Source organism: Sorex araneus, chromosome 2, assembly GCF_027595985.1.
Source record: "Sorex araneus isolate mSorAra2 chromosome 2, mSorAra2.pri, whole genome shotgun sequence".
Classification (NCBI taxonomy): domain Eukaryota; kingdom Metazoa; phylum Chordata; class Mammalia; order Eulipotyphla; family Soricidae; genus Sorex; species Sorex araneus.
Genome location: NC_073303.1, coordinates 132,774,090 through 132,890,460, shown reverse-complemented (window position 1 = coordinate 132,890,460; position 116,371 = coordinate 132,774,090). Strand labels below are relative to the sequence as shown.

General features: G+C 43.9%; 1 protein-coding gene across 4 annotated transcripts; it reads right to left on the bottom strand.

The window, feature by feature from the left end:
• Positions 1-34,502: 34,502 nt before the first annotated feature.
• Positions 34,503-108,307, bottom strand: SNX4 (sorting nexin 4). 4 transcript variants are annotated; one of them, XM_055127488.1, is made up of 14 exons: positions 108,129-108,307; positions 95,889-96,010; positions 86,648-86,783; positions 86,421-86,570; positions 85,642-85,689; positions 76,535-76,590; positions 70,906-70,978; positions 57,970-58,031; positions 51,338-51,403; positions 48,017-48,106; positions 46,760-46,859; positions 44,660-44,805; positions 42,543-42,657; positions 34,503-35,853 (listed from the first exon to the last, which is right to left on the bottom strand). In XM_055127488.1, exons 1-14 carry the CDS (start codon positions 108,267-108,269, stop codon positions 35,806-35,808), a joined length of 1,353 nt encoding a protein of 450 aa, XP_054983463.1. In that variant the 5' UTR covers positions 108,270-108,307; the 3' UTR covers positions 34,503-35,805. The 4 variants fall into 4 exon arrangements, with proteins under 4 accessions (XP_054983463.1, XP_054983464.1, XP_054983462.1 ...); XM_055127489.1 differs by lacking the exon at positions 34,503-35,853 and adding an exon at positions 40,891-42,410; XM_055127487.1 differs by lacking the exon at positions 34,503-35,853 and adding an exon at positions 42,364-42,410 and having other exon boundaries at positions 42,521-42,657.
• Positions 108,308-116,371: the final 8,064 nt, after the last annotated feature.

The following is a 116,371-nucleotide window of genomic DNA, read 5'->3' as shown; positions in this document are numbered from 1 at the left end:
AACACGAGAGACGTCTTCCCTGGACTCAGCGGTCACCAACATGGGCCCAGTGGGGGGGGGGGGGAGCAGAGCTGCAACTGGCCACGGTAAGGCCACTGGCGGCAGGAAGCATCAAATGTTCAACTGATCCTTTCCCTTTTGCTGCGGGTGTGGGTGGTTTGGGCCACACCTGGTGGTTCTCAGAGGACCTGCTTGGTGACTGGAGGACACTCCCAGACCTCCAACATGCCAGGCATGTGCTTGGTTCATTGAGCTATCTTTCTCGCCCTGATATTTATGGTAATTGAGACTCACATCTTACTAAAGGTAAGTTTAAATCATCTAGCTTGAGTCTGAGGATAATTTTATTGGGGGTTGTTGCATTTAATTTTTTAGCTACCTAGTTTTTAATGTTCCCTTCTTCTTTGACTTTGGGGGCTGGAGAAATAGGGTATTAAGGTACTTACATTGCACACAGCCAATCCTGGTTCAATCCTGGCACCACATAATAGTCCCCAAGTCCTTCCAGGAGTGAGCCTTGAGCAGAGTCAGAAGTGAGCCCTGAGCACAGAGCAGGAGTAAGCCTTGAGCACAGAGCAGAAGTAGTCCCTGAACACCACTGGGTGTGGCCAATCCTCCCCTGAAAAACCTCTTCCTGAGCTGTGTTTTCTATTTAATTTAATTGATTTCATGTTCTGTTGAGTTAACCGTGGCACCTACCATTATCCCCTACAGTGAGCTGGGAGCAGTGTGGGGACACAGCCTGCTTCCCACTTCACTCAGCAGTGGAACAAACATCGCAACCCAAAGAGTCTAGGGGTCATCCCAAACACAGTGCCCTCTGACTGCCTGGGGACCCAAAGCTCATAACAAACACAGCAAATCAATGTGTCCTCAGAAACAATGACACCATATGGCAAGAATTTCACTTCCAGAAATAGACCTTGAAAAAAGGAAACTAACAACCAATCTTATGAAAAGCAAAGTGGAAGGTGTGAGGGACGCTGCACACAACGGCCTGCGCACACGCCGCGCCTCTGGCACCTCTCCAGGGGCCACCACCTTCTCTCAGTCTGTCGGTTTTGGTCTTGGATCCAAATGGGCTTGTAAGAGGATCCCACCCGTTTCAAAGCCGCTTGAATAAAACGTGTACCTTGCTAGCTTCATGTGCTGGCTGTTCAGATGCAGAAGCTGACTTGTCATCCGGGGTGGAGGTGCCCAGAAGTGGAAAAGAGCCACAGTGGAACTGATTCTAACCTGCGAGATGTGCGTTCAAGACGTCTGTGGTGAAGCTGAAAGACGGTCGCATCCCTCATTGTGCAGAAAGGCAAAGAACTCCAAGGAAGGCTTCAGCAGGGACCCAGGATGGAAAATCAGGCAGAAATGTACTGTGTGAATTCTCCCTTAGAGGGTATTGAAGGACACAGAAGACTCTTCAAACCCTTGCCAACGAAATCCTGACGTGCCCATTCGTCTGCAGACTCCCCGTCACCTGGCAGGACGGCCCAGCACACTGGCTCCTGAGCTGGGCCTGCATAGGGGGTTGGGGGGTGGCTTTTTTTTTTTTTTTGTCCTCTGGCTGTATTTTTGTCTTTCTCTCCCGGTGGTGGGGCTCTGCCACCCACAAGGCACTCTCGGATACCCGCTTTGCTACAGAAGTGTCCTCACGTGCTGTCCCAGCTGGGGGTGGGAGAGGCAAGGCTTGGCCCAAAAAGGCCAGCTGTAAAGCTAAAATTCCTTTGAAGATTTGCAATTTATATTTAAACCCCACGTGAGTTTTACAGTCGGTTTCATAATGCGTTAGAGATAAAAATGTGTTCCTCCCTTCACTTCTCAAATCAAACAAATTTGGGCTCCCGGAAGACCAACTATATTTATCCTCCTTGAGTAGCCCTTGGCTTGCTGCCCTGAGCCTTCCCGCCCCCACGCCCCCACACGCCGTTATCCCAATGTAACTCCAGGCAAGGCCTTCAGAGTCTGCCCTAGCAGGGCCCATGGGCGGGCAGGAGCACCCTCTCCCCAGGCAGGCGGCAATGGAAATGGACGCAAACCTATGACACGGATGAGTGGCCACATAGAAAGATACAAACAGCAGAGAAACACCGTAGGCAGGACTCGATATTTCCCAAGAAGGATTTTTTGTTTTGTTTTTAGTTTTTGGTCGACACCAAGCTGTGCTCAGGGATCCCTCCTGGCAGTGCTCAGGGGCCGTCTGTAGAGCTGGGGACCAGGCAGGGGCTAGCTACTGCAGGACAAGCACCTACCTCTGTGCTATATAAGCAAGAGTCTTCCCGCTCAGTGCTCCTCGGCACAAATTACCAGTGCGAACACACCCTGTTGCTGGGCACTTGACTGGCCTCCTGCGAGTGCTGGGGCTCAAAGGACCAGCATGGAATCTGCAATTGGGCACAGGCTGTTGGGAGCATAGTCCTACATACTCCAAGAACCTTGACTCTGTTCTGGGGGCTGCTCGGAGGAGACTGGCAGATGCCAACAGGCACAGAAACCTGCCCTGAGTCACTTCCTATCAGCCAGAGCCAAATCAAGACAAACCATGAGATGCATTCTCACACCGTGAGAATGGCACACGCCAGAGCTACTGGGGACAAACTGTGTGAAGATGGAGCTCTCGTTCACAGTTGGTGGGAATGCGTCTGGCTCAGCCTCGACGGGAAACAGTACAGAGGGTTCTCGGTGAACCTAAAACATCATGTTCAATGAGGTGAGCCGAAAGAAGGGCAAACAAAGGCTGATAGCACTTATCTGTGGTATTTAGAGTAACTGAATGAGGAAATGCAATGGAACACCCTTGGCCCCAGAGTATGGGGAGATGAAGGAAAGAAATAAAGCAGAGGGAAAGGGAGAAGAGACAGATGAGGAGCAACAGGACTGGAGTCAAGGGGGTTCAGGCACATTGGAGGTGTTGAGGAACGGTAGAGCTGAGTAGCCACACCAGAGTCAATAGCACTGGAATCGCAGGACCCGAGCTTTAAGAAGCAAACTTAGAAGGCGCCTGCCAAGAGGGCAGCTGAGCTGGTGGAGGGAGAAGAGGGGATCTGGGGACACTGGTTCCAGGATCAGTGTTAGGACGTTGTATATCAAAGATCCAACTAAGAATAACTTTGTAATTCATGGTGCTTTAATAAAATTTAATATTTTTTTTCTTTTAAAGGAAAGAGCTTTTACTCCATTCAGTAAGTTCAACCCTATGAGCAGCCCCTTTCTCTAGCATCTTCTGAGTCCCCCGGACTGGAGAGACAGTGCAGTGGTGGTACTGGCCGTGCTAGCTCCTGGCCCCGGTCCCATCTCTGATCTCCCATACAGTGCCCTGAGCATCACCAGTTATGACCCATAAACTGGAAAAAAAACAGCTCACAACCCCAACTCCTGGTCTCTAAGCCTGTGGCTGCGCCCTGGAGGGCTCAGCGGCCCCAGCACCTGCCCTGCTGAGTGACGTTGACAGTTTTCATTCTGGTGTCGCCCACGGGAGTGAGTATGGCCACCAGGACCCTCAGCACAGCGACTGTATGCACCCTCCACCCACCGCAGCCAGCCAGGAGTGACACCACGTCTCATCTGGGTGAGTGCCACGCCAGGACGCACCTGTGTGCAAATGAGCATGCATGTGACATGTATTTGAGCACCACAACTAAAGCCTGCGGCTCACTGTGAGCGCTGCACTGGAATGGATGCATACCTGAGTGCATAGTTGGCAGGCACCCGCCAGAGGTGTGACCCCTGACCACCAGGGCAGCAGGGAAGGAGAGGGAGGGAGGACAAAATTAGAGAAATGGTGGCTAGAGAGACAGGACAGGGGCAAGGTGCTTGCCTTGCACACAGCTGACCCTGGGTCAAGCACTGACGCCATGTATGGTCCAGGAGTTAGCCCTGGGCACCACAGGTGTGGCCTTAAAACACACACACACACACACACACACAGAATAGAAAAAATAAAGTTAAGTAAGTGAAAGATTGGCTTCAGCAACTCGGAAAGCAGGAATGCTGTGGAGCATCCCAAGGAGTGGGCTCCCTGCATTAGAGAGATAAAAGAGGTTTGAAGGGCCGGATGATTGGGGAAAGAGGTGTTTGCCTCGAGCCTCCAGGAGCAGGATTCTTAGAGTCAGAACGTAGGAACATGTATCTGGAATGTGCCACAGAAAGGGAAGAGAATTCTTCATTTTTGGTGGGAGGGGGTTTGGGCCACACGGGTAGTGCTCAGGGTCTCTCCAGGTGATGCTCGAGGACCATTATGATGTCTAGCAACACATGCCAGGCAGTGTCAGTCCATGCCAGGAGTGCCACTTGGTGTCAGGTGATGGCAGTTTATACCAGATGAGGTCAGCCTGTACCACTGTTACCAATCTATGAGACAGGCTGTGCCAGTGAGTGCCAGTTAACTGATGCTAACCTGTGCCGGTGGGGTCAGACAGCACCATTCCAGTCTGTGCCAACCCATGCCAGACCGTGCCAACCTATGGCAGCCTGATCCAGGCAGTGCAGTCTTGCCAACTCACAACAGGTATTGCCAGCCTTGCCAGGTAGTGTCAACCCATACTAGCCAACTACAACCTATGCCAACAAGTGCCACCATGGGGCAGACCATCACAATCTGTGTCAATCCATGTCAGTCAATGCTTGTTGTCAGCCTGTGCCAGTTAGTGCCAGCTAGTACCAATCTATGCCAACCTATGATAGTCCATTGCAGCAGATAGCCATGCTTGCCAACTCATGCCAAACCTGCCAAAATGCACCTAATAATGCCAGGCTATGCCAACTTGTGTCAGTTTATGTCAGATAGCAACAACCATGCAGTCGGTACCACCTATGCCAAGTGGTATCAATATTGCCAACCTGTGCCAGACAGTGCCAGCATTCCTAGGTGTTTTCTGTCAGCCTGTGTTGATCCTGAACCCATGCCAGTCAATGACAATCCATGCCAACATGTATCAGTTCATGCCAGCCTGTGTCGCCTGTGACAGGTGATACCAGCCTGTGTCGACCCATTTCAGTTGGTGCCAACCTATGCCAATCTGCATCCACTTGTCCCATCTGATGTTAATCTGTGCTAGGTTACACCAGTCAATGCCAACCCATACTAACCCATGTCATGAGATGCCAACCTGTGCCTGGTAGTGTCAACTTTTACCAAGCCGTAGGCAGTGCCAACCTGTGTCTTTCTGTGCCAACTCATGTTGGTCACCTGCTCCTATGTAACAAGCAGCTCTGAACCTGATGGCTGAAAGCAGCGTGGTGCACTCTGCACTAGGGAAATGACGTGGCCTCTCCTGGGGCTGCGGGATCTGGAAGCTCCATGGGGGTGGGTAGGTCAGCACCCCTGAACCCTTTAAAGGAAGTGGCAGACCTAGGCTGGCAGGTGACATGGCTTGGAGGTCCTGACTCCTGACCCCTACCATCCTGCTGGGATGTTTGCGTGACACGCTGCTCCTTCCTTGGCAGCGAGACTGAGATGGGAGCTGCAGGACTCTCGGGCTGTGTCGGAGTCACCATCGCCCCCACCACGTCCCTTCCCATGGAGCCCTGCCCCCTCGGGGTGGACTGGGCTCTCCTCCTGGAGGGCCAAGTTCCCCAATTTGCGCACAGTGTGGGCAGTGGGGAGAGGAGTGCGGGCGCTGAGGGCCAGCACGTGGTTGGAAGATCCCAGGGAGAGTAACTGGGTGACTGAAGCAGCCCCCAGGCCCACAGGGCCAGAGAAATCGGACAGCAGGGAAAGGGCTTTTCCAGGCCAAAAGCCAGCACAGATGGTCCCAGACACCCAAGTATAGAGTCAGGGCTAAGTCCTGAGCGCCACCAGGTACGGTCCCAGAAGTTCAAAAAAAAATAGAACAAAGAAACAAAAGTGAGGCCGAGCTGAGGAGGTTGGTAAAGGACTGGGGCTCGCACATGCAGGACCCCGTGTCCAGCACCACTGCCCAAGGTGGTCCCGGGAAACACACAACAAAGACGTGAACATAAGCTGGGGCCAGAAATGCCTAGTGGTAGAACATGCACTCTGCCAGCGTGAGGCTGATGAGGACAGTGCTCAGTCTGCCACACACGCATCTGAGAGCCAGGCAGAGCAACTCTGAATGCCAGCCTGTGAGACAGAGATGCAAGGTTCTGCCAGATTCACGCAGCGCAGAGTGTGGGATGACTCTCTCCACACTCCTCAGAGCTAGGACAGCGGCTCTGCAAGCCCTGTGCAGGGAAGAGGCGGGTGTCCTGCTGGCCAAGGGCTATGTTGTGCTTGTACAACCCCTCGGGGTCGGGACACAAGAGCTCAGCAATCCCCAATTCTGGCTGCTGTCAGAAGACCGAGGAGCCTAAGATGCACTCCCCCGGCCATGCCCCTGGGCCGCTCTGGAACGCAGTTCTTCGGGGCCTGAGATGGTTGAGGGCCCTGGGGAGCCCCGGGTTGGGACTGTTAGCGCGAAAGCGGATTTTCCTGGGCTGGTGGGTTCTTGAGAATTGCTTGAAGGATTTGATTCAAAACTTGGAGACTGAAAGTTAGTTCATTGTACAGAAAAGGTAGGTAGTTCCAGGTCCCTCCGCAGATGTCCAGACCTCTCCTTTTTCTGCCAGCAATGACCAGCTCTTGTCCCTGACAATGTTAGTCCTGTGGTGACTTCCCTGTCCCGTATCACTCTGCCCATGCTATCCTGTCCTGAAATGACTGCCCCGCCCCTTGCTGCCCACACCTCCCGTGAGCGATGCTCCTGGCCCTGGCCCTATCCTGCTGCCCTCTATCCCAGTCTCCAGCCGTGGCGACCCCTGTGTCTCGAGCCATCGCTGGGCCCCCAGCTGCACCCAGCAATCCCTGTCATCTCATCCCAGGTCTCCTGCTCTTCAGCCATGGCTGTGGGCACGGGTGAGAGTCCCGGGTCAGAACTGCATCCCCTCCCAGCATCAGAGCCCTGTCTGGGTCCTCCCGTGTGCCCCGAGATGCCCAGACCCTGTCCAGGTCCAGCAGCCCACCTGCCCTGGGCTCCCCTGGAGAGGAGGTATACAAGAGAGGGGGCCCCTAGAGAGAGGAATGTCCTCTAGAATGGGGGTCCCTGGAGAGGGGGTGCCTAGAGAGAGTCCCCTGGAGAGAGGAAGGTCCCCTAGAAAGGGGGTCCCCTAGAGAGAGGGGGGCCCCCGAGAGAGGGGAGGGTCCAGGGACCGCGTGTTCCAGAAAGGGAGGCAGGCAGGATCTGGGCCTTTCCGCCCCCGCCTTCCCCGCTGCCTCCTGCCAGCAGCTTCAGCACACCTGCCCACAATGGCTATGGCCCCACCAAGGACCCTGCTGGCCCCCCGTGTCTGTGCCCTGCCGCCAGCAGCGGGGCGTGGGGCTGTGGTCGGCATCCCTGAGCCCCTGTCTGAGGCCCCGAGACCCCTGCTGCTCCTCTCCCTGCACGCGCTCGGTCAGGAGCGGTCACTGCAGCCCGCAGGGCCTTGCGGAGATGCTGGGCTGGCAGGATGAGGCTCTCTCAGGGCTGGCTGCTGTCCAAGCTGCCCTTCTGCTTCCGCCACAGCTGCCCTGAGGGCTGGCCCAGAGGCTTCCCCGGGAGGCAGAGAGCCCTGCGGTGGGGCCGTGAGTGGGGATGCTGGGGTCCAGCCCAGGCGGGAGGCAGCACAGAGGAAGGTCACTTGCCTGTACCCCTCTGGCCCAGCTTTGACCCCCAGCATCCCAGGTAGTCCCCCGAGCATCTCTAGGAATGATCTCTGAGCACAGAGCCGGAGTCAGTCCTGGGCACACTGCGGGCGGCTGTATGTTCAAAGGTTTGAAACAACGCGGCTGACCAAGAGAGACTGCTCGGGGCCCACTCTAGAACTTTTAAGAAGGAAGCACTTTTAGACTTTTTAAAAAGGGAGACTCCAGGCCTGGGAGAGCATTCAAAGCACTGCCTGCTTGGGGCCCCAAGCTTGACCCGTGGCACTACCTGCCCCTGCAGCACTGCTGGCCTGGACCTCACCGGCCTGGCCGTCTAGGTCCCTGGGCAGGTGAGGACTCTCGCAAACAACAGCTGAGGGGGAGGCAGATGAAACTCCGCCTGGGGGTGGCAAGGCTGAGCGCCCAGCGCCCCAGGAAGCAAGAGCGAGAGCAGGGTTTTCCCAAACCAGAAGGTGGGGCCCTGGTTCTGACAGCCAGTCAGGGGAGGCCCCCTGAGACCTGTGGGCCGAGATTGTCCAGGAAAGTCGTGTCCCCGGGGCAGTGTTGATGGAACCCAGAGCGGAAAGGGCCAAGTTCAAAGGTCTGTTTGCTTCATCAACTTTTTACCCCAAAGCAAGTGGCTGTTGAGTTAATGTTTATTTTATTGAATAATCTAGTTTTAGGTTTGCTAGTAAACCAGAGAAGCTTTTGCAGGGGAAACTCCACCCTGGGGCTACTGAGGGTTCCAGGTGGGAGGCTGCTGAAGGGTATTGGCTCTGCTGCCCCCTGCCGGCCAGCCGGGTCAGGTGGCCGGTTAGAGTCCTCTCTGAATTTCACTCCCCACGTCTGAAGGGGAAAACTTCCGTTCTTCTACTTTTGTTTTGTTTTATTTTAGTTTTGGGTTACACCCGGCGATGCTCAGGGGTTACTCCTGGCTCTGCACTCAGGAATTACTCCTGGCGGTGCTCAAGTGACCCTATGGGATGCTGGGAATTGAACCTGGGTCAGCCGTGTACAAGACAAACACCCTACCTGCTGTGCTATCATTCCTGCCCCTTGTATTTCCTTTGGAGGGTGTAGGATAACATTGATTTGTTCTTTCTGCCTTGCCGCATGGAGTTTAGGTTTATTGGTAACTTCTTTCTTTGTGCTCTGTTAACTTGTAAATATTGTTTTTCTCTTCTCCGTAACTCCTTTGCATAGTTAATTCAGAGCAATGTCCTTTTTGCATGGGCACAGGAAGACAGTAAATGCTATGCTTTTGTAATTTGGGAGTTAATTGACTCTGAATGATATTTTTCTCCTGGACATCTGTTCTCGAAACTTAAGCCTCAGATGCCCTTATTTCTTAGCACCCTCAAAACAGGGCCTCGATGAGGGACTGGATGGACCCAGGGCACGCAGTGAACTATGTGTTACCCTGGAATCGAAATGGGCCTGGCCAAAGTGCCATAATGCTTAACTATAAGTTAAGAGCTTGGTCATGGACAAATCTATCATGATCCAAAAAGTAATAACTAGATTTGGACCCTGTTAGGGTTAGGAATAATTAATCTGGCCTGAGCACTGTAGTCTGAGTCTGTGGCAAGATGTTCCCAGGAGAGCCACCCTACAAACCTCAAGCCTCAATGTATCTCCTTCTGTGTCCATACAAAAATAACTAATGTTAAGAAGTAGAATTAAGATGTTAATTAAGGAAAAGGAGAAACACCCGTAGGTGTGTTTCTGCCCTTGAGCCTGATGGGTAGTCAGGAAGGGCTTTCTTATGTTGATTTTGAGTGCTGGGCTTGGAGAGATGAGAGAGTTGGAGGAGAGGAGAGAGAGACCAGAGAGTAAGATGGAGCACGGAGAGATGAGTGGGAGAGAAGGAGGAGACGGGAATGAGGGGCAGTGTGAGACTAGAATGGGGGCTCAGAGAGACTGGAACAGGTGCATGGGGAGAATGGAATAAATGGCAAGTGATCACCAACTGACTTGGCCCTCGTTCCTCCTCTATTTGCTCCATGGCCTGGGCCGCCCCGGCTGGGGGAGCGGCCCAAGGACCACCCCCAACCCGGGCGGTGAGGGGAAGAGCTTTTGGGTACTCCCCTGGCTGCCCAGAGATTAAATAGGAGGGTCCCTGTGCTGTCCCAGTAAGTGGAGGCATGTGTGGTGCCGAAAGCACAGTGTTTAATCAGTGGGGTCAGCTGAGCTCGATAACCCCGAGGGTTCCCGGCTGCAAGGCAGAGCTGAACAGCGTGCAGCTACAGGTGGAGTTCGCGCAGCACAGAAACAGGAGGGTCTGGGGGACACAGGGGCCAGAAGCTCCGGGGGACCCTAGGACAGAGTCAGTCGAGCACCCCGCACTGAAAACAAAACCAGCTGCTTAGATTCCAGGGTGGGCAATGTGCTCTGACTGAACCCAGTCTGTCTGCACTCCAGGCCACAGGCTTGGTTTTGTTTGGGGGTCACATCCAGTGATGCCTGAGCCTGCCTCTGCCCCAGTGCGCAGGGGTCACTCCTAGCCCCCTTAGTGGGTCATGTGTGGACAGGCAGCAGCCTCTGGACCCTACTGCCTCTCCTGACCCTGCACCAGACACCTTAGTCTGACCACAGCGTTCTGGGCACAGTCTGTCTGTCATGTCATGAATATTGCCCCCAGGAGCCTGCCTGCCCCCACACCAGGCGCCACCATCAGAGCGAGCCACACACTGCCCTGGTGTGGCCGGACGGTCCCCAGCCCAATTCAGCTGGCCTGCAAACACTGAATGTCTGGCAAGTGCAGCAGCCTCATCCCCACACCGAAAGGTGACTAATGTGACTGGGAAGAAAGTGCTCAGGGCTGGAGCCCCAGCAACGTGGTCCCCAAGCAGTGCCAGGAGTGACCCCAGCTGTTACTTGGAACCAACTGGGTATGGCCCCAAAACCCTAAAGGCAAAGTAAAACATTCTTCTACCCCAACCTTATAATTCTGCTGTAGAAATTTTACCCAGAAAAAAAGATAATCAAAATTTTGCAAAGTTCCTCATTACAGTGTGATTTATAAAAGTGGAAACTTAGAAACAATAAATGTTCAATAACAGAGGACAAGTTAATTAAGTTGTGGGTTCTCCATATGCAGTCCTTAACATTTTTCCAGGGAAAATTGCTATTACATAAGTTAGGGCTGGGGAGAAACACGATATAATAAAAACAAAGGATCATAATATATTGATAAAAAGGTTCAATTAGATAAAGAAGCCTGTATGGGTAATAAGATAGCTTTGAATTGGATTATGCGTAAATTGGCAAAGCTAGAAGGAGAAATTGACCGATTTAACAAGGAAGCAGATTTTAATACATCTCTCAGTAATTGATACATCAAACCCAGGAAACAGAACAGATCTCTGGAGGGACAGAGAGCATCAGAGGACTGGAGCACGTGACTCGCACACACGCACCCCAAGTTCCATTCCTGACACTGCACACAGTGCCCTGAGCACCTCGGGATGATCCCTTGCACTGCTGAGAGTGGCTCCCCTACACCCCCCCCCCCGCCATTTCAGGAAGGTCCAAGGCCTCGTGTGCTCCTGGCATGGCCTCTCCCACAGAGCTGCATCCTGCCCCCACATGCCATTTCACACTCTAAGACCTGACCACACACAGAGAAACTGGCCAGTATTCTGCTGCAAGATTCTCCACCAAGGTTAGAAGAGCGCTGGATGGGGGGCAATTCTCCAGGTAAAGAAGGGAGAAACACCTCAGGGAGAGGGCGCAGTTGCAGGACCCTCAGCAAACAAGGCAAGTGCTGGACTGGGCCATTGGCCTTGCACGGCCCCACCTGGGTTCAATCCCTGCATCCCACGTGGTCTCTTGAGCACCGTTAGGAGTGATTCCTGCGTGCCAGGAATAACCTCTGAGCATCGCCAGGGTGCCCCCCCAAAACAAACCAAAACAAAAAGCAAGCGCACTGCGGGAGCCGCCCCCACGCCAGGAGCCCCCTTCCTGGCTGTGGCTTCTTCCAGGAAGCGGCTTCAGGCAGGCTGCGGGCAGGCCAGGCGTGTGCTGTGGGGCCTGAGCTGATGGCAGGAGGGAAGGTTGCAGGCTCTCCAGCCTCTGTGGCCACCCTGCCCCGCCCCACCAGCTGGGGGTCGCAAGCAAGTGGGATGAGGCCTGGGCTCAGACGCATCTAGGAGCGACCCCTAAAGCTTCTGGCTGCGGGGGCTGGGATGCAGGATGCAGATGGGAAGGGAGACGGGGCCAGCCCCGGTGGAGTGAGAGGGCAGGAGCCGGGTCGGGCTGCCCCACGGGCTGGCGGCAGGTTCCCTCCCTCTCTGTTTCCTCACTTTTCCTTGTTAGGGGACCAAACTCAGCCCATCAGACATGAGCATGTGCTTCACCGCGAGCTATTACATGGCATCTCACTCTGTGTGTGTGTGTGAGCATGTGTGATGTGTGTGTGCATGTCTGTGCATGCATGTGTGCGTGCATATGCGTGTATGCATTTGTGTGTGCGTGTCAGTGCATGTGTGTGTGCATGTGTGCATTTGTGTGTGCATGTCTGTGCGTGTGTGTGCATGTGTGTGTGCATGTCCGTGTGTGTGTGAGAGAGAGAGTGTGTGCACATCAGTGTTAAGTATCCCGGCAGGAGAGATAATGTTATCAAGAAAGCAGATTGTCCTGCACTGGTGGGTTCTTGAGAGCTGTATGAAAGATTTGCACACAAACCTCTTTAGGTTAAAGGTTAGCGTTTATTGTGCAGATGAAGGTGATGGGTCCTCTCTGATGCCCAGGCCCCTCCTTCACCCGTGAATGCTGTACCAGGCCTGTCCCTGGTGTTGCCCAATCCTGACTTCCCTGTCCTGTCCAGTCTACTCATTTCCCGTGAATGACCGCCGGGTCCTGTCCCTGCATCGCTGTCTCTGATGTGTGGACGCTTTCCCCAATCTCCGTGGGTGAGACCCCTGTGCTCTGCCCATAGAACAGGTGGCCATCAGAGTAGGGAATGGGGATGCTGGGGTGGGCCTGGTGCTCCACCCCTGTCTGGGCCTGTGCACGTATGAAGGTCTGGGAAGAGAGGAGAGCTCAGAGTTTGGAGCGGGGGGAGGAGGGGGTCTGAAAGCTTCTTTTTATCTGCCGCCCTATCCCACCCCCGCCATCCCATTCTCCATTCTGATTGGCTATCCGTGCCCTGGGCAAGGTTGAAAGTGCTCTGCGAGCTGCTCGTGCTGCTGCTCGAGCACGATCCCGGAGGCAACTGAACTACTTTGGACACGAGCAGCTCGCAGAAATGCCTCCAGACTGTGAGCTGAGCCACGGCCCCATGTGGCGCAAGCGGGGAAGGGTTTCTTTCTCCAGGCTTCTCCATCATATGAGCACCACAAAAGGGAACCAAAAGCTTGCAGTGATGCAATTTCTGGCAGAATTTTCCCTGGACTTCATACAAAAATCCAAAACCGCGGGGCCATGTGACCTAATATCTCTTAATTGTCAGCAATGTGAAATGGTTTTAGCAGGTCTGACTGGGGGGGGGGGTGGGAAACTCCAAACAATAATACTGAGTTTTTTGTTAAAATATTGAAGGTAATCAAAGTAGCAGCCATTTCTCTAGACTGTGAACTAAGCCATAGCCCCACGCCGGCCGAGGAGAGGAAATATCCTCCTTTCTCGGTTCTTTTCCCTTTTCAGGGAGAAACGCGGCGTGGCGTCCACCATATGATGAGGTCTATTAAGCAGGCACAAACTTAGTGGCGCAGGAAGGGGAAGGAAAAAGAAAACTATGTACTTGGAACAACGGGATGCTTGGGCAGTCTCGGGCCGATACCAGCGCACGCTCCGCTGAGATTCGACCCCGGTGGCCACACTTTTGTGCGGCTGCTTTGCTGCTGATAACCAGAATCAGGAGGCCAACTAGACTACTTTCGGTTCCAGAAACTGCTTACAGCCATGTCCCTACACTGTGAACTAAGCCATAGCCCCACACCGGCCGAGGACAGAAAATATCCTTTTTTCTCATTGGGCGGCATGGTGTCAGCTATAATATGAGGACTATTTATTAAGCAGGCATGAACTTGGTGGCGCAGGAAGGAGTAAAAAAAAGAATTTATGTACTTGAAACAGCAGGACTTCATATCTCTCCATTCTCAGCAATGGAAAACTAATTATCAAATGCTTTCTTGGCAGTAGGGCTGTCTTTCCTGGGGGGAAACTCCAACAATAGTGAGTTTTGTGTTGAAATATGGAATGTAATCAAGGTAAAAAGAAGGGGCTGGAGTGATAGCACAGCGGGTAGGGCGTTTGCCTTGCATGTGGCCGACCTGGGTTCAAATCCCAGCATCCCATATGGTCCCCTGAGCACTGCCAGGGGTGATTCCTGAGTGCATGAGCCAGGAGTGACCCCTGTGCATTGCTGGGTGTGACCCAAAAAGCAAAAAAAAAAAAACAAAGGTAAAAAGAAAATGAAGTGAAATTTATCAATTACGCAGGTGGGGATGGGGGGTGGGGGGACGGGGGTTGGGAGGTATACTGGGGTTTTTGGTGGTGGAATATGGGCACTGGTGAAGGGATGGGTGTTTGAGTATTGTATAACTGAGATATGAGCCTGAGAACTTTGTAACTTTCCACATGGTGATTCAATAAAATAAATAAATAAATAAATAAATAAATAAATAAATAAATAAATAAATAAAGTGCTCTGCTGCTCCACACTTCCGCTCCTGCTATGTCAGTAACTCGGGGTTAAGGACTGCTCTGCAGGCAGTTGGCTCTGGTTGACGCCAGCATCACGAATGAGCACTGCCAGGAGTGATCCCTGGGTGTGGAGCACTTGGCACAGCTGGTTGTGACCCATCCTCTGCCTCCCCGCAAGCCACAGAAACCATGGACCTGTGTGGTGTAAAGCTGCCTACGGGAAGATGCAGTGATGTGGAGAAGATGAACCCATCCGCACACAGAAGCCTGGAGCACGAATAAGGATGCGAGGCATGTCAGGAGCCCATGGCGTGTGAGGGCAAGCACTCGCTCACAAGGGTGGTCTTCAGGGCCAGGGAGAGCGCTCCAGGCTTAGCCCCACCCAATGCAGGGAGGAGGGTCCCTCCCTCCCCTCATCCTGCTCCCCCAGCCCTGCGCTCGCCCTAGGGTGCCTGCCTTGTGCTGGTGGGACCCTCACCCTGCCCCGCCCAGGGGAACCTCCCTGGGAGCTGAGGGGCGAAGGTGAGGGCACTGTCTCGTTCTGCATGCAGCAGCCACAATTTGTCCATAACCTAATTCCTGATATTTACATCTTTTAATCTCTGGCTTTAATTTGTTTGGTGGAGATTCCCTCAGGAGCCACTTTTAGAGAGAAATACATGTTTGTCACTTTTATTGCCCGTCTCTACCCATTCCAGTGCATTCCTGTCTAATCCACAGGCCACTTTTGATCAAGCTCTTATTTCCTGAAGGGGTAATGGCGGGTGATTTTCTTATGGCTGCCAAATGGCTTTTGGTATAAGGTAATGATCTTTACTAGTGTTGTTCTTACCACCAACAGGTATAATATTTTTAAATTTTTGATAGGCTGTCTTTTCTTTGGATAATTTATCTCATCCATGCTAGAAATTTTATTTTTATTCTTATCATGTAAGAAAAACATCAAAATGTCAACTTACTGAAATAAAAATAAAAAGCATTTTAACTGTTAACCTACACCTAAACATAATGGTGTGCAAATTTTTTATCTTACCAGGTAGTGCCCAAGAATATGCAAACAGCCACATACAGACTTCAATTAAACCTCTTTTATTAAAAATAGAAAAAGTAACTAAAAGGGCCTCAAAGGGGCTGGAGTGATAGCACAGCGGGTAGGGTGCTTGCCTAGCACGCGGCCGACCGGGGTTCGATTCCCAGCATCCCATATGGTCCCCTGAGCACCGCCAGGAGTAATTCCTGAGTGCAGAGCCAGGAGTGAGCCCTGTGCATCACCAGGTGTGACCCAAAAAGATAAATAAATAAATAATAAATAATAAAAGGGCCACAAAAATAACTCAAAGGGCTGAGCACATGCTTTGCATGCCGGAGCCAAACCTGGCACTTCACGGCCTCTGACAGCAGCAGGAGTGCTCCCCAGAGCACAGAGCCGGGGTTGCCCCGCACTGCCAGTGGTGGCCTCACGCCTGCTCATTCGAGTCGCAGCCGCTGCATGTGCAGAAACCCCCCACAGTTCACTGCCCACTGGGATGTGAAGCAGAGCTGCCGCAGCCACACGGGCTGGCAATATGCGAGGGCCATGCCTGCCACCCCCAAGCACTGTCCTTGCCTTCAGAGTAACAAGTGGGGTCTGTCCCCTGCCTCTGGAACTGGCCCCTTCCCTTCAGGTCAGACAGCACCAACGTCATCTTAAGCTTTCTGATTTGGCCATGTTTACTGGGGTGGAGCATTGTTTAGGAAATAGCACGTCTTGGGGATGAAGAGGGCCGAGGTGACACAGGGACAGGGCTGGGAGGTCCTGGTCATTTTGGCTAAGCAGTGAAGTGACAAATCAAACACATACACTTTTTTTGACATTTTTTATTTAGAATTTCTTAATATTTTTTATTTATACAAACGTTATTAAAGAGCCATGATTTACAAAGTGACTGAGAGTTGAGTTTTAGACATACAACAACTCAACACCAATCCCCGCACCAGTGCCTCTTCCCTCAGCCAGTGTTCCCAGAGTCCCTCGCCCTTCCGCCCCCTCCTGTCAGCTGGATGGCACCTTAGAGTTTCAGTGTTTAGGTCTCGTGTTTTCAGTTCTGTTGAGCCTGTATCTGGAGCATGTGGCTACACACCTCACTCCTATCACTGAAGCCCTGGTGACTGTTCACCTATTACTTCTTGTTTTCTTCTCCCCATCCCCCCCTTGATTTTTTTCCTTCTCTGTCTTCTCTCTTGCTCGGGCCAAAGGTGATCTAGGCGCCCCCCTTTTACTATACTTCCTGATTCACTTTTCCGTACTCCACAGGTAAGTGGGGCCATCCTGTGTTTGTCCTCTCTGGCTTCCTTCACTCAACATGATCTTCCAGTTCCAGCCACATTGCAGCAAATTGCATGATTTCATCTTTCCTTGCAGCTGCATAGTATTCTATTGTGTATACATGCCACATCTTCATAACCCGTTCATCTCTCACTGGACACCTAGGTTGGTTCTGTATCCTAGAGACTGCACTGGGTGCAGCAGTGGAGACTGGTGTGCATGGCCTTTTGAGTGTTTGTATGTCCTGGGGGCAGATGCCCAAGTGGAACTGCTGCTCATTAGCCAGAATCTGAGCTTGCTGAGAACCCTCCAGACTGTTTCCATGGGGTGTGCCGACGACATTCCCAGCAGCAGTGGATGAGAGCTCCGTTTTCACCCCATGCCCGTCAACACAGATTGTCCCTACTCTTTCTGACATGTGCCATTCTTACTGGTGGGAGATGGTATCTCACTGTCATTTGATTTGGATTTCTCTGGTGATAAGTGGAGCTAAGCATATTTTTTTGAAATAAAACCAGATTTTATTTGAAGGTTTCTAGAAAGGGGAGGGAGGGAGGGTAAAGGGAGAGTAATGCCCTCGAGAGAGAACACGGGCTTCTCCCCAGGTGGGGAGAGTCTCAGTACCCATCTCAAGAGGGGAGATGCAGGTGACACATGTGCTCAGGCACTACATGTGATTGGCCATGTGGCCACAAGCAGCACATGGGCTTAACAGCATATATGCCAACACTGAGCATTTTTTCATATGCTAGTACTGGCCATCCACCTGCCTTCCTCTGAGCAGTGTTTGTTCATTCCCTCTTCCCATTTGTTGATAGGGTTTTGAAATTATTTTGATCTCTGTGAGTACAATATATATTCCAGACATCAAACCTTTACTTATTTTTTAAAGGTTTTTTTTTCTCTTTTTTTTTTTTTTGTTTTTGTCATTCCTGTCAATGCACAGGGGTTACTCCTGGCTCATACACTCAGGAATTACCCCTGGCAGGTGCTCGGGGCACCATATGGGACGCTGGGAATTGAACCTGGTTCGGCGCATGCAAGGTAAACACCCTACCTGCTCCAGCCTGAAAATCTTTATTTAATGTGTTGAATACAAATATTTTTTCCCATTCAGTTTTAACCGATGGATTTTTTGTTTTTGTTTTTTGCCATGCAGAACTTTATAATGTCCAAATCTTGAAGCAAACACACAAACTTTTATGCTACTCTGATCATGTTACCTAAACTACAATGGAAAGAAAATAAGGGCTGGAGAAGTAAGACAGGGAGGCAAAAATGCTTGCCTTACACGTAACCGACCCTGGTTCCAGCATCACGTGGGGTCCCTCAATTCCCTCCAGGAGCAATCAATGAGCACAGAGCCAGGAGCAATTCCAGAGCACAAAACAAAACAAAACAAAAAAGAAGCAAAAGGAAAATGCATATCTTATAGTTTGTCTAAAATAAACACATTTAAATTTTAAATGAAGATAACTGGTTCTTGAAAACACTGTTTAAAAAATTGTAGTATTTTCTCTCTACCTGAGACATGGAATCTCAATTCATTTAAAAAAATTATTAAAAATTTTTAATCTGAAGAAGCGGCTGATGCGCCAAGAGGAGGACCAGGCCCCTGAGGATGCACCAGGCGGGCTGGGGGACCATGGACCATCACCCCATCGAGTGACGCAAGTGCCCGGTTCTGCACATCAGGATGGTCCTGAGCGTCCACCGGGCTGACCTTCCCCAGGAAAACTGTTTCCGCTGCGGTCCCTCCCGCCCGGCAATCCCGGGGGGAAACAGCTCCCTGGAGGCCTCTCCACAGATGGGGCGGAGGTCCCCTCTCCGCCCGCTCCAGGTGAACCCCCGGTGGCCACAAATTTCCACAAATTTACAGAAGAAAAACCCAGGTAGGCGGGAGCAGGGACTGAGGACGCCAGGCCATTCCCTTCCCGCCTCCCCACCCGCCCCCTCCGGGTCCGGGCCCTGATCCAGACACTCTTAGATGAATCTCAGAATGGACTAGCCCCCTCTAGAGATGCCTGGGCCCCCACAACTCACACAGTTAGAATCCCGGGAGCGCATGGTCACGAAACGATATTCATAACAAGCAACAGAAAATAAATTATCTAGAATTTGCCTGAAGGGCTTGATTCTGTGGTGAGAAAATTCAAAATAACGGTGATGGGAAGGTTTTACCTGGTGGTGGGATTGATGTTAAAATATTGAATGTAATCAATTAATGTGAACAAACTTAAGAAAATAAAATTTAAATTTTTTTTAAAAAGCATGTTGTCACGTACACATTTTATAATGACCCTTTTCCCGGGTGTAGCAAGCATTTATAAGGCATTCCAACCCATTCCAGAGTTTTGAAGCAGTGGTCAAATCCTTTCTCTCTCTCAGAAGGGAACTACTGCATTTCGCCCTCTCCATAATGAAGGGGAAGGACGGGGCCTGCGTTCCAGAGATGCACACCCAGAGAACCCCAGTGTCTGCACAGCACTTGCTGGACAGGACAGGGGCTTCCAAAGAAGTTAGGCAAAAAGAAAAAAAAAAGTACTGTTTAGGTTTTCAGCTTTAAAGTATTTCTAGGCAACTTTTCTTTCTTTTTTTTTTTTTTCTTATTTTTAAATCAGAAGTGACTCAAAGGGCCATAGATGTTGGACACTGTAAAGCACATGCCTTGCATGCAGCCAGCCAGGCCCTCTGGGTGGTTCCCTGCACATTGCTGGGAGTGAGCACAGAGCCAGGAGTAACCTCTCAGCGCAGCTGGATGGAACTCAAACATGCAAAAGGAAGTGACACAAATTACGATGATGTGACCAAGACCAAATCTTTATCTTTTTTCCCTGTTTCCCCAGCAGAATTATGTGCCCTTTTAGACTGAGGTAACCACTCATTTGTTCTTCTGCATTCTTGAAAAAAAGAAAAACCGTTTTTGCCATTGTCCTTTTCTGAGTTTGAAGTTGCTGCCTCCAAAAGTGTGTTGCACCGGTCAGTGCTGGAGAAGACCTGAATAGTTTTATGTATAAAAAAGTTTTATGTATAGAAAAGTTTTATGTATAAAACTTTTTATAGTATTCTGAAACTTTGCTTCTCTAGGGTTGGGCTCAGTGACCACCCACCTGGGCTATGGTCTTTGAAAACTTCCTTTCTCTACCCAACTCCCCTTTCTAGGGAGGTTCTGTGAGGTCTGTCCGAGAGCATTCTCCCCGAAGCTCACGGGCTTCAGATGCCCCCTCCTGTGTGTGGCCTCTCTGGGGGCCAAGGCGGGGGAAGAGAAACCAATAATGCAACTGTTTTGGTGCTGAAAATTGACATGTATTTTTTTGAAATAAAGACTCAATCCCTCCAATACAATAAAATAAAAATTTTAATCTGTAATCACATAGTTTAAAATAATACTTAAAGGTTTACAGTAAAACCATAAAACTATCACCAGCAGTTCCCACCCACTTCTACCCACCCCCCTTCAGTTGTTTTAGCTTTCTTTGTTGTTTTACTTGGGGGGGGGCTTTGAGCCCTTCAGTGGTGTTCAGACAGTGCTCCTGGTGCTGTGCTCTGCTCGGAGTTCACTTCTGGCGGACTTGGGGTAAACGGGAGTAGTGTTGGGCTGGCCATGTACATGGCAAGTGTCCTGTCACTGCTGCCCATGGCCACTTTGCCATTTCCCTTTTCTCGCTTCTCTCTGCTGCATCCTGGCCCCAGATGAGCAGCTGGCTCCCCTCACCTCAGACTGTACTTGGAAGATCAATTATCAATTCCATTATTATAATTATGCAAATATTTTAGCTGCAGAGTCATGGACATTTTTATTCTCTTTGTCCAAACATTCTTTTCTTCTGAACAGAACAGCCTTACCTCTTAATTGCGTAGCTTCCTGTATACTACTGAGGCACCCCACACCAATGCCCTTCACATACAACAGCTCACATTCATCAAACCTACATATAAGTCTACAATTCCCACTTAAAATTTTAAAAAATTTTGGGATGGGTGTTTGAGCATTGTATAACTGAGACTTTAACCTGAACGCTTTGTAACTTTCCACATGGTGAATTAATAAAAGAATTTAAAAAATAAAATAAATAAAATTTTAAAAAATTTTATTTGAGGGCCATACTCAGGGTTTACTCCTGGGTCTGTGCTCAGAGATCACTCCTGTCAGTGGTCAAGGGGTGGGGGACATGTGCAGTACCAGGGATGGGGTCAGCACCTGCAGTGAGCACCTTAACTCTTGTACTCTCTCTGGCCCCTACAATCCCAGCTCTTCCCTAGGTGACCTTCGGACTGGCACCATCCATCACTGCTGCACGTGGATAGAATCTTCCTGAGTTTCCTTTGTTGTTAAAAAGCACAGAAACGATGGAACAGAAAAGATGGGCTCTACTGGCAAGAAAAGAACTTACATAAGCTGGGCAGCGTGTCTAATCAGTACGGGCTGCAGCACAAGCTTCAGTGAACAGGGGTCTGGTTTTATATTTGGTAGCGAGGGTGATGTAACAGCCTCTACATATTTAGCAGATTTTCAGGAAATTCATGCGTATTTATGAGGAGGAGAGATCGGTGGGCATGTGCAGCTGAGGAAATGTACAATGGACTTGTGCAGAAAGCGGGCAAAATGTCCTTGGGGTGTGGTTTGGGTCCAGGAATGAGAAGAAAGGGAAGGAGGTCAAGATGAGCTCTGCCATGCAGCCCCCAGTAATTAGCCATGGCCAGGGGACTTGTTGGTAGGGGTCACAACGGGCGGTGTATGGGCACACTTGTGGCAGTGCTTGGAAAACTGAACTGGTGGTGGCAGTTCTTGAGACAAGTGCCCAAGCCCCTGGAGTGTCTTAAGACTGGGTACAATCAAAGACAAGGAATGAGGGCCCCCAGAAGTCAGCAAAGGGAACATCAACAGCGCCAGGTGCTTCCCCCACAGAGGGCTTAGCGAAGCCTCGTTACTGCCTCAGCTCAGTCTTAGTTTTAGGGAGAAAAATCTATTTTTTAAAAATCATTGAACTATGCCCGCCTCGCCCAGTGGCCAGCTTCCTCCAGGGATAGCCCCCCAGCCCTGGGCTCCCCTGCGCTGAGCATGAGTGACTCCCCTACAGTGCTACTTCATACCTTGCATAAGAGCGAGATACTGCATAGTGGCCTCTCCCTCTGACCCAATCACTCAGCCAATTCTCCCGGTCCATCACATTTTAGGGGAAAACAGAAAGGGCACAGGGCACCAAGCTACTGAAAGTCCTGATTCCCGGATGGCACCCTGCACTGTCCTTCCCTAGGGCCTCGGAAGGCTCTTCATTCCTGTTCTGCTTGGATTATCTTCCAGTAGCTGGTGTCTGTTTGAGGGCCACACCTGGTTACTCCTGGCCTTGTGCATGTGGTACTGGGGATGGTACCTAGGATACTCACACGTGAAGCTCTCTCCTCAGCCCTTCTGGTAGCTTTCTGAGCAAGGGTGTACAGGTTGGGGGATGCATATCCAAAAATATCTTAGATCTTCCTTCCTACTGAATTATAAAGGCCTGACTATTCTCTTCTGGCATTTAGGAAATTTTGCATTTTGTATGGGGAAATCTAGTGCTATTTTGATGGTAATTCTTTGTACATAAATTGCTTTCTTAAGACTTTTTGTCTTTTGTGTTTAGACCAGCCTGTGTCTGGGGCTTAGTCCTGGCTCTGCACTCAGGGATCACTCCAGGTGCTGGGGATGGAACTGGGGTTGGCTGTGTGCAAGCCCTGCCCTTCCCTCTCCAGCCCACCCGGACTCTTCCTAACGTGTGCCCACCTATGCAGATGGAAAACTGAGCTTCAAAACTGCTCTTGGCACCACCTGCTCTTCCCCACAGCCCTGGTCCCACCGGATGCCCGTGGTCTCTCATTCCCGAGGCTGCTGACATCTGCTACTCCTGGGCAGCCCAGGTCCAGGCATGCGCCAGCTGTGACTTACACTTCCCAAGCAACACTCTTTACCTTTACCTCTTAGGAAATGCTGTGAAGATTTTTTTGTACTGTCACTTCTTCTGCAGTTTCCTTTGTCCTTAGAGGTACTTTAAAAATATTGCTGCTGTTAAGAGCAGTTTTGAGAAACCACAAAATTTAATTTTGTGTGCACAAAAATCCATAAATTATCTAGTGAATGACTAAAAAAGCCCAGTTAAAAAGGTTTTTAGATAAAACAGAAAGAAATCTGTGAAGCAAAAGCAAGACAAAGATATCCTTGAAAATTTTAATTTGGACAACCTAAGAGAACTAAGGAATTTACATAGTTTCCTGTCCGTGTCTCTGACAAGAAGTTGGGGTCTTGGGGGCTGGAGCAATAGCACAGCGGGTAGGGCGTTTGCCTTGCACTCGGCCGGACCGGGTTCAATTCCTAGCATCCCATATGGTCCTCCAAGCACCGCCAGGGGTTAATTCCTGAGTGCAGAGCCAGGAGTAACCCCTGTGTATCGCCGGGTGTGACCCAAAAAGTAACAACAACAACAAAAAAGTTGGGGTCTTTTTCTGGAATGGGGGTGCCTTTGCAAAGAGATATTCCTACTTTTAGGGTGAAAAGAGGCCAAAGAAAATCCCTGTTTTTAGGAGAGGTTTAGAGTACCATTCATTCTTCATGTGCTTCTGTAATTTAAAATAACACGCTATTCTGCAAATCCAGAGATGGACTAACCTGATATCTGTTTGTCTTGTTCTTTGGGGGACCATACCTAGTGATGCTCAGGGGTTACTCCTAGTCTGCACTCAGGAATTACTCCTGGTGGTGCTCAGGGGACCATATGGATGCTGGGGACCATATCATGGATGCTGAGCACCATATGGGGTGCTCAGGGGACAGGGAACCTGCATGCAGAGCAAACACCCTCCCTGCTGTGCTGTCGCTCCGGCCCCTCACCTGAGATGTGACTTTGGAAATATGACTTTAAGACTTCCCTCCACACGACTTCATCAGAATCTGCATTTTAACTACATCCCCAAACGCTTCACATTAAAATTGGAGAACTCAGACGCAGCAGTGAGTCCCAGAAGACACAGCTCCCCAGAGATCTCTCTGGACCCCCCTGCCGAGCTGATCTCACCAGGGCTCCGCAGATGGAGTGGGCATCCCCTCTCCGCCCACTCCAGGTGTACCTCAGTTGCCACAAACTTCCAGAAGAAAAACCCATGTATGTGGGAGCAGGGTCTGAGGACACCAGGCCAGTCCCTTTCCATCTCCCCGCCTACCCCCTTGGGGTCCTGGCCATCACCCACAAGCTGCCTCCAGGCCATACTTAAGTTCCCAACAGGCCTTGATTCAGAGACTCCCAAATGAATCTCAGAATGGACTAGCTCCCTACAGAGATGTCTGGCTGCCCCCCCACCTCAGCCCCCGCTACATCACTTACATATTTAGAATTCCAGGAGTGAATCCCAGGTGTGACTGACTAGGCGGGGAGGGGCAAAAAACCTATAAACTAATGGATGCCCTATTGGTTATGCCCAGTTGTAAAGCCCATCCCCAGATGAGTGGTAGTCACTGTTTCTGTAGCAAAGCCCCAAGTGAATACAGCGTTCCTCTTCACATGCCAGGCTGTGGTGAAATGCTAGACCAGTTCTCCAGTTTTTAATTTTATTTTTATAAGGTTATTCACATTACTTTATTTCAGCACTAATCCCACCACCATTACACCTTCCCACCACCATTCAAGCCTCCTGCCACAGGCAGATGCTAGTTTATTTTCTATTGCTTATAATGAATACCATGAGGAGCACCCTCTGGGCCCGATCTCTGAGGGTCTCTTCTAAGTCACTTGCATCCCAAAGAACAGGCGCTGGAGCCAAGCTGCTTCTCTGGTTCAGGCTGGCTCCACCACCCCAGCAGTGGACGCTGGCGTCACACTGCTCTGCTGTGCCAAGTCAGAGCCTCTGTTCTCAGCATCAGGTGCATGCCCGCTCCATGCTCCGCCTTCAGCTGAGCCCTGCTGCTTACACAGCAGTGAAGAGGAACGCTGTATTCACCTGGGCTTTATTAAAGGAACAGTGATTACCACTCAGCTGGTGGTGAGCTTTACAACTAGGCACAACCAATAGGGCATCCATTAGTTTAGGATTCATCAAAGAGTTTTTTTGCTTTTTGGGGTCACACCAGCGATGCTCAGGGGTTACTCCTGGCTCTGCACTCAAGAATTACTCCTAGCAGTGCTGAGAGTCTCTTGCCCGCATGCCTGGCTGTCTTCCCCGGGACTCCTCGGAGGGGATGAGCTCCAGCTTCTCTCCCCATCCTGAGCAGAGCTCCCGGCAGCCAAAGACCACCGGAACCTAGCTACAGCCATGCTCGAGGCCCCTCTCCACACGTTCGGATGGGCCTCACGCATGAAGGTACCGGCAGAGTAACCCAGGTGTGTGTAATCCCATTAACGGCCAACATCCAGAGACTTAAAAGCGAGCTCCCAGAAGCAGATATCTTGTAGCCTACTTCTCCTTTTGGGAGAAACTGGCAAGCTTCTGAGTTTCCTGCCCACATGGGACAGTCTTGCAAGCTTCCCATGGTGTATTCATATGCTAAATCCAGTAACAAGCTGGATCCCATTCCCGTGACCCTGAAAGTGCCTCCAGTGCGACATCACTGGGAGGGCTGAATGGAGAGACTTCTAAGATCTCAGGGAAAGGACGAATGGAGAAGTTACTGAGCCCGCTCGAGAAATCGATGATTTCATGATCGTGATCGTGATAGTGCTGGGGCAGCCACACGGGATGCCAGGGATCAAACCTGGGTTGCCGTGTGCAAGGCAAATGCCCTACCCGCTGTACTATCGCTCGGGCCCATTGTTTTGGCTTTTTCCCCCCCAATCACACCCAGTGATGCTCAAGGGGCCCTATGGGATGCTGGGGATCAAACCCGGGTCGGCCACATGCAAGGCAAATGCCCTCCCCACTGTGCTATCACTCTGGCCTTCACCAAACATTCTGAGCAAAAGGCTCGACAGTGAGTTCAGGAACAACTGGGGAAGGGAACAGGGGGGAGGAGAAACCTCAGCGCTGGCGGGAAGGTCAAACAGGTCATCAGTGGGGTCTGTCTGATGAGGGGCATGGTCGCCTTGCTCCTAATCACGGGGGTAAGGTCTGTATTTCCAAGCATTATGTTATCTGAAGGATTTTCATTGATTCTCTTTATCAGATTGAGGAACTTATTCTATCCCAAGATTTGGGAGGGGCTGGGTCAAGGCTGGCAGTGCCTAGGCTCAAACCAGGCATTCTACATGGAAAGCATGCACTTGGCCCTCTGAACAACCTCTCTGGCCCTCTATTTCAAGTATTAAATCATACATTAGTGTAAATTTTATGTAATGTTTCTTCTGGGCTGGAGTAATAGCACAGCAGGTAGGGCGTTTGCCTTGCATGCAGCTGACTTGGGTTCGATTCCTCCATCCCTCTCGCAGAGCCTGGCAAGCTACCAAGAGGATCCCGCCCGCACGGCAGAGCCTCGCAAGCTCCCTGTGGTGTATTCAATTTGCCAAAACAGTAACAAGTCTCACAATGGAGACGTTACTGGTGCCTCCTTGAACAAATTGATGAACAACGGGACGACAGTGCTACAGTGCTAATATTTCTTCTGTATTCATTGAAATTATGAGGTACCACCTTTAATTATTTTCCATATACGACAAATATCACTGAAATACTGATCTGGCTGATTACTGGGTTCTGTGACACACCCTACAGAAGACATTGTATTATATGCTATTTAAAGTTTATTTTGCACCATGATTTACAAAGCTCTTAATGACAGCTTCAGGCAATGTTCCAATGTCAGCATTCCTCCACCAATACTATAAGGCCCCTTTCCTCTCCCCACCTGCCTCTTCAGCAGTGTCTTCTCTGTTTTTTACTTTGTCATTTTTAGTATATGTGCTGCCTATACTAATACACTGTCATTAATACACTGTGTCACTACACAAGCCTAAGACACAAGTTCTCTGTCTTTTTTAATGAATCATGATTTCCAAAATTACTGATAGGTGAATTTTAGGCATGTAATATTTCAACATCAACCCCCCCCCACCAATGCTCCACAGTCCTCCCCTCCCCACCTGTCACATATTCGAGTCACAGTGGTCCCCACGTAGATCGAATGTTCTCAGTGCTGAGTGGGAGTTGTGGGTGCACGGTTATGCCACTCACTTACCACCAGCTGTAGCCCCTCCTCCTTCCTCCCTGCCTTGACTTCTCTCCTCCTCGGACATTCTTCCCTAGATTCTGGGGTCAAGGGTGGTCTAGGCAACCCCCTTTACTGTATTTCCTCATCCAGTTAGCAATGTCTTTCTAAAATTGACTTATTCCAGTGCAGGTCACAGGCTCAGTGTTCAGACCATTTTCGATGTAGACAGCTACCCCATGTCCATCTACCAGCATGCTGAAGACCTTTCGCCAAGTCCTTACCTATTTCCCTAACATGGTAGATCACAAAAATCAAAACCAACTTTACATTTTAGAAAAACTTATTTGACCCTGGTACATCATGCCTTTTTATACATTGTTAGGTTCAATTAGCTAACAGTTCAATGATTTTTTCCATTTATGTATTTTCCAATGTAAGACCTATAATAACATCACCTACCTGGTTCCTGATAGGTATCATATATACTTTTTTTCTTTCTAGTTTTGCTAGACTTAATTTCATTAATCTTCTCAGAGAACTACTTTCATTTTGTTTGTAGAAGTGTGGATGGAACCTTACCCAGGGCCTCACACATACAAGGACATAGCTCCACCGAGTTCCAGCCCTGGGCTCTTGAAAAATCAACCTTGGGTTTGGAGAGATAGTGCAGCAGACAGATTACTTGCCCTGCATGTGATGTTGCATAAATTGTCCTTGCTCCTCCCGCAAGGAGTTTAGGTTTATTGAAGTACCGCCACAACAGTGCCCTTGAGGCACACCCAATTCCATCAAACAATGATAATCCCATATTGCTTTTCTCTTTCCTATATGTCATTTGCATGGTTTAGCAATGTTCTTTTTGTGTAGACACAGGAAGACAGTTGATGCTATGCTTTGTAACATGGGATTTAATTGATTCCGAATAATATTTACTCCTGGGCATCCATCATACTTACCTGACTTTAGCCTCAGTTGCCCTTACTTTCTAACACCCCCAAAAGGAGGGTCCCAGGGAGGACTAAGGATGGACCCAGCACAAGCTGTAAGCGACCCTGGTTTCAAGAAGGGACAAATTAAGTGCCATAAGAAGTATAAGTTAAAAGCACAGTCATGGAACAAACTCTGTCATGACCCAAAAAGAAGGAACTGAATAAGGACCCTGCTGGGGTTAGGAAAGACTAACCTGGTCTGAGGACTGTAGTTTGGGACATATAGCGAGAAGTCCCCAGGAAGAACCACCCCTTAAGCTTAATATATCTCTTACTGTGTTCATACAAAATGACCAGAAATATTGCACTGTAGAACTGTCATCCCGCTGTTCACTGATTTGCTCAACCGGGCGCCATTAACGTCTCCATTGTGAGACTTGTTGTTACTGTCTTTGGCATATCAAATACGCAATGGGGAGCTTGCCAGGCTCTGGCATGCAGGCAGGATACTCTCAGTAGCTTGTCAGGCTCTACGAGAGGGACAGAGGAATCAAACTCGGGTTGGCCGTGTGCAAGGCAAACGCCCTACCTGCTGTGCTATCGCTCCAGCCCTAGAAAGTGAATTTACTATGATTGGTTAAATGGTTAAACTATTAGCTGAGGAAAGGAAAAAGCAGATCTCCTAGTAATCTAGAGTGTTGAACCTTCAGATGAGATTCTGTCTCTGAGTTAATCTCCTAGAAGAAGTAAGGCCTGAAGGAGTGGATTTACAACTGTTTGTTGTTATAATTTTATAATTTGCGGTCGCATGACATCTTATAGCCTAGTTCTCCCTTTGGGAGAACCTGGCTAGCTACCGAGTTTCCTGCCCACATGGGAGAGCCTCGCAAACTCCCCATGGTGTATTCATATGCCCAAACCAGTAATAAGCTGGGTCTCATTCGCCTGACCCTGAAAGAGCCTCCAATGCGGCATCATTTACTCATCAAGGACGAGTAAAGAGAGGCTTCTAAAATCTCAGGGCTCTAAAATCTTATGCTGTAAGGAGGGAGAGGAGGGAAGAAATAACTACGCCATAGGAAGAAACAACGATGCTTTAAGAGAATGAAGCTGTAAGGATGAGGATGAGAATGAAATAATAGTCCTTGACTACCAACCAGCCTGGGGCCTGTTCCTCCCTTTCCCCATTCCTCTGTTCCTTCGCTCTTCACCGCTGGCTGGCCAGGGGAACAGTTCTTGGCCACCGAACACACATGTCCCGCACGTCCATGCTTTTTGAACTCAGTAGCCAACCAGGTTCCGTCCTTGCTACGTATGGTCCCCTGAACCCTGCCACAAGTGAGACCTGAGAGCAGAGCCAGAAGCAAGCCGAGTCAGATGAGCCCAGTGCCCACCCAAACAAAGCTCCAGCAGCTGCAAAGCTCAACATGCCACAACGGCCGCTGTGCTCCGGCCAGACTCCAGGGCTCCAGATGAACCTCATCCAGGAATCAGTCTGTTGAAAAACTCAGGTATGCGGTTCTGCGACTGAAATCTCCAGGCTTTCACCAAATTTGGGATGGGCTACCTCGAACCCCAGCCAGAAGCTCTGAGAGTCACGCACATACCTCAAAGTTGCCACCCAGTTAAAGATTTAACCCCACCTGTATCATCCCATTATGAACTCTACAGCACTGATAAACCAGGAGTATGGGATGCAGAAAGCAACCAATCTCCACACAGAAGGCTTAACCTGTAAGACATCTTATACAGGGGCTTGATGAGATACAGCAATGTTCACTAACATTCTTCTAAGGAAACCGTTTTTGATCATTCTTTTAGCAAATTATCTATGACAAGCAATATAAAAAAATTATTGAGGGCCTGCGATGGTGGCAGATTTAAGAGGTGGTTGGGAGAATTGTTAATAATGGTGGTGGAAAGGTGCAATGGTGGTGGAATTGGTGTTGGAATACTGAATGTAACAAATCATCATAAACAACTTTGTAACAAAATAAATAAAAAGAAAAATAAAAAAGAAACAAGTCCTGAGCAATACTGGGTATGGCCCACCCACCACAAAATACAAAACAAAATAGTCCAAAAACCCCAAACCAACCTTAGGCTTTATTAATGCGATTATTTTTGATACCGTTATCATTGATTTTTGCTGTCTTCAGCACCCAGCTTCTTTACAAATATAGGCATATTTAAAGTTACATAATCTAGGAAGAAAGCACAATCCTACTGATTTGGCATCTTATTATAAAACTCCTCCCCCCCCCCCATTTTAGGAAAAACTTAAAATATCTTTTAAAAAATTTTTAAGTTTTTGGGCCACACCTGACGATTCTCAGGATTTGCAGTCAGGAATTACTCCCGGCGATGTTTGGGGGGCCATGTGGGATGCTGGGAACGGAAATCAGGTTGGCCACATGCAAGGCAAGAGCCCCATCCACTGTACTATCTCTCTGGTCCCAGGAAAACGCTGGGTAGATTTCAGTAGACTCTATCCAGGGGCAGACTATGCATATAAATTTAAAGAATAATTATAAGGACACAAAATATCTAACATTCCTGTTACATAACTCTGGTTTTTTCATTCCATTCCAAGCTGGGTGTGTGTTTATTCTAATGATGGTCAAATTTTTTAAGCACCCTCAATTCCTGCTTTGGATGTGTATTGTAATTAGCAATGACTCATCTATCCATACTCAAGTATTTTGATGTAAGTGAAGGTGAAGTATGACTTTAGTTCATTTTTATACTTTGATTATGGTAACTGCATCCCTAGTGCATTATTACAATGAAATCTTCCTCTATACTAATTATTTACATTGATGTAACAAACCATCTTCCTTTAGCTATTACCTGTATTATTCTTTTTCATATTTATCTTTGGAGCTCTAAGCTCCCTTCTAAAATTATTTGGGTTCTGAATTTTAATTATACTTGTTGGACCTTCCAAGTGGTACTCAAGAGGCCTGGGAGCCCCCCAAGGTGTCCTGTTCAGTGGGACTGGCTCTTTAGGTGACACTCCTGGTGCTTGGGGACCATATGGGATGCCGGGGATTGATTCCAGTTGGCAAGCATTCTACCTGCTATACTATCCCCCCACAGATTTTTATTTTAAAGAAATGATTGTGCTGCCAACTAAAACATATTTCCAAAATCAATCCATCAAGATATTCATAGCTATAAACATATAACAAAATGGATATTTCTATATTCTTATCTATTCTCTCTTTAAAAGATTTTTTTTGCAGTATTGGGGATTGAACCCAGGACCTCACAAAGACAAAACATGTCTTCCACTGGATGTAAACAAAATGCAAACATGAAGGTTCATAAGCTTGTAATTGTACCTCATGGTGATTCACTAATAAAAATTTTTTTTAAAATGTCCTCTATTAACAGCTACATCCTGGCTCCTATCTGCACACTTTAGAGGAAATAATACATCTTTTAAAAATATATGATTATGGGGGCCAGAGCTAGTACATCAGGTAGGGTGTTTGCCTTGCATGTGGCCAACCTAGGTTCAATTACCTGGCATCCCATATGGTTTCCAGAGCACTGTCAGGGAGTAAGTAACTCCTGAGTGCAGAGCCAGGAGTAACCCTGAGCATTGCCAGGTGTGACCCAAAAAAGCCAAAAAGATCAAAAAACCAAAAAGACAAAAACTATAAAATTGTGTTTGCTAAACTGCTTCTGTAAATCAGTTTGCTGAGTCCCCTCTGTCGGCCCCCCCCAGCCGCACTCAGGGCCCCTCCCAGTCAGTGTGAGGGTCATTCGCAGTGGTGCTCGGAGAACACGCAGTGCCAGGAACCAAAATCAGGCCTCCTCCGTGCAAAGCACTTCCAGCCCAGTGAGCTAGCACTTTGGCCCCAGCTTTTGATTTAAAAATTTAAATAAAAAAATTACTGGGGGTGGGGCTGGAGCGATAGCACAGCGGGTAGGGCATTTGCCTTACACGCGGCCGACCCGGGTTCGAATCCCAGCATCCCATATGGTCCCCTGAGCACCGCCAGGAGTAATTCCTGAGTATAGAACCAGGAGTAACCCCTGTGCATCGCTGGGTGTGACCCAAAAAGCAAAAAAAAAAAAAAATTACTGGGGCCGGAGCGATAGCACAGCTGGTAGGGCATTTGCCTTACACGCGGTCAACCCGGGTTCGACCCCCGGCATCCCATATGGTCCCCCAAGCACTGCCAGGAGTAATTCCTGAGTGCAAAGCCAGGAGTAACCCCTGAGCATCACTGGGTGTGACCCAAAAAGAAAAAAAAATATTATTGGATCACTGTGAGACACAAAGTTATAAAGTTATTCATGATTGAGTTTCAGTCATACAGTGTCAAGCACCCATCCCTTACCAGGGCCCACTTCCTCCACCAATGTCGTTAGTTTCCCTATTGTCACCCTGCGTGCCACTGTGGCAGATATTTTTCTTACTGACCTTTTCCCCCCATTAGGCACTGTGGTTTGTAATACTGTTTCTGAAAGAGTATCATGCACATCACTTTGCCTCCTTTTAGCACCCAGCTCTTGACAAGAGTGATCACTTCCCTCCATTATTGGCACAGTGGTCCCTTCTTGACCTACCTGCCCTCCCTGCTCTGTGACAAGATTCTTACTCAGACCAGTCCTCTTGCCTTCATTTCTATTGTTTTAGGTATTATATTCCTATGTTGCTTTATAGCTCACAAATGGGTGACATCATTCTGTGTCTGCCCCCTCCCTCTGACTCATCTCACTCAGCATGAAACTCTCCATGTCCATCCATGTATCAGCAAATTCATCACTTCATTTGTTTCATTTCCTTTTTTGGATGGAGGGTGGGGCAGGGAGCCTCACCCAGTGGTGTTCAGGGCTTATACTTGGCTCTATGCTCAGGAATCAATCCAGGCAGGGCTCAGGGACCATATGGGATGCAGGAGATTGAACCTGGGTTGGCCAGGTTTAAGGCAAATACTCTCCCTACTGTACTATGGCTCTGGCCCCATTACCTATTTTCCCCTAATGGCTGTGTAGTATTCCTTTTTTTTTTTTTTTTTTTTGGAGGGGAGGAGGGCGGGGCGTACCTGGCAATATTCAGGGGTTACTCCTGGCTCTGCACTTAGGAATTACTCCTGGTGATGCTTGCTCAGGGGACCATATGCGATGCCAGGGACCAAACCCTGGTCGGCTGCATGCAACGAAAGTGCCTTACCTGCTGTACTATACAGGCTCTAGCCCCTGTACCACAGTTTCTTTATCTAGTTAAAGTGCCCATGTTCTTGGGCACTTGGGTTATTTCCAGATTTTGACTATTGTGAAAAGTGCTGCAATAAACACAGGTTTACAGATGCCTTTTCTGTATCAGCTTTTGGTTTTTAACTGCCAGATGGCAAGTACTTTATTTCATGAGTCAAGAAATAATACACTCAAATAGAAATGTGTGTTCACATAGATGACTTTTGAATCTAAAAATTTCATCTTTTAAAAAAAGTATAGGGGAAAATGTATAGAAGTCATGGAAGTGGTAAAAAATATTCCTTGAGGGGGCTGGAGCAACAGTACAGTGGGTAGGGCATTTGCTTTGCACATAGCCAACCCGGGTTCGATTCCCAGCATCCCATATGGTCCCCCAAGCACTGCCAGAAGTAATTTCCTGAATGAAAAGTAAGGAGTAACCCCTGTGCATCGCCAGGTATGACCCAAAAGGCCAAAAAAGAAAACAAGAATATTCCTTGAGGGGTAGGGTGCTACCAGCAGGTCAACTGTACCTTCGGGGCAAGTGTATCAGCAGGCTGATAGTGCCTTCAGGCTTCCTGATACCCCAAAATTGCCACTGTGCCTCTGGCTGGACTCCAACAACTTGGGACCAAGTTTCCTGAGAAATTAAACGGCAAAAAGTTAGTTATGTGGAAGTCACACCCACAAATCACCTCTGGCTCAGCTATACAAGCTCATTTATTGGCCTTGCTTCAGAGACTCAAAAGTAAATCTCGAAAGAGATCAAAAATCACAGTTAATCTTGGACTTGTGCATGGCTTAACAGATTGGGGTAAACTGCAGTGGGGGCAGGTTAGCCCGGCACCCACCCAAGCAGAGCCCACAATCCAAAATCACCACCATGTCTCCAGCCAGATTTCACTGTTAGGATGGACGTCACTGAGATATTAATTAAACTGTTGAAAATTCAGATAGGCGGGTTTTGTGACTGAAATCTCCAGGCTTTCTTGGAGCTGGGATGGGCTATCTCCCCCCAACTCCCTGTACTTCTGGAAGCCTCACACCCACAACCCAAAGTGGCCACCCAGTTAAAAAGCTACTCCAGCCTTACCATCCCTATAAAAACACTGAATACCCTGAACAAATACCATGACCTCAACACCTGTATTGCAAGCCACAATGCACAAAAGAAAGAGGAGAGAGCAAGAAGGAAAGTGCTTCCCATAGAGGGAGGCTGGGGGTGGAAGTTGGGTGTTGAGGATGGTGGGAGGGAATCGGGGGCCATTAGTGGTGGGAAATGTGTACTGGTGGAGGGATGGGTGCTGGATCATTGTATGACTGAAACCCAATCATGAACAACTTTGTAATAATCTATGTCATGTATATTCCATAAAAAATTAAAAAACAAATTAACATGGAGTTCCTGCCCACTTCAGTCATCTTAGTCAGTATCTGAATAAACAGCACATTTGAAAAACAAACACTCCTGCATTTGAAAAAAAGAAGAATCCTTACATGTGCAAGGACCTTGGCTGAATCTCAGCATCGCATGCTCCCCCTCCTCTACTTCTTCCCAGTACCACCCGTGACCCCTTGAGCCTAATGTACGTGGCCACCACAATAAAAGGAAATTGAAGCAGCCTCTAAGCACTAGGCCAGGAGTACTTCTGAAGCATCAATGGGTGTACCTCATTTCAAAAGCTAGAAATTTCAAAGCAATTTATTGTTTCAGCACATTAATTATCTTTCAAAAAGAAATCAACATTTTGGTAATAAGGCAAACTTATACAAGTACACATGTCAACACAAAATTTAACATGTATTGGTATATTGTCTTACAGGGCATCAGGTGCTAAAATGCACATATCACTTATTAAAAATAACCCAAACAATTTTAAAACCAGCACAATACTTTATTTTTAAGTTTAGCAACAGCACAAAAACCCAGTAACATTTTAAACATGTAAAAAAGTCAAATGCTAAACAGTATTGGGAATTTTTTAATTTTTTTTACATAATTAGTAATGAGTACACATTTAAGATTCTGAAAAGCAAGCAAAATGAGAGATCTTGGCTTCTGAAAATATACCACAAATAAACACACACAGAAACATAATTTATCTTTACAAAAATTACAGCCAAGCAACAGAAAAGAATGTGAATAATGAAGATGTTAACACATTTATTACATATGTCTCATATACTGAAATGCTTCATCTGTACCCTGAAGTGCCATGTGTAGAGAGCCAAACAGAGTAAATTTAGGCTCATAGCTGAGTTAAGAAATGTTTAAGAATTTAATGCTTATATGTAATAACATATTCAATTAAACTTTCTATATAGCAAGTTCTCTATCATAACAATGTGTATTCTTCTACTTACTCTGAGAAGTTGTCTTTTTCGTAGTCAATACAAAATTTTTGACTAATATCAAAATTATGGTAAAACAAAAATTGAAGGCATTTTCTAGTATATGTGGACGTTACAGGGGATATCATTGAATGTGGGAGAAAATATTTGATTTCACACTAAGTTTCTGCTGAGCCTTGTCAAACCAAATAGCTCAACTATAAGGCAAGAAAAACTAACCCTCCTAACAGAATTAGTGGGTCTTACCAAGTAAAGATAGGAACCTAATCTTAGGGAAAAAAAACACAACTCCCTAATACACAGATCTCAAACAGTTGACACTGAAACAAACATCTAGAAATTACTTAACATCTTGACATCAAGTCATTGTTTCAGAAGCCTGACAGTCTGTTGGCATGTATTATCAAACTAACTTTTTAGAATCAGCACCAGTCCCCAAAACCTCAAATTATAATAGTTAATCTTCACTAAAATACATCCATCCTTCTTGTGCTATATTAACACAACTACAGTTAAAATTTAAAAAGTTAAATCTAATCAATTAGCATTTTATATTTACTGGGTTAGCAACTTAAATTTTAAAAAATTTACTTGTGCTTCTGTTTTGGGACATTTTGATTGAAGAGAAATTCATTTCATAGGATTACATCTTGCTAAAGCATTCCTTAGCATTGGTCCAAACTTGAATTCCCTTAAAAAAAATAAAATATAAAATAAAAAGGGAAAATTAAAAAGTGATTTTGGAAGGATTTAGAAAGCTGCAATATTTGGGTTATTTGCATACTTGGGCTTCTTGCATACTAAGTCTAACTTTTTGGAATAATTAACAACGAACAAATTGAGAAAATAAGACACTGTTCTGGCAATGGCTAGTATTAGTGAATAGCTAATGTTTCTGAAAAAGAGAAACAATTATTTGCATGTAATTTATCAAATAATTTTTTTTTAATTAGTGAATCACCATGAGGTATTGTTACAGACTTCCATGCTTACATTTCAGTCATACAATGGTCAAGTGCCCAATCTCCACCACCAAAGGTCCCAGCATCCCTCCCACCAACCCACTCTGTTCCCCCTCTCTCTAATAATGTTCTGATGAAAGATATTTTGTATTAAAGAACCAAACCCCTCTCTGGTAATGCCAGTAATTAGCAATGCTAATATGAATAATACAGTTAATGTTTTAGGAGTAAAATAGTATGTTTGGAAAAAAAAGTACAGGAAAATCTAAAGAACAAACTTTTCTTGTTTATTTTTGTGTTTCTAAAATTTATTTATTTAGGGGCTGGAGCGATAGCACAATGGGTAGGGCGTTTGCCTTGCACGCGGCTGACCCGGGTTCAAATCCCAGCATCCCATATGGTCCCCTGAGCACCGCCAGGAGTAATTCCTGAGTGTAGAACCAGGAGTAACCCCTGTGCATCGCCGGGTGTGACCCAAAAAGAAAACAAAAATTTGTTTATTTGTTTTTGCTTTTTTGGGTCACACACAGAGATGCCAAAGGTTTACTCATGGCTCTGCACTCAGGAATTACTCCTGGAGGTGCTTGGAGGACCATATAGGATGCTGGGGATTGAACCCATGTTGGCTGCGTGCAAGGCAAACATCCTACCCACTGTAGTATCACTCCAGCCCCCAGAAACACATTTTTTAAATAAAAAGAAATATTTTCTAGTAACTGGTACTTTATAAAATTATGTCTCTATCAAAGTTTGAAATAATAATAAAATGAAAATTAAGATACTAATTTTTCCCTTCCTGATGGAATATCAAAGCAAATAAAAGATTTTTAACTAAAAATAATACTCTAAAAGGCCTCAGATTGCTAGGTAAAATAGTACTTAGCACAGGTACTCTCAGAAAGGACTGTGCATTGTCACATGTTTGTGGGACATCAAAGACACATTAGTCCATGAAATACACTGTTTTTCTTTTTTTTTCTTTTTGGGTCACACCTCGAGATGCACAGAGGTTACTCCTGGCTCTGCACTCTGCACTGGCAGTGCTCAGGGGACCATATGGGATGCTGGGAATCGAATCCGGGTTGGTTGCGTGCAAAGGCAAATGCCCTACCTGCTGTGCTACTGCTCCAGCCCCTGAAATACATTCATTCATGTCTGCCTGCATGGGTATAACTCTTTGACTGTATCACTGTCACTGTCATCCCACTGTTCATCGATTTACTCGAGTGGGCGCCAGTAATGTCTCCATTTGTCCCAGCCCTGAGATTTTTTTTTTTTTGGCTTTTTGGGTCACACCTGGCGATGCATAGGGGTTACTCCTGGCTCTGCACTCAGAAATTACCCCTAGCGGTGCTCAGGGGACCATATGGGATGCTGGGACTCAACCCAGGTTGGCAGCATGCAAGGCAAATGCCCTACCTGCTGTGCTATCACTCCAGCCCCCAGCCCTGAGATTTTAGCAGCCTCTCCTTACTTGTTTTTCCCAACGACTGTAGGCTCTTATCAGGATCAGGGGAATGAGACCCATTATTGTTACTGTATTTGGCATATCAAATATGCCATAGGGAGCTTGCCAGGCTCTTCTGTGTGACATCATATGCTATTCATAATTAGCAATAGGAAACAAATTGTCTAATGTTGCCTTTTCGGCAGGTCTGAGTGCTGGGGGAAAATTCCAAATAATAATGGTGGGTCTGGTGTCAAAATATTGAATGTAATTAAAGTAGAGAGAGAGTAATGTAGAAATCATCTGCCACACAGGTAGGGGGAGGGTGTGGGATGGGGGGTATACTGAGGTTTTTTGGCGTTGGAAAATGTACACTGGTGAAGGGACGGGTGTTTCATCACTGTATGACCGAGACTTAAACCCTAAAGCTTTGTAACTGTTCTCACAGTGATTCAATAAATCTATAAAAAAAGATAAACGGGCCAGAGCGATAGTACATCGAGTTTAGGCCTTTTGCCTTGCACACACAGAGGACCCAGGTTTGACCCCTGGCATCCCGTATGGTCCCCCAAGCAAAATTCAAGGAGTAATTCCTCAGTGCAACTTAAAATGGAAAGATAGCACAGGACTGGTAAACCTCTTACCTTACATGTAAGTAGTTGTGGTGGAATGTCCAGCACCATATAGAGCCCCTTAAGCAATGACCAGGGTCACTCCTGAGCAGAAACTCAAGGATAGCCCCAAGTACTAGTGGGTGTGGTCCAAAAACCGAAAACAAACCAAAAACCAACAAAACCTCCCAAAAGGTGATATTGGTTGAATAATGGAAGCTACAAGTCTATAACCTATTGATTCATATTTTTTAACATCATGGCAAATAATACTTGAGGCTTCATTCTAGATTGTTGAAGTACTATATTATTCATGGCAAAACAACTTTCTTTTGAGTGTGTCACCCAACAGTACTCAGGGATCACTTTTAGCGGCTCTCAGGGGACTATGTAGTGCCAGGAATCAAAGTGGGGTCAGCAGCACTCAAATCATGTGTCTTAACCCCTAAACTATCTCTCCAGCCACCCCCACACCCCAACACAGTAGAACTCTTTTTTAAAAAGGGGGCATGATGAAGAAAGGGCAGGGTGACTAAAACAGGCTTAGAGACTAAAACACTGGCCTCACAAGTGTGGATGAGACCAATCCTTAGTGTGCTCCATGTGTCAAGCCCATCCTGGCAGCTCTACCGTCCACATGATCCCTGGCATCACTGTTATTCACTAGCCAGGAGTGGATGTGAGCACAACTAAAGGATGCAAGGAGTGCAATACCTCTGGCCCCAGTATGAAAGCTACATGCTGATTACCTGATTATGCACAAAAACAACTAAGGAGTATGACCCCCCAGGTCCACCAAGTGTGCCAAGTATCACAACCTGTACAATTCTTTGACTGTATGCACATAAATCCTGACTACATTGTATACAAATAAAAATATTAGAAAAGTACACATAACGGTTTTTAAAATGATGAGTTTTCAAAAATGAGATTTTGGAGAGAAGACATTTTTATTAATTTGCTTCTGAATTATTTGACCATTTTGCAAAAGGCCTGTTATTTTTATGATAATGTTTTGGGGGCTGGGGGGATAACAGCTCCTCAAGGAGCTATTCCTGGCTCAGGAGTGACCCCACAGCAGGCTATATGCAGTGCCGGCGATGCAACCACGGTCGGCTGCATTCAAGGACTTACCTCCTGTATGATCTCTCTGGCCCCAATTATTATTATTATTGATATTTTTGGGGGCTATACCTGATTGTATTCAGGGCTTACTCCCAGCTCTGGTGCTCAGGAATCACTCTGTGCGGGGGTTTGGGAAACCCTATGTGTTATTGGGGACTAGACCCAGGGAAGCCACTTACTTAGAACCTTAACCTGCTGCATGATCTCTGGCCCCCATTCATCTGTTTAGCTTTACAGATGAGGCCAAAGGCTCAGGGATGGCTTACAGGGCTGGAAGCCCTGGGTTCAGTCTGGTCTAGCAAGGCACCACCCCAGCAGCACTGCAAGTGCCCCCTGAAGACTGCCATCCGGAGGAAAACCTCTCCATTAACTGCCTCCAAAACCAAACATGGCAGGGCTGGAGCAATAGCAGAGCAGTTAGGGCGTTTGCCTTGCACATGGCCGACCCGGGTTCGATTCCCAGCATCCCATATGGTCCCCCAAGCACTGCCTGGAGAAATTCCTGAGTGCAGAGCCAGGAGTAACCCCTGTGCATTGTGGGTGTGACCCAAAAAAACAAACAAAAACAAAAACACAAAAATGGCAGCTTAAAAATCAATTTTTGTGAGGGAGGGAATCTGAAGCCACACCAAAGTGCTGAGATGTTTTTCACACTTTGTCAGTGCTTGCTTCTGACAGTATTTGGGCCACGAAACAGTCCAAGAGCTCAGACACAGGCCTCTTGAAAGGAAAGCATGCATACCAACACTTGGGTTAACTCCCTAGTCTGAAAATAAATTATTTGATGGGTTTAGCCTCCTTAATTCACAAATAAGAAAATTCAGTAGTAAAACATGGTCGGCCAAAAACAAACAAAAAAAGGTGTTTAGAAGTGGTGTTTTCCTTTTCAACGTAAGTATATGACACACGTTGGGCTGCAGAGCTGGATCCGATGGTGCAGTGGGCAGCAAACCGGGCTTGGCTGCATGTAACAAGTATCTTAATCACTGTATTATCTTAAGCCCCTAATATTAATATACCTTTATTCAATATATTTTGAGGACCACATTTGGCAGTGACCAGGGCTTACTCCTGGCTTTGCACTCATGTACCAATCCTGGTGGGCTCTGGAAGACCATATGTGGTGAGCCTGGGTTGGCCACATGCAAGGCAAACACTCTACCTGCTTTTCTACCACTCCGGTCCTAATATTTTTGTTTACTACTACTGAAAGTTAGATTAAATTCAATTACTAGTTTGAATATAACTGACATTATACTAAAATATGCTCCTTCCCTCGCTTCCAGTACTAGATATGGAATCCAAGGGCCCCACATATGCAAGGTATCCACTCTTTATCTTGATTTCTGTTTTAGATTTCCAAATACAAAAATCTGGGACAAGAATGTGGTAGTCCGGGGCTGGAGTGATAGCATAGCGGGTAGGGCGTTTGCCTTGCACGCGGCCAACCCGGGTTCAAATCCCAGCATCCCATATGGTCCCCTGAGCACCGCCAGGGGTGATTCCTGAGTGCAGAGCCAGGAGTAACCCCTGTGCATCGCCAGGTGTGACTCAAAAACCAAAAAAAAAAAAAAAAGAATGTGGTAGTGGGCTTGATCTTGGTCACCGCTGGGCTCCTGCCCCAATCTATTCCACTCAGAGGAGAACATTAAACAGGAGATTTTTATAGCACTGTTTTGGGGCAATAAGAGTGAACAAATAGGGATTAAGGAAGCAGCTCAAAGAGAGGACATGTCTTGCTTCTGCCGAGCCCTGAGAGTGAAACCAGCACTGTGTGCTCTCTGGGCACTGACTCATTGGCTCAGCTAGCAGCATAGCACGGAGTGACCCTAGACCACTTGAGCATTGCTTGGGAGATCCTTCCCCTCTGGCCCCTACAAAATAATCCAGAAGCGAACATATATTTTAACTAACAGCATGTATGTGTAAACTTGTTTACTAAGATTACTACCTTAGGATACACGTAGGTCATATACCAGTAAGTCAGACCAAGCTGTGACTCAGGGCTACTCCTGGCTGTGCTCAGGATCCACTTCTGGCAGTGCTGGGATTGAACCAGAGTTCAGAGCAAGTGCCTTAATTCCTGGATTATCTTTCCAGCCCTGCGACATTGGATTCAAATATGCCTAGAGAATGTCACTTTTATTCAGAGATTAACTCCTATCACCTTCAAGCACCCCACCTTCAAGCAGAGCAAGGAAAAAGTCATTTAAGACATTATAAGGTCTGTAGTCTGCATTTTACTTTAGAAAAGAAACAGAAAAAAATCAGAAGAAGCATATGCCTTGCATAGTAAAGCAACAGAAAAAAATAACTCAAAAAAACCCACAACCAATTCTAAAAAATTTGTTACCTGACCTTTCAGACTCCCAGTGACTAAGGAAAGCAGGTGAGAGAGAGACTGTTAGTGTGGAGCACACCAGCAGAGGCAGGAAGCAGGAGTCAAACAGACGGCAGCAGCACAGAAACAGGGACCCATGGAACTTCTACCACACAACGTCAGCACTTATATGTACACTGCCTGGTAAGACTCCCACCATTTTGTAGCCAGACTAGTTTCAATGTTCATTATCTTTAACTATGGGTATCAGTTACGTGAAGAATTTACTCTGAAAACAAGTCTTTTTCCCAAATAAAGCATTTTCCCAAAATCATGCTTCAGCTATTTTCCAATTATAGAATGCATCCCTCTTAAAAATAGATTTGGGGCTCGAGAGATAGTACATGGTGTTTACAGATAGTAAGGTGCTTGCCTTGAATGCATGACAGTCATTTCTGGTTAGATCCTTGGCACCACATATGACCTGATCCCTGTCTGGAATCATCCCTGAGCATGACAGATGAGCACAGAACCTGGGCACAATCAGGTGTGGCCCCAAAACTCCAAATCCAAAACATCCCCTAACAAAAGAAGAGCACATATTGCCCTCTAGAAGAACACATGTGGTCAAAGAAAAGTTATCAGTATGTATTTTCAAAGATAATTTATTAATGGGTCATACAAATGTGGATCTTATAGATGAGTGGAATCTCAGTAATTGATATTTTGGTTATAGCACATCTTTAAGAAGTTAAAGTACTATATTTAGCACCAGGAGACATTCTAGAAAGGAGAGAGGAATAAAATTTAAAAATTAAAAAACAATTCTTTGATCTACAGTAAGAAAAGTTAGTTTTAAATAACTTTGTAGACATTTCTAAATATACAAGTACCTTCACAGGAACCAAAGCCCACCTTTTTGCACATACTGATCTGCATGACTGCATAACTTATGAGAGCCTCCTTTAAGTCACGGTTCTTCTGCTCTTTGAAGCGTTCAATATCAGCCCAGGCATTTTTCACAAATTCTCTAAAATAAAATAGTTAATATTCTTGCTTAAGTAAACTACAGACTATAAATTTAAATAATCAGTTCTCATCTCACATAGTATTTGTCTAAATAAAGGTAAACAGTTGCTTTTGTAAGATATTTCTGTTTTTTCTCATACTGAAAATTGTACTAAGAAAAGAGAGACCATCATACATTTCTTGACATTTTAATAGCCCATGTTTTTGTCAGAAGAACTTTAGCACTGGGTTAGGACGTAGTTCAAATGGTAAAGCCCAAGTCTTCTATGTGCTAAGGCTATGCTCACTCCCCCAAGACTGCAAGTCCCAGGTACCACAGGGACTCCACAACAGCTTAAAAAAGGAAAAAACGTTCCTGCTTCAAATGATTCCTGTTAACAGAGACTAATGGTCCCCTGAACCTGCTTTCCAAGTCTAACAGAAAGGTAACATGAAGTGGCTTCCTGGGGTCACTGGATTAAAAACACTCTTTTTAAAAAAACAGACTGTATATCATATTTATCATATACTTGCATTAAATAACAGAATTTTAAGAATTCTGAGAGGTACCTGACTATAAGACTTTAACTTACGTTATGCCAAAAGTTCTAAAAACATAAAAATAAAAAATACCAGTCCCAGGAATGCTCACGGGTTACTCCTGGCTCTACACTCAGGAATCACTGCTGGGATACTAGGGACTGATATCGTCTCTAGCCTCGCAGTTCTGAAAACTAATAAAACCAATTCAAAACCAAGGATGCACTCTTGTCTGTCCTGGCTTACTATCAGATGAGTCTAACTGGTGATGGGAGACCTTAAAAAATTTAAATTTCTAGAAATAGTTACAGACTAGTTATATACCAAGACCTATGCAAGGCAGTGGAAAATAAAGATGGGGGGGAAAAAAAGTCATTGACTTTGAAGAAATCGTAATTTAGCCATGAACAGTCACACAAACAACCAACCACCCAATACTAAGCTTCTCAGCTAATCCAGAGCAAAGCAGGCAAATGTCTTGCATGCACACGGCTGATGCAAACTCAATCCCCAGCACCCCACATGGCCCCACCAAAAGTGATCTCTGAGTGCAGAACGAGAAGTCAGGCCTGAGCTCTGACAGAAGTGGCCCCCCCCAAAAAAAAAACAAAAAACAAAACAAACTGTTCAGCTACAGGGGCATGATGCCAGTAATACAACAGCTGATGAACATAGGAGGCTGCTTCCTGGAAGAAACACATAAGAGCTGGGCACTGACAATGATCACATTGTGTCAAATAATGAGTAAAGGCAATGGCAATGTGCAATGAACAGAAATCCAATAAAGTGCATGAAAATAATAATTCAAAGATTAAACTTTCAAACGGACCCTCTGCTCCTAAAGACTATGATCCCAGAGGTCTTCTAACCCATTTTGGAACTCAGAGCGGCTTCTTACAGAAATGCATCTAGACTGTGAACTAAGTTAAAATATCAGAAATCCAAAACCACGTGGCCGCAAGCTCATAGAGTCTTTATTCTCAGCAATGAAAAGAAATTACTACATGATGCCTTTTCAGCAGGCTTGATTGTTGGGGGAAAATTCCAAACAATAATAGTGAGTTCTCTATTGAAATATTAAATGTATTCAAAGTGTAGAGAGAATAAAGTGAAGATCATTAGCTACTTAGGTGGGGGGTGGGTGGGAGGGGGGTATATTGGGGTTCTTGGTGGTGGAACATGTGCACGGGTGAAGGGATGGGGGTTTAATCATTATATGACTGAGACTTAAACTTGAAAGCTTTGTATTTTTTTTTCACGGTGATTCAATAAAATAAAAAGTTTAAAATTTAAAAAAATAAAATGAAACTGTCTTTTCTACACACTGAAACGGTTTCTATTACACAATCACCGATAACTCTTTTTTAAAAGAAATTAAATCCCTGAAATTCCTGAAGAGCAGGTGTAAAGCAGGGATGCTAATGGAGGAAAGCCTGCAGCGAAGAAACTATGTCTCGCTTGGTTAGACACCTTCACACTCTTACCTGCCTTCCAAGTTTTTAGACTTCAGCTGCTGTTCTCCTTCACCGATCTGCTCTTCTAGCACCTTTATTCTGGCTTCTCTCTGCTCTGGAGTTTCTTGACCAAAGAGCTTGTTAGTCATTCCCTTCAGAGAAAATGTTCTCACAGTCTAAGGGAAAATGTAAACATATAACAAAATATTCAGTCTTAAAAAGGAAAGAAACCCTGACAGTCAATAACATGGACTACAACTTTGCAGACATTATGAGGCAGTCACAAAAGGAAAGATACTGTTCACTTTCATTTAAGTGAAGAATCTAGAGTAATAAAATTCGTACAAGCAGAAAGCAGAACAGGTTCAGGTGGGTGCCAGGCTGGAGGAGAGAGTCAACAATTAATGTTTAATGGGTGTAGAGTTTCAACTCTACAAGAGAAAGTTCTGAAGGCTGGCTGCACAGCAATGTGAAAGTACTTAGGAATATTTAAAAATGGTTATTAGCATGGGAGCTGGAGAGACAGCTCAATGTGCGAGTGCATGTGCTGTTTGCGGGATGCTAGGGTTTGAACCGGGAACACCATGCACCTGAGCAGAACCAGGAGTAGCACTGAGTGTGGCCAAAAGCAAACAAAAATAGGTCATGATAAATTTTATTATACTAAAAATATAAAGAAACGGGAAACAGTGAAAATTTCCTGCACCTTAAAGCTTATAACCAGGGAGCTCTTACAATGATTTCTAGTCCAAGTTTGTATTTCATATTAGTACACCTATTTTAGAAACTATTCTGAGGGGCTGGAGCGAAAGCACAGCGGGTAGGGCATTTGCCTTGCACATGGCTGACCCAGGTTCGATTCCCAGCATGCCATAGGTAAAATTCAATAGGCAAAAATGGAAATAAAAGCCTAATCACTGGGAGAAAGTTTTAAGTTTCAATGCTTTAACATTTCCACACTCTCTCTAGAGAAATTCCATCCACATACTGGAGAACAAAATTCCCTTTGTAGAGACCAAATTTGCAGATAACAAATGGCCTGGGAAGTTCCTAAGTTTTAATCAGGGGCCAGAGAGATAGTATAGTGGGTAGGGTAATTGCCTTGCATGCAGCTGACCCGAGTTTGGTCCCCTGAGTAATTACCAGGAGTAATTCCTGAGCAAGGAGGCAGGAGTAACCGTGAGCACTGCTGGTGTGGTCCACCCCCTGCCCCTTGCAAACAAAACAAAACAAAAACTCTAAAAATAAATGAAAGGCTGGAGAGATAGAATGGATTAAGGGGCTTTGCTTATATATGGTTGACCCTGGATCAATTTATGGTACCACATATTATTCCCAGAGCAGCATTAGGAGTGACCTCTTAGCACAGCTTGGTGTGGTCCGAAACAGTGACAAAGCAGTAATTAAAAAAATTAAAATAAAAATAAGCCAAGCCTGGTACATACCTGTGTCAACATACATCTATATCACTTTGCACAGAGCAGCAGTGACCTCTAGGCACCTTTGGAAGCAGAGTACTCGTTAACTACCAAGTAGCTTCTAGAGCCTGTGCTCTACCGTTATGAGCTAGAGCATTAGGAGTGCCAATAATTATGAGGCTAACTTATGCCAATTAAATAGCCGAAGTAGAAAGCTGATGATACAGAATTCTCTTGACAAGCATTCACTGAAAACATACAAGAACGAAGCCCACAGAAGTTCCTCGTTAGGAGAAATGCAGTAAGCGAAAATGCTTTTAAGTAAACCCAACTTTCCACAGGTCAGTATTTCTGTTTACCAGTGTTTTTTCACTTGGATTTACCCAAAAAAGAACTGACTTTTTTGTCTGTGTACTGAGGATCAAACCCAGAGTATCACACATGTGAGGAACGTGGTCTACCACTGAGTTACTAACCTTGGGCCTCAAAGAGCACTCTGACACAGTGAGAGTTAGCAAGATCCCTACAATACTACACAACGTTACAGTGTTTTACAGACATATAGTTTTACATCAGGGCAACCCAGAGAATTATAGAGCTGCCCACAAATTAGGCCCCTGTAAAAACTAAAGGTACCCTAAGTACTACAACTGTCATTCGTTCCATCTAAGGCTTGCCACTATACCAGAGGTTTCAATAGGAAAACTCTCACCCCAGTTGTCAGTTCCTCACATTGTTGCTTCTTGGATGCTAAATCCTGAGCAGCCATTTCCAAATCATACTGCATAAGTTCATGCTTCCTGCACACAGCCCTGGGGAAAAAAGCACTGCAATTTCAATTTTGAGGCTTCTCTTTTTCCACTGGGTGCTTCCCCAACCACCCCCCTAAAAAAACAAGAAAAAAAACAACAAACAACCAAAAACCAAACAAACCCAAAGAAACAAAACAAAACACACATTATCACATCTTAAAGAATAACATAGAAACAAATGTTGGAATCTCACAAACAACTACACAATCTTTGAAAAGGTATCTCAATGACTTCTTGTCTTTAAAAAATATGTGTCATAAAAGCTGTAAGTACAGCCAGAGCACCAGCACAGTGCGTAAATGCTTACCGTGCATGTGGCAGATCCTCGCACCATATATGGTCCCCTGAGCTTGGCCAAGAGGAAACCCTGAGCACCACCAGGTGTGGACCCCCACCTCCACTTTTTTTGGGGGCGGCCACACCTAGGAGTGCCCACAGGTTCTTCCTGACTCTGCACTCAGGGATCACTCCTGGTGGTGCTCAGGGGACTATGTGGAGTGTCGGGGTTCAAACCTGGGTTGGTTCCTTGCAAGGAAAGCACCTGACTCCCTGTGCTATTCCCCAGGTCGACCATGTGCACAGCAAAGGCCCTACCTCCTTACAAATCTCTCTGACCACCCACCCCCTATTATTTTTTTAAGTTGTAAGTGCTCACTATTTAAAACATAAGATTCTATATACCATAGAAATCTTTCCATGTCAGCAAGACACGAATCTTTAATTCGTGAATTTCCATCTAGCCACATCCCTAGCTTTCTGTAATATTTTAGTTCTGTTGGGCCACATCCAACAGTGCTGAGGGCTACCAGAATCATACCTAGTGTCATGGGGTCCATGCCATGACAGAGATCAAACCCAAGGCCTCACATATGTGCTCTACCACATCAGTCACACCCCGGCTCTTCTATAATTTTTCACAGTATTTGGCAACCTGGTATCTGAAATTGATGAATCTATCAGTATGTTTCAAATAAAGACACCTTAAATTTCTATGCCTAGCACTCTGAAATGAAGAGGAATTTGGTGAAAGTTCATTCAATATCTGGAGGAATGAATTCACTTAAAAATCATCTTGCTATCTTTATTTTATAGTTGCTTTTAACAACTGTAAAATTGTCTTGGTGACTAGCCACATCTGGACCATTCCTTAAACTTACCTCAGTGCTTCTGCATAGAAAAGATACTCTTTCAACTGATCTGCATAATGTTCTTCATCTTCCAAAATATCATCAATAGAAGATGCATACCTATTGGAAAAGCAATGCATGTCTTTTACCTTAAAGAAGTACTATTCAGTGTATGGTCCACAGATCACTGACTGCCCCAGCAAGTAAATTACAGAAAGTGAGACAAAACATTTGTAAACATTTATATCAAATTTGAGTCACATAATGAAATGTTTTGAGGTAGGGGGTGGGGTTGGACCACACCCACTGTGCTCAGGACTGACTCCAGGCTCTGTGTTCACAGATCACTCCTGGCAGTACTCAGGGGATCAAACCTGGGTTGGTTCCTTGCAAGGAAAGTACCTTACTTTCATGTGCTATCTCTCTGGCCCACCATGTTAATTTTACAAATATTTTTATCAGCAATGCCTTGGGGGGGGGAAAAGATTCTTATTACAGGTTTTAAAGGAGCACATATTGCATATATTTGTGTATGTACATATAAATATCTCTTGTTCCAGGATACTGAAAAAGAAAGAAAACTGGTCACAGTGATATACTAATAAAAAAAACTTTTAAATAAAAAAAAAATTGGTAGAAAAATTAGAACAGTATACATTCCTGAAAAATAGCGACCATACACAGTAATGTTAGAAAGCTAAGAAAAATTGAAGCAAATAAAGATTATGAGAAATTTAGGCTTTATTTTATATTCTCAATAGCCACCTTTGCTTAGAGCTGAACAAGCCCATCATTGTCAGAATTCCAGTTCCACCTGATCCTACAAGCACAGATCTCTTTATCTTTTTTTCATACTTTGTGGGTGCTGGGAAGTGGAACCATATGCAAGGCATGTGCTATACCACAGAGCCACATCTGTGACCATTCATCTTTGACTTCTTATAAACAAGTTAGAATTTCATTTTATGTCTCTGATCACATTATAAGTTCCATAAGGACCTGGCCCATGTCATGTCCTATTTCTTAATTCTGATTACTTCTCATGGGAATAAAAATAATATAATTTATGTCTCCAGGCTGCTTCATGTCAGCAAGAAAATGAAATTTACTGAATTTATGAAAATAACTTTTATTATAGCTGGCTGAAAACACTGTTTATAGAATTTATAAAAACAGGAAAATTATATAGTCTAACACAAGCTTGCATTTGTTGAGAGTGGAATTTTTTTCTACATAACTGAGTACTGTTGAGAGTAGGAAATTTATGATTCTGAAAGAGCTGAAGAATTTTTAAAAAGGAGGGACCAAAGTGATGCTGATGGCAGGAACACAGGGTAGCGATAAGCAGCACACAGGCAGGTAGAAAGGTATAAAGGGGAAAGATTTAATGTTTTCACTGAGATTAACATTACTTAACACTTCAATAAATCAACTAGAGAGAGAATTCTCAATTCTGAAAGTACTGAAAATGCTGAGCCAGCAGAACGTAAGAAGGTTCAACTGTCTGTGGGCCAAAAAGACAGCTAAAGGCAAGAGTGCATATTTTGCATGCAGGAGCCTCGGGTTTGCTCTTTGGGACCACATGTCCCCTGAGCACTGCAAAGAGTAGCCCTGAGCACTGAAGGCTATGGCTGAGAAACAAAAACCAAGAAATATTAAAAATGGGTTGAAAACAATGAGATATCATCTAACACCACAGAGACTGGCACACATTCAAAAAAACAAAAACAACCAATGCTGGCATGGATGTGGGGGAAAAGGGACACTCCTTCACTGCTGGTGGGAATGCTGACTGGTCCAGCCTTTCTGGAAAATATGGACAGTCCTTCAAAAACTAGATGGAGCTTCCATATGACCCCGCAATACCACTTCTGGGAATATATCCTGAGGATGCAAAAGAGCACAGTAGAAATGACATCTGTACCTATATATTCATTGCAGCACTGTTCACAATAGCCAGAATCTGGGAGCAACCCAAGTGCCCTAAAACAGATGACTGGTTAAAGAAACCTTGGTACATCTACACAATGGAATACTATGCAGCTGTTAGGAGAGATGAAGTCATGAAGTGTGCTTATAAACGGATAAACATGGAGAGTATCATGCTAAGTGAAATGAGTCAGAAAGAGAGGGACAGACATAGAGGGACTGCACTCATTTGTGGAGTGTAGGGTAGCATCACATGAGGCTGACACCAAAGGACGGTAGATACAAGGGCCAGGGGGATTGCCCCATAGCTGAAAGACTGCTTCATGAGCAGAGGGGAGAAGGCAGATGGAATAGAGAAAGAAAATGATGGCTGGAGGAACCAGTTGGGATAGGAGATGCATTCTGAAAGTAGATAATGGACCAAACATGATGACTTCTCTGTGTCTGTGTTGCAGGCTATTATACCCAAAAGTAGAGAGAGAGTATGGGGAATACTGTTTGCCTTAGAGGCAAGAGGGAGGGTGGGAAAGGGGGGGTATACTGGGGATATTGGTGGTGGGGAATGTGCACTGGTGGAGGGATGGGTGTTTGATCATTGTGAGATTATAACCCAAACATGAAAGCTTGTAACTATCTCACAGTGATTCAATAAAATTTTAAAAAATTTTAGAAAAATAAAAAAATAAAATGGGTTGAAAACCGGACAGTTAAGACCAAGGAGACAAAGCATTAGAGTGTCCATTGGGCCGCCCCAGTCTGATGCCCAGCACAGCCTGGTTCCCTGGGACTGCCAGAGGTATCCCCGGCGACTAACAACAAATTAGTTTACAATCTGGACTGATGCTATTATAAGCAGTAGTGTTTTTAAATGTGTATTTTCCAATTGTTGTTGCCAGCATAATAGTATAAGAATGACTTCTAATGTATTCATCTTGTATCTTAATCCCTGTTAAATTCAGTAGTTCTATAATCCCTCTCATCCCTGCCCTGCTCCCCACCCTCCCGGTTTGGTGAGAAATTTTACTGTGAAGAGACATCCAAATGTAATATATGAAAAGATATTCTTCTTTATTCTGCTAATATGTGAACTGGTCTGATTTCCAAATGTCCAGTTAACCTTATGTTCCTGAAATAAACTTTAAAATGTGAGAATACATAAGTATCTAGGTAGGTATAAAACATAATATAAATGTGAGCGAATGACAGAAGAATCACAACCATCTCGTTACTGACTAGGCCTTCGCTGTGTCACTGGGCTTCCTCAGCAGTGCCCAGTATGTAGGACTGATAGCTCAGTGCTCCACCCACAGTGCCCAGGAGGCCATGTGCTGCTTGGACTCGGCCTTCTTTTATGCAGGGTGGATACTTCACCCCTTTCACCAGCCATTCATCTGGTTTTACCTTAATTCTCCAGAAACTTACACATCCATATGATGGCCAGCACTCTGCAATCCATCCCCCATTTCCTTTTCTATGGCACTCCATTCACTAGGAAGCAACAGACAAAACCAAAAGTATCATGAATATGAAACATCACATGAAATCCTTGATAAGGTTCATCCCTACACAGCTTATAAACAATGTCTAATATTTATACTTGGATTGACTATCTGTGACTCAAAACTACAACTAACTAAAAGCGTAACTTTAAATATTCGTTAGAAACCGCCACCAGCGTGGCCTTGTAACTCTGGCACTGTACAGCCAGCTGGTCTGGCTCCGAATCACTAGTGGAGCCCCTGAACTCCTGAGCACTGCTTGGGAGGAGTCCTCAGCCCACCCCTGCAAAACCATTCACGCCGAAAGTGCTGAAAGCTTCCTATTGAGCAAAGTGCTCTCACTAGGCTGTCCCCTGAATCAACTGTGGGGCTTTCTGAAACCATGAATGGCCTCACTTTTGATTCAACCGAGGCAAGTATTTTTATAGGCCTCAATGGACATTTTGATGTATATACCTGGTTATATGCTAGTACCTAACAGTTAACAGAAAAAGATGCAGAAATCCGCACAGAAATATAGGTGCATACTACAACTTCAGTAACTTGGACTAAAGTTGCATGATAAAGTCTACTACCACTAAAATTACAAACTTATTTTGCTATCGCTCCCAGAAAATGTTTAACATAAAAATTCCTTTTTATACGTTTTTATAATAATTGGCAAAATAGGGCAGGAGAGATAGGATAGTACAGTGGGCAAGATGTTTACCCTGCATGTGAATAACCTGGGTTCGATCCCTAGCAATCCATATGGTCTCCCAACACCCACCCCACCCCAGCTTCGGTGCAGAGATAGGAGTAAACCCTGAGCACAGACAGGTGTGTCCCCAAAACCAAAAAATTAGATTAAAAAACAAAACTCTGAATTCCAATACCACTAAAGCAGCCCCAACTCTATTACTTTATGACTCTTTGAAAGAAAGGATGGGGTTCCAGGAGAAAACTCAGGGGTAGAGAGTGCCGGCCTTCCAAGTACACCAAGTACAAGGCATGATCCAATGCAGTAACTCTGCTTGTGTGAAGCATGCTCACCTGTCTGAGCCTGGCCTCTGCTCCCTGGGATCCCTGGTGCCACAAGCAGAGTCAGGTGTGTGCAAACATCCTCAACCAGAGAGGCACACCTCTTGATAAGCACCAGAATTAAGAGCCGGGCAAGTACTATACCCAGGAAGTGCGACCCCAGTTGAGCATGTGTTTAAGTGATGCAACTAAGGAAGTATGGCCTTCTGAGTACCTGATGCAGTGTGTGAGCATGAGAACCTGATGTGGAACCCCTGCTGGGCACCACCACAAAATGCACCAGCACCACTAGGCATGGGCGTGATTTTTGGTCATTGCAACAATAATAACTAAGGAAAAGGAAGAGAAGAAAAGGGAGGAGGGGAGAGGTAGCGGGGGAGGAGGAAGAGAGGGGGCTCCAGGAATATCCTACTGTCAAAATTTAAAAGGGAGAGATTTAAAATAGGGATAAAAATACAATTGCAACCAAAGTGATAGCGCTTGAGAGCTAAACTTAGTCACCCAAACTTGTGTTCATCAGTCTACAGTGAAAGACGTTACTTGTTTATAGCTCTGTATAAGGTTTTATTTAAAGTTCCAAACTAACTAAAGGTTTTAAAATGTCTTCATTTAACTTCACAGTTAAGCAGATCATTAAAATTAGGCTCAGATCATTACACAGATCATTAAAATTAGGCTCAGGTGGCTCAGAGACAGATCTGAGACTAGTATAGACTGCCAGTAGTGTGCTCTGTTTTCAAATTCCAAGCTGATGCTGATAATTCCTTTCTTGCTCTTAATTAAAAGAACTCTTGAGCTAGAGAGAGAGCTGGGCAGATAGGGTGTTTGCCTTGCACATATCTTACCCTGGTTCCATCCCTGGCACCCCATATGGTCCTTCCAAGCATTGCCAGGACTGATCCTTAATTGAGGAGCCAGGAGGAAAGCCTGAGAACTGCTGGGCATGGCCCCCAAACAAACAATAAACAAACAGGAGCTCTTTACCCACACTAATCCAAATTAAAAAGTCAAATGCAGAATCATTAAATATATTCCATGCTTTTCATTTCTGAGGTACACAACAAATTTTGTGAACCTCTCATTATTTGCCTTTGCAAATGACTTTCTGAAAGACATCAGCTATTTTTCTGGAAACCCTTGAAAAGAATTATACCATTTGTATTTGGGAGAGTTGTTTTTTTCCAAGTTGCTTCCTTATGGTTTCTATGCATTAAAAGTATTCAATTACTGTATTTAAGATATTCGATTAACAAATTATAACTTCATGCTATTAGCTCGTTACAACTTTCATCAGCTGCAAATATATAGAGAAAGCACAAATTTTTTTCCTCCTTTTTTTCTAAATCTTTTGCAGCATCTCTGTATTCCATCTCTGAATCCATCTCTGTATTCAGTCCAATTCAGGTTCACTGGAAAGGTCCTAGCTCAGTCTGAAGTCAGAGAAAATAGTAGTAATGGCCTCTACTGAGAATGGCCTTTCGACTACCCTGAATTAGATTCAAACCTGCAATCAAGGAGGGGCTGCAAAGCCTAAGAACTTAAGAATACAAAACAAATTCTTGTATTTTAAAAAAAGCACTTAGCAATATGTGACATAAACATACCATACAATTTTCCCTATTGCTTATCTGAGCAACTAATTGCTCTCATTTCTTACATATGCTTTTCTTGCCATCTGTCTTTCCCATGTTGAAAATCCTTTTCCACTCACCATAAATCTTTTTTCTTAATCCATTCTTTCACTTCAGTTTCCAACTTACCAAAGCTTAATTCAATAAAAGCACTTGCGGTACACATCAGAAAAAATTTAAATGAAGATGAGGCTGATTAAACCAGTTTTGTATTTCTTCCCTTCTTAAATCCCAAAGTATAAGAACCAACTAAGCTCTTTTTCAACTCTGTCATTACTTTCACAGGTCAGCAACCGACCCTCCCAAAATAAATAAATAAAAAGCACCCCAACAACTGACTGACACTGCTCATCAAACCTTCTCTTCTTTGGCAGGGAGAGGGGTTTGGGATTTGGTTTGGGCATACCTAGCACCACGTGGGGCTACTCCAGACCCTGCTGGGGGCTGCCCGTAGCAGTGTTCGGTGGAAAAGGCGGTGCTAGGGCTCAAAGAGGGGCTTCCAAATAGCTGTGACCAGCCCATTGGGCTATTTCTCTGTCCATCTCAGTCCCTATATTTACTCATCAGTGTTTCTCCAAATTGGAAATTTCATCATGGATATCAGAAATCCTGTAATAAATATGGCACAAGTTTTCAGAATAGTAAAGTTTCTTTTAGATCTGAAAGGGAAAAACTTTTACTTTTAAAAACTGAGAGGCACATATGCTGCCTGAGCCCATGTGCTGCTTGTGCCTACGTGGCCGAGCACGTATGTCGCCCGAGCACATGTGTTGCCCGCATCTCCCCTCTTGAGATGTGTACTTTCATGCTTTCATACTTTTGTGTCTAAAGCTCGGTTATGTGTAGGGGCTTCCTCCACCCTTGGAGAAGCCCGCATTCTCTCTTGAACACGTTACTCTTACCTCTCTCTCCCTTCCTTATCCTTTCCTCCTATTCTCAAAAGCCTCTAAATAAAATCTGTTTACTTCAAAAAAAAATAATAAAAACTGAGAGAGGTTCATTATATGTGTGTATAGATATATGTACATGTGTGTATATAGATATATGTGCACATAAAAATCACACTGCCACTGGCACTGCAATTTGTGCTTCTCACCATCTAGTGGCTTCATTGATAATGCTCCACTTGTGGAACAATGTGGAACTAAAATGTCATACGAAATTTTGGCAGTGACTATCCTTTCTGTTGGTACAGTCTACATGGTAACATACAAGTGTGACCAATGTGGTAGATACACGTGTGTGCTGCATATACAGATCTATGTATGTATACATGCATATGTGTGTGTGTTGCCATGATTGGAGGCTGCTATTGATTGCAGTGTTTGTACATTTGGTTGTAGCACTAAGATCACAAGTAGTCAGTACCACTGAGACTGCACTTGGCATGTGCAGTCAATATCAGAGATCAAATTTTAAAAAAAGGGGCAAAATTTGCAAAAACTGATAGAAGGCCTCAAAGATATTTGCACTTGTCACCAGCTGTTCCCAGTCTGTGGAGATGGCGTAGGACTGGGTAGGAACACAGCAGGTCCACAGTAAGTCTCCTCTGTCCATTAAGTTATTGACAGCCCAGCTGCTGCTTAGGACAGAGGTCAGGGATCCTGTTTTAGAAAACCTCTCCTCATCCAAGAGCTTCCCTGCTGCCTTTTATCCATCCTTCTTTTCCCTTCTCTTCTTTACTGTTTTCTTTTCTCTTTCTCTCTCTCTTGCTGCCATCATGTGAAGCATATACTCTAACACTGTACTACATTCTCAGTGCAGAAGAAAATCACAGCTTTGAGAATTATAGAAACTTCACCTTCCTAAAGCACTTCCTTCGCTTGCTTGACATTGTAAACACCTTTTCTTTGCCACTCTTCTAATAGTCTCCCCACTGTTTTTTTTTAAAAAAATTGTTTTGTTTTGGGGACACAACGGTGTTCAGTGGCTCCAGGCAATGCCACATGTGCTCAGTCCTTTGAACTAGCTTTCTGGCCCCCTCCTCGCTGGTTCTTTGAATTTTTGCTTTAAAGCCACACCCAGTGGTGCTCAGGGATCACTCCTGGTGGGTTGGGGAACCATACAGGATGCTGGGGAGCAAACCCGTATGCTTATAAAGTATGCTCTAAGCCAGTGATTCCCAACCAGGGGCTCTATGGCCCCTTACAGACCTCCCGCATATCTGAAAGGGACCACAGGTAAAAATCGTGTAAATGGGGGGCTGGGGGAACAGGGCACAAGGCCAGAAGACCAACCAGTAGGACCAGGAGAACAGTGGGCCCAAGGAAGAAAGCAAGGTTAGAAGGGGGCCACATTTGGAGAAAAGTTGTGAAACAATTGTCTAACCCTCTCATCTGTGACGTAGATCCAAATTTTTGTTAAGAGAAATCTCTAATTCAAATAGTATTTGTTGCTTTGCTTTGGGGCCACACTGGCAGTGTTCAGGACATACTCCTGGCTCTGCATTCTGTCACTCCTGGTGGGCTGGGCACCCATATGTGATGCTAGGGACTGAGCCTGGCTAGCCATGTGTGAGACAAGTACACTATGCACTGCACTACTGCTCTGGCCATAGCAGAGCAATTTATCCAAAACAAATCTTTAACTCACCCTCAAACCTGCTCTTCTACATTCTTTTTTTTTTTTTTGGCCACACCAGAACAGCGCTATAGGCTTACACAGCTGGTTCTGCACTCAGGGATCAATCCTGGCAGGGGTCAGGAATATGCAGTGCCAGGAATCAATCCTGGCTGAGCTGCATATGTGAGACAAACACCATCCAACAGCAGTCTCAGTCTCGAGCCCTCCCCCATATTCTTTGTTGTGATCTTCTTACCCAGACAAATGCTCACTATTTAAATCTTAGTATCCTTATCACCCACTATGGCAGCAGGAGCTCAGCAATGTGTGAAGAACTAGAAGCATCTATAGGAGTCAGTTGTAACTCCCCCTTCGTCTCCACTGCCAACTGCTTTCATTCAGGTTCCTGATCACCTGCTTCAGTGAGCTCAACCACCTCTGGTGTCCTCGGATATAGGGTTAGGGAGATGGCTCCAAGGGCTGGAGCTTTGCATACTGGAGTCCTGAGTTAAATCCCCGGCACACAAAGTTCCCCAAGCACCACCAGGTGTGCCCTCCCCACACCAAATAAAGGAAAAGCAAGCCAAATAGAAAAAGAGGCAACAGCTGTACACACTAAGCTTATTAAGTGACACAAAATTTCACTGGTAATAAGAGCTTTAAAACTAGAGAAACACAAATTACAACTGTAATAAGAATCCTTTTTTTTTAATTATCAAACTAGTAAAGACAATTTATTAACACAGTGAGGATGTGAAGAAACTGATATAAACTTTGCTAGCGGATATATTTCTATACAGGACAATTTGGCAATTGCTACCAAAATGATGGGCTGGAGAGACAGGAGAGCGAGGAAAGCGTTTGCCTCTACGTGGCTGAGGTTGACAATCCCAAGCATCCCAGTCAGGAGTATTTACTGCACATTTACAAAGTGACGGGAGATCACACGCAGTCATAAGGAGGTTACCCGAGCACTTGCCTTGCATGTGTGAGGGCTCACACCAAGAGGGCTTGGATGACAAATTCGATAATAATTACTATAGGACATTCAAAAACATATTTTTCAGACTCGGTATTTTAAGAATTATAGTTCTTAGGCAAAAAGCTGTTCTGTTTTGGGGGGTGGAGGGTTTAGGGTGGGGGACAGGGAGAAGCTCCCAAGCAGTCCTCGCACCAGACACCCTGCTCAGCGGCAAAGGCATGAAGGGTCAGCACTCAGATCCGGAGGTGCTGGGGGCATTAGCGCCACAGCGAAGCCGGGCTGACTCAGGGCCTCAGTGTGACCTTCGTGCTATTCCTCCCGCCTCTGCCTGCTGTTTATTAAAATCTGTCCAGTGCTTACCTGAAAACTCGCCCATAATTTCCATGTACTTTATATACACCATAGAGACGATCTGCTACTCTCTAGAACAAATATTTAAAAGCACTATTAGGTCAAAATTCCATATACTTACTTGAGGAAAAAAATTCAGTCTCATTAAAAAATAAGTAACTGATTCATATACACACACAAAAGCAGATATTACATGCTTATTGGCACAATATCACTGTATCACTGTCATCCTGTTGTCCGTCGATTTACTCGAGCGGGCACCAGTAGCATCTCTAATACACTCAGCCCTGAGATTTTAGCAGCCTCTTTATTAGTCTTTCCCAACTATTGGAGGCTTTTTCAGGGTCAAGACAATGAGACCATATCATTACTGTTTTTGGCATATCGAATACATCACGGGTAGCTTGCCAGGCTCTTCCGTGCAGGCAAAATACTCTTGGTAGCTTGCTAGGCTCTCCAAGAGGTATGTATATATCTTTTACTGTATTTGGTATATGAATATGTTATGGGGAGCTTGTCAGGCTCTCCTGTGCGGGCAATAGACTCTTGGTAGTTTGTCAGGTTCTCCAAAAAGAAGAACAAGGCTATTAGATGTCTTCCAGGAGCTTGGTCTTATAGTCTCTGGATGTTGGCCACTGGTGGGATTACACGGAGCCTGGGGCAATTTGTGAGTGTGGCTGCCAAGCTACTGGAAAATGGAAGCTCTGGATCGAGAGGGCTCAGTTCCAATCCGAGCAGGTTTGGAGATCTCAGCCCCGGGTCCTGTAGACCTGGGTTCCTCTGCCAGTCCCTTCATGTGTGAGGTGTGGAGAGTGGTCTTGAGCATGGCTGTGGCTGGGTTCCAGAGGTCTTCAACTGTCAAGGCTCTGCTTGGGGCAGGGATGGAAAGGCAACCTGTCCCCTCCGAGGGGCCCCAGTGAAGACAGCCAGGCATGGGGAGCAAGAGACCTGCGTCTCTCTCTTCAGGGAGCTTGGTCTTATAGTCTCTGGATGTTGGCTGTTGGTGGGATTACACGGTTCCAGGGGCAGTTTGTGAGTGTGACTGCCAAGCTCCTGGAAAATGGGGGCTCTGGATGGAGAAGGCTCAGTCACAATCCGAGCAGGCTTGGAGATCTCAGCCCCGGGTCCCGAAGACCTGGGTTTCTCTGCCGGTCCCTTCATGCGTGAGGATCATCCGGACGTGTGGAGAGTGGCCTTGAGCATGGCTGTGGCTCAAAAATTGGTACAATAAACTTAGAAAATATGGAAAATAATAAATCCGAAAGTCTTATTGTGGGGGGAAAAAAGCAAAACCAGTACTAGTTATTTAGTTATGTAATTGCTTTCATACTTTTTTCTGTATATAGGCTCTAATTATTGTTTTGAAATGTTCTATATCCAGTGCTAATATTCTACTGTTAATAAATACCACCTTGAATAGTTACATAAAACTCAACCTACTTAGTATAAAGAACATTGAAGTTTTTTGGAGTTAGGGAGATTGTAGAAGGGTTTAGGCACTTGTCTTGCACACAGTTAGATCATCTGCACTGCCTGGCCTCCTTGAACTGTTACCAAAGGTAGCCCTCACGCACTAGGAGGGTCTGGTCCCAGCCTCCCCAAATACATATGCACCTTGTAAAAAATATTTTTTCTTATTCTCCAGTATTATAAATAATATAGTAAGTTTCTGAGGAAAAGGCTTTTTCAAGATTTTAAACTATTTTCTTTTCTTTTTTTTTTTTGCTTTTTGGGTCACACCCGGCGATGCACAGGGGTCACTCCTGGCTCTGCACTCAGGAATTACCCCCTGGCGGTGCTTAGGGAACCATATGGGCTACCCGCTGTGCTATTGCTCCAGCCCCAAGATTTTAGACTATTTTGTTAAAATAAAGTCCTTAAGTGGGATTTATCACAAGAATATAAGCATTTTCAATTTAATTGAACTTTTAGGCATAAATGCTGAAAACAATAAATATACTTCAACACTACTTTGTCAAGCTAACCTTTTGTAACCAAGAAAACACATATTTTAAATAAAAACAATTATAACATAAATCACTAAAAGAGAATACTCATTGTCTTATTCATGCAAATTTGATAAAACACTACATATAGTAATTAATTTGCTTAATTTTCTCCTAAGGTATAATGAAAATACAGTTGGAACTGTTAATCCAACATAAAGTTCTTAAAAAATATATTTATGGTACGCAGTTTCTAAACACAAACTCGGAGGATAATTCTCTCTCCTGATTCCTTACTGAAACATGAGTAATTTGATTAGGTACTAACCACAGAATAAGTCAACCTCTCAATACTTCAGTTGAACGTAAAAGAGTAAATCATTATGAATACATGGAATTTATTTATAAATTTCAGCATAAAAGGGTAAAATGTTTCCCATCTTTCATGGTCAGCTCTGAGGAAATGCACCATGACACAGCGGGAGTGTGTAAACCCAGTGGCCTTAATGAAGCAGCACGTCCATATACCTATGACCACTTTCCTAAGCAAAGACGAACAGATTGTAGGAGGACCATTTAGCCCCAAAGCTGAATATATTTGCTTTTCACCTCCAGAAAAAAAATTGCCACACACACACACACACACACACACACACACACACACACACCACGGTCTTTTTATATTGTTCTTTTATATTGTTCAAAACTTTTCAGAGGCTGCCCAAACACCTCTAAATAAGAAACTCTTGACTGAGATTAGAACAATTGTACAGCAGATAGGGTCCCTTCCTTGCATGTGGCTGACCTGGGTTCAACTTCCGGAAGTCCATATGGTCCTCAAGCAGCCCTCAGAGTGATCCATAAGCACAAATCCAGGAGTAAGCCCAGGGCAACCCGGGTATGGCCTCAAAATAAAACAAAATTCTAGTACACTGTCTTCCAATTATTTTTGAGATGTTTCTTATAGACTATGCAAGATTATTTTTAGTTTAGTTTCTGTTTGGGGCCACCCACTGGTGTTGGGGGCTGTTCCCTGGCTCAATGCTCTGGAGGCCAGTTCTGATGGGGCTAAGGGATAATGCAATGCCAGCAATCAATCTCCTGTGCCTCCCACAATTACTAAGTTTGAGGAATATTAAGACAATAAAATTTAACAGGTTTCTTTACTTCAGGAACATTTTTGACATTAACACCATATATAAATCTGATCTTTCAAGAGAGGTAGTTTGCAGCAGAGAACATCTTGTTATTAGCATTCCAAAAAACATAAAATACAAAACGCTATTCTAGAACATTGATTTTTCTAGATATTTGTACTTTGTTTTAAATATTTTTCTTAATTTTACTTTTTAAAAAGTTATTCACAATAATTACATTCAATATTTCAACACCAATCCCACCAGCATAACACCTTCCCACCACCATTATTTCGAATTTCACCACTACCACCCAAGCCTGGCCCCAAAGCAGGTCCTAAATAACTGATTTTGTATTGTTTGTTATGAATAACGTGCCAAAAATGATCCAAAAAAGTTTCCTTAGAGGAAAGATTAAGCCCTTATATATGAGATTGCTAACATTTTGTTACATATTGAGCCTTTGCATGCTAATATTACTGTATCACTGTCATCCCATTGTTCGATTTCCTCAAGCAGGCACCAGTAAAGTCTCCATTCATCCCAACCCTGAGAGTTTAGCAGTCTCACCTTACTCATCTTTCCCAATGATTGGCGGCTCTTTCAAGGGTCAGGGGAATGAGACCTGTTATTGTTACTATATTTGGCATATCGAATGCACCATGGGGAGCTTGCCAGGCTCTTCCATGCGGGGCATGCTAATATAAATATATATTGATCAGGATGAGATTGGTTGCCTTCTACTTTAAGTACTTATACTCCCCCCCCCCCCACTTTTTGGATTACACCTGGCCATGCACAGGGGTTATTCCTGGCTCTGCACTCAGTAATTACTCCTGTCGGTGCTCAGGGGACTATATAGGATGCTGGGAATCAAACCCGGGTTGGCCACAGGCAAGGCAAACGCTCTACCTGCTGTGCTATCACTCTAGCCCCCTAAATACTTATACTTTTAAAGATTAAATATCCTTCCTGAAAACCGAGCATTTTATCATCCAAATTACACATTAAAAAGGGTTACAGTTTGTTAAATAAACATGTAAAAATAAAAATCCAAAGCAGCATGCAGATTATAAATAAATATACCAAGAGAATTTTAGTGAATTAATTATTTAAAGCTTCTTTTTATTATTATTTTTTTGTAGTACTGGGGTCTCATAAATGTAAGCTATACACTTTACCACCAAGCTACATCTGTTCAAGTCAATTTTTAAAAAATTTATCATTCCCTGGGCCAGGAATATGGCTCAAAAATAGAGCATTATCCTTGCATATATGAAGCCCTGGGTTCTGGCACCCAAAAAAAGAAATTGTGTGTATGTATGTACATATTCATATAAAATTCATGGCAGCTGATTAAAAGGAGCTCCTATACAGTAATTGGAGCTCTGGAAAATATTTTGGTCCATAAAGAATATGCATTTATATGCACATATACATATATAAGTGTGATCAACTACAGGAAGAGCTATTTTACTTATAAACAAGTCATCAGCCCAAAACTGTTTCCAAAGAACAGACAACGATGGTATACAAATAAAACATGGACTACTGAGGCCTGACCCAGACTGACTCAATGGTCTTTGGTAATCAAGAATACTGATGTGTTTAAACAGGGCTGTACACAGTGATTTATCATCGAAGCACTGTCATCTCTGTTGACAATCTGTTCCTTTAAAAATCCACTACCTAAGAATTGATGGGGGAGGACGATCAGGTCATCTTCTATTCTCATCATCTACTAGAAAGGAACTATGACAATACCTTCTTTATCTGCACTGAAGTACTAGGTAGGTGATCAAAAGTTTGCGAAGACAATGGCTTGTTTTTGCCTTTTTTGTTTTGGTGGTAGGAGTCTGTGGGCTGTACCTGGTGCAGCATGCACCAGGGACGTGAAGTGCACTGGCAGCTGCCCAGAGTGGTGGGATAGCCCATGGCCAAGGTGTAGCAGCCACCATGCCAGTCATTATCACTATCAGCAACATCATGGGCACAGGTGCTGGACTCTGTCTGTGCCCTTGGGGCAGGGGCGAGGTACACCAGTACGGTGTGGCTCTGCCGAATCTGTTCCCCTACAAGTCTCCCCATGGAAGAATGAGGGACAGCTTGGCCACGATGAAGGCCCTTCGAATGGCAGTGACTACCTCCTTGAAGCATTCCACCTCTAGATTGGTATGTCTGTTATAATCCCAATGCCAACAAAATCCAAGAACCTGAAACCCGGTCCAATAGTCAGCCCAAGGGCATGATCTTTGAAAGTTGGTCTTTGAGGAATAGTTTCAGGAAAAAAATCCCTGATGGGTAAGAGAAAGACTGTGGGCTGCACTCTAAGAGAGACTTGATCTTAATGTCTTTGACCAAGTGGCTCAGCTTGGAAATGGGGACTACTCCCTGTCCTTGGTATTGACTACAGGAGGCCACCCCCAACCCTGGCCCAGGAGGTCAATGCTAAAGCCTCTACAGTTTTGAAACCTCTGAGACCTCCATTCTGGCCTCCAGGTCTACCTGCAGCACTGGCATCAGCTGCCACTTGGTGTATCTTTGGAGAAGCTCTTATTCTTTTATAGAGGCCTCCTAGGAGTGCTCTGTGGCTCAAGGGTCAATTCCCAGTGATGTCTGGTCCAGCTGTGAGTGTTAACTGTTAGTGACAGGGCTGGGGGTCCCAGTAATGCCTGGTCCAGCTGTGACTGTCAGCTGGGTGATCAAATATGGCCTCTAGCAAGCAAGGACACATGTTCCACCCTTTGAGAACCTCCCCAGTAGCGACTTGATAGAACCATCTTTTCCTTATCAGCTAGATCACACCATACACTCTTATCATTTATATAAATAACTATAAATTAAAGTTAAAAGCATCTCATTGAGTAATTATAAATTGCATTTTTAGAGTATTAGCAAATTTTAATATCCCTTTTAAAATAGATTTCTGGGGCTGGAGCGATAGCACAGCAAATAGGGCGTTTGCCTTGCACGCGGCCGACCCGGGTTTGATTCCCAGCATCCCATATGGTCCCCTGAGCACCGCCAGGAGTAATTCCTGAGTACAGAGCCAGGAGTAACCCCTGTGCATAGCCGAGTGTGACCCCAAAAAAAGCAAAAAAAAAAAAAAAAAATTAAAAAAGAAAACAGATTTCCCCTTAAAATATTAATAAGATTGATTTTCTCTAAAGACAGCTTTATATAATTTATGACAAATAAGGAATTAGGGTCAAACAACTAACATTAAATTACAGCTCATTTTTACTTCAGGGTTTAATTCTGGAGAATATAAGACTTTGTACTTTGACAGATATGTGAAAATATGATTTAAAGATTCGTTTATGAATAAAAAGATCCATTTGTAATAATTCATCATAAATGTAAAGTTGTAATAAAAATCCATCATAATGATTTCTGCTGAATCAAAATCGCTCCATGAAAATTCACTCTCTTGAAAATCAAGTTTGCTTGTGACCACCCTTCCAGGTGAGACTAATCTCCAGCCGACATCACTGGCTCTACTTAGAATGGGAGGCTGATCCCTCCCTTTTTGTTATGTCCAGGAATACTCCACTCAGCCAGATCATTCAGGTTTGAAGGACCTATACAGAGCTTCAAGGACTGGCAACTTCTGAGGGAATTCACAGCCTTGATACCAGATCTGCAAGAAACTTTAAAGGAGTTTCTTTAAAGGAAAAGGCAAACTTCTAACAAACTTCTAAGCATATGTGGCACTCATAATACTTATGCTTAACCTCTACTGGATTAAGAAAGTATGTTTGGGTAAGAAAGATAGTACAATGGGCAGGATGTTTACTGGATAGACCCAGGTTCGATCCCTGGACCCCATATGGCCACCTAATCATGCAGGATTAAGTGGCCTGAGCACAAAACAGGGAATAAGCCCCACGTACAGTCGGGTATGGGCCTCCAACACAAAATAAGACACAAAAAAATTATGCATACTCATTATCTTGCTAAGTGATTTTATACATTTTCTTTTTTTTTTTTTTTATATATATTTTTTTTATTGTGGAAAGTTACAAAGTTACAAAGTTTTCAGGTTTAAATCTCAGTTATACAATGCTCGAATACCCATCCCTTCACCAGTGCTCATATTCCACCACCAAGAATCCCAGTATAGCTCCACCCCGCCCCCTCACACCCCAAACACCCCCACGCCCCTAGCCCCCCCACCCTAAGCCCCCCCCCGCCTGTGTAACTAATAAATTTCACTTTACTTTCACTTTGATTGCATACAATATTTCAACAAAACTCACTATTATTGTTTGGAGAGTCTCTCCCCTAAAGTCAGACCTGCTGAAAAGGAAGCATTAGGTAATTTGTTTTCCATTGCTGAGGATGAAGAAGTGTGAGGTCGAGTGACCACACTTAGCGGCCTCTCAGTTTTGGGTTTCTGTAATTTAGTATTTTAGTAACTAAGTCCAGAGAGATATCTGCCAGAAGTTGCATCGTTGCCAACTTGTACTTCTCAGTTACATTATATTCCACATATGAGTGCAATCTTTCTCAATAACAAAATAACAACTTATTTATTTGCACTGTCTAGTTTTTTAAATTATATCCACAGATTTTTATTATATTTTACCTACTAATGCTGACAGTCTGTATAATAATTTTTAATACAAAGTTAATAACCCCTTCTTAGAATCTAAAACACACTTTGTACTTTTATAGGCCCATTCAGATTTCCTTTTTAGATTTCATTATCTTTGCTGTTACTAAATTTTACAATTACAGGATTTACCTATTTCATGTATACTTAAAATGTATTAGCACAGAATTAGTCAGTCATAATAGTAAGTCTTTAAATTTATGTACCTCTAAAAAGTTATTTAAAAATAAGTTACCTTATCAACCAATATTTTATCAATCAGCATTTGCATTAATTTACAAATTTGTGGAAATTCAGACTAACTCTTTCCATCTGTCTGTAGGTATTACCACCTCCACCAACAAACAAAACACACACACATACACATACACACAAATATCTCTCCCCTAGTGGGATGAAAGATAAACATAGTAAGATAACAACAAACGAAGTTATCTAAACTGAAGATTTTGTTGACTGAACTGAGCTTACATGGGGAGGGATTTGGGGAAGGTCCTTGGGACACTGGTGGAGGGAAGGCATTTCTCTGGTGATGAGTATGATACTGGAATAATATATGCATGAAAAATGCATTTTGTTTGTTTGTTTTTGTGGGCCATACCTGGTGGTGCTTAGGACTTATTCCTAGCTCTGTGCTCAGGGTGGCAAATGGAGAACACCGTGGGTGCTGGGGATTAGACCTGGGTCAGCATCATGCAAAGTAAGTGCCCTAATGTCTACTCTACTACTCTGGCCCCTGACAAGTGTGATGAACAGTATTTTAAACAGTGGTACCTTAATAAAAATGGTTAAGGGGGCTGGAGCGATAGCACAGCGGGTAGGGCATTTGCCTTGCACATGGCCAATCCGAGTTCGATTCCCAGCATTCCATATGGTTCCTTGAGCACCGCCAGGAGTAATTCCTGAGTGCAGAGCCAGAGTAACCCCTATGCATTGCCGGGTGTGACCCAAAAAGAAAAAAGAAAAAAGAATAAGGAAAAAAACAAATCAAAACACCAAAATAGTTTGTGACACACCCAGATCCCACAGCTGCCACTGAGTAAACTTATTCATTGGCTCAGATTTACGGATTCATTACACAATTTGGAGGAGATGCAAGCCATGTTGCTAAAATTCACAGGTATAGCAGTCTGCCTGCTGAGAACTCTGGGGTGTCATCCAGAGGGGGCAGGCAAGTCCCGCCCCACTGAAGCCCTGGCAGCAAAACCCACAACACTGCCTCACGACTGATCTCTGCAGAGATGCCAAACTGCTCAAAATTTCAGGTACACCGCTTTCTAGGCTGAAAATTCTGGGGTCTTCTCCAAGCAGGTTTGGGCAGGCTCCCCCGTTTCCCACAGCTCCCAGGTAAACTCAGACATAGGTTCAGTTCTACAGATCCTGGAGTTCTAGAGCAGGTGCACGACACCTCCAAATTCCACAATGCAGAAAGCCTAGTAGGAGCACTCTAAATTAGATGGGAAAGTAACACAGATGCCAACTAAGCCCAATAAACAAAAGCAATACAGATGGTTCAACTAGCAACGAACAGCTTTGTAGGCCTCTAGATAAGAACTTAATTACCCCATGGTGAGATACAACAATTTTCACAAATTTGCTTTGACTGAGTATTTTTCGATATTTCATTAGCCATCAAGCTGTAACAGACAATAAAAAATAAATAATTTGGGGGAGGTACCGGGGCTGCTCCCTGCCCAGGCGAGACCCCAAGAGGCCGCCAAGGAATGGCTCCTCCGCTCCTGAACGGCCATGATCCCAGAGGCACACAAACCAATTTCAGAACCCAGTGGCTTATGGCAGAAATTTCTCTGGAGTTAATTACTAAAATACCAGAAATCCAAAGCTGCGCGACCTCATATGCTCTTCATTATCAGCAAGAGAAAACAAATTATCAAATGATGCCTTTTCGGCAGGTCTGATTGTTGAGGGAAAATTCCAAATTAATAATAGTGAATTTTCTGTTGAAACATGGAATGTAATCAAAGACAGTAAAGTGAAAATCATCTGCCACGCAGGCAGGGTGGGGGGTGGGATGGGGGTATACTGGGGTTCTTCATGGTGGAACATGTGCACTGGTGAAGGGATGGGTGTTTGATCATTCTATAACTGAGACTTAAACCTGAAAGCTTTGTAACTGTTCTCACGGTGATTCAAAAATAAAGAATAAAATTTTATTGACTTTATATAGATTTTCCCCCCTTTTTTTTTGGGTCACACCTGGCGATGCACAGGGGTCACTCCTGGCTCTGTACTCAGGAATTACCCCTGGCGGTGTTCAGGGGACCATATGGGATGCTGGGAATCGAACCCAGGTCGGCTGCGTGGAAGGCAAACGCCCTACCCACTGTGCTATCACTCCAGCCCCTATATAGATTATTTTTGGCACTACAACAAAATAAAATAATGAAAATGTATTTCCTCACAGGTTATGTTTTAGTGAACAATGACCATCTTTCTATAACTAATATATGCTGGAGATTATCAGTATAAAAATGGATAGCTAGATAACAAAGTATTTGAATACATTTTTTAAACATTATGTAAGACAAAAATAAACAGAACCAAAAATTAAAAAAAAAATAGTCTGGGGGCCAAAGATAATTATCAGTCACACTAATAAACCAGCTCTAACTATCTTGGTCATGACTTTTTCTTATTCGTCTTACTTGATCATTTGTATTATCTATTTTATTAACTTATTTGTCTTTCTTATATGTCTTACTCTAAAGGACTCTTCCATACCTTTTAATTTTTTTTTTTTTTTTTTGCTTTTTGGTCATACCTGGTGATGCTCAGGGGTTACTCCTGGCTCTGCACTCAGGAATTACTCCTGGCGGTGCTCAGGGGGCACCGGGGGGCATCATGGGATACTGGGGATCAACCCAGGGCAGCTGCGTGCAAGGCAAATGCCCTCCTTGCTGTACTATTGTTTTGGCCCCCATACCTTTTTTTGAGGCTAAATGATCTCTGGCACAGTACCCTAACAATGGTTATCATTTCTCCCTCCTTTGATTACACCTAAATTTATTCCCTATGCTTTGTGATTTTTGAGTATTTAACTGTCAAACTTCATTCAATTTACCATTCATTTCTAAGGTTCTGATGAATACAATTCTGCTGAATTCTGAATACAATTCTTTAATTTACAATTCATCTGAATACAATTCTGATGAATACAATTTCTGCTGCTTTCCACTAAACTGTCTAATTGATTTGGGCAATTTCAAGAAAATTAAAGGTCTAGGGACTGGAAAAATAGCACAGTGGGTAGGGCGTTTGCCTTGTACACAGCCGACCAGGGTTCAATTCCCAGCATCCCATATGGTCCCCTGAGCACCACCAGGGGTAATTCCTGAGTGCAGAGCCAGGAGTAACCCCTGAGCATTGCTGGGCGTGACCCAAAAAGAAAAAAAAAATTAAAGACCTAGAAATTTTACCTCATTAATCCACAGTCCTTAATTCTTGAATTTGCCTAGTAATTCTCACAGATATTGTTTTTCTTACAAATACATTTTAAAACTTATTCCCATATTCCACTGGTACTCTGAATGTTTAAAAAGGACATGGGTAGACTGAGAAGAAATTCTGCCCTTTATTCTTTTATTTTATTTAATTATCATGGAAATCATCAAATGCAAGTTGAGTAGGTTTTATTCTGAATACTCATCTCAAACACTGTTATTAAGGCCAATCTAGGTTGACCTAACGCTGCTTCCCAGGGACTAGAGAGGTGACTCAAAGGGGTGAGCATATGCTTTGCCTGAAGGAGGGCCAGGTTTGCTCCCCCAGCAACTGCAGGAATGATTCCCTAACACAGAGCTAAGAGCAGACACCAAGCACTGTCAGGTATGGCCCACTAACAAGCAAATAAACCTGTCTCTCCACTCCTTGTCAACAGACTTCCATTAAAACAAATCCCCGATTATATACTTTATTTCTAGAGGATTCCAATCAGCATAATAGGTGATCTTCAGTCTGACAACCCAGTGTCTTTCAGAAGCCACGAGCAGAGGGAAGCGCTGAGGTAACCTCTGAGGAACCATCTTATTCCAACCCGGGGTCCCTCTGAGCTTGCTGCTTTCAGTGGGCCTTCTGTCATACCACTTGGCCTTTTTACACGAATTTCATCTACTGTCCCCTTGGAATATTCAGGGGGTCTAGAAATGCTGTTCTAGACTACCCACAAAGAACTAGCATGGATTACACAGCTTTTTTCCAGGTTCATTAACTTACCCAAAAGTATTTTCCTCCATATATGTAACAGTCAAATTTAAGATTTAAGTATAATAATTATTCCTTAATTTCTAGTTCCTTTTATCATGGTAGGCTATTACTCATAAGCTCATTTAGTACAACTTAAGCACACAGACATAGGATAATCTAACATATATAAATTATTCCACAGACCTCTTTTTAAACTTCAAAATAATAATATCATAGGATCACGATCACGAAATCCGTTAGTCACCAATTTCTCGGGCAGGCTCAGTAACATCTCATTTCATCCTTTCCCTGAGATCTTAGAAGTCCATCTCGACTCGGCCCTCCTAACGATGTTGCACTAGGGGCTCTTCAGGGTCAGGGGAATGAGATCCAGCTTGTTACTGGATTTAGCATATGAATACACCATGGGAAGCTTGCAAGGCTGTCCCATGTGGGCAGGAAACTCTCAGAAGATTGCCAGTTTCTCCCAGAGGGAGAAGGCTACAAGCCTTCTGGGAGCTTGCTTTTAAGTCTCTCTGGATGTTGGCCGTTGATGGGATTACACACACCTGGGTTCCTCTGCCGGTACCTTCATGCATGAGGCCTGTCAGAACGTGTGGAGAGGGGCCTCAAGCATGGCTGTAGCTAGGTTCCGGTGGTCTTCGGCCACCGAGAGCTCTGCTCGGGGTGGGGAGGGAAGTTGGAGCCCATCCCCTCCGAGGGGCCCCAGGGAACACAGCCAGAACACAGGCAAGAGACTCTCTATTATACACAACTTTAAAAACCCACACTACTATATTCCAACACTGAAAGGTAGGTTTCTTGACAAGATGTCAAACCCGAAAAAACAAATTTTCAAGTTGCTTATAACAGAAACAAATCTCACATTTAAAAATAAATGCAGTTTGGATGATGAACATACCAAATTTGAATGTTAAATCAGTTCTTTATCATACATACTATTAAAAACATAATGATTAAGTGATAAGCACTTCCTTAAAAATGTGTGCCAAAAGGTCTTGAAAGCCCTTGAGCAATCACTTACAGCTCTGACTCGAAGAAGATGCGAGATGACAGACTGCAGTTCATCACTGTAGTGTTTCAGTTCAGTAAACCTCCTGAAAAAGGAAATAAAACATCTTTCTTTTCATACAGAGGTACAAACAGAAAGACAGTAGTTAATGACTTTAATTAAACTGATTTTATTTAAGCTTTAACAGTTAAAAAGTTAACTTTCAATATTCTGAAATAAAACAGCCATGCTTTTCTTTGATATCTATAAAGCCAAGTAAAGTTATCATACTTCATAATTTATACCATGAGACTTAGATAGACATGAAAGTCTATGTTGGTTATAAAAGTTATTTGAGGGGAACAACGATCAGCTCTGTGGTAGTGTACCACATGTGACGTGCATGTGTGAGGCCTGGGTTGGCTCTCCAGAAACTCCCTAAAAAAATTACCTGAAAATAGTAATCAGGGGGAATGCATGGTGCTAAAGGATCTTATGGTGAAACTATAAACTTAAATTCAATCCTAATGATGCTCAATAATCTTTGTGATTTTTCCCCCCCTGGATTTAACCTAATTTTATTTAAACCTCTATGGGTTACAAGTAATTTTCTTACCATTGGAAATTTTACGAATATATCCCTTGGGGAATTCTATTTACTTAGAAAAGGAAGTCTACTTAGAAAAAAGACAGAAGCCTTACCTTTCTATAATTACCTTCCCCAACCTATGTAACAATAAAGAACTACATATTTAAAAAAAAAAGCCTTATGGATACTGAAATTTGCAATGCAGTTACATAATAGTCTCATTTTTATTCTTTTTCTAATGAGATCTCTGTTATATGGTGTTTCTCAGAGACTGCTAATACAAGTGTCTCCCTTTGGGACCAAGCGCACCAATAGCTGGTAGGGCATTTGTCTTGTACATGGCCGATCCAGGTTTGATCCCCAGTCGCCCATATAGTCGCCAGGAGTCATTCCTGAGTGCAGAGCCAGGAGTAACCCCCGAGTATTACTAGGTGTGATCCAAAAAGTTAAAAAAGAAAACAAAAGCATGTTCTCTTACCAACCTAGGTGATTTCTAAGAGCTATCAAAAGATATCATGGCTTTACTCAGTAATATTTGCTTCACTGCCATTCTATTCACTATTCTATTCACTGACATTCTCCATAAAGACCTAAATAAAACTCCTGATGCTGTATCTGTCACTCTCAAATCAAGCCCACAGATTAATCAGAAGCAATTTGATAAAATCACTCACATCTTTAGCCAATAAATTGAGAAACTTCTGAAGATCTACCCACATCTATTATTTTTTTCCTTCCTCCTAGGATCTTTCTTGCCAATAATCTAGTTGGATGAAATGAAACAATGAAACAAAACAAAAACAACAAACAACCCATGCATTTTCTCGACAATATACCCAACTATTAAGAGTGACTTAATAGGGGTTGGAGCTATAGTACAGCAGGTAGGGCGTTTGCCTTGCACACGGCAGACCCAGGTTCGATTCCCAGCATCCCATATGGTCCCCTGAGCACCACCAGGAGTAAATAAATCCTGAGCGCAAAGCAAGGAGTAATCCCTGTGCATGCTGGGTGTGACCCAAAAAGCCAAAAAATAAAAGGAAAAAAAAAAGAGTGCCTTAATATCTATCTCTTTTATAGCCACACTTTCACAAGGCATTATCTGTGTAGCAATAACTATTTCTTACCTCCTCAGTCACTTGTCTAATAGTTCCCTACATTGGAGAAATATTCCTGTCAAAGTCACCAATTACTTCTATGTTTCTAAAATCCAATGACATAATTTAGTTCTCATCTTACTTGACATATTTTAGTTATTATCTTACATGACCCTTTTGTTCATCAATGTGAAAAACTGGTCTCACTTTGTTTCCTTGACATAAGTACTCTTTTCTCATACTGAAAGTCATCTTCAGTACTCTTCACCTATCTCTTACACTTCCAATTTTAGTGTGCAAAAAACTTACACAGTATTTGTGTAAAACAATTCTAAGGTAGAACAAATGCTTCACATATACAAGACTTTTGGTATCCTAAAACCAGCCAACCAAACACTAGCGAGGGCCTCTCAGTAAGACAGGGGTCTCATCTACTGTTGACAGAGGAGCTTATGGAATATCCAAGATAGTTAGGGGCTCAGGGATCCCTTCCAGCAGTACTGAGGGAATCATGGTGTCCTGAGGATTGTACCCAGGTCTCCTGCATGCAAAACATGCTTTTCAGTCCATTGAGCTATTTCTGGGGCTCTGCACCACTTTAATAACAGTAAGAATAATTACTAATTAAGGCAGTTAGATCTAAAGGAGATTATATTTATGTTTATACATGTGTTTGTATATATACACCTATATGGACATTTTTAACAATGACTGATATAGGTGATTTTTTTTATAGGTGATTCTTTAATCATGAAGTTTAGGTAACAATTGTATATGTTAACATGAACTTAAAAACAAAAAATGGCTTGGTCTTATCACATTTGAAATTCTACATATAATATGTATAAAAAATAAAATTTAGCAATTTAGAAAATCAGGTTTTGTTCAGAAAAGGGAAGACATCCAATTGACAAATGTGTTTTATCAAGTTGAAAAATACTCAACTGATAAGATATTAAAACATTAATGAAATAGGGGCCGGAGCGATAGCACAGAGGGTAGGGCATTTGCCTTGAACTCGGACGACCTGGGTTCAATCCCTGGCATCTCATATGGTCTCCCCAGCACTGCCAGGAGTAATTCCTGAGTGCAGAGCCAGGAATAACACCTGTGCATCACCAGGTATGACCCAAAACGCAAATAAATAAATAAATAAATTTAAAATTAATTTAAAACATTAATAAAACAGTCTCAAAGACATACTCCTCTAAAGTCTATTTACTTCCATAAAATTTTTTTATTTTCTAAATTTTTTTCCATAATTTTTTTTTTATTTAAAACTTTTTAAAAGTTTTTTCTGAGAGTGACTTAAATTTTTTCTTCTTTAGGTTTTGGGTTTTGGGTTTTGGGCCACAGCCAACGGTGTTCAGGAGCTACTCCTGGCAGTGCATGGGAGTTGCCTCATCAGTGCTCAAAGGACCACTCAGTGTGAGGGATCTAATCTGGGGCTCCCAGATTAGATCAAAGCATGTGCCCCAACTTTTGAGCCATCTCCCTGACTCTAGAATGATTTTTTTTTCTTTTCTTAATCTGGAGAATACCTCTAATATACCACAGAAGTCATTGTAATCCTATAAAAAGCTCAGTGGAACCCTAAATGCATACAACTAAGTAAAGTCAACATGAAAAGGCTACATATGTTACATTTTGAAAAAAGCAAAACTCTAAATTATACATTTAAAAAATAAAATCAGTGGTTGCCAGGACAGTGGGCAAGGGATAAATTTAGCAAAGTATAGAGAATTTTTAGGGCAGTGAAAATACTTGCCTAATATGATCTAGAGACATATCATTATACACTTTCCAAATTTAGATAATATATAATACCAAGAGTGAATTGTAATATCAACTCCAAACTTCAGGTGACAATGGTGTGTCAATGCAGAGTCACGGATTTGAATAAACGTGCCACCTTAGTGGTGAATGCTCATAATGGAGGCCGTATATGTCTGGAGACAGCAATTAAATAAGAACTCTGTACTTTTACTTCAATTTCACTACGAATCTAAAATTACTCTAAAAAAATAACATCTTGGGCCAGAGCTTGCCTTGCACACGGTCAAGCTGGGTTTGATCCCTGGCATCCCATGTGATCCCCCAAGCACTGTTACGAGTAATTCCTGAATACCGAGCGAGGAGTAACCCCTAAGCACTACCAGGCGTGGCCCCAAACAAACAAAAACATCCTTTAGGAAGCAAAGGATATAGTCCAGCAGTAGAACACTTCTCATGTAAGAGACCCCGGATATGATCCCTGATACACAAAAAGCATAAAAATAAGTCTGAAAAAACAAAAACAAAAAACCTCCTCCATAGTTACAACTGCTATTTTTCCTTTCCCCCGCCTTTGGATTTTGGAGATATGAAGCAGGCACCAGCCTCACCTGCAGTTACCATCACAACCTTTTAATAAACAAAAGTTAAAAATGCCGCCTTAGTGCTGGGAGATGCAGCTAGGCACGCATGCACTCAACCCTGACTGGATTTCCAGCATCACACACTTCCCCTCCACGCTGCTGGGCGTGGCCCTGGTGCTCCTGGTACCACAGGGTCCTAGAAGAACTTCGTCTGCAGATCCTCTAAAGAACCACCTGCTTAACTGGCATGGGAGTAGTCCCCATGGTCCTCTGAGCACTTACCGGGAGGTCCAAAAATACATGAGCAAATTTTTAAATAAAAGATTTATGCCAAAACATTTTAAAAAATAGGCATTATATGAATACATTATGGTCTATAAAGTGAGCCATAACAGGTCATCAGACTATGCAACCTTGGCTTTTGGTAAGAATACACACGATGTGTACTATGTAGGGGTCCTACTGAGTAGTTCTCAGTGGCAACACCGGTATCCGTGTGATGCCGAATCTCATGCTTCTCAGTCCAGCAGTGCTGGGGACCACTGAGGTGGCAGCACCAATGTTCTGTGACCATGTGGTGCCAGGAATCAAACCTGGTGCTTCAGCTTGCCAGACCTCCTATGCTCAAGCTTTTAGAGATTTTTCCTCAATTCCGGTACACACACACACACACACACACACACACACTCATACATGTGTGTATACGTATATACATATATGTATACATACATATATATAAATGCTGAAATGTTTAACTAGAAGAATGCTAAAAGCACTCATAAATTTGGCTGCCAAAATGGAAAGACTTCATGTGAAATTAGACATGAAATTTCACATGTCTAACTGGGAAATTTCAATGAATCAAACGCCACACAAAGGTCCACATAACAAAATTTCTGAATTATCAGGAATTCAGAGAATGACCAAAACCAAAATATTACTATCCCATCCTAAACTTATTTTTGTAAACACTGACTACCCTTACAGAGAAATGCCCGGGGCTAGAGTGATAATGCAGCAGGTAGGGGTTTGTCTTGTGCACGGTCAACCGGGGTTTGGTCACCAGAACTACATATGGGCCAGGAGCCTAGCGCTGCCAGAAGTGATCCTTGAGCACTGCCATGTGTGGCCCCCAAAACAAAAACAAAATAGAAATACCCTCATATATACAAAACTGACATTAAGTCAAGTAATTACTATATAAAAAATCTCTAAAGTTATGATTATGGGTATGCATTTTTCTATCAAGTTTTCTAGGTATATAAAAGTAGACAATTTATTAAAATTATACATAATATATAATCTGCCTCCATACATATGAAACAAAAAGTCATTAGAAACATTATATGAAATGAAAATTACTCATTTTTCTGACAACTTCAACAACAATAAATTCTAGGAAAAAGCATTGGTTTACTTTTCTAAAACTTTACTTTCAACCTTAGACCCAATTATGTTATCAAATTTCAATCAGTTTTATCAGACTATAAAAGTGTTTCACTAAGAGTGAATTGCTATTTAAAAATACTTAGCAAATAAAGTGCATACATTCAGAAATGAAAAATTAAATAGACACCATTCAAAACAACATTGTAACTTTTATTAAAACAAAACCTTACTTGTCTGGGTTTTTCACTCTGAATGTTGCATTAAGCGCTTTTAACCTGGAGTCTGCCTGGAAAAAATAATTTGTTCACTTAATACAGTTACATTTCAGGGTATAAATCCAAACAGTTTTACTTTCCCTTTAGAATTAAGATGCTCAAGCACAATTTTCTCCATATCATTTATAATAAACACAGCAGACATACCTAAAAATATAACAGTAATTATCTTTTTAAGACTACAAAAACGTCATAAATTAAACTGAATACATGACAGTCAATGACACTAAAGAAAAACTTATAAACATCCAGACACTAACAAGGGACACAGCTCTGCCTAATTATAGCTCAAAATAGGTCACATGGAAAAAGCAGGTGATTTTTTTCTCCAAGTAAAGAAAAGCAATGAATTGTATAAATAAATGAAACTACTCTGCTTTGAGAGCTCATATGCCTAAGTGGAACTCTCAGATGGAATCAAAACCAAGGGAACACTGGTTTTTCTCACTTTCATGTTAAGTGTTTTAGAAAAGAAAAAAACTATGGAAAAGTCTGTGCTGAAATAATATTGTATACTAAAACCAGTTAGATGACAAATTACTTTCAAGTTGGCAGAAAATGTTATCTCATTTTTACATATAAAATGATAATTTAATGAAATCTGAACCACCTTGTAGGTGGAGAGTTAAGATCTGAAATACGTAGGAAAAAACAAGTACAAAAGTTTCTACAGCTGAACAAGTTTGGAATGTTTAGGAAAGGTCAATATGGTAGGCAAGTCATGAGCAAATGGGAGAATGGAGAAAGTTGCAATATAAACAGATAGGATTTAGTCAGGATTGATAGGACTTTTTTGTTAATCAAATTATGATAGACCTCTCTCTCTTTTTTCTTTTTTGAGGGGGTGTTCATATTCTGCTAATCAGGGGACCATGCAGTTCTGGGGATTGAACCAGGGAACCCTCATGCAAAGCATCTGCTCCAATTTGAGCCATCTTCCTAGTTCCACCCAGTGTGGACAGTACTCACTTCCATGGTAAAATAAATTCATACTTCCTACATACTAACAGAACAACTATGAACTATACAAAATATTTAAAAGTTAACTGAAGATACCGGAGTGTAAGAAAATGTGGGCATATTTTGGAAGAATAAAGACTACGAAACATTTTTTTGATAGTTTAAATTTTGAATTTTATTTGATAGATTTCTCACAACACTTTTAAGTCAATTAAAATTTATAGCCTGTTGAACATTGTTGGTTTGATGTTTGCTTCAGAGTAGCAAGTCAGAAAAGTCATGACTACCTTAGCCTAAGGACTAAGAGCAGGAAGGGAAGCACAACGTTAGACTATATTTGTCAACTACTCTCTACGAAGAGAGATACGATGTTAAACATTTTATCGCAAACTTAATATAACCAAGTCTCACCCTATGTCCTTATTTTAAAAAAGATATCAAATTACCTTTCTGACAAAGGCATACAAGCTAAACAGTTTAGTTAGCTCAATCAGGAATCAATCTCATAATGTGATATGATTTTGAAAATTCCAATCAAACAGAAAACCTTATACTACTCTAACTTCCAATCTATAATTATAAATATGCCCCCAAATAATAAACTTAACACACAAGTTAAGGGTTCCTCAGATTACTTGTTTCTGGATTAATTTTCTACTCCTATAAACTCATTCTCCTAGAGTTCAGTCTGAAAGACACTGAAGAGATCAGGTTTGTTCAGGGTGGTATGGCCTAGGCTGAACTATAAGAAACTGAAAAACCTATTACGAATAATTAAATGTCTCACTAGCACAAATTGGTATTTCACCCTGTTAATCTTTTTTGTATCTGAAGGACAAATGAGCTGATATGGGTGGAAGTCCTTACACGTAAAAGGAGCTGGGATGGGGATATTACAGTGGGTAAGGCACTCGCCTGCAGTGGCCATGGTTTAATTTCAAGAGCTATAGGGGTCATTCCTGAGCACAGAGCCAAGAGTAGCTCCTGAGTATTATTGGGTGTGACTTCAAAATTCAACCAGCCCACAAAGAATAACAAGTGTGGAGGTCAGAGAGTCCAAAGGAGCACTGCACCTGAGCAGCCTGTGGAAGGCCAGGTTCGATCCCATACCTGAGCAGCCTGTGGAAGGCCAGGTTCGATCCCATACTAGGCATGGACCCCAGCACTATCCAGAGTGACCTCCCAAGCAAAGGCTGGGATTAGGTCCTGAACACCAACAGGTGTAGCCCAGCCTTCTTCCCTACCCCCAACCCCCACTTCCCCTAATAAAATGACCAGGCATAATAGGGTTAGATGAGCAAAAAAAATAACCCCAACTATTCTATACCCTTAACTCCCTACACCTTTCTCTTTAATTTCATCTCCCTTTCTTTTCCAATTTATATTATGCTTTACTTTTCTTTTTGTGTGTGTGGGGGGAGGGAGGGGATCAGGGTTGTTTGGGCCATATCTAGCAGTGCTCTGGGGTCACTCCTGGCAGGCTCAGGGGACCTTAAGTGGTGCTGGGAATCAAACATGGGTCAGATGAATGAAAGGCAAATTCCCAATCCACTGTATTATTCCTCTGGCCCCTACATGTTTTACTTTTCTTGTCCTGGGATTTGTCTTTCCTGTTATATTTCTTTTTCTTTCTGATTTAGGGGCCATCAGTTGGGGGTTGCACCCATGGGTCCATGTGGTGCCAAGATTTAACTGAGGTCACTAGGCACAAAGCATGTACTCCAGCCCTCTGAGCTATCTATATCCCTTATCTCTCTCTTAACTCCCAAGCCGAGACGTACTACAACACAGCTTGGGCCCTTCACTAACATGCATCCTACCTGGTGTCTAGGCTGATTGCACTTTTTTCTGTATTTTAAATGTTAAAAATGTTAAAAAGTTGTTATTTAAATTTATAATAAATAGAGCACCTATTTAAAAAAGAACAAATTTTATCAGTTTCTGAGCATAATGATTTCTTTTAAAAGATTTAAGAAGAGGACAGAGCAATAGTACCGTAGGTAAGGTGCTTGCCTTGCACACAGTCAGCCCAGGTTTGATGCCTGACACCCCATATGGTGCCCTGAGTCAGCCAGATCTTCCTCTCCTCTCCTCTCCTCCTCTCCTCTCCTCCTCTCCCTCTCCCTCTCCTCTCTCTCTCTCCTCTCTCCCGTCCCCCCCCCATCTCACATATAGATTAAAGAGAATGACAATCAACAGTCAAGGTCAAATATTCTAATAAAACAAATCAAGGAAGGCAACTTGACAACAAAATTCCAACTTGAGGAACAACTTAAGGAACAACTTGACAACAAAGTTGGGAGTGGACCCTGAGCACCACCAGGTATGTCCCCAAAGCCAAAATAAACTACACTAAAAATGAAGGCCAGCTTTTCTGCTGCCCTACAAGCTCGACCCCGGCGGCAACTGAGCTACTATGGACACGAGCAGCTCCCGGAGAGGCCCCCAGACTGGGATGGGAGCCCCTGGCCCATTCGCCGCCAGCGGGGCAGGGCTTTCTCTCTCAACTCTTCCTTATTGGGCGCAGCAAGGCAACAGCCGGTTTTAAAACACAGAATGCAGGTACCAGCGGGACGTCCAGGTGATCCCAGAGGGTGGGTTTGCCGGTCCCGCCCTTTACCAATATTTAAGCACAGCGCCACGCAGGCCCGGTCTTTTCTGCTGCCCTACGAGCTCGACCCCAGAGGCAACTGAGCTACTATGGACACGAGCAGCTCCTGGAGAGGCCACCAGACTGGGATGGGAGCCCCTGGCCCACTCGCCGCCGGCGGGGCAGAGTTTTTCTGAGTTTTTCTCTCCAGGCTTCTCCATATGAGCACCACAAAAGGAAAATAAAAGCTTGCAGGGATGCAAATACTGGCAGAATTTTCCTTGGATTTCATACAAAAAAAAAAAAACCGCGCGGCCGAAATGGCGGCCACGCGACCTATTATATCTTTATTGTCAGCAATGTGAAAGGGTTCCTTTTTAGCAGGTCTGACTGTGGGGGTTAACTCCAAACAATGATACTGAGTTTTTTGTTGAAATATAGAAGGTAATCCAAGTAGCAACCATTTCTCTAGACTGTAAACTAAGCCATAGCCCCACGCCGGCCGACGAGAGGAAATATCCTCCTTTCTCGATTCTTTTCCCTTTTCTGGGAGAAACACGGTGTGGTGTCCACCATATTATGAGGTCTATGAAGCAGGCACGAACTTAGAGGTGCGGGAATGGGGGGAGGTGGAAATTAAAATTAAAAAATATTATGTACTTGGAACAGCGGGACACTTGGGGAGTCTCGGGCCGATACCAGAGCATGCTCCGCCGAGATTCGACCCGGGTGGCCACACTATTGTGCGGCCACGTTGCTGCAGATCAACCAGAATCCGGAGGAACTACTTTTGGTTCCAGAAACTGCTTGCAGCCATGTCTCTAGACTGTGAACTAAGCCATAGCCCCATGCTGGCCAAGGACAGGAAATATCTTTTTCTCGTCGGGCGGTGTGGTGTCAGCCGTAATATGAGGACTGTTTATTAAGCAGGCATAAACTTGGTGGCGCGGGAAGGAGGGGGAAAAAAAAATTCTAAGTACTTGACAGTAGAACTTCATGTCTCTCCAGTCTCAGCAATGGAAAACTAATTATCAAATGCTTCATTGGCAGTAGGGCTGTCTTTCTTGGGAGAAAACTACAACAATAGTGAGTTTTGTGTTGAATCATGGAAAGTAATCAAGGTAAAGAGAAAATGAAGTGAAATTTATCAATTACGCAAGCGGGGGTGGGGGTTGGGGGGACGGGTGTTGGGAGGAAGACTGGGGTCTTTGGTGGTGGAATATGGGCACGGGTGAAGGGACGGGTGTCTGAGTATTGTATAACCGCGACATAACTCTGAGAACTTTGTAACTTTCCACATGGTGATTCAATAAAATAAATTAAAAAAAAATAAAAAATAAAATAAAAATGAAGGCCAGAGAGGCCAGAGACAGAGTTCAACTACGTACATGCTTTGTATTTGGAGGCTTGGATTCAATACCTGCTACCACATAATCACTGCTAGGAGTAACCCCTGAGCACTGAGTCAGGAATAGCCCCTAAGCACTGGCCAGAGTGGTTCCCAAAACTAAGAAAAAAAAAATAAAAAATTTTAAAAGCCAGAGAGACAGCTCAACAGGCTGAGCGCATGCCTGGCATGTAAGAGCCAGGTTCAGTCTCCAGTATTACATGGTTCCCTGAGTAATGTCAGGAGTGAACCCCATGCAGAGATCAGGAGTAGCCCCAGGGTACTGCTGGGAATGATTCCATATCTAAAAAGTGAAACTCAGGGTAGTACGCGTGAAATAGATAATGATAAGGGTAGAGCCACAGCTAAGGGGCAGAGCACTCGCATGCATGGAGGAGGTCCAGGTACGGTTCCCTGAACATGAGCCGAGAAGAGCCCTCAAGCAGAGAAGGGTATGGTCCAAAAACGAAACAAAAAATGCATAAAAATGACAATCAGACAAGACAACTGCTTTAGGGTCTAAAAAACTTTTTAGAAAGACTTTTTTAAAAAGCCATTTTGAGGGGCTGGCAAGATAGTAACAACAGGTAAGGTGCTTGCCTTGTACACAGCTGAACCGGGTTCCATCCTGGCACCACATAGCGTCCCCTGAGCACTGCCAGGAATGACCTTTGAGCACAGAGCCAGAAGTAAGTTCAGAGCACCACTGTGTGTGGCCTAAACATAACAAACCCAAGCCAGACCAAACCATTTTGATGCTCTTTCTGAAATGATACTCCAAGTGCCAGAGAGATAGGTTTAATCCCTGGCACCATAAGGTCCCCCTTAGTAATCCTATAAGTGACCCCCTAAACTGAGCCAGGGGAGGGGAGGAAGGAAGGAAATACTCTATAAATACTATCACCTTAGAGTTATGGTTGTCAAGTTTCAGGTTGGTAGGAATTCACAGGTCTAGAATTCAGGTTAATAAACCCAGCAAACTGAGATATTCTTAAATTGACCGACCACATGTTAAGCAATAATCTTCTTCAATAAATGCATTTTAAAAATAACAAAATACTGAATTAAGAGCACAGAGCAAATATTAATCAACCTTTACATAGGGCCTCGAAGTAAGCACTGTAACAACGGAGCTGAACCCACCTGTGAGGAAGCCCAGGAAGCTACCCAGCTACGCAGGGAATGGCCCTAGCCAAACACCTCCACACTATGGTATATGACTTGCACTGTTGCCATCCTTTATGAGGATGCTCAACTCTTAATTTTCACTGCTGACATAAGGTGCCTGATTTCAGCAATATTCATTTTTAGTTAGTTTGTTTATGAATGTACATGTGTTTTTGCTTTTTGGGTCACACCCGGCGATGTACAGGGGTCACTCCTTCCTCTGCACTCAGGAATTACCCCGGCGGTGCTCAGGGGACCATATGGGATGCTGGGAATCGAACCTGGGTTGGTCGCGTGCAAGGCAAACGCCCTACCCGCTATGCTATCGCTCCAGCCCCAGTATTCAGTTTTGGAACCTTCAAATTTTCTTCTAATATTTTGTAGTCTAGAAAACAGCTGGTCATGTTTGTTTATATATCTATCATAACTAATTGGGTTCTATCTGAAAAGACAAAAGTAATTCAGTCAGTAGAACAGTTATGCACATTCATTTGAACATCTCAAGTTACTTTTGCTTAAATCTGAGCTTTCAGATTAGTTGTAACAATCAGATTAGCTATAACTGCCAAACAGACCTTCTACGTAAGTAAAATAAAATTACTTACATTTTATATGTATATGCATGCATGTGGATAGTTTCACATGTATATGCTTCTGTGTATGAATGTACATGTGTGTGAGGTGGTCCAATCCATTTCCCTTGATGAAAGGATGGACTTAAACTGAAAACAGATATTATGAAGAAATACAGCAAGACATGGGCTTCCAAATAAAACTCCTCATAAATTTTCTGTTCCATTTCATTAAAAACTTTACTTTTACAGTTATTAACAATGCATAGTAAGTGTTATTTATTTATCAAAGACTATGAAAGCCTAGAGATGGACCTAAGAACTGGAGCACGTGCTTTGCATGCTAAGGCCCTGGGTTTGATTCCTGGCACCTGTGGTCCCCTAGCAACTCCTAAGCACCATGCCAGAAGCAGCCCTCAAGCACAGTCACCGGCAGCCCCCAAACAAATTTTAAAAAGTGGAATGGAGATTTCTAACACAGAGATACCGGTATCGGAAATATAATCAGACAGCACCCACACAGAAGACTCACACCACTCTGAAAACATCCCAGTTTGTATAAATAAGAAATTCAAGAGTGTTCTCAAGATCACCAAAGTCATAGCTAAAAATCAGGTTCAAGGACAAACTGATAACTAGTTACTAAACTGATGGCAAAATCAATGACAACAATTTTTTAAATAGTTTAGGTATTATTACAATAGTGCTAACAGTTTTGATGTACAGTTACTGCATTCAGCCTGAACCAAAGTGCTCAAGACCCTTCAAAACTGTTATTTTTCTTCAGGTAGGGGGGAGCCTCAAAGTTGTGCTAAGCAATTCTGAGGGCACCAGCAAAGCCCCTGATTCTTGGCCAAGCAGGCTGTTCAATGCAGGGTCGATAATGCTGTGGGCTCAGGCCCTGTGGTGTGAGGGATCCTGGGCCTCCCGAGAGGTGGCAGGAATTGAGCCAGAGCTGGGTACACACCAGGCATGCACTCTCCCTGCTCTGCTGTCTCCTGGTCTCTCCACTGTTCTCACATCATTTCTAGTACACCTCTTCTTTCTCCCCAAGCCACTGCTTGGCAACAGCTTTGTAATGGCCAATGGTTTATGACTACAATTTTATATATTTTCTATTATACAGAGACATCAACAAAATTTTATAGTTAGCATTTTCCTTTATTTTTCTTTATAAATTGCTAACACCTTCAACCTTCAAAATCGTGTCAAAGGGGTACAGCAGGCAGGGTGCTTTGCCCTGCAAGTGGTCGACCTGGGTTTGATCCCTGGCACCTGATATGGTCCCCCAAGCTCTGCCAGGAGTAGTCCCTGGGTACAGATCCAAGAATAACTCCACAGCACAGCCAGGTGTAGAGGATTCCTGAGCACAGAGGCAGAAATCAGTCCTAAGCACCACTGAATGTCGCCCAAAAAATTAAATCAAAAAAATTTTTTTCTTTTTATGCTGTTTCATATGACTATATTCTAATACTTGGGACTATTTTAAGATTACTGTTAACACATTTTGTTCTTTCTGCCTATGCATATTGAGCATTTGTTATAATACTGTATGAATCATTTATCAACTTAAAATTTTTTACAACTTAAATTCTAAAAATAATTTTTGTGTGTGGTGCTGGTGCACTCACACATGCTCTAAGGAACATGCACCCTTGGCCCAAGTATGTTACTTTCTTTGTATGGTGGCTGGGGGAACTCAGAGCCTTGTACATCCTCTACCATTAAGCTACACCCACAGCCCATTTGTCAATTTGCATTACATTTTAACTACCTGTATATACAGCTTACAAAAGAGATGACAACTTTCCAAACTGCAACACCAGTGTAACACTATTTTTGGAACTATAGGGAAAAGAGAGAGCCTGGCAAGCTACCTGTGGTGTATTCAATATGCCAAAAACAGTAACAAGTCTCACAATGGCGACACTGCTGGTGCCCACTCGAGCAAACTGATGAACAATGGGAAGACAGTGCTACAGTGCAGTGACAGGGAAAAGAGAATGGAATGATCGACCCAGATTTCAGGTTCCATCTTAATAATCCCATATGATTCCCTAAGCACTGCCAGGAGTAATTCCTGAGTGCAGGGCAGAAGTAACCCTGAGCACTGTCAGATATAGCCAACAAAAACAAATCGTCAAATGTTCTATTAAATCCTAATTTAATAGAATTAAACCCACAAATATGCCCATCACAGTCTCACTAGCAAAACTAAAATCATACATATCCAAAGCAAACAGCAGTGTTTCTTTAAAAACACTATCACTGATATTAAACATAAAGCCTAAAGCCTATTTCCAACATCACTCACTTTATAACATCAAGTATCCCACTATGTACATGGCACTGTATGGGAACAGTAAATTATTTCACACAGTCTTACCTTCAGCTGAAACCCAGTTTCATTCACCGTCTCTTTCCAGTTGCCTTCCTAAAAAAGCACATTTTTAGATATATGAAAAACATACACAAAAAATATTAAAATTAAACAGAGTATCTGTAGCTACGTTCTTCTTTCAGGTAAAAAACAAGAATTTAAAATAAAACCCAGAGGGGCTGGAGCGATAGCACATCGGGAAGGGCATCTGCCTTGCATGCGGCCGACCCGGGTTCGATTCCCAGCATCCCATTTGGTTCCCTGAGCACCACCAGGAGCAATTCCTGAGTACAAAGCCAGGAGTAATCCCTGTACATCACCAGGTGTGACCCAAAAAGCCAAAAAATAAATAAATAGATAAATAAATAAATAAATAAAACCCAGAAAATTTTTCACTTTTGGAGCCAGAGAGACAGTGAAATCAAAAGCACTATTCTGAATATCTTCCTGTGTGTTTCTGGGTTACCCCGGCAGTTCTCAGTGCTCACTCACAGCTCTGCACTCTCAGAGACCACTCCTAGAGGGGCTAGGGGACCACAAAGGTGCGAGGGATCAGACCCAGACTGGCTGCATGCAAGCACCCTATACATTCTATTATCTCCCAGCGTCCCCCTATCTTATATATCTTTAGCAAAAAAACCTTAAACAAAGAATGAAGTAATCTATAATTCTGAAATTCAAAACAACAAAATGCACATTAACAAAGCTGTTCCAAAAATAAAAATCCTTAAATTTCAAAGAAAATCCCGTGTCAATGAATTTCTAAACAAAGAAAAAAAAAATACCTGTGTTAAAAACAAATAGAAGATTTTGTCTCTACAAAGAATGGGATGGGAAGCAACTCTCAAGAGAAAGTTTTCTAAACCAATCCGTCGTCTTTCCACAAAATCCGGGTCCATGTTGTCAGCAGAAAGTTTATGCCAAACAAATTCTGCCTAGGTAAATAAAACAATCATGAAGAATAATCTCAGTGTTAAATACCTATAAACTATACTGTCATTTCATTTCTTACCCTTTTTTCTGGTAGAGGTGGAACAACAACATGTGGATAGTAAACTAAAAGGTAGTTTCTCAACAATTCAAATTCACTATACCGCCTCCAAAGTGAGTCAGTTAGGACACTCTGGCCATCAAGATGTTCAACTGACCTGAAAGAAAGAAAAGAAATAAAAGAAAAGCGCTATTATTTTTTTTAAAATAAACACACAGCTTTAAAATTTATAATCTAAATTTAATGTCTGCTTACAAACAAGGCCCAGAGTAAAGAACTCTTCAAATCAGAGCTGTGGTCTCCCTGCCCCACTAGGAGTGGTCTCTGAAAGTGCAGAGCCGTGAGTAAGCACTGGGCACTGCCGGGGTAACCCAGAAACAAACAGAAAGATACTCAGGATAGTGCTTTTTGATGTCACTGTCTCTCTGGTTCCAAAAGTGAAAAAATTTTCTGGGTTTTACTTATTTATTTAACTCTTACAAGAACTCTGTGGGCATCACTTTTTGACTTACGGAGGCCCCTACAGTGCACACTCTTCCTCAGCACAGATACGAGTACAGTACTCAGATCCATCTCATTCCAAAGCTCTCAGAACAACAACACTCTCTCTGCTCTAGCCTACTTAACTTCAAGAGAAATAGTCACATCAGGAACACTCTAAAAGTCTCAACATATAATAAAATTCAACTAATATATTAGTTTATTGCATTAAATACAGTAAAGCTGACAGTGCTTCATGAAACACAAAATTATTTGCTATTTTTAAGAGATCACCCAACCAGCAACACCGGGGAGCCAGACGGAGGAGGCACAGCCAGTACGCCTTCTCCAGATGGAGCCCCGGCAACACTGACCAACTACTAACACGGCTCTGGGATGCAGGACTGGGACATCTCCGAACTGCACGGCCGCTGAAAAATGAAAACATGCGATCTGTTGATGCCATCCAACATGTCTGACTATTGGAGGAAAACCTCCAAATAATGATAGTGAGATTCCTGTTGAAAATTGAATGTAATCAAAGTAAGGAAAGAGTAAAGTGAAAAATGTCTGCCACACAGGGAGAAGGGGAGTGGGGGGGGGGGATATGCGGGGTTTGGTGGTGGATCAAACATGAAAACTTTGTAACTGTATCTCACAGTGATTCAATAAAAAATAAAATTAAAAAAAAAAAAGAAAGATCATCCAACAGGGGAAGTGGGGGCCTGGGAGTCCATGCCAAGCACTGCTGATTGGGTCCAGCCCGGCCCTCCAACATCTGTGCTACTGCTGTGCCAGGAATCAAGCATACAGCACAGTCTCCATCCCTCTGAACTATCTTACAGGACCTAATATAAAGTTTTAATTGCACCTCTGACACAAAGAGAACATTCATACTGAAAATCCAGACAACTCTCAAAAACTCAATTCACAGTTATGAATATACCATATGCATCCAGGTACTAGGAAGTACTCACAAAAGCAAAGTATTAGCTCTGAAAGAGTGGATAAAAGGGTTATAAAAATTCATGTATTGGCCCACAAACCACCTCCACCACCATGTAAGCTCATTTACCAGCCTTGTGCCAGAGACTCATAAATAAATCTTGAAAGAGATCAAATAGCCACAAAAATTTCCCAGACACCCATTTCCGGCTGAGACTTTCGGGGCACACTCAGAGGGGGGCTGGCTAGCACACACCCAGACAAAGCCCCAGCAGTCACTCATTCCCAGACCCCAAAACCACTGCCATGCCTGGGGCTGGACTTTATCACCTCAGGACTATGCCTCACTGAGAACTAGCCCTGCCAAAAATTTCAAGTACACGTGTCCTAAGGTAGAAAATTCCAGGCCTCCTTGGAGCTGGGATGGGCTGCCTTCCTCTACCTCCCTGTACTTCCGGAAGCCTGGAAACCATGCCCATGAGCCACCTCTGCCTTTGCGTCCACAGACACTCATCTACCAGACTTTTCCCATAGATTCATAAATAAACCTCGAAAAAGGTCAACTAGCCACAAAAATTTCTCAGACATAACCCAGTTAGAAATTTTAATTCCAGGGGCTGGAGGATAGCACAGCGGGTAGGGCGTTTGCCTTGCACGCGGCCGACCCGAGTTCGATTCCCAGCATCCAATATGGTCTCCCAGCACCGCCAGGAGTAATTCCTGAGTGCAGAGCCAGGAGTAACCCCTGTGCACTGCTGGGTGTGACCCAAAAAGGAAAATGAAAAAGAAAGAAATTTTAATTCCAGCTAAAGTACCCAGTTAAAAATTCTGAATTTTGGGGCCAGAGTGATAGCACAGCAGGTAGGGCGTTTGCCTTGCACACGGCCGACCCAGGTTCGATCCCCAGCATCCCATATGGTCCCCCAAGCACTGCCAGGAGTAATTCCTGAGTGCAAAGCAAGGAGTAACCCCTGAGCATCGCTGGGTGTGACCCAAAAAGCAAAATAAAATAAAATAAAACCAGATCTCTATAAATTAAAAAAAAAAAAATTCTGAATTTTCTGGAATGCAAGGTTTGCATCTGCGGCCATGTGACATCTCTCAACTTTACATCTCTAAACTGATAATCCAGTAGTAGCACACCAGATTAAATAGGATGTAACTAGAAGCCAAACAATCTTGATTAATAAAAACAGTAACACAAAGGCTTAACTTGTAACAACATCTTAGTAATAGATCAGACAAGGATATAATGTCCCCATGATGAGATACAACAACTTTCACTAATTCTTTTCTAAAGAAATATTTTTTGATCAGGGGCTGGAGCAATAGCACAGCGGGTAGGGCGCTTGCCTTGCACGCTGCCGACCCAGGTTTGATTCCCAGCATCCCATATGGTCCCCTGAGCACCGCCAGGAGTGATTCCTGAGTGCAGAGCCAGGAGTAACCCCCTGTGCATCGCCAGGTGTGACCCAAAAAGGAAAAAAAAATATTTTTTGATCATTGTTAGTCATTTATTGGTAAAAAGCAATATAAAACAAAATTTTTGTGGGCCTGCTATGGGGGCAAGCCTAAGGGGTGGTTGGGAAACAGAGCCAGCAGTGGAGGGAAGGTGACATAGTGGTGGGACTGATGTTGGAATAGTGAATGCCTATAAGAAATCATCACGAACAACTTTTCAAACCATGGTGCTTAAATAAAGTGTGTGTGTTTGGATGGAGGGGGGAATTCATCTTATCTTTAACATAAAGAGGTATGGGTAAAGATTCATCACATCAATTTAAGAGTTCAATTTATAGGGGAGCCAAAGAGATAGTTCAGTGGGTAAGGCGCTTGCCTTTCATACAGCTGACCCAGGTTTGATCCCTGGCATCCCAAGTAGTCCCACAAGCCTAGCCAGAAGTAATCACTAAGTGCAGAGCCAGTAGTTCTGAACACTACTGGGTGTGGCCCCCACAAATTCCAATTTATATTTGCCAAGTTAAGGTAAAATCATATACAATATATGAAATTAGTTTGATAATATGTAATATTCCTACTAGTATAATCACTGTTAGAAAGTATTAGGCTTCTAATACTTATCAGGACTTTCTTATTTTCATTTTTGGTTTTTGGGCCACACTTGGCAATGCTCAGGAATTACTCCTGGTGGTGCTCAGGAGACCATATGGGATGCTAGGAATTGAATTCGGGTTGATCATGTACAAGGCAAATTCCCTACCTGCTGAACTATCTCTCCAGCCCAGGACCTTCTTATTTTCCAATTCTAAATGGAAGACTTTCAGTTCCTCAAGAAATCCACATTTGTACACTATGGCATAAAAGCCTAGAAGCTACATTAATTTTGGGATAGCATTTTAAGAAAGCACATACACTATGCCAAACTCAGCAGGAGATGGTCAATGTTTAGAAATATATAAAAGTTGGTCGGGGGCCGGAGCGATAGCACAGCGGGTAGGGCATTTGCCTTGCACGCGGCCGACCCGGTTTCGATCCCCAGCATCCCATATGGTCCCCCAAGCACCGCCAGGAGTAATTCCTGAGTGCAGAGCCAGGAGTAACCCCTGAGCATCGCTGGGTGTGACCCAAAAAGAAAAAAAAAAAAAGTTGGTCACCAAATTGATTCATTTCATATTAAAAGAAAACAATTTGAAATTCAAAATAAAAAAATAGTTCCTATGGTCTTTCTTTCTTTCTTTCTTTTTTTTTTTTTTTTTTGGTCTTCAAAATCAATAATGGGCTGGGGAAACAGTTTGGTGGATGTGTTCGATCTAATTGTTGGGGGGACCCCAGAGGTATATGAACTCACTGTGCAGGGTGCAGGGTTCAATGTGTACTGGCACTTGAGCCATGCCCGCTACATATGAAGTCTTTAAAGGTCATTTCTAAGACTAGAGGGATGGCTCAAATGACACATGTTTTTGCACAGAAGAGCCTCAGGTTTGGTACCAACAACACGATCTCCAAAGCACTATGCAAGGAGTAACCCCCAGTAGCGCCATGCTGGGTATGAGCCCCACAACCCAAATAAGGGCCACTGAAAGCAGACACTAGATAAATGAGGCAAGCATATACTTTGTATGTCGGAGCCCCAGGTTTAATCTCTGGCACCACCAGGAGCAATCCTTGAGCATAAGCCTTGAACAGCTCCTGAGCACCACCAGGTGTTGCCCCAAAACCAAAAGAAATTAAATATCAAGAGACTAATTACTGGTGCCCGCCCGAATTACTGGGAAAAAACATTAAAAGCAGAGACTTTTACTGAACTAAAAAACTATCCCATTTATCCAACTAACAAATATTTAATAGAACAAAAACACATAATTGGTTTTAGATGCTACATTTAACCCTCACAAAAAAAGTAAATGGTATTTGAGTTTTATAAATTAGAGAAATTAAGCAATGACAAGATATTGTTTCCCAACTTCTACTCCATTTTAATTTTATTATTATTTTGGTTCTTGGGTTACACCCAGTTGTACTCAGGACTTACTCCTGGCTCTGCACTCAGGAATCACTCCTGAAGGTGCTTGGGGGACCATATAGGATATTGAGGATTTAACCTGGTTAGCTGCATGCAAAGCAAGCATCTTATCTACTGTACTAATTCTCCAGCACCCTTCTTTTTTTATATAGAAAAAAAAAACGTTAGAGCATTACAAAATTGTTCTTGATTGTGTTTCAGTCACACAGTGTTCTAACACCCATCTCTCCACCAGTGTAATTTCCCAGCAACAATGCCAGTTTCCCTCTCACCCCTTCAAGTCACTCCCCAGCCAAACCTGTCTCTGTGGCAGGCACCTCTCTTCTCTCTCTCTCTCTCTCTCTCTCTCTCTCTCTCTCTCTCTCTCTCTCTCTCTCTCTCATTTTAGGCATTATGGTTTGCGATACAGATGCTGAAAGGTTATCATTATATTCCTGTACTAGCTTTCAGCATCCAGTTCTTGTCCAAAGTGATCATTTAGAACTATCATTGTCATAGTGGTCCCCTCTCTATCCTAACTGCCCTTTGCTCCCCACACATTTGTGGCAAGCTTCCAACCACTGACCAGTCTTTCTGGCCCGTTTTTTCTGGCCTTGGATATTAGTCTCAGATTATTGCAGTCATTCTGTATCTGTCCCTCTACTTTCATTTCATTCAGCATGATACTCTTCATGTCCATCCATTTAGAGGCAAATTTCATAACCTCATTTTTTCCTAACAGATGTGTAGTATTCCATTGTGTAGATGTACCATAGTTTTGTGGGTTTTTTTATCCATAGTCTATTCTCGGGTACTAGGGTTGTTTCCAGATTCTGGCTGTTATGGATAGTACTGCAATGAACATGGAAGTGTAGATGTTGTTTCTGCTCTGTGTTTTGGGGCCTCCAGGGTATATTTCCAAAGTGGTACTGCTGGGTTATTTGGGAGATCAATTTCTGGTTTTTTGAGAATATCCATATTGTTTTCCAAAAAGGCTGGACCAGTCGGCATTCCCACCAGCAATGAATAATAAATAAGCGTCCCTTTTCTCTCTGCATCTAAGCCAGCACTGGTGTCCTTGTTCATTTGTATATGTGCCAGTCTCTGTGGCGTGAGATGATATCTCACTGTTGCTTTGATTTGCATCTCCCTGATGATTAATGATGTAGAGTATTTTTTCATGTGCCTTTAGCTATCTGAATTTCTTCTTTGAGGAAGTTTCTGTTCATTTCTTCTCCCCATTTTTTGATGGGGTTGGGTGTTCTTGTAAAGTTCTACCAGTGCCTTGTGTATCTTTATTAACCCCTTATCATATGGGTATTGGGTGAATAGTTTTTACAATTCTGGCTGTCTTCACTGTTTCTTTTGAGGTCCAGCACCATATTTTTAAAGGGTTTGTAATCTACAAGCAGGAAAATATAGAAATCTGGAAAAATTAATCATTATTAGTGTTATTTACCTTTATTCAGTCTTACCCAACAAAACTACAACACTAAAGGAAACTGTTAAATAGACTTCCTACTTGTATTTAAAAAGTGAGGGATGATGAGTGGGAAAGAGGTAAGGGGTCAGGAGCCATCAATGCATAAGAACACGAGTTAGATCCCCAGCACTGGGCCCGAGCAGTGCTGCATCACCAGGCACAAGCACTCAAACGTCTGGCTGTCTGGCCAAGTATTAAATATCACTGGAAGTGGCAAACAGATTCCCTGAGCACACTACAGAGTTCCGTACCCCAACCCAGAAAAAAATTAAAAAAGAATTGAGTGAACTTAAAAAAAAAAAATCAACTTTTTAATATGATGCTCAATTATAATCATTTTGTTCACTGAATCACAGAAAGAATTCAGGATGACTAAGAAATCAAAGGTGTGTGGTTGTTAAAAGTCAATTATGCTTACAGGTATGTCAAAACCATGGCTCATGGTCCACCTATTTCAAAAATACCCAAAGAGGGCCTAGGAATCGCTCAATTGCTAGAGAGCCTCCTTCGCCAGCATAATACTATCGAGTTTGAATACTGCTCCATCCCACAGGCCAAGTTAAGTGTTGGTGGCCTTGTTATTTGTGATTCCTATTGTTATTATATTATTGTGATGGCACCATAGACTGTGCAGTCTTCAGTACACAGCAAACAAGTAAGCGTCACAACTAAAATGTGTATCCACAGTCAGGACCATCACAAAATGTTGTGATAGCCAGCAAGCATGACAACCTAGTATATAGTTCTGCATCACTGCAACAAAATGGAAGGAAGGGGGAAAATACAAACGTCTGGAGTTCGGGTTGAAAAACATAAATTTCCAAACCTCAGGCAAAACCATGAAGCCTGATAAATTCTTCAAGTAATATCAATTTAAAATGCTTAAGAATCACTCTCTTAAAGGCAAAACAAATTTACAATGAAAACTTTGAAAGTAAATTCAATTATTCATTTGTATAACACATAATTACTGATGGTCCACATGTATATTCAGAGTCTAGTACGGTTATTTTTACCCCATGGTACCAATTTATAACATTCAATTAATTAAAAATTCAAGAGGAAACAACCACAAGTTATTTCAGAATATTTAAATCAAGAATCTCTCCAGCATGGGTCAGAGCAATAGTACAGCGGGTAGGGTGTTTGCCTTGTATGCCGCAGACTGGGTTCAATCCCAGTCACCCCATACAGTCCCCAGAGCACCAACGCAAGTGATTCCTGGGTGTGGTCCAAAAACTAAAAAAACAACCAAACAAAAAAATATTCTCTTCAGCAGTAAAAGTAAAAAGGACCTAATTTTATTACACAGTTGGGTAAAGAAACAGGACATACTGAAAATATCCTCTTCAGGGTTTTGGGTTTTTGTTTTGTTTTAGGACCAGATTCAGTGGTTGCTCAGGGCTTATTGCTGGCTCTGTGCTCAGGGATCACTCCTGGTGGTGTTGGGGGAGAGTACCACATGAGATGCTGTGTCAAAAGTATTAGGGGTCAGAGTGATAGCTGAGCGGTAAGGTGCTTGCCCTGCCTGTGGCTGACCCAGAACCCTGTAAGATCCTGAGCCCTGGGCTGGAGTCACAGCACAGCGGGTAGGGTGTTTGCCTTGCACACAGCCAACCTGGGTTCAATTCCCAGTATCCCATATGGTCCCCCGAGCACCACCAGGAGTAATTCCTGAGTGCAAAGCCAGGAATAACCTCTGTGCATCACCAGATGTGACCCCTCCCCCCTCAAAAAAAAGATCCTGAGCCGTACCAGGAGAGATATCTAGTGCAGAGCCAGGAGGAAGTCCAGCACATCCGGTATGGCTCCAAAACAAAAAGGTCAGAAAGATTAATTTTCCCTCTTCCCACAAAGCTTATGCTCTATGTAGCTACAGAGAGTAACACCAGAAGAGACACACCTGTAACCTATTAAAAAGTAAAGAAACAAAGAGCCAGGAAGGTAAGTGAAAGATAAACTTCTTGCCTTCGTGCCAGGATCCCCAAGTTCAATCCTTGGTACTGTATGGTCTCCCAATCACCAAATCGAAAGCAACCCTAGAGAACTGCCCAGGTGTGGCCGCCAAAACCAAAACAAACCAAAAAAACTTCTATAATATTCTGTAAAAAATTCAATTATGTAACGGAAATTACATCAATAGTTATCAGATTTTTTCTAATAAAATTCATTACTATTGTACATATTTTTTTGTTTGTTTGTTTTTGGGTCACACCCGGCGATGCACAGGGGTTACTCCTGGCTCATGTACTCAGGAATTACTCCTGGCGGGGCTTGGGGGACCATGTGGGATGCTGGAAACCGGGTCGGCCGAGTGCAAGGCAAACGCCCTACCTGCTGTGCTATTGCTCCAGCCCCTACTATTGTATATTTTATATAAGTTTCTAATGTTTCTTGAGTTGCTAGGGGTTCCTAAATGATAGAAGCAAGTAATCTATACACATATTGCATACATTAAACTTTTTTCTATCTAAACCTAATTCTTTCATTTTTTTTTTCATTCTTAATTTAAGTTTTGGAGCCACTTCCAGAGGATCTCAGGGACTATTCCTAGATCTATGCTTAGATCCGATGGTGTTCGGGATGTCCACACATGATGAACGGGATTGAACCAGGATATACTACATAGAAGATAGGTGCCTTAATATCTGTATTATCTCTCTGGCTCCTAAGCCTCATTCTTTTTTTTGTTTGTTTTGTGGGTCACACCTGGCAATGCACAGAAGGGTCACTCCTGGCTCATGCACTCAGGAATTATTCTTGATGGTGCTCAGGGGATCATATGGGATGTTGGAATCAAACCTGGGTCAGCTGTGTGCCAGGCAAACGCCCTACCCACTGTGGCATCATTCCTGCCCCTATAAGCCTCATTCTTAATTCTCAACACTCACCTTGTTTCAATGAGGTAAGCAGTATACGTCTCTTGCATATTCATAGCATTTCTTCCAGTTCGCTTTTCTGCTTCTGAAACACTAATTTCAATCTTCTTTAACCCAAAATTATTTTCTGTCATCTGGATAAAAACAAATGAAAGAAAACTCTTTAGTACAGTATTGGAGGAAAATATAAGCAATTAAAATAAAATCCATTACTGGCATATATTTCATGTAGTAGCACTATAGCACTGTCATCCATTGTTCATCGATTTGCTCAAGCAGGCACCAGTAATGTCTCCATTGTGAGTCTTGTTGTTACTGTTTTTGGCATACTGAATGCAGTTTCTTATATTTCTTGAGTTGGTAGGGCTTGCCAAGTGATAGAAGCAAATAATCTATCCACATATCATGTACATTAAACTTTTTTAGTAGCTATTTTAAAACAGAATCCATTTAGGGGCATTTAGTGATAGCACAGCAGGTAGGACATTTGCCTTGCATGCAGCCGACCCGGGTTCGATTCCCAGCATCCCATATGGTCCCACAAGCACTGCCAGGGGTAATTCCTGAGTGCAGAGCCAGGAGTAACCCCTGAGCGTCGCCGGGTGTGACCAAAAAAGCAAAAAAAAAAAAAAGATATAATCCATTTATTAAAACTGGACATTTCGAGTTGGGGAGGCAGTAAAGGAGATAAGGAGCTTGTCTTCCATGACCCCAATACAATCCCTGGAACTATATAGGGTCCCAGCACTGTGGAGATCACTCCTGAGCAGAGTCAGAAGTAGCCCCTGAGCACCACGGGTGTGGCCTAACTCTTTCTGCCAATAAATTAGACATTTCAAAGCAATGAATAAATCTATAAAGACATTAGAAACTGCACAAAATATATAATAAAATATTAAAATACATTAATTCAATGATAAACAATCCTATTAATTTTTAGTGTTATCAATGTCTCTGTCCAAAAAACCCCAAAATACTATATATACATATGCTAAAGGTAATATCAGCAGTTTAGTTAAAAATATTGATTCTGTAAAATGCCATAGATGACTGGAACCCATGTTTTAAATGTGGAAGTGCTATATTAAATCTTTAGCACTGCATGATCACCCAAACAGCATGTCAGGAGTGCTGTTTGGGTGATCAACTAAGAAGCAGGAGGCATAGTCAAATTTAAATTTCTGCCGTGCCTAATAAGCTCCACCCATAAGAAAAGCAGGCAGGGCACCTGTCTTGCACACAGCTAACCCAGATTTGCTTCCTTTTTCCCCATATCATCCCTGAGCCCTGGCAGGAGTGATCCCTGAGCACTGCAGTGTGGGAAGGAAGGAAGGAAGGAAGGAAGGAAGGAAGGAAGGAAGGAAGGAAGGAAGGAAGGAAGGAAGGAAGGAAGGAAGGAAGGAAGGAAGGAAAAAAGAACTTCTTTTCTAGAACATTCCCAGTTCTATATCAAAGCATCAAAAAGAACAAAAGCACATTACTAGGCTGTGTGTACAAACAGGGCCACTGAGAAAGGGTCAAGAGTAACTCCACAAAATGTCTTCTGGTGGTTTTATTTTTTCTGTCTTACTCTCAAATTCTGTGGTGAGCATTAATTTAAACTCTGAATTACAGGGCTAGAACAATAGTACAGTGGGTAGGGTGTTTGCTTTGCATGTGGCTGGCCTGGGTTCGATTCCCAGCATCCCATTTGGTCCCCTGAGCACTGCCAGGAGTAATTCCTGAGTGCAGAGCCAGGAGTAACCCCAGTGCATTGCTAGGTGTGACCCCCCCCTCAAAAAATAAAAATAGGGGCCGGAGCGATAGCACAGCGGGTAGGGCGTTTGCCTTGCACTCGGCCAACCCGGGTTCGATCCCCGGCATCCCATATGGTCCCCCAAGCACCGCCAGGAGTAATTCCTGAGTGCAAAGCCAGGAGTAACCCCTGAGCATCGCTGGGTGTGACCCAAAAAGCAAAAAAATAAATAAAAATTAAAAAATAAAACACAAGAGGCAGTGTGTGAAGGAAAGAAGTATAAAGACGGAAAACAAAAACAAAAGAGAAAGAGAAAAGTTATAGTGGTGATACTTTACATGCAAAAAATTAAAACTATGTACTCTGAACTCATATACCCAGAGAGACAGTAAAAGAAACTGCTCTGTGATAGTCAAAAAACCTTCAATTGGGGTCCAGAGAGATAGTACAGTGGGTACTATCTCAGTCAGGAGTGACCCCAAAACAAAACCTCTCACTCAGCAATTGCTCTCTGAGCACCTCTAGGAGTGATCACTGAGCACAGAGCCAGGAAAAATCTTTGAAGAGGGCTGGGTGGAGTCTAAAACAACCCCCAACAACAACAAAACCTAACCCCAAAACCAAAACAGGGATAGTACAGGCAAACACTGAGATCACTAAGAAAAAAAGTGAGAATCAAGAAATAAGCCCTTTCATCTAATATCAACTGATTTTTAACAAGCATCCAATGCAATCCAGTAGGAGCCCTTGTGAACATACAGTAGTAGGACTATTGAACACGAATACCCGCCCACCCCACACCAAAAACATTCCCATCTTTACTCACACCATACCCAGAAATTAACTCAAAACTCATATACCCAGAGAGACAGTAAAGGAAACATCTATGAGAAAATTGGAGATCTTGGATTAAGCAACAACTTCTTAGATGTGATACCAAAAGCACAACCCATAAAAGAAAAAACAGGCCTACTGAACCTCATCATATCGAAAAACTTTAGGGCTAGAGAGATAGTACAAGATTAAGTACTTGCCTAGCATGCAGGCTGACACACGGTTCAAATATAGTCCTCTGAGCACTCCCAGGAGAGACCCCTGAGCAGAGACCTGATATAGCCATTATGTTCCACCAGGTGTGGTGCAAAGCCACAAACTACAAACAAAAACCCCTCCTGTTCTTCAAAGGTACAACTAAAGAAAAGAAGGGTCTAATGCAGTGAATATGAACACTTGCTCTGCATCAACTGACTCAGATTTGATCCCTGACATCACATACAGACAGCTCTGATCCTTTGATGCAGAGTTAGAAATAAGCCCTAAACACCAGAAGGATGGGAGGTAGGCAGAATGATGAGAGCTCTGGGATCTCGGTGGAGCCAGGTACCTTGGAAATGGTAACCTGTGGTGGTTTGAAATAATGTATGCATAAAACTACCATGAACAGAACTATAAACTACAATGTTCTATAAAGATTAGGGAGGGGGGATTAGCCAGGGATATAGCTCAAAGGTCTAGAAATCAACTCTTGCATGAAGCAGCGCCCCAGTTTCCATTCCCACCCTACCAAGTGCCCTGAGCACTAACTGAGTATTGCCTGAGAGGTCTCTGGGCCCCTTAGTGCTGCTTGGAAGACAAGGAAGACAGAAATTTTAGTTTAAAAAGACAAGTCCCAGATGGGAAGAAAACTAGTGGCAAACTGATTCCTCAACGCCCACCCACTCACCCCCAACCTCCAAAATACCTAAGGGCCCAGTTCCACAGTGCCTACAGTGCAGCCGTGGACAGCTCCTCCAAATTTCACATTACTAACAGGAGCACAACAAACCTAATGGGAAGACGCACAGAAGCCCACTGAGACCAATGAACACAGAGGGCTCATACAGCACCAAGGAGCTCAGTAAACCCTCAGACAATGAGGAGTGACACCACTTTGGAGACGTTTAACAGATCAAAGAAGCAATGACACAGATAGCAAAGCACAAAAAAAAGTATGAGTGCCAAAAATGAGAAAACTTCAAGCAGAAATGAAGGGCATAGCAGGTGATACAAAAAATTCAATAGAAAAGCTGATTAACAGAAGCTAACAAAAGCTAACAAAAAATCAAGGAATTCCAAAATGAAATGGAAGAAACTGCCAGAAAATGACAGAAGGTGCAAAACTTAAAAGAAATTAACGGCGTACCAAGGAACTATGGAATGAGTTCAAGAGGAACAATGTAAGAATCATCAGAGGCCCTGAAGAACAAGAAAAATTTGATGAAAAACAAGAGGTACAGAAATCATAGATAAGATATAGGCAATGAGATCCAAGAGGTCTGAAGAGTTCCAGTGAAAATGGACTCAACTAGGAAATCCCCAAAACATACTGTACTCAAAATGAGAAAATCTAACAAGAGAGAATATTGAAAGCCACAAGATCAAAATCGGACTTACATACAAAGGAAAGTCCTTAAGGATTCACAGCAGATCTATCCAAGTACAAAATCTTAATGAAACAAACACCTCACAAGAACATTCTCTGCAGCTGGATTATCATTCAGATTTGAAGGAACAATACAGAGCGTCAGGGACAGGCAACAGCTATGGGAATTCAGTCTTGAAACCAGTTTTACAAGGAGCATAAAAGGATCTTCTTTAAAAGACAGGAAAACTTTCCAGAATGAGCACTGAGTATGGCCCTCACTCATGGTGCTTATGGTTGCCTCTACTAGATTAAGAAAAGTATGTTTACTCCTAGCTTACAAATGTAAATGAGAATAGGCATTATATTATCTTAATTTCTTTATTTACCTAGGTTAAAATCATATAGCAATCAATCCTCACAAACTGACTTTTATTAATTTATCTAATAATTCCATTTGACATTCCTTTAAGTTTTTTTAAGAGTTTGTTCCTCCTTTATTTTTTTATTTATTGAATCACCATGAGAACAGTTACAAAGCTTTCAAGTTTAAGTCTCAGTCATACAATGATCAAACACCCATCCCTTCACCAGTGCACATTTTCCACCACCAAGAACCCCAGTCTACACCCCATCCCACCCCTCCCCCTGCCTACGTGGCAAATGGATTTCCACTTTACTCTCTCTCTACTTTGATTACATTCAATATTTCGACAAAAGACCTACCATTATTATTTGGAATTTTCCCCAACAATCAGACCTGCAGAACAGGCATCATTAGATAATTTGTTTCCTATTGCTGATTCTGAAGAGCATATAATGATTTTGGATTTCTGATATTTTAGTAATAAGTCTGGAGGGATTTCTACCAAAAGCTGCTGGGTTCCGAGATTGGTTTGAGTGCCTCTGGGATCATGGCTTGTTCAGGAGCCGGAGGAGCTGTTTGTGGGCGGCAACTCGGGGCCTCGTCAGGGAAGGGAGAAGGCTCCTTTAAATTTTGAAGTAAATTTGCTATGTGTCTGCTAAGGGGCCAAGCTGGCAGATGGGAAGGAAACTGGGGGTATTGATAGAGGGAAAGTCGCACTGATGGTGGGATTAGTGCTGGAACACCAATGCCTAAAACAAGTTTATTATGAATAACTTTGTAAATTACAGTGTTTTAATGAAAATTAAATTTCAAAATAACTATCTACAAATTGTACTATCTGAAAAAACAAACATGTACCCAAAGAATATCTAAACAACTTTAACAGTTCAATAATAAACACAATTTGGAGCTGAAGCAATAGTACAGCAGATAGGGCATTTGCCTTGCACATGGCCAACCTGGGTTAGATCCTTGGCATCCCATATGGTCCACTGCACACTGCCAGGTGTGATTCCTGAGTGCAGAGCCAGGAGTAACCCCTGAGCATTGCTGGGTGTGACCCAAAAAGGCAAAAAAAAAAAAAAGATAAAAAGTTTTTATTTTTGTCTTTTGGGCCACACTTGACCATACTTAGGGATCACTGCTAGGGGGACATCATAGCCTGGGGGACCATAATTGGTGCCAGCAATTAAATCTGGGCCAGCTGTGTGCAAAGAAGGCACCCTCCACACTATCTATTCTGCACTAAAACATAGTTTTTTAAATAAGCAAGATTTGAAAAGTATTTATAAACATTCATAAAGATACACACATATGTATAAAAATAATCACATAAAAAAGCACCAGTAATTAAAGAAATGTTAATTAAAACCATTTCACATTCCACTAAAATGGCTATAATCAAGCCAGACAATGCCAAAGGCTGACAAGAAAGTAGAGAGGGACTGAAGAAATTAAGGTCCAGAGATTAAAGTCCTTTCCCTACACATAGCCAACCCAACTTGGATTCCTGGAACTTTATATGGTTCCCTGAGCACCTCTAGCAGCGATTCCTGAGCACAGAGTCAGAAGTAAGCCCTGAGCACTGCTGGTGCGTGTCATCCCCACAACTCTCACTACCAAAAAAGAACGTAGAGAATGTGAACCTCATGTATCATTGTGGTCATGGTAAATAACAGAACCACTTTCAAAAATAAAACATCATATAATTCAGAAATTACACTATCAATCTATGTTGAGAGAAATATAAATATAGCACAGAGGGTAGGGCATTTGTCTTGCATGCAGCCGACCCCGGTTCGGTTCCTCCACCCCTCTCGGAGAGCCCGGCAAGCTACCAAGAGGTATCTCGCCCACATGGCAGAGCCTGGCAAGCTACCCGTGGCGTATTCGATATGCCAAAAAAACAAGTTTCAACAAGTAACAAGTTTCACGTGACCTTTCACATGCAAGTTTTTGTGTAGATGTCACTGTCACTGTCATCCATTGCTCATCGATTTGCTCGATAATCAGTAACGAAAAGCATCTACTTGTACATGCTGCAAGATGAACCTCAAAAATTGTACAAGTCAGGGGCTGGAGCAATAGCACAGTGGGTAGGGCGTTTGCTTTGCACACGGCCAGCCCGGGTTCGATTCCCAGCATCCCATATGGTCCCCCGAGCAACACCAGGAGTAATTCCTGAGTGCAGAGCCAGGAGTGACCCCAGGTGTGACCCGAAAAGGAAAAAAAAAAGTAAAAGTCAGACTAAAAATAAGTTGATTTAAGAATGAGTTTATTTATATTAAATTATAGTAAACTAAGAATGAGGCACCCTATATAGTCCCTGCCTGGAGTGCAGTCAAGAGTAAGCCCAGAGCACTGCCGGGTGTGGCCAAAAAAAAAAAGAAGGATGGGATGAAGGGTGAGAGGGAAAGCCAAACAAGCCTCATCCTCAGGGAAATCCAAAGGGCACCTCATTCACATAACAAAAGACATCTATTATTCTCAACATTTATGAAATTCCAAGAGTTTTAGAGGCAGGATGGGGTTTCGGTTTTAGTTTTTATGGTGGAATGGCTGAAAACGTGGACCTCATACACACAGAACAGACATTCCATCACTGAGCTAACGAATTCCCCGGCTTCAAAGAGGTTTGGGAACTATAAGTCAGAGGCTGTGAGAGAAAACCAAATACAGAGAAGAGAAATATATTTTGGTCAAATACATTATATATTTCTTAATATAGATAGCTTGAATTAGAAAACAGTAGGCAAATCTGAAAAGGACATTCTACAAATTGTTTTCCAATCTTCAAAATGGTCAAAGCCACAAAAGTAAAGACAGAAAGACTGGGACCAGGAAGATGACTCGAAGGGCAGACAGAACACATGATTCACATGTGCAAGCTCCAAGTTTTGCTCCTAGTATGGGATGGTCTCCTGAGCCGCCTGGCTGAGCACACAAGGCCTGGGCACCAAGAACACAGGCTGGCACTCACAGGCAGGCTCAGTCTCCACGCTGTGGCGGCTAACACTAGGGGTGGTGCCCTGGCCCCCTGAGCACTGCTTTGGTTCCCTACCAAAGACAGAGAAACTCAATCTTCTCCATAATTGGAGACAAAAGCAATTAAGTTCCATAGAAAAATTTTCCTGTTCACTTTTTCACTTTTAATACACATAAATACACACTAAAAATTTTGGGACGGAGATGAGGAAATAGAAAAACAATGTATTTAGGGGAAATTATTCAAGGAAACAGGGTTCTTAGTATTTAATTTTTCTAAATTCGGGGGAGGGTATGGCTGGGCCACCCTGGCTGTGTTTAGGGTTTACTTCTGGGTCTGTTTTCTGGGATCACACCTAACAAGGCCCCAGGGACCATACAGGGTGCTGGGGAATGAACTGAGGTCAGATTTCTGCAAGGCAAGCACTCTAACTTGCCTTGCAGAAATCTAACCCTAAAACTGAGTTTTTTGTTTTTTTGTTGTTTTTTTTTTTACAAATAAAGATATTTCAACCATGGATGTGACTAAGTTGCAAAGTGCATGCATGAGACCTGGGTTCTCCCCCAACAGTGCATAACTACCCAGGTATTCTTATCAGCACTCCAAGGTCCAGAGCAGTTACCTTTGAAAAATCATATATGAATTTCTCAGAAAATGGTTCATTTCTGGGGCTGGAGTGATAGCACAGCGGGTAGGGCGTTTGCCTTGCACGCGGCCGATCCGGGTTCGATTCCCAGCATCCCATATGGTCCCCTGAACACTGCCAGGAATAATTCCTGAGTGCAGAGCCAGGAGTAACCCCTGTGCATTGCCAGGTGTGACCCAAAAAGAAAGAAAAAAAAAAAAAAGAAAATGGTTCATTTCTGGACAAGTACTGTTAGCTCTCACTGGAACAGAATCTTCCATCCTAAAAAAGAATTGCTTGTACTTCATTCCCTTGCCATTTCCTCTCTGGTCAACACTAATTACTACAATCTTGGAGAATAAATTCCTTTTCTCATTTTTCTGTTTGCTAAATCAAATAGAAGTGACAATAATACTTTTTTTTTTTTAAGTGGGGGCTGGAGAGACAGTACAGGGGGTAAGGCACTTGCTTTGCATGCGATCAACCTAGGTTCAAACCCCAGCATCTCACAGGGTCCTTTAGGCACTGCCAGAAGTAATTTCTGAGTGCATATACACACATGTTCTTTCTCTTTCTCTCTTTCCCCTCCCTCCCTCCCCTCCTTCCCCCCCCAACCCCCACTAACCACTCTTCCTTACAGAGAAATGTGCAAAAGAAAAAGAGACTTCTAAATAGAAAAAGGAAGCAAATTGTAGGCTCTCTTAAATAAAAATGAAACTGGAGAGTAAGAGTTTACAGCATAATTTAGACCCCTGTCTTAACCAGAGTTGATCCACCAAATATTTCTCACCTATCAGGTGCTATATTGTTGCAGGGTGAGCCAGATACTACAATGGCATTTATGTTTTGCCATAGCAGTCAGAGAATTCTATTTTCCCAGGTTCACTATGTGGCTCAATGACAACATATTTGTGAGACTTTAGAACAGCTTTCTGTGCTCAGGAATCATACCTGCCATTGCCGGGGACCAAACAGGTCAGTTGGACAAGTTCAACCCTGATACCACAGAATAAAAAAAGAATCTTGGTGAACAGGTTTAAAACCAGAAGAACCTTGCAACGCTTAGAGTACTTGTCTCCACTACTCTCAAGTATAGGGCAGCCACAGGGGAGGAGGCTCAAAGGGCTACAGCCCGTGTTCTGTATGTGGGAGTGCTAGGGTTGAGCCCTGCCATCATAGTTCTCTGCGCACCGTCAACAGTGGCCTCAAGCAAAACAGAGAAACAACACTGGGTGAGGCCCAAAAATCAAAAGAAAAAAAAACTAAATATAGAGCAAATGGCACAAAATATAAAATCTGCAGTCAAAATAAAAATTATAAGGCAAATTTCTGCTGTTCTATGCACAGTATCTGCCTATATTTGTGGTGGGAAAAAAAAAAAGCCTATCACATCTTTTATTCTTCTTTTCTTCTGAAAACTGCAACTTAACCTAAACAGAACCACAACATTTTATATACAGTTTTGGAGAAATCTGTGAGACTTTAGAGCAGTTTTCTGTGCTCAGGAATCATACCTGCCACTGCTGGGGACAAAACGGGTCAGCTGCATGCAATAAACTTTTTCTTTTTTTGAGCAGCACAAGGAGTAATTTGAGTGCAGAGCAACTCTCCCGCCGCAAAAAAATAACCAAACCCCCCTTTTTTTAAAAAATAAAGCAACAAAGTTTAATAGAAATAGCTCTGATTTCATACCAAGATGCAAATGTAGGCACACCATTAACTAGTTTATGATCTTGGCCATATAATTTCTGTCTAAGGGGCTGGAGCAATAGCAAGCGGGTAGGGTGTTTGCCTTGCACGCAGCCAAACAGGGTTCGGTTCCCAGCATCCCATATGGTCCCCTGAACACTGCCAGGAGTAGTTCCTGAGTGCATGAGCCAGGAGTAACCCCTGTGCATCGCCAGGCGTGACCCAAAAAGCCAAAAAAAAAAAAATTAATTTCTCTAATTTCTCTCTGAGCCTTTGCTTTCTCATTTTTAGTAATTCTGAAAATTAAATGAAAAGTGGAATCTGATTGTATACAGCACACATAAACAACAAATCTAACTTACCTTTTTGCCTAGTCCACTATCTGTATCCACTATCTGTACTACCAAGTGGGTAGACTCACTACAGTATTTTTCAAGGGGGCAGATAAAGAAGTGGATAAAGGGCTGGAGCAATAGCACAGCGGGTAGGGCATTTGCCTTGCACGCAGCTGATCCGGCTTCGATCCCCAGCATCTCATATGGCTCCCCGAGCACCGCCAGGAGTAATTCCTGAGTGCATGAGTCAGGAGTAACCCCTGTGCATCGCCAGGTGTGACCCAAAAAGCAAAAAAAAAAAAAAAAGTGGTGGAGTAGATCAGCTGCGTGCAAGGCAAACGCCCTACCTGCTTTGCTATCACTCCAGCCCCACATATTTCTAATGAATTTGTAATTAGCTTGAAATTAACAATGGGCTTCATATTACAGGTGGACTTACAAGTTAATTTTCAAAAAGATTTTCACCAAAAAAAATCCACAGGTGCCAGGAGATGGGGCTTAACAGTAGAACAAGACTTGCACATATGAGGTTCTAAATTTGAGCCCTAACACCATTCACACTGCACATACAGAGTGTATGTATATATGTACACACACATAATGCATATATCAACAAAATTCTTATTAAATTATATACTCAAAATTAAATCATGTTGTACTGAAAGTTGTACCAAAGTTTTGATACCTTTCAAAACTACCTAAAATTGCTTTGCTATATAGCCACAAGACTGGCAGATATTGTAAAATATGAAAATAGTAAATATTAATAAGGCCAGAGCATATCAGGCACTGATGATGAGAGTTCAAGCTGGCATCATCACTTTAGAAAACAACTTGGCATCACACAGAAGGACTTCACATACAAATTCCAAACAACCACAAGCATTCCAATGCCAAAGCTCAGGCTTTTGCACCAAGAAATATATAACCTGAAGAAATCCATGGTACAGTCAGAGAGATGATACCGGGGTAAAGTGCTGAGCCCAGTTTGAATCCCCTGCTCTGCATATAGTCCGCTCAGTGCCACCAGATTTGGTCCTTGAGAACAGAGCCAGAAATAAGTCCTGAGCACAGCTGGGTGTGGCTCAAAAGCCAAAGAATGAAAGAGAAAGGAAGGAAGGGAGAACAGCAGAAATGTAAGACAGAATAAAGCAGCAGCAATGTATTTGGGGGAGTCCTTGCAAGCAGTCTTCAGGAGACCCTGCAGTTATTTCCAGCAATTCTCAGGCGTCCTGGAGGGCAAGAGCCTGGGAATGCCGTGTTATTTCAGCTCGGCAGCGCCGCGCCACACAGGTCCGATCAGGGGCGCTAGAGTCGTGCCCAGCCATGCTCAGGAGCCCAGCGGGACAGGCATCAAACCAGGTCCATGCAGGCCCTTTGCATGCTTAACCCTCGTACTATTTCTCTGACCTTAAACAGTGATTTTTCCCAGAAGCAGCAAGATTCTTTTGACCCCACTATATGGAACGTGCAAGGGGAGCAGCTGTCTCTACAAAATGGCATATAAACTAAACCATACTTGGGATGAATCACAAACACAGTAAAAGACATTTCACTTCCACCGTTTTCAAAACCAGAGGTAAGCGAGCGAGTACAGGCCGCCTCGGGCCGGCCCCGCCCCGCCCCGCGCGTGCCCTCCCTGGGCGGGGCCCTGCTGCCCCGGGCCTGGAGCCGGGCAGGGCCGGCAGGGCTAGCCCCGACGTGACGGCCAGGGGTGGGTGCCCAGTCAGGAGGAAGCCCCGGCACCGCGGGACGTGCCCGCTGGCCCCCAACCTCAGCCGGACCAATGTAAAGGGTCTCCGTGCGCCAGTCCCCTACCCTCCCTTCACGGGGATGAGCTCCAGGGTCTGCTCCAGGAGAAAGCCCACCCGCACCCAGGCAAGACCCGCGCACACCGGCGCTGCTCACCCGCCGCCGAGCACAGGCCCCGCGCCCGTCAGGCCCCGCGCCCGTCAGGCCCCGGGGGCTCGTCAGGCCCGGGGGCTCGTCGGGACCCGAGCTCGTCAGGCCTCGGGGACTCGTAAGGCCCCGCGCGCGTCAGGTCCGGCCCCCGTCAAGCCCGGCTCTCCTCAGGCCCGGCCCTCGGCCCCGTGCACACGGCCCCGCGGGCTCACCGCGCCGGCTCCCGGACGCCCGACGGGGGGCCCCGCAGCTCCCTCGCCGCCCTCACTCCCCGGGCCCGCGGAGGCCGGGCACAGCGGCTCGACGGGCGCCGGCTGGAGCTGCCGCTCGGACTCCGAAGGGCCCTGCTCCATGGCCACCGCTCGGACGCACTGCGCCTGCGCGCCCCACCCCCCGGGCGCGCCCCGCCCCGGACACGTCGCTCGCCCCGCCCCGCGCCTCGCCCCGCACTGCCCCGCCCCGCGCCTCGCCGGGCACCACACCTCCCCGCCCCGCCCCGCCCCGCCAGTCCCAGGCCGGCATGCCAGAGATCCGGCATGCTCCTCCTAGGATGAGGATGGGGTCGGGGCGAGGCCAGGCACGAGGCGGCCTCTAATACTAGTCGGCCTGGGTGCCAAGAAGTCGGAGACCCCGTGCAGAGTCAGAGAGAACAGGGTACAGGCGGACCCAGTTGGCGAGCACCCAGAGCACACTTGCAGCTCAAGGGAAATGGGAGGCCTTGCTCTGGCCTGTCAGCCTGTCTGTGTGACGTCCTTGGTTTAGTTCTTTCCCGGAAAGGCTCCATGGATCATTAACTGTGAGCAGACTGAACGATTGAGAATTCAAACAGCGCTGCAGTTCATGAAGGCCTGGAGCAGCTGATTTTCTGCAAACGCCTGTAGTTGAAGTTTTGGAACTTGTTTCCTTGTCATACCGAATGGTCCTGCTTGTTTGCGGAAGGGCCACCCACTCTTGGCCCCGGGTGCAGGGGACTACCTAGGACTAGCCATGGATAGGCCCTAGGTTCCTCAGACCCCTGTCAATGGAATTTTAATAGACCCTGATTCTTGCTACTATTACCCTGGCCCCAAACTGAAGGTCCTGACTGAGTGTGACAGACTCCAGTGCCTTGGAGTATCTACTATACAAAAGTGGGATGCCTACATCCCATTTCTCAAAAAAAAAAAAAAAAAAAACTGATCTTCCACTCCAAATTGCCATTTCAAACTCTTAACACAAGTTCCTCCTTGTATTAATTGTATTATCCCTTGATCTTCGATTTGCTCAAGCCGGCGCCAGTAACATCTCCATTTGTCCCTGTTGTGTGCTAGTGTAGCCCAATGGCATCTCCTCTCTCCAGGAACACGACGAGCCTCAAACCGTTTGTTTAGGCTTTTGATGAAGAAGTCTGACAATCTCGTTGGTGGGTGGCCATGCGGTCTTTTGAGGACCCGTGGAATCCACTCGGTAATAGCTCTAGTCCAGCGGTCATCTCTAAATCTCATTATGTGTCTGGCCCATCTGATTTTCGACGCTTTGGCAAACAAGACAGCATCCCTGATTCTTGACGGACAATGGAGGTCAGAACCCCAGATTCCTTCTCTCACTTGAGTGAAACATGATGCTCCAAGCATAGCTCTTTCTTCTTTTTTCTTTTCCTGGCTTTTTGGGTCACACCCTGCTATGCTCAGGGGTTACTCCTGGCTCTGCACTCTGGAATTACTCCTGGCGGTGCTCGAGGGACCATATGGGATGCTGGGAATCAAACCTGGGTCGGCCGTGTGCAAAGCAAATGCCCTACCCACTGTGCTATCACTCCAGCCCCCAAGCATAGCTCTTTCAATTCCTCTTTGGGATACCCGAATAGCGGTCTCATCCTGTTTTCCTAGGGCCCAGGTCTCTGAGGCATACGTTAGTGCAGGAAGAACGGTGGAGCCGAAAAGATGTGCCCAGAGCCAGAGGTTCTTTGTCCTCTTAACCACTTCTTCGACACTCTTGAAGGCGTTCCACACTGCTCTCTTCCTCCTACACAGTTCAGGTGCCGTTTCATTTGTCATGTGTTCTCAACCTTGGTACACATAATTGTTGCGTTCAGAGATGTTCATTCCTTTGAGGGCAAATGGAACATCAGGAACTACTTCATTTTTCATGAACATTGTCTTCATGAGATTCAGCTGCAGTCCGACCTTTCCACACTCGAGGTCGAAGTTGGCCAGAGTTTGTGCCACTTGGCTAATGTTTGGCGTTATGAGTACAACGTCATCAGCGAAGCGGAGGTGGTGCAGTTGCCGACAATCTATCTTCACTCCCATTCCTTCCCATTTCAGTCATCACATGATGTTCTCAAAGGTGACACTGAAGAGTTTCGGTGAAATGGTATCACCCTGCCGCACCCCTCTCTTTACGTCAATGATCACTTCCTTGTAGAATGGTGAGAGCCTGGTAGTGAATCTGTAATACAGCTCAAGGAGGATCCTGATGTATTGAGTTTGAACACCCTGTTTGGCTAGGGCTTCGATGACCACTTCAGTCTCAAGAGAATCAAAGGCCTTCTTTAAATTGATGAACGTTAGACAGCAGCATCTTGAACTCTCGCGAAACCTCAATGAGCTTGGTCACCATGTGGATATGGTCAATTGTGCTGAATCCTTTTCAGAACCCAGCTTGCTCGCATGGTTGTCCTCTTCGTCTAGTGTTCTGCCAATCCTATTCAGGATGACTCAATAACTTGTAGACGACGGACAACAGGCAGATCGGGCGATAGTTGCTTATGTCGTGAATGTCTCCCTTCTTGTACAACAGAATGGTCCTGCTGGTTTTCCACTGGGACGGAACCTTGCATTTGGACAGGTAGGGTGTGAAGAGCCAAGCCAGTGTATTGACGAGTGCTGGTGGCAGATTCTTCAGGTGTTCAGGTCTGACCTTGTCTGGACCGTATGCTGTGTGCTTTTTTATCAACAAAATGTCATGTCGGTTTTCGGAAGGGAGAACGCTGGGAATGACATATCCATCCTGCGGAATTTGGGCAGTTGGACATGGCTATCAAAGATATCCGAGTAGAAGTCATGGATAACCTTTTCCGTTGCCCTTCTGGAAGATGTGATAGATCCATCAGGACGTCAGAAGGCAGTCATCTTGGTCTTACAGTTGGCGAAGGACATACGGGTGTTGCGAATACTTTTCCCAGCTTCTGCCGCATCAGCCAACACTGCTGCTCTTCTTTCGAGGTCTTCCTTTATTACTTCTCTGCTCAGTTTTGCGAGCTCAGAAGTTAGCTTGTGATTGCCTGAGGCTCGCGCCAGACCACGTTGGCAAATGAGCTCAAGAATTTCCGAAGACAGGCGACTTTTTGTGGCTCTCTCTCTCTCTCTCTCTCTCTCTCTCTCTCTCTCTCTCTCTCTCTGCATTCCTCACACAATCATGGAGGTGCTGAACCAGTCGATTGTATTCCTCCTCAATGTTGTCAACAAAGGCATCTTCCCATATTGCTGCAGTAGTGCTAAAGAGCTCCCAGTTGGTAGTCATTCTGGGAATTCTCTTCTTAAACTTTCTATCCCTTTCTCCCCGCTCCATGAAGTAGAATTTCACACGAAGGAGACGGTGATCTGATCCCATTTGGAATTTTGGGACTATAGTGACATCAGTCAGGCAAAACCGTCGATTGAATATGATGTGGTCAATTTCATTGTGGAACTGTCCACTGGGGGACTCTTATGTCCATGGTTTAGATTCGGCCTTATGGAACTGTGAGTTACCATGGATGGTCTTGGTCAACATGATGAACTCAAACAGTCTCTCACCCTGTTCATTCCATTCTAGGCCATGGGTACCGATGTGGAGTTCTTCCAGTGACCTTCTAGGTCTTATCTTGGCGTTAAAATCACCGACAATAACCTTGTAGAAGATGTGGTCTTCTTTTTAGAGCTACTCCAGCTCTAAAAAAGAACTTCTCAGTTTCTTCTTCATCACAGTTGGATGTTCGTGTGTAGACGATGAAGATAGAAACTGCCAGCAACAAGCCACATCTATTCAACCGTAAGCGTCTGATTCAAGGTGTTAGGCATTCAAACGAATCAATGCTCATGTCTAAGTTCATGTTGACAAAGACACCACCACCGACGCCTCTACTGTCACATATTCTCCAGTGTCGATAACAGTGTGATGTGTTTGATACCTTCTCGTCTCGGTCAATCCAATGACGTCATACTTGATCTTCCGTGCTTGCACCACCAGATCCTCGATGGATGCTTCCAATGCCAGCATACGTGCATTAAAAGTGCAAATATCGGTCTGGGGTCCAGAGCATTCTCCGGCTTGCGGTGCCTGCAACCGTTCAGAGCCAATTGGACGGAAGTTAGGAGCTTGCAGTGATGGGATGCATGGAAATCTTGCGATGGGGCGTGGGGGCAGAACTGGCCCTGCTTTCTGCCCAAAAGAGACCCTGAATGGCCGCCCACAAATAGCTCCTCCGCTCCTGAACAACCATGATCCCAGAGGCACACAAAACAATCTTGGAATGCAGTGGCTGCTGGCAGAAATATCTCTGGACTTAATACCGGAATCCCAAACCTGGGCGGCTGCTTTCGTGATCGTGCAACATCATATGCTCTTTGTTATCAACAATAGAAAACATACAATCCAATGATCAGGTCTGACTGTTGGTGGGAAAACTCCAAATAATGATAGAGAGTTTTCTGTCGAAAATTAAATGTAGTCAAAGTGAGAGAGAGTAAAGTGAAAATCGTCTGCCACACAGGAAGAGGGGGAGTGGAAGGGGGATATGCTGGGGTTCTTGGTGGTGAAACATGTGCACTGGTGAAGGGATGGGTGTTTGATCATTGTATGACTGAGACTTGATCCTGAAAGCCCTATAACTGTTCTCACGGTGACTCGATTTAAAAAATAAATAAATAAATAATTTTAAAAAGTGCAAAACGTCATTTTAGTCCTTCTTTGTTTTGGCAGGCTAGCTCAGCCCTGAGATTTTATCAGCCTCTCCTTGTTCATTCTTCTTAACGCTGCTGTATTGGGGGCTCTTCCAGGGTCAGGGGAATGAGGCCCATTGTTTTGTTTTGTTTTATATTGAATCACCGTGAGATAGTTACAAGCTTTCATGTTTGTGTTACAATCTCACAATGATCAAACACCCATCCCTCCACCAGTGCACATTCCCCACCACCAATATCCTGGGTATCCCCCCTTTCCCACTCTCCCCCTGCCTCTATGGCAGACAATATTCCCCATACTCTCTCTCTACTTTTGGGCATTATGCCTTGCAACACAGACACTGAGAGGTCATCATGTTTGGTCCATTATCTACTTTCGGCACGCATCTCCCATCCCAATTGGTTCCTCCAGCCATCATTTTCTTAGTTATCTATAATCTATTCCATCTGCCTTCTCCCCTCTGCTCATGAAGCAGTCTTCCAGCTATGGGGTAATGCCCCCTGGCCCTTGTATCTACAGTCCTTGGGTGTCAGACTCATGTGATGCTACCCTACACTCCACAAATGAGTGCAGTCTTTCTATGTCTGTCCCTCTCTTTCTGACTCATTTCACTTAGCATGATACTCTTCATGTCTATCCATTTCTAAGCAAATTTCATGACTTCATCTCTTCTAACAGCTGCATAGTAGTCCATTGTGTAGATGTACCAAAGTTTCTTTAACCAATCATCTGTTTTAGGGCTTTCAGGTTGTTTCCATATTTTAGCTATTGTGAATAGTGCTGTAATGTTTTGTAGCTCAATTTCTAGTTTTTAAAGGACTGTCCATATTGTTTTCCAGAAAGGCTGGACCCGTCGGCATTCCCACCAACAGTGAAGGAGCGTCCCTTTTTCCCCACATCCATGCCAGCACTGGTTGCTTTTGTTCTTTCGAATGTGTGCCAGTCTCTGTGGTGTGAGATGATATCTTATTGTTTTGATTTGCATCTCCCTGATGACTAGCGATGTGGAACATTTTTTCATGTGCCTTTTGGCCATTTGTATTTCTTTTTTGAGGAAACTTCTGTTCATTTCTTCTCCCCATTTTTTGATGGGGTTGGAGGGTTTTTTCTTGTACAATTCTACTGGTGTCTTGTATATCCTTGATATTAATCTCTTGTCAGATGGGTATTGGGTAAATATTCTTTCCCATTCTGTGGGCTTTTTCTGTATTTTGGTCACTGTTTCTTTTGAAGTGCAGAAGCTTCTTAGTTTAATGTAGTCCCATTTGTTTATGTTTGCTTCCACTTGTATGGTCAGTGCTGTTTTCATCCTTAAAGATGCTTTTAGCTTCAATGTCATATAGAGTTCTGCCTACATTTTCTTCGATGAACCTTATAGATTCATGTCTGATATTGAGGTCTTTAATCCACTTTGATCTGATTTTTGTGCCTGGCATTAGACAGAGGTCAGAGTTCATTTTTTTGCAGGTAGCTATCCAGTTTTCCCAGCACCACTTGTTGAAGAGGCTTTCCTTGTTCCACTTTGCATTTCTTGCTCCTTTGTCAAAGATTATGTGACCATATATTTGCGGGTCTGAGACAAAATATTCAACTCTGTTCCATTGGTCTACAAGTCTGTTTTTATCCCAATACCATGCTGTTTTAATTACTACTGCTTTGTAGTAGAGTTTGAAGTTGGGGAAAGTGACACCACCCATCTTCTTTTTTCCAAGTATTGCTTTAGCTATTTGTGGGGGTTTATTGTTCCAGGATAAATAATAAATTTCAGGAGTGTTTTATCTATTTCTTTGAAAAATGTCATGGGTATCCTGATAGGGACTGCATTAAATTTGTATAGTGCTTTGGGCAGTATTGCCATTTTGATAATGTTAATTCTCCCTATCCATGAGCAGGAGATGTGTCTCCATTTCCTAGTGTCCTCTTTTATTTCTTGAAGTAGTGTTTTGTAATTTTCCTTGTATAGGTCCTTCACCTCTTTGGTTAATCATATTCCAAGGTACTTGATTTTCTGAGGTACTAGCGTGAATGGGATTTTTTTTAATGTCTCTTTCTTCTCTTTCATTATTTGTATATAAGAAAGCCATGGACTTTTGGGTGTTGATTTTGTAGCCTGCCACTTTACTATATCAACCTATTGTTTCCAGGAGCTTTTCTGTAGAGTCTTTAGGGTTTTCCAAGTATAGTATCATATCGTCTGCAAATAGTGATAACTTGACCTCTTCCTTTCCTATCTCTATGCCCTTGATATCTTTTTCTTGTCTAACTGCTATGGCCAGGACTTCCAGTACTATACTGAATAGGAGTGGTGAAAGCGGAGGCCCATTGTTTTTACTGGTTTTGGCATATCTAATACACCATGGGTAGCTTGCCAGACTCTGCTGTGCGGGCAGGATACTCTTCGTAGCTTGCTGGGCTCTCTGAGAGGGATGGAGGCTTTTAGAACAGCCTCCAATCGCCACTATAGGTGTTCTGATGGTTCACACCACGTTTGAACCCCCATCACATATGGTGCGGTAATGATGGAAAAAGGGGTAGGAAGTGTTTGTGATATGTCTGGAAAAGCGGCCTGGAGCATGGCAGTTTTTTTGAGACCTTACTGAAAGGTTTTTTGAGACCTGATGGCAAATTTCACATTCATCTTTAAAACCCTAAATCACACCCAAATGTTAATATCACCTTACTCATATATAAATCAATTACTGGGGCCAAGGAGATACAACAGTGGAAAAGGCACTTGCCTTGCATTTACCCAACCCAGTTCAAACCCCAGCAGCTCACATGGTCTCCTGAGCCTACAGAGCCAGGAGGAATCCTCCAGCATGGTGGAGTGTGCCCCCAACAACAAGCCCAGTTATCACCTTCCTTGTAATTATACATTTCTCAGCCCCAACAAGATTTTGGGGTACTTTAAGACAAGGGACCCTATCTTAACTAGTTTTATCTTACCAAACCTAGGACACTTATTCAATAAATGTCTAAAGATTTTATCGGGGATTAGTCATGCATAGCATATTCTCAAAAAGTTTATTTTTAACTTAGAAGACTTTTATTATAGAAAGTTTATATTTCTTTCCAGGGACAAGTTGTATTACTTATCCTGTGCCTTTATCTGAACTTTTAGACAACCAGGAAGTAGGAACAATGAAAAGCATTGCAAAGCAGTGACTGAACTGTGCTAGTTGGGGAAGGAAGAAAGGAAGGAAGGGAGGGAAGGAGAAAGGGAGGGAAGAAAGGAGAAAGGAGGAAGGAAGGAAGGAAGGAAGGAAGGAAGGAAGGAAGGAAGGAAGGAAGGAAGGAAGGAAGGAAGGAAGGAAGGAAGGAAGGAAGGAAGGAAGGAAGGAAGGAAGGAAGGAAGGAAGGAAGGAAGGAAGGAACCTGGGCAATGTTATTTAGCTACAGAACACTACTTTTCATGTGTCTGCATTCAATCCCCAATACTGCAAAAGAAAAAAGAAAAATGCCTGGCATGCAGTTCAGTGGGAAAACAGTGGCACAGAGAAAACACAGAGAAAATAATAACTCTGAAATA

Bases quoted from the DNA above. Each gene is read 5' to 3' on its own strand.
- SNX4 (XM_055127487.1), bottom strand. From the start codon at position 108,269: ATGGAGCAGGGCCCTTCGGAGTCCGAGCGGCAGCTCCAGCCGGCGCCC. The intron at 86,784-95,888 runs GTGAGTGTTGAG...TCTTTCTTTCAG, and splicing joins GCTTACCTCATTGAAACAAG to GTCAGTTGAACATCTTGATG. The intron at 42,658-44,659 runs GTAAGAGTGTGA...ATTTTATTTTAG, and splicing joins TCTAAAAACTTGGAAGGCAG to AGAATTTGTGAAAAATGCCT.